Source organism: Sphaeramia orbicularis, chromosome 11 (genome assembly GCF_902148855.1).
Source record: "Sphaeramia orbicularis chromosome 11, fSphaOr1.1, whole genome shotgun sequence".
Classification (NCBI taxonomy): domain Eukaryota; kingdom Metazoa; phylum Chordata; class Actinopteri; order Kurtiformes; family Apogonidae; genus Sphaeramia; species Sphaeramia orbicularis.
The window spans coordinates 795,333-917,228 of NC_043967.1; the positions used below are offsets into that span (position 1 = coordinate 795,333).

Here is a 121,896-nt window from a genome sequence, read left to right on the forward strand (position 1 = left end):
GTTTGGGGCTGTAAGGGTTAAAGGTGGACCTTTGAGGCTGTAAGGGTTAAAGGTGGACGTTTGGGTCTGTAAGGGTTAAAGGTGGACGTTTGGGGCTGTAAGGGTTAAAGGTGGACGTTTGGGGCTGTAAGGGTTAAAGGTGGACGTTTGGTGGTTAAAGGTGGACGTTTGGGTCTTTAAGGGTTAAAGGTGAATGTTTGGGGCTGTAAGGGTTAAAGGAGGACGTTTGGGGCTGTAAGGGTTAAAGGTGGACGTTTGGGTCTGTAAGGGTTAAAGGTGGACGTTTGGGGCTGTAAGGGTTAAAGGTGGACGTTTGGGTCTGTAAGGGTTAAAGGTGGACGTTTGGGGCTGTAAGGGTTAAAGGTGGACGTTTGGGGCTGTAAGGGTTAAAGGTGAATGTTTGGGGCTGTAAGGGTTAAAGGTGGACGTTTGGGTCTGTAAGGGTTAAAGGTGGACGTTTGGGTCTGTAAGGGTTAAAGGTGGACGTTTGGGTCTGTAAGGGTTAAAGGTGGACGTTTGGGGCTGTAAGGGTTAAAGGTGGACGTTTGGTGGTTAAAGGTGGACGTTTGGGTCTTTAAGGGTTAAAGGTGAATGTTTGGGGCTGTAAGGGTTAAAGGAGGACGTTTGGGTCTGTAAGGGTTAAAGGTGGACGTTTGGGTCTGTAAGGGTTAAAGGTGGACGTTTGGGGCTGTAAGGGTTAAAGGTGGACGTTTGGGTCTGTAAGGGTTAAAGGTGGACGTTTGGGGCTGTAAGGGTTAAAGGTGGACGTTTGGGGCTGTAAGGGTTAAAGGTGGACGTTTGGGGCTGTAAGGGTTAAAGGTGAATGTTTGGGGCTGTAAGGGTTAAAGGTGGACGTTTGGGTCTGTAAGGGTTAAAGGTGGACGTTTGGGGCTGTAAGGGTTAAAGGTGGACCTTTGGGTCTGTAAGGGTTAAAGGTGGACGTTTGGGGCTGTAAGGGTTAAAGGTGGACGTTTGGGTCTGTAAGGGTTAAAGGTGGACGTTTGGGTCTGTAAGGGTTAAAGGTGGACGTTTGGGTCTGTAAGGGTTAAAGGTGGACGTTTGGGGCTGTAAGGGTTAAAGGTGGACGTTTGGGTCTGTGACGTTGGCTGGCTGTTTAGCGGGTGGAGGTCCGTGAAATAAGGAAGGAGATGAGGCAGAGGCAGGAGATGGGGTGGTCCACAATTTTTTTTAATGTTTTCAATATTATGTATTTCACACAAAGTGCAAGTGCTGAAAGTGCAAAGGCTAAAAAAGTGCAAATGCCAAAAAAAGTGCAAGTGCATGCGGAGGTTGGAGCAGCAGTGTCTTCTCCAGCAGTCCCCAACTGATGAAAATGGGCGCCTTTTATATTGTTCAACTTAACTGGCTAAAACCACTACCACTCCATAGGGAAGTTACAACTCAATATAAATTACTAAAACTAATCTAAAACCTCCATAACTAAAACCCACAACCATAACCTATCTAAAACCCAAGCTAAATATCTAAAACTCCAAATCTAAACACCAAAGTTAAATAAAAACCCATAAACCAATAAAATACATCTCCAGACTCCCCCACACATTTCCCTGGCTCGGTCCAGGCCGGAACCTTCTTAAGGGCTGTTGTTCACACTGGACTCTTTTTGCTGACGGACCTGGACACAAGGACAGGGTAAGCACAAACACTAAAACACCATTCACTAAAACACTTTAAAATCCACTCACACAGACACTAAACAAACTAAACTTAAATACTGCACATTTATATTGCACTTTATCTTTGTGTCTTAATTTGTGTCTCCTTTTCTCCAGGGCCAAGCAATCATCAATCAATTAAAATACAAGCACCACTGGATGTAAAACTGAAAAGGAAAGACAATAAAATCAATAAACTACTTTAAAAAACCAATTGCGTGCAATTACTGTTTGTGCAAATATGTTTAAAGTGCTGTGCTGTAAACTACACGTGCAAGTTAAAGTGCTTAAGTGAACACAGGTGTCGGTATTTGGTACTTAAATGACACAGCTGTTTCTCACAGGGGCTGTAAGGGTTAAAGGTGGACGTTTGGATCTGTAAGGGTTAAAGGAGGACGTTTGGGTCTGTAAGGTTTAAAGGTGGACGTTTGGATCTGTAAGGGTTAAAGGTGGACGTTTGGGTCTGTAAGGTTTAAAGGTGGACGTTTGGTCTGTAAGGGTTAAAGGTGGACGTTTGGGGTCTGTAAGGGTTAAAGGTGGATGTTTGGGATCTGTAAGGGTTAAAGGTGGACGTTTGGGTCTGTAAGGGTTAAAGGTGGATGTTTGGGATCTGTAAGGGTTAAAGGTGGACAGTTTGGGTCTTTAAGGGTTAAAGGTGGACATTTTGGGCTGTAAGGGTTAAAGGTGAATGTTTGGGTCTGTAAGGGTTAAAGGTGGACGTTTGGGGCTGTAAGGGTTAAAGGTGGACGTTTGGGTCTTTAAGGGTTAAAGGTGGACGTTTGGGGCTGTAAGGGTTAAAGGTGGACGTTTGGGTTTGTAAGGGTTAAAGGTGGACGTTTGGGTCTGGAAGGGTTAAAGGTGGACGTTTGAGTCTGTAAGGGTTAAAGGTGAATGTTTGGGTCTGTAAGGGTTAAAGGTGGACGTTTGGGGCTGTAAGGGTTAAAGGTGGACCTTTGGGTCTGTAAGGGTTAAAGGTGGACCTTAGGGGCTGTAAGGGTTAAAGGTGGACGTTTGGGTCTGTAAGGGTTAAAGGTGGACGTTTGGGTCTGTAAGGGTTAAAGGTGGACCTTTGGGGCTGTAAGAGTTAAAGGTGGACGTTTGGGTCTGTAAGGGTTAAAGGTGGACGTTTGGGTCTGTAAGGGTTAAAGGAGGACGTTTGGGTCTGTAAGGGTTAAAGGTGGACGTTTGGGTCTTTAAGGGTTAAAGGTGGACGTTTGGGTCTGTAAGGGTTAAAGGTGGAAGTTTGGGGCTGTAAGGGTTAAAGGTGGACGTTTGGGGCTGTAAGGGTTAAAGGTGGACCTTTGGGGCTGTAAGGGTTAAAGGTGGACGTTTTGGTCTGTAAGGGTTAAAGGTGGACGTTTGGGGCTGTAAGGGTTAAAGGTGGACGTTTGGGTCTGTAAGGGTTAAAGGTGGACGTTTGGGGCTGTAAGGGTTAAAGGTGAATGTTTGGGGCTGTAAGGGTTAAAGGTGGACATTTGGGTCTGGAAGGGTTAAAGGTGAACGTTTGGGGCTGTAAGGGTTAAAGGTGGACATTTGGGTCTTTAAGGGTTAAAGGTGGACGTTTTGGGCTGTAAGGGTTAAAGGTGAATGTTTGGGTCTGTAAGGGTTAAAGGTGGACGTTTGGGGCTGTAAGGGTTAAAGGTGGACCTTTGGGTCTTTAAGGGTTAAAGGTGGACGTTTGGGGCTGTAAGGGTTAAAGGTGGACGTTTGGGTTTGTAAGGGTTAAAGGTGGACGTTTGGGTCTGGAAGGGTTAAAGGTGGACGTTTGAGTCTGTAAGGGTTAAAGGTGAATGTTTGGGTCTGTAAGGGTTAAAGGTGGACGTTTGGGGCTGTAAGGGTTAAAGGTGGACCTTTGGGTCTGTAAGGGTTAAAGGTGGACCTTAGGGGCTGTAAGGGTTTAAAGGTGAACGTTTGGGTCTGTAAGGGTTAAAGTGGACGTTTGGGGTCTGTAAGGGTTAAAGGTGGACGTTTGGGTGCTGTAAGGTTAAAGGTGGACGTTTGGGTCTGTAAGGGTTAAAGGTGGACGTTTGGGGCTGTAAGGGTTAAAGGTGGACCGTTTGGGTCTGTAAGGGTTAAAGGTGGACGTTTGGGTCTGTAAGGGTTAAAGGTGGACGTTTGGGTCTGTAAGGGTTAAAGGTGGACGTTTGGGTCTGTAAGGGTTAAAGGTGGAACATTTGGGGCTGTAAGGTTAAAGGTGGACGTTTGGGGCTGTAAGGGTTAAAGGTGGACGTTTGGGTCTGTAAGGGGTTAAAGGTGGACGTTTGGGGTGTAAGGGTTAAAGGTGACGTTGGGTCTGTAGGGTTAAAGGTGGACGTTTGGGTCTGTAAGGGTTAAAGGTGGACGTTGGGTCTGTAAGGGTTAAAGGTGGACGTTGGGTCTGTAAGGGTTAAAGGTGGACGTTTGGGGCTGTAAGGTTAAAGGTGGACATTTGGGTCTGTAAGGGTTAAAGGTGGACGTTTGGGTCTGGAAGGGTTAAAGGTGAACGTTTGGGCTGTAAAGGTTAAAGGTGGACATTTGGGTCTTTAAGGGTTAAAGGTGGACGTTTGGGCTGTAAGGGTTAAAGGTGAATGTTTGGGTCTGTAAGGGTTAAAGGTGGACGTTTGGGGCTGTAAGGGTTAAAGGTGGACCTTTGGGTCTTTAAGGGTTAAAGGTGGACGTTTGGGGCTGTAAGGGTTAAAGGTGGACGTTTGGGTTTGTAAGGGTTAAAGGTGGACGTTTGGGTCTGTAAGGGTTAAAGGTGGACGTTTGAGTCTGTAAGGGTTAAAGGTGAATGTTTGGGTCTGTAAGGGTTAAAGGTGGACGTTTGGGGCTGTAAGGGTTAAAGGTGGACCTTTGGGGCTGTAAGGGTTAAAGGTGGACCTTTGGGGCTGTAAGGGTTAAAGGTGGACGTTTGGGTCTGTAAGGGTTAAAGGTGGAAGTTTGGGGCTGTAAGGGTTAAAGGTGGACGTTTCGGTCTGTAAGGGTTAAAGGTGGACGTTTGGGGCTGTAAGGGTTAAAGGTGAACGTTTGGGGCTGTAAGGGTTAAAGGTGGACGTTTGGGTCTGTAAGGGTTAAAGGTGGACGTTTGGGGCTGTAAGGGTTAAAGGTGGACGTTTGGGTCTTTAAGGGTTAAAGGTGGACGTTATGGGCCTTAAGGGTTAAAGGTGGACGTTTGGGTCTTTAAGGGTTAAAGGTGGACGTTATGGGCCTTAAGGGTTAAAGGTGGACGTTTGGGTCTTTAAGGGTTAAAGGTGGACGTTTGGGGCTGTAAGGGTTAAAGGTGGACGTTTGGGTCTTTAAGGGTTAAAGGTGGACGTTTGGGTCTGTAAGGGTTAAAGGTGGACGTTTGGGGCTGTAAGGGTTAAAGGTGGACGTTTGGGTCTGTAAGGGTTAAAGGTGGACGTTTGGGGCTGTAAGGGTTAAAGGTGGACGTTTGGGTCTGTAAGGGTTAAAGGTGGACGTTTGGGGCTGTAAGGGTTAAAGGTGGACGTTTGGGTCTGTAAGGGTTAAAGGTGGACTGTTTGGGTCTGTAAGGGTTAAAGGTGGACGTTTGGGTCTGTAAGGGTTAAAGGTGGACGTTTGGGTCTGTAAGGGTTAAAGGTGGACGTTTGGGTCTGTAAGGGTTAAAGGTGGACGTTTGGGTCTTTAAGGGTTAAAGGTGGACGTTTGGGTCTGTAAGGGTTAAAGGTGGACGTTTGGGTCTGTAAGGGTTAAAGGTGGACGTTTGGGTCTGTAAGGGTTAAAGGTGGACGTTTGGGTCTGTAAGGGTTAAAGGTGGACGTTTGGGGCTGTAAGGGTTAAAGGTGGACGTTTGGGTCTGTAAGGGTTAAAGGTGGACCTTTGGGTCTGTAAGGGTTAAAGGTGGACGTTTGGGTCTGTAAGGGTTAAAGGTGGACGTTTGGGGCTGTAAGGGTTAAAGGTGGACGTTTGGGTCTGTAAAGGGTTAAAGGTGGACGTTTGGGTCTGTAAGGGTTAAAGGTGGACGTTTGGGTCTGTAAGGGTTAAAGGTGGACCTTTGGGTCTGTAAGGGTTAAAGGTGGACGTTTGGGTCTGTAAGGGTTAAAGGTGGACGTTTGGGATCTGTAAGGTTTAAAGGTGGACCTTTGGGGCTGTAAGGGTTAAAGGTGGACGTTTGGGGCTGTAAGGGTTAAAGGTGGACGTTTGGGTCTTTAAAGGGTTAAAGGTGGACCTTTGGGTCTGTAAGGGTTAAAGGTGGACCTTTGGGGCTGTAAGGGTTAAAGGTGGACGTTTGGTCTGTAAGGGTTAAAGGTGGACGTTTGGGGCTGTAAGGGTTAAAGGTGGACGTTTGGGTCTGGAAGGGTTAAAGGTGGACGTTTGGGGCTGTAAGGGTTAAAGGTGGACGTTTGGGTCTGTAAGGTTAAAGGTGGACCTTTGGGTCTTTAAGGGTTAAAGGTGGACGTTTGGGGCTGTAAGGGTTAAAGGTGGACCTTTGGGGCTGTAAGGGTTAAAGGTGGACGTTTGGGTCTGTAAGGGTTAAAGGTGGACGTTTGGGTCTTTAAGGGTTAAAGGTGAATGTTTGGGCTGTAAGGGTTAAAGGTGGACGTTTGGGGCTGTAAGGGTTAAAGGTGAATGTTTGGGGCTGTAAGGGTTAAAGGTGGACGTTTGGGTCTGTAAGGGTTAAAGGTGGACGTTTGGGTCTGTAAGGGTTAAAGGTGGACGTTTGGGGCTGTAAGGGTTAAAGGTGGACGTTTGGGGCTGTAAGGGTTAAAGGTGGACGTTTGGTGGTTAAAGGTGGACGTTTGGGTCTTTAAGGGTTAAAGGTGAATGTTTGGGGCTGTAAGGGTTAAAGGAGGACGTTTGGGGCTGTAAGGGTTAAAGGTGGACGTTTGGGTCTGTAAGGGTTAAAGGTGGACGTTTGGGGCTGTAAGGGTTAAAGGTGAATGTTTGGGGCTGTAAGGGTTAAAGGTGGACGTTTGGGGCTGTAAGGGTTAAAGGTGGACGTTTGGGTCTTTAAGGGTTAAAGGTGGACGTTTGGGTCTTAAGGGTTAAAGGTGGAACGTTTGGGGCTGTAAGGGTTAAAGGTGGACGTTTGGGTCTGTAAGGGTTAAAGGTGGACGTTTGGGTCTGTAAGGGTTAAAGGTGGAACGTTTGGGGCTGTAAGGGTTAAAGGTGGACATTTGGGTCTGTAAGGGTTAAAGGTGGACGTTTGGGCTGTAAGGGTTAAAGGTGGACTGTTTGGGTCTGTAAGGGTTAAAGGTGGACGTTTGGGTCTGTAAGGGTTAAAGGTGGACGTTTGGGTCTGTAAGGGTTAAAGGTGGACGTTTGGGTCTGTAAGGGTTAAAGGTGGACGTTTGGGTCTGTAAGGGTTAAAGGTGGACGTTTGGGTCTGTAAGGGTTAAAGGTGGACGTTTGGGTCTGTAAGGGTTAAAGGTGGACGTTTGGGTCTGTAAGGGTTAAAGGTGGACGTTTGGGGCTGTAAGGGTTAAAGGTGGACGTTTGGGTCTGTAAGGGTTAAAGGTGGACGTTTGGGGCTGTAAGGGTTAAAGGTGGACGTTTGGGTCTGTAAGGGTTAAAGGTGGACGTTTGGGGCTGTAAGGGTTAAAGGTGGACGTTTGGGTCTGTAAGGGTTAAAGGTGGACGTTTGGGGCTGTAAGGGTTAAAGGTGGACGTTTGGGGCTGTAAGGGTTAAAGGTGGACGTTTGGGTCTGTAAGGGTTAAAGGTGGACGTTTGGGGCTGTAAGGGTTAAAGGTGGACGTTTGGGTCTGTAAGGGTTAAAGGTGGACGTTATGGGTCTGTAAGGGTTAAAGGTGGACGTTTGGGTCTTTAAGGGTTAAAGGTGGACGTTATGGGTCTGTAAGGGTTAAAGGTGGACGTTTGGGTCTGTAAGGGTTAAAGGTGGACGTTTGGGGCTGTAAGGGTTAAAGGTGGACGTTTGGGTCTGTAAGGGTTAAAGGTGGACGTTTGGGTCTGTAAGGGTTAAAGGTGGACGTTTGGGTCTGTAAGGGTTAAAGGTGGACGTTTGGGTCTGTAAGGGTTAAAGGTGGACGTTTGGGGCTGTAAGGGTTAAAGGTGGACGTTTGGGTCTGTAAGGGTTAAAGGTGGACGTTTGGGGCTGTAAGGGTTAAAGGTGGACGTTTGGGGCTGTAAGGGTTAAAGGTGGACGTTTGGGGCTGTAAGGGTTAAAGGTGGACGTTTGGGTCTGTAAGGGTTAAAGGTGGACGTTTGGGTCTGTAAGGGTTAAAGGTGGACGTTTGGGGTCTGTAAGGGTTAAAGGTGGACGTTTGGGTCTTTAAGGGTTAAAGGTGGACGTTTGGGTCTGTAAGGGTTAAAGGTGGACGTTTGGGTCTGTAAGGGTTAAAGGTGGACGTTTGGGTCTGTAAGGGTTAAAGGTGGACGTTTGGGGCTGTAAGGGTTAAAGGTGGACGTTTGGGGCTGTAAGGGTTAAAGGTGGACGTTTGGGTCTGTAAAGGGTTAAAGGTGGACGTTTGGGTCTGTAAGGGTTAAAGGTGGACGTTTGGGTCTGTAAGGTTAAAGGTGGACCTTTGGGTCTGTAAGGGTTAAAGGTGGACGTTTGGGTCTGTAAGGGTTAAAGGTGGACGTTTGGATCTGTAAGGTTTAAAGGTGGACCTTTGGGGCTGTAAGGGTTAAAGGTGGACGTTTGGGGCTGTAAGGGTTAAAGGTGGACGTTTGGGTCTTTAAGGGTTAAAGGTGGACCTTTGGGTCTGTAAGGGTTAAAGGTGGACCTTTGGGGCTGTAAGGGTTAAAGGTGGACGTTTTGGTCTGTAAGGGTTAAAGGTGGACGTTTGGGGCTGTAAGGGTTAAAGGTGGACGTTTGGGTCTGGAAGGGTTAAAGGTGGACGTTTGGGGCTGTAAGGGTTAAAGGTGGACGTTTGGGTCTGTAAGGGTTAAAGGTGGACCTTTGGGTCTGTAAGGGTTAAAGGTGGACGTTTGGGGCTGTAAGGGTTAAAGGTGGACCTTTGTGGCTGTAAGGGTTAAAGGTGGACGTTTGGGTCTGTAAGGGTTAAAGGTGGACGTTTGGGTCTGTAAGGGTTAAAGGTGGACGTTTGGGTCTGTAAGGGTTAAAGGTGGACGTTTGGGTCTGTAAGGGTTAAAGGTGGACGTTTGGGTCTGTAAGGGTTAAAGGTGGACGTTTGGGTCTGTAAGGGTTAAAGGTGGACGTTTGGGTCTGTAAGGGTTAAAGGTGGACGTTTGGGTCTGTAAGGGTTAAAGGTGGACGTTTGGGGCTGTAAGGGTTAAAGGTGGACGTTTGGGTCTGTAAGGGTTAAAGGTGGACGTTTGGGTCTTTAAGGGTTAAAGGTGACGTTTGGGTCTGTAAGGGTTAAAGGTGGACGTTTGGGTCTGTAAGGGTTAAAGGTGGACGTTTGGGTCTGTAAGGGTTAAAGGTGGACGTTTGGGTCTGTAAGGGTTAAAGGTGGACGTTTGGGTCTGTAAGGGTTAAAGGTGGACGTTTGGGGCTGTAAGGGTTAAAGGTGGACGTTTGGGTCTGTAAGGGTTAAAGGAGGACGTTTGGGTCTGTAAGGGTTAAAGGTGGACGTTTGGATCTGTAAGGGTTAAAGGTGGACGTTTGGGTCTGTAAGGGTTAAAGGTGGACGTTTGGGTCTGTAAGGGTTAAAGGTGGACGTTTGGGTCTGTAAGGGTTAAAGGTGGATGTTTGGATCTGTAAGGGTTAAAGGTGGACGTTTGGGTCTGTAAGGGTTAAAGGTGGACGTTTGGGTCTGTAAGGGTTAAAGGTGGACCTTTGGGTCTGTAAGGGTTAAAGGTGGACCTTTGGGGCTGTAAGGGTTAAAGGTGGACGTTTTGGTCTGTAAGGGTTAAAGGTGGACGTTTGGGGCTGTAAGGGTTAAAGGTGGACGTTTGGGTCTGTAAGGGTTAAAGGTGGACGTTTGGGGCTGTAAGGGTTAAAGGTGGACGTTTGGGTCTGGAAGGGTTAAAGGTGAACGTTTGGGGCTGTAAGGGTTAAAGGTGGACATTTGGGTCTTTAAGGGTTAAAGGTGGACGTTTGGGCTGTAAGGGTTAAAGGTGAATGTTTGGGTCTGTAAGGGTTAAAGGTGGACGTTTGGGTCTGTAAGGGTTAAAGGTGGACCTTTGGGGCTGTAAGGGTTAAAGGTGAACCTTTGGGGCTGTAAGGGTTAAAGGTGGACCTTTGGGGCTGTAAGGGTTAAAGGTGGACGTTTGGGTCTGGAAGGGTTAAAGGTGAACGTTTGGGGCTGTAAGGGTTAAAGGTGGACATTTGGGTCTTTAAGGGTTAAAGGTGGACGTTTTGGGCTGTAAGGGTTAAAGGTGAATGTTTGGGTCTGTAAGGGTTAAAGGTGGACGTTTGGGGCTGTAAGGGTTAAAGGTGGACCTTTGGGTCTTTAAGGGTTAAAGGTGGACGTTTGGGGCTGTAAGGGTTAAAGGTGGACGTTTGGGTTTGTAAGGGTTAAAGGTGGACGTTTGGGTCTGTAAGGGTTAAAGGTGAATGTTTGGGTCTGTAAGGGTTAAAGGTGGACGTTTGGGGCTGTAAGGGTTAAAGGTGGACCTTTGGGTCTGTAAGGGTTAAAGGTGGACCTTTGGGTCTGTAAGGGTTAAAGGTGGACCTTTGGGGCTGTAAGGGTTAAAGGTGGACGTTTGGGTCTGTAAGGGTTAAAGGTGGACGTTTGGGTCTGTAAGGGTTAAAGGTGGACCTTTGGGGCTGTAAGGGTTAAAGGTGGACGTTTGGATCTGTAAAGGTTAAAGGTGGACGTTTGGGTCTGTAAGGGTTAAATGATGGACGTTTGGGTCTTTAAGGGTTAAAGGTGGACGTTTGGGTCTTTAAGGGTTAAAGGTGGACGTTTGGGTCTGTAAGGGTTAAAGGTGGAAGTTTGGGGCTGTAAGGGTTAAAGGTGGACGTTTGGGGCTGTAAGGGTTAAAGGTGGACCTTTGGGGCTGTAAGGGTTAAAGGTGGACGTTTGGGTCTGTAAGGGTTAAAGGTGGACGTTTGGGGCTGTAAGGGTTAAAGGTGGACGTTTGGGTCTGTAAGGGTTAAAGGTGGACGTTTGGGGCTGTAAGGGTTAAAGGTGAATGTTTGGGGCTGTAAGGGTTAAAGGTGGACATTTGGGTCTGGAAGGGTTAAAGGTGGACGTTTGGGTCTGGAAGGGTTAAAGGTGAACGTTTGGGGCTGTAAGGGTTAAAGGTGGACATTTGGGTCTTTAAGGGTTAAAGGTGGACGTTTGGGCTGTAAGGGTTAAAGGTGAATGTTTGGGTCTGTAAGGGTTAAAGGTGGACGTTTGGGGCTGTAAGGGTTAAAGGTGGACCTTTGGGTCTTTAAGGGTTAAAGGTGGACGTTTGGGTTTGTAAGGGTTAAAGGTGGACGTTTGGGTCTGGAAGGGTTAAAGGTGGACGTTTGAGTCTGTAAGGGTTAAAGGTGAATGTTTGGGTCTGTAAGGGTTAAAGGTGGACGTTTGGGGCTGTAAGGGTTAAAGGTGGACCTTTGGGTCTGTAAGGGTTAAAGGTGGACCTTAGGGGCTGTAAGGGTTAAAGGTGGACGTTTGGGTCTGTAAGGGTTAAAGGTGGACGTTTGGGTCTGTAAGGGTTAAAGGTGGACGTTTGGGTCTTTAAGGGTTAAAGGTGGACGTTTGGGTCTGTAAGGGTTAAAGGTGGACGTTTGGGTCTTTAAGGGTTAAAGGTGGACGTTTGGGGCTGTAAGGGTTAAAGGTGGACGTTTGGGTCTGTAAGGGTTAAAGGTGGACGTTTGGGTCTGTAAGGGTTAAAGGTGGACGTTTGGGTCTGTAAGGGTTAAAGGTGGACGTTTGGGGCTGTAAGGGTTAAAGGTGGACGTTTGGGGCTGTAAGGGTTAAAGGTGGACGTTTGGGGCTGTAAGGGTTAAAGGTGGACGTTTGGGTCTGTAAGGGTTAAAGGTGGACGTTTGGGGCTGTAAGGGTTAAAGGTGGACGTTTGGGGTTGTAAGGGTTAAAGGTGGACATTTGGGTCTGTAAGGGTTAAAGGTGGACGTTTGGGTCTGTAAGGGTTAAAGGTGGACGTTTGGGTCTGTAAGGTTAAAGGTGGACATTTGGGTCTTTAAGGGTTAAAGGTGGACGTTTGGGCTGTAAGGGTTAAAGGTGAATGTTTGGGTCTGTAAGGGTTAAAGGTGGACGTTTGGGGCTGTAAGGGTTAAAGGTGGACCTTTGGGTCTTTAAGGGTTAAAGGTGGACGTTTGGGGCTGTAAGGGTTAAAGGTGGACGTTTGGGTTTGTAAGGGTTAAAGGTGGACGTTTGGGTCTGTAAGGGTTAAAGGTGGACGTTTGAGTCTGTAAGGGTTAAAGGTGAATGTTTGGGTCTGTAAGGGTTAAAGGTGGACGTTTGGGGCTGTAAGGGTTAAAGGTGGACCTTTGGGTCTGTAAGGGTTAAAGGTGGACCTTTGGGGCTGTAAGGGTTAAAGGTGGACGTTTGGGTCTGTAAGGGTTAAAGGTGGAAGTTTGGGGCTATAAGGGTTAAAGGTGGACGTTTCGGTCTGTAAGGGTTAAAGGTGGACGTTTGGGGCTGTAAGGGTTAAAGGTGAACGTTTGGGGCTGTAAGGGTTAAAGGTGGACGTTTGGGTCTTTAAGGGTTAAAGGTGGACGTTTGGGGCTGTAAGGTTAAAGGTGGACGTTGGGTCTTAAGGGTTAAAGGTGGACGTTATGGGCTTAAGGGTTAAAGGTGGACGTTTGGGTCTTTAAGGGTTAAAGGTGGACGTTTGGGGCTGTAAGGGTTAAAGGTGGACGTTTGGGTCTTTAAGGGTTAAAGGTGGACGTTTGGGTCTGTAAGGGTTAAAGGTGGACGTTTGGGGCTGTAAGGGTTAAAGGTGGACGTTTGGGTCTGTAAGGGTTAAAGGTGGACGTTTGGGGCTGTAAGGGTTAAAGGTGGACGTTTGGGTCTGTAAGGGTTAAAGGTGGACGTTTGGGGCTGTAAGGGTTAAAGGTGGACGTTTGGGGCTGTAAGGGTTAAAGGTGAATGTTTGGGGCTGTAAGGGTTAAAGGTGGACGTTTGGGGCTTTAAGGGTTAAAGGTGGACGTTTGGGGCTGTAAGGGTTAAAGGTGGACGTTTGGGGTCTGTAAGGGTTAAAGGTGGACGTTTGGGTCTTTAAGGGTTAAAGGTGGACGTTTTGGTCTGTAAGGGTTAAAGGTGGACGTTTGGGTCTGTAAGGGTTAAAGGTGGACGTTTGGGTCTGTAAGGGTTAAAGGTGGACGTTTGGGGCTGTAAGGGTTAAAGGTGGACGTTTGGGTCTGTAAGGGTTAAAGGTGGACCTTTGGGGCTGTAAGGGTTAAAGGTGGACGTTTGGGTCTGTAAGGGTTAAAGGTGGACGTTTGGGCCTGTATGGGTTAAAGGTGGACGTTTGGGTCTGTAAAGGGTTAAAGGTGGACGTTTGGGTCTGTAAGGTTAAAGGTGGACGTTTGGGTCTGTAAGGGTTAAAGGTGGACGTTTGGGTCTGTAAGGGTTAAAGGTGGACGTTTGGATCTGTAAGGGTTAAAGGTGGACCTTTGGGGCTGTAAGGGTTAAAGGTGGACGTTTGGGGCTGTAAGGGTTAAAGGTGGACGTTTGGGGCTGTAAGGGTTAAAGGTGGAAGTTTGGGTCTGTAAGGGTTAAAGGTGGACGTTTGGGTCTTTAAAGGTTAAAGGTGGACCTTTGGGTCTGTAAGGGTTAAAGGTGGACCTTTGGGGCTGTAAGGGTTAAAGGTGGACGTTTTGGTCTGTAAGGGTTAAAGGTGGACGTTTGGGGCTGTAAGGGTTAAAGGTGGACGTTTGGGTCTGGAAGGGTTAAAGGTGGACGTTTGGGGCTGTAAGGGTTAAAGGTGGACGTTTGGGTCTGTAAAGGTTAAAGGTGGACCTTTGGGTCTTTAAGGGTTAAAGGTGGACGTTTGGGGCTGTAAGGGTTAAAGGTGGACCTTTGAGGCTGTAAGGGTTAAAGGTGGACGTTTGGGTCTGTAAGGGTTAAAGGTGGACGTTTGGGGCTGTAAGGGTTAAAGGTGGACGTTTGGGGCTGTAAGGGTTAAAGGTGGACGTTTGGTGGTTAAAGGTGGACGTTTGGGTCTTTAAGGGTTAAAGGTGAATGTTTGGGGCTGTAAGGGTTAAAGGAGGACGTTTGGGGCTGTAAGGGTTAAAGGTGGACGTTTGGGTCTGTAAGGGTTAAAGGTGGACGTTTGGGGCTGTAAGGGTTAAAGGTGGACGTTTGGGTCTGTAAGGGTTAAAGGTGGACGTTTGGGGCTGTAAGGGTTAAAGGTGGACGTTTGGGGCTGTAAGGGTTAAAGGTGAATGTTTGGGGCTGTAAGGGTTAAAGGTGGACGTTTGGGTCTGTAAGGGTTAAAGGTGGACGTTTGGGTCTGTAAGGGTTAAAGGTGGACGTTTGGGTCTGTAAGGGTTAAAGGTGGACGTTTGGGTCTGTAAGGGTTAAAGGTGGACGTTTGGTGGTTAAAGGTGGACGTTTGGGTCTTTAAGGGTTAAAGGTGAATGTTTGGGGCTGTAAGGGTTAAAGGAGGACGTTTGGGGCTGTAAGGGTTAAAGGTGGACGTTTGGGTCTGTAAGGGTTAAAGGTGGACGTTTGGGGCTGTAAGGGTTAAAGGTGGACGTTTGGGTCTGTAAGGGTTAAAGGTGGACGTTTGGGGCTGTAAGGGTTAAAGGTGGACGTTTGGGGCTGTAAGGGTTAAAGGTGGACGTTTGGGGCTGTAAGGGTTAAAGGTGAATGTTTGGGGCTGTAAGGGTTAAAGGTGGACGTTTGGGTCTGTAAGGGTTAAAGGTGGACGTTTGGGGCTGTAAGGGTTAAAGGTGGACCTTTGGGTCTGTAAGGGTTAAAGGTGGACGTTTGGGGCTGTAAGGGTTAAAGGTGGACGTTTGGGTCTGTAAGGGTTAAAGGTGGACGTTTGGGTCTGTAAGGGTTAAAGGTGGACGTTTGGGTCTGTAAGGGTTAAAGGTGGACGTTTGGGGCTGTAAGGGTTAAAGGTGGACGTTTGGGTCTGTGACGTTGGCTGGCTGTTTAGCGGGTGGAGGTCCGTGAAATAAGGAAGGAGATGAGGCAGAGGCAGGAGATGGGGTGGTCCACAATTTTTTTTAATGTTTTCAATATTATGTATTTCACACAAAGTGCAAGTGCTGAAAGTGCAAAGGCTAAAAAAGTGCAAATGCCAAAAAAGTGCAAGTGCATGCGGAGGTTGGAGCAGCAGTGTCTTCTCCAGCAGTCCCCAACTGATGAAAATGGGCGCCTTTTATATTGTTCAACTTAACTGGCTAAAACCACTACCACTCCATAGGGAAGTTACAACTCAATATAAATTACTAAAACTAATCTAAAACCTCCATAACTAAAACCCACAACCATAACCTATCTAAAACCCAAGCTAAATATCTAAAACTCCAAATCTAAACACCAAAGTTAAATAAAAACCCATAAACCAATAAAATACATCTCCAGACTCCCCCACACATTTCCCTGGCTCGGTCCAGGCCGGAACCTTCTTAAGGGCTGTTGTTCACACTGGGACTCTTTTTGCTGACGGACCTGGACACAAGGACAGGGTAAGCACAAACACTAAAACACCATTCACTAAAACACTTTAAAATCCACTCACACAGACACTAAACAAACTAAACTTAAATACTGCACATTTATATTGCACTTTATCTTTGTGTCTTAATTTGTGTCTCCTTTTCTCCAGGGCCAAGCAATCATCAATCAATTAAAATACAAGCACCACTGGATGTAAAACTGAAAAGGAAAGACAATAAAATCAATAAACTACTTTAAAAAACCAATTGCGTGCAATTACTGTTTGTGCAAATATGTTTAAAGTGCTGTGCTGTAAACTACACGTGCAAGTTAAAGTGCTTAAGTGAACACAGGTGTCGGTATTTGGTACTTAAATGACACAGCTGTTTCTCACAGGGGCTGTAAGGGTTAAAGGTGGACGTTTGGATCTGTAAGGGTTAAAGGAGGACGTTTGGGTCTGTAAGGTTTAAAGGTGGACGTTTGGATCTGTAAGGGTTAAAGGTGGACGTTTGGGTCTGTAAGGGTTAAAGGTGGACGTTTGGGTCTGTAAGGGTTAAAGGTGGACGTTTGGGTCTGTAAGGGTTAAAGGTGGATGTTTGGATCTGTAAGGGTTAAAGGTGGACGTTTGGGTCTGTAAGGGTTAAAGGTGGATGTTTGGATCTGTAAGGGTTAAAGGTGGACATTTGGGTCTTTAAGGGTTAAAGGTGGACATTTTGGGCTGTAAGGGTTAAAGGTGAATGTTTGGGTCTGTAAGGGTTAAAGGTGGACGTTTGGGGCTGTAAGGGTTAAAGGTGGACCTTTGGGTCTTTAAGGGTTAAAGGTGGACGTTTGGGGCTGTAAGGGTTAAAGGTGGACGTTTGGGTTTGTAAGGGTTAAAGGTGGACGTTTGGGTCTGGAAGGGTTAAAGGTGGACGTTTGAGTCTGTAAGGGTTAAAGGTGAATGTTTGGGTCTGTAAGGGTTAAAGGTGGACGTTTGGGGCTGTAAGGGTTAAAGGTGGACCTTTGGGTCTGTAAGGGTTAAAGGTGGACCTTAGGGGCTGTAAGGGTTAAAGGTGGACGTTGGGTCTGTAAGGGTTAAAGGTGGACGTTTGGGTCTGTAAGGGTTAAAGGTGGACCTTTGGGGCTGTAAGAGTTAAAGGTGGACGTTTGGATCTGTAAAGGTTAAAGGTGGACGTTTGGGTCTGTAAGGGTTAAATGAGGACGTTTGGGTCTTTAAGGGTTAAAGGTGGACGTTTGGGTCTTTAAGGGTTAAAGGTGGACGTTTGGGTCTGTAAGGGTTAAAGGTGGAAGTTTGGGGCTGTAAGGGTTAAAGGTGGACGTTTGGGGCTGTAAGGGTTAAAGGTGGACCTTTGGGGCTGTAAGGGTTAAAGGTGGACGTTTTGGTCTGTAAGGGTTAAAGGTGGACGTTTGGGGCTGTAAGGGTTAAAGGTGGACGTTTGGGTCTGTAAGGGTTAAAGGTGGACGTTTGGGGCTGTAAGGGTTAAAGGTGAATGTTTGGGGCTGTAAGGGTTAAAGGTGGACATTTGGGTCTGGAAGGGTTAAAGGTGAACGTTTGGGGCTGTAAGGGTTAAAGGTGGACATTTGGGTCTTTAAGGGTTAAAGGTGGACGTTTGGGCTGTAAGGGTTAAAGGTGAATGTTTGGGTCTGTAAGGGTTAAAGGTGGACGTTTGGGGCTGTAAGGGTTAAAGGTGGACCTTTGGGTCTTTAAGGGTTAAAGGTGGACGTTTGGGGCTGTAAGGGTTAAAGGTGGACGTTTGGGTTTGTAAGGGTTAAAGGTGGACGTTTGGGTCTGGAAGGGTTAAAGGTGGACGTTTGAGTCTGTAAGGGTTAAAGGTGAACGTTTGGGTCTGTAAGGGTTAAAGGTGGACGTTTGGGGCTGTAAGGGTTAAAGGTGGACCTTTGGGTCTGTAAGGGTTAAAGGTGGACCTTAGGGGCTGTAAGGGTTAAAGGTGGACGTTTGGGTCTGTAAGGGTTAAAGGTGGAAGTTTTGGGCTGTAAGGGTTAAAGGTGGACGTTTGGGTCTTTAAGGGTTAAAGGTGGACGTTTGGGGCTGTAAGGGTTAAAGGTGGACGTTTGGGTCTTTAAGGGTTAAAGGTGGACGTTTGGGGCTGTAAGGGTTAAAGGTGGACGTTTGGGGCTGTAAGGGTTAAAGGTGGACGTTTGGGGCTTTAAGGGTTAAAGGTGGACGTTTGGGGCTGTAAGGGTTAAAGGTGGACGTTTGGGGCTTTAAGGGTTAAAGGTGGACGTTTGGGGCTGTAAGGGTTAAAGGTGGACGTCTGTAAGGGTTAAAGGTGGACGTTTGGGGCTGTAAGGGTTAAAGGTGGACGTTTGGGGCTGTAAGGGTTAAAGGTGAATGTTTGGGGCTGTAAGGGTTAAAGGTGGACGTTTGGGGCTGTAAGGGTTAAAGGTGGACGTTTGGGTTTTTAAGGGTTAAAGGAGGACGTTTGGGGCTATAAGGGTTAAAGGTGAACGTTTGGGGCTGTAAGGGTTAAAGGTGGACATTTGGGTCTGTAAGGGTTAAAGGTGGACGTTTGGGTCTGGAAGGGTTAAAGGTGAACGTTTGGGGCTGTAAAGGTTAAAGGTGGACATTTGGGTCTTTAAGGGTTAAAGGTGGACGTTTTGGGCTGTAAGGGTTAAAGGTGAATGTTTGGGTCTGTAAGGGTTAAAGGTGGACGTTTGGGGCTGTAAGGGTTAAAGGTGGACCTTTGGGTCTTTAAGGGTTAAAGGTGGACGTTTGGGGCTGTAAGGGTTAAAGGTGGACGTTTGGGTTTGTAAGGGTAAAGGTGGACGTTTGGGTCTGTAAGGGTTAAAGGTGGACGTTTGAGTCTGTAAGGGTTAAAGGTGAATGTTTGGGTCTGTAAGGGTTAAAGGTGGACGTTTGGGGCTGTAAGGGTTAAAGGTGGACCTTTGGGGCTGTAAGGGTTAAAGGTGGACCTTTGGGGCTGTAAGGGTTAAAGGTGGACGTTTGGGTCTGTAAGGGTTAAAGGTGGAAGTTTGGGGCTGTAAGGGTTAAAGGTGGACGTTTCGGTCTGTAAGGGTTAAAGGTGGACGTTTGGGGCTGTAAGGGTTAAAGGTGGACGTTTGGGGCTGTAAGGGTTAAAGGTGGACGTTTGGGTCTGTAAGGGTTAAAGGTGGACGTTTGGGGCTGTAAGGGTTAAAGGTGGACGTTTGGGTCTTTAAGGGTTAAAGGTGGACGTTATGGGCCTTAAGGGTTAAAGGTGGACGTTTGGGTCTTTAAGGGTTAAAGGTGGACGTTATGGGCCTTAAGGGTTAAAGGTGGACGTTTGGGTCTTTAAGGGTTAAAGGTGGACGTTTGGGGCTGTAAGGGTTAAAGGTGGACGTTTGGGTCTTTAAGGGTTAAAGGTGGACGTTTGGGTCTGTAAGGGTTAAAGGTGGACGTTTGGGGCTGTAAGGGTTAAAGGTGGACGTTTGGGTCTGTAAGGGTTAAAGGTGGACGTTTGGGGCTGTAAGGGTTAAAGGTGGACGTTTGGGTCTGTAAGGGTTAAAGGTGGACGTTTGGGGCTGTAAGGGTTAAAGGTGGACGTTTGGGGCTGTAAGGGTTAAAGGTGAATGTTTGGGGCTGTAAGGGTTAAAGGTGGACGTTTGGGTCTTTAAGGGTTAAAGGTGGACGTTTGGGGCTGTAAGGGTTAAAGGTGGACGTTTGGGGTTGTAAGGGTTAAAGGTGGACGTTTGGGTTTTTAAGGGTTAAAGGTGGACGTTTGGGTCTGTAAGGGTTAAAGGTGGACGTTTGGGTCTGTAAGGGTTAAAGGTGGACGTTTGGGTCTGTAAGGGTTAAAGGTGGACGTTTGGGGCTGTAAGGGTTAAAGGTGGACGTTTGGGGCTGTAAGGGTTAAAGGTGGACGTTTGGGTCTGTAAGGGTTAAAGGTGGACCTTTGGGGCTGTAAGGGTTAAAGGTGGACGTTTGGGGCTGTAAGGGTTAAAGGTGGACGTTTGGGGCTGTAAGGGTTAAAGGTGGACGTTTGGGTCTGTAAAGGGTTAAAGGTGGACGTTTGGGTCTGTAAAGGGTTAAAGGTGGACGTTTGGGTCTGTAAAGGTTAAAGGTGGACCTTTGGGTCTGTAAGGGTTAAAGGTGGACGTTTGGGTCTGTAAGGGTTAAAGGTGGACGTTTGGATCTGTAAGGTTTAAAGGTGGACCTTTGGGGCTGTAAGGGTTAAAGGTGGACGTTTGGGGCTGTAAGGGTTAAAGGTGGACGTTTGGGTCTTTAAAGGTTAAAGGTGGACCTTTGGGTCTGTAAGGGTTAAAGGTGGACCTTTGGGGCTGTAAGGGTTAAAGGTGGACGTTTTGGTCTGTAAGGGTTAAAGGTGGACGTTTGGGGCTGTAAGGGTTAAAGGTGGACGTTTGGGTCTGGAAGGGTTAAAGGTGGACGTTTGGGGCTGTAAGGGTTAAAGGTGGACGTTTGGGTCTGTAAAGGTTAAAGGTGGACCTTTGGGTCTTTAAGGGTTAAAGGTGGACGTTTGGGGCTGTAAGGGTTAAAGGTGGACCTTTGAGGCTGTAAGGGTTAAAGGTGGACGTTTGGGTCTGTAAGGGTTAAAGGTGGACGTTTGGGTCTTTAAGGGTTAAAGGTGAATGTTTGGGGCTGTAAGGGTTAAAGGTGGACGTTTGGGGCTGTAAGGGTTAAAGGTGAATGTTTGGGGCTGTAAGGGTTAAAGGTGGACGTTTGGGTCTGTAAGGGTTAAAGGTGGACGTTTGGGTCTGTAAGGGTTAAAGGTGGACGTTTGGGGCTGTAAGGGTTAAAGGTGGACGTTTGGGGCTGTAAGGGTTAAAGGTGGACGTTTGGTGGTTAAAGGTGGACGTTTGGGTCTTTAAGGGTTAAAGGTGAATGTTTGGGGCTGTAAGGGTTAAAGGAGGACGTTTGGGGCTGTAAGGGTTAAAGGTGGACGTTTGGGTCTGTAAGGGTTAAAGGTGGACGTTTGGGGCTGTAAGGGTTAAAGGTGAATGTTTGGGGCTGTAAGGGTTAAAGGTGGACGTTTGGGGCTGTAAGGGTTAAAGGTGGACGTTTGGGTTTTTAAGGGTTAAAGGAGGACGTTTGGGGCTATAAGGGTTAAAGGTGAACGTTTGGGGCTGTAAGGGTTAAAGGTGGACATTTGGGTCTGTAAGGGTTAAAGGTGGACGTTTGGGTCTGGAAGGGTTAAAGGTGAACGTTTGGGGCTGTAAAGGTTAAAGGTGGACATTTGGGTCTTTAAGGGTTAAAGGTGGACGTTTTGGGCTGTAAGGGTTAAAGGTGAATGTTTGGGTCTGTAAGGGTTAAAGGTGGACGTTTGGGGCTGTAAGGGTTAAAGGTGGACCTTTGGGTCTTTAAGGGTTAAAGGTGGACGTTTGGGGCTGTAAGGGTTAAAGGTGGACGTTTGGGTTTGTAAGGGTTAAAGGTGGACGTTTGGGTCTGTAAGGGTTAAAGGTGGACGTTTGAGTCTGTAAGGGTTAAAGGTGAATGTTTGGGTCTGTAAGGGTTAAAGGTGGACGTTTGGGGCTGTAAGGGTTAAAGGTGGACCTTTGGGGCTGTAAGGGTTAAAGGTGGACCTTTGGGGCTGTAAGGGTTAAAGGTGGACGTTTGGGTCTGTAAGGGTTAAAGGTGGAAGTTTGGGGCTGTAAGGGTTAAAGGTGGACGTTTCGGTCTGTAAGGGTTAAAGGTGGACGTTTGGGGCTGTAAGGGTTAAAGGTGAACGTTTGGGGCTGTAAGGGTTAAAGGTGGACGTTTGGGTCTGTAAGGGTTAAAGGTGGACGTTTGGGGCTGTAAGGGTTAAAGGTGGACGTTTGGGTCTTTAAGGGTTAAAGGTGGACGTTATGGGCCTTAAGGGTTAAAGGTGGACGTTTGGGTCTTTAAGGGTTAAAGGTGGACGTTATGGGCCTTAAGGGTTAAAGGTGGACGTTTGGGTCTTTAAGGGTTAAAGGTGGACGTTTGGGGCTGTAAGGGTTAAAGGTGGACGTTTGGGTCTTTAAGGGTTAAAGGTGGACGTTTGGGTCTGTAAGGGTTAAAGGTGGACGTTTGGGGCTGTAAGGGTTAAAGGTGGACGTTTGGGTCTGTAAGGGTTAAAGGTGGACGTTTGGGGCTGTAAGGGTTAAAGGTGGACGTTTGGGTCTGTAAGGGTTAAAGGTGGACGTTGGGGCTGTAAGGGTTAAAGGTGGACGTTTGGGGCTGTAAGGGTTAAAGGTGAATGTTTGGGGCTGTAAGGGTTAAAGGTGGACGTTTGGGTCTTTAAGGGTTAAAGGTGGACGTTTGGGGCTGTAAGGGTTAAAGGTGGACGTTTGGGGTTGTAAGGGTTAAAGGTGGACGTTTGGGTTTTTAAGGGTTAAAGGTGGACGTTTGGGTCTGTAAGGGTTAAAGGTGGACGTTTGGGTCTGTAAGGGTTAAAGGTGGACGTTTGGGTCTGTAAGGGTTAAAGGTGGACGTTTGGGGCTGTAAGGGTTAAAGGTGGACGTTTGGGGCTGTAAGGGTTAAAGGTGGACGTTTGGGTCTGTAAAGGGTTAAAGGTGGACGTTTGGGTCTGTAAAGGGTTAAAGGTGGACGTTTGGGTCTGTAAAGGTTAAAGGTGGACCTTTGGGTCTGTAAGGGTTAAAGGTGGACGTTTGGGTCTGTAAGGGTTAAAGGTGGACGTTTGGATCTGTAAGGGTTAAAGGTGGACCTTTGGGGCTGTAAGGGTTAAAGGTGGACGTTTGGGGCTGTAAGGGTTAAAGGTGGACGTTTGGGTCTTTAAAGGTTAAAGGTGGACCTTTGGGTCTGTAAGGGTTAAAGGTGGACCTTTGGGGCTGTAAGGGTTAAAGGTGGACGTTTTGGTCTGTAAGGGTTAAAGGTGGACGTTTGGGGCTGTAAGGGTTAAAGGTGGACGTTTGGGTCTGGAAGGGTTAAAGGTGGACGTTTGGGGCTGTAAGGGTTAAAGGTGGACGTTTGGGTCTGTAAAGGTTAAAGGTGGACCTTTGGGTCTTTAAGGGTTAAAGGTGGACGTTTGGGGCTGTAAGGGTTAAAGGTGGACCTTTGAGGCTGTAAGGGTTAAAGGTGGACGTTTGGGTCTGTAAGGGTTAAAGGTGGACGTTTGGGTCTTTAAGGGTTAAAGGTGAATGTTTGGGGCTGTAAGGGTTAAAGGTGGACGTTTGGGGCTGTAAGGGTTAAAGGTGAATGTTTGGGGCTGTAAGGGTTAAAGGTGGACGTTTGGGTCTGTAAGGGTTAAAGGTGGACGTTTGGGTCTGTAAGGGTTAAAGGTGGACGTTTGGGGCTGTAAGGGTTAAAGGTGGACGTTTGGGGCTGTAAGGGTTAAAGGTGGACGTTTGGTGGTTAAAGGTGGACGTTTGGGTCTTTAAGGGTTAAAGGTGAATGTTTGGGGCTGTAAGGGTTAAAGGAGGACGTTTGGGGCTGTAAGGGTTAAAGGTGGACGTTTGGGTCTGTAAGGGTTAAAGGTGGACGTTTGGGTCTGTAAGGGTTAAAGGTGGACGTTTGGGTCTGTAAGGGTTAAAGGTGGACGTTTGGGGCTGTAAGGGTTAAAGGTGGACGTTTGGGTCTGTAAGGGTTAAAGGAGGACGTTTGGGTCTGTAAGGGTTAAAGGTGGACGTTTGGGTGTTTAAGGGTTAAAGGTGGACGTTTGGGTCTGTAAGGGTTAAAGGTGGACGTTTGGGTGTTTAAGGGTTAAAGGTGGACGTTTGGGTCTGTAAGGGTTAAAGGTGGACGTTTGGGTCTGTAAGAGTTAAAGGTGGACGTTTGGGGCTGTAAGGGTTAAAGGGGGACGTTTGGGGCTGTAAGGGTTAAAGGTGGACGTTTGGGGCTGTAAGGGTTAAAGGTGGACGTTTGGGTCTTTAAGGGTTAAAGGTGGACGTTATGGGCCTTAAGGGTTAAAGGTGGACGTTTGGGTCTTTAAGGGTTAAAGGTGGACGTTATGGGCCTTAAGGGTTAAAGGTGGACGTTTGGGTCTTTAAGGGTTAAAGGTGGACGTTTGGGGCTGTAAGGGTTAAAGGTGGACGTTTGGGTCTTTAAGGGTTAAAGGTGGACGTTTGGGTCTGTAAGGGTTAAAGGTGGACGTTTGGGGCTGTAAGGGTTAAAGGTGGACGTTTGGGTCTGTAAGGGTTAAAGGTGGACGTTTGGGGCTGTAAGGGTTAAAGGTGGACGTTTGGGTCTGTAAGGGTTAAAGGTGGACGTTTGGGGCTGTAAGGGTTAAAGGTGGACGTTTGGGGCTGTAAGGGTTAAAGGTGAATGTTTGGGGCTGTAAGGGTTAAAGGTGGACGTTTGGGTCTTTAAGGGTTAAAGGTGGACGTTTGGGGCTGTAAGGGTTAAAGGTGGACGTTTGGGGTTGTAAGGGTTAAAGGTGGACGTTTGGGTTTTTAAGGGTTAAAGGTGGACGTTTGGGTCTGTAAGGGTTAAAGGTGGACGTTTGGGTCTGTAAGGGTTAAAGGTGGACGTTTGGGTCTGTAAGGGTTAAAGGTGGACGTTTGGGGCTGTAAGGGTTAAAGGTGGACGTTTGGGGCTGTAAGGGTTAAAGGTGGACGTTTGGGTCTGTAAAGGGTTAAAGGTGGACGTTTGGGTCTGTAAAGGGTTAAAGGTGGACGTTTGGGTCTGTAAAGGTTAAAGGTGGACCTTTGGGTCTGTAAGGGTTAAAGGTGGACGTTTGGGTCTGTAAGGGTTAAAGGTGGACGTTTGGATCTGTAAGGTTTAAAGGTGGACCTTTGGGGCTGTAAGGGTTAAAGGTGGACGTTTGGGGCTGTAAGGGTTAAAGGTGGACGTTTGGGTCTTTAAAGGTTAAAGGTGGACCTTTGGGTCTGTAAGGGTTAAAGGTGGACCTTTGGGGCTGTAAGGGTTAAAGGTGGACGTTTTGGTCTGTAAGGGTTAAAGGTGGACGTTTGGGGCTGTAAGGGTTAAAGGTGGACGTTTGGGTCTGTAAGGGTTAAAGGTGGACGTTTGGGGCTGTAAGGGTTAAAGGTGGACGTTTGGGTCTGTAAAGGTTAAAGGTGGACCTTTGGGTCTGTAAGGGTTAAAGGTGGACGTTTGGGGCTGTAAGGGTTAAAGGTGGACCTTTGAGGCTGTAAGGGTTAAAGGTGGACGTTTGGGTCTGTAAGGGTTAAAGGTGGACGTTTGGGTCTTTAAGGGTTAAAGGTGAATGTTTGGGGCTGTAAGGGTTAAAGGTGGACGTTTGGGGCTGTAAGGGTTAAAGGTGAATGTTTGGGGCTGTAAGGGTTAAAGGTGGACGTTTGGGTCTGTAAGGGTTAAAGGTGGACGTTTGGGTCTGTAAGGGTTAAAGGTGGACGTTTGGGGCTGTAAGGGTTAAAGGTGGACGTTTGGGGCTGTAAGGGTTAAAGGTGGACGTTTGGTGGTTAAAGGTGGACGTTTGGGTCTTTAAGGGTTAAAGGTGAATGTTTGGGGCTGTAAGGGTTAAAGGTGGACGTTTGGGGCTGTAAGGGTTAAAGGTGGACGTTTGGGTCTGTAAGGGTTAAAGGTGGACGTTTGGGTCTGTAAGGGTTAAAGGTGGACGTTTGGGTCTGTAAGGGTTAAAGGTGGACGTTTGGGGCTGTAAGGGTTAAAGGTGGACGTTTGGGTCTGTAAGGGTTAAAGGTGGACGTTTGGGTCTGTAAGGGTTAAAGGTGGACGTTTGGGTGTTTAAGGGTTAAAGGTGGACGTTTGGGTCTGTAAGGGTTAAAGGTGGACGTTTGGGTGTTTAAGGGTTAAAGGTGGACGTTTGGGTCTGTAAGGGTTAAAGGTGGACGTTTGGGTCTGTAAGAGTTAAAGGTGGACGTTTGGGGCTGTAAGGGTTAAAGGGGGACGTTTGGGGCTGTAAGGGTTAATGCAGTTGAGCCTTACTTAAGTATCTCCACTACATCCTTGTAATCCACTACTTCTCACAGACAGATGTTGTACCTTGTGTTTGCTTTTCCAGCTCAGGCGGACAGCTTTAGTTCCTTTTCTCATTGGGATTCCCTTCCTGTCCGTTGAAAACCATAGATCTCTAAATGTGTTCTTTGTGTACTTTGTGTACCCTGGCTCCTCCCACCATCCAAACACATGCACTGATAGGTTATTGGTTCATCTAAATCCCCCACAGGTGTGACTGTGACAGTGTGTTTGTGTCTGTATGTTCAGTCTGTGATGAACTGGTCACATGTCCAGGGTGAACCCCGCCTTCACCCATATGTAGCTGGGATAGGCTCCGCCCCCGTGACCCTAGTGAGGATAAAGCGGGTTCAGAAAATGAATGAATGAATGAATGATGTCAAAAACAAAAGCTGTTCACTATATTTAAAAATGGCTGTGTACATTAGTCGTGTACGAAGCATTCATAGTGTTTGAACAGTCGGTACAGATGCTGGAGATGCTTACACAACATTGAATGAAATCAATCAATTAAAGTCTATTCAAATAACCTAAATATTATTTATGATAATGATAAATATCCTTTATTATTTTATTATTACTATTATTTTTTGTGTCATTTATGAGAAAAATACATAAATGAATACTTATTTAAAATATGTCATATGTGTCATTACAGATTAGATGTTCTACATACGAGGGGGGGGCTGAAAAGTTCATAGCCTGATGCAGAAGGAGTTCTTCCACAGCAGTGAAACTGTGCAGACATTAAATTCAACCTCTCCTGATACTAACTGCATGGTTTCCTTCCAGATAAACCAACACTGGAGAAATAATTTAGGACTTTAAACAGTAGTACCAGAGACATTTAGTGAACCATCCACGGCACCGTGGTCTGATCAAATGTGTGCAGAAGTTAGCCCCCCAGGACATTCATGCTGACATGGTGTCTATAGGGGCTGATGCTCCAGCTTTAGCAACTGTGCAAAACTGGGAAGAGGAGTTCAAGAGGAGGGAGAACGAGGGAGGGGTGAAAAGCAAGCATTTTCATGAAATGTCTGCAGTACTACTGTTCAAAGTCCTAAATTATTTCTCCAGTGTGGGTTTATCTGGAAGGAAACCATGCAGTTAGTATCAGGAGAGGTTGAATTTAATGTCTGCACAGTTTCACTGCTGTGGAAGAACTCCTTCTTAGTCAGGCTATGAACTTTTCAGCCCCCCCCCTCATATATAATAGCAAGTAAGTTAAGGAAACTACTTTTTCAGTAGTATCAAAGCTGCACAGTGTTTGTTTTTTCAACAATTGCCAGTTGGAAATCATTACGCATTGACCAATATACGCACATACACATATATATACAGATGAATTTTAGGATAACTCACGGTTCCACTGTATGACATTTCCCTGTTGTAACTCTATATGCATCACTGAGCCGTATACAGACATCTATAAGGTACTGCATATAACAAGTGCAGCTGTAAAATGAATGTAAGGGGACTGTTTAAAGGCAGGACATGAATTTGTCATGGCATTAGTCTTCTGATAAATGTATGTCAGACAACAGGAAACAGGCAGACAGAGGTTAAAGCAATATCAAACTTTTATTCTTAAAATGTAGTATAGAGGAACAGTAGTACAATTCAGACAGAAAAAGGAGAATGTAGTTCCATCTTTGAAAACCCTTGATAAAAACGTAAAAAGAGTAACCTGAATCTGCTTTGTGTTCGGAGGGCACCGAGGCATGTGCCCGAGTTTTGCATCACTGTTAAAGAGAGAGAAATTGAAAAATACAACCTTTTTTGCAACAGCGTAAAAAAATACAGCTGGGGAACAAAAAAACCTCTGCTTTTACATCTGTAGTGTTTTTGCTTTGTTTTTTGTTTTTTTATTTTCTCATTTGTCCGTATAACAAATACAGCATAAAATCTAAAACGATACATCGTAGTTTTTGAGTTTCATTCATTACAGTAAAATCAGTAGGATGGTAAATAGTATCAAAAAGAACAAAGACAAAAAGATGGTTGTGATGAACAAGCACACAGTGTGAACAGAGAGAAAGAGAGCGATAGGTTAAAGGACACAGAAATGAACCTCGACGGCAGGAGGTTTGGAGCTGACCGCCAAAGGATTCCACTAGTCATATATATATATATATATATATATATATCTCTTATAGTCATATAGTCTCAACATATATATATATATTTATAGATTTATTTATATATCTATATTATAACCCCTCCCACAGTGATTTGAAGGTAAAAGTGACACAAAGAGGATGAAGGTCTTTAGGATTAAAATACATCTTCCACTGCGAATAAAGGGAAGTTCCACATCTTCTGTATCATTAGCACTTTCAGTACACAACTGGAGATTATTCCACTGCATATGAACAGATACTGCTGTTCCATGTTTTAACCCGCAAACAATCCGTGTTTCTTCTTATAAAATATGTGCTTAATGAAATAACAAAAAAAAAGTAGGAGAAAAAGGAAAAACATCTGTGTAAAAGAACAAAATTAAACAAAAAAACACCAACATGTATCTAGTTAAAGTGAATGATTCTGTAGCATAAAAACATTTAAAAATCTCAACAATTACAGACACGAGCAAAAGGATTTTCTACACTATGCAAGTTTTCACCTGGCTTTTTCTCATACATTATAGCTCAACAATAATTAAAAACAAACAATTTTGGTTGGACAAATAGAAATTAACAGTCTTGATTGCATTTTGGAATTTATATATATATATATATATATATATATATATATATATATATATATGAATTAAATAACAAAAACAAAATGTCTAATAAAAAAAGTTGCGCATTGGAAGAAAAGACACAACAATTTTTATATCGTTCCATTCAGACCCGCTTTTGGGGAAGCAAAGAAACATAAAAAGAAAATTATTTTCATGAACGCAAAAGTAAGTGCATGTCTATGAGGCGCCATAGAGCTTCACTTTTTATGGAACAAAGTGTTTTTCCTACCTGGCAGACCTATTAAAAAAAAAAAAAAAACTTACATCAAATTAAATGGCTAACATTTTGTTTAGCTTTTACACATGAAAAATGGAGTTCTTTCAGACTGCAAACATTTTCTGCACACATTCCTCCCCCTCTGCTGCCAACGTTCAAGTGATTCAAAATATATAGACTGTATTTTCTCTTCGAACTCAGTACCAAATACAAACATACAGGTATGGGTGTCCACATAGGTCCGCAAAACATCAATGACAATTACTGCCGGTAGTTCAACAAAATGGTGTGTGTGTGTGTGTGTATTAAATAAAATAAGCTTAAAAACAAACAATGGCAAAGCATACCTGATAGTCGCTGTAGCACAACAGTGTTCTATAGTTTAAGCTGATTACATTACATATAACTGAGTCAGTTTTAAGCCTTATGATTATAATCATCATATATAGCCTGTAGGTCCAGTATTCTGCAACAAGCATTACAGCACCAAACGGTTAATCATTTGGCAAAAAATTCAAGCTTTAAGTGAAAGTCAAATGCTTTTTGTTTAATAATAAAGTGTTACTGTGACGCCGTGATTTGTATAAAGCTAGCGATAACATTTCCCCTTGTACTTTTTTTTTTTTTCATCTTTTTTCCTGCTTAAAAAGAAACCCTCACACTGTCTTTGTTTAAGCGTATTCAGTAGTTTTTTTGTCTCCTGCTAAATCTTGGTGTGCGGTCTGTTTGGCACAATATCACAGCCCTCTTAAATTAATCATAAATATGGCTGAGATACCTTAGAGTCACAAAACAGATTTTTTGGTTCCAAGATTAGTGCAGGGAAAGAAAAAAAATAGAAGAGAATAATATAATATTATTTAGCGCATCTACACAAGTTCTAAGGAGCAAGTTTAAACTCTTCCTGTCAGCGATAATGCTGTCTTCTGTGTACTTCTACAAGCACCAAGCAATATACTTTCAGACTGAGCAGACGGACATGACTACGCCTCTGCCTGAAGACAAAAAACAACAAATACAAATTATAGCATTTGATAAGACCATAATAACCTCTCTTCATAAATTAAATAATTAACATTTTCTTTTTTTCTTTTAGATGATTGGCCAACCCCAACTCAAAAACTACATCAGCCCCCTACCCAATTCTCCAGGAAAAAAAAAAAAAAAAAAAACATCACCAAAAACCTGATTCATCATATAATTTTTCGTTAGATTCTTTCTCTTGTGGGCGCTGGGCCCAGAATTGGACACATTTAAACAATAATATCTGTACATCTTGGAGTTCAACATCTACCAAAGCTTTTTAAATCCATCTCTTTGTCATATACTTGCACAATTAAGTAACCTCAAGGTTTGATAGCACTTTGGAGTTGATTGTTTACCAGCTAGTTTTTGTATACATATATATTAAACATCAACTTTTTTTTCTCGTTTGTTTATCAAGCTTGCTAAAACTCTAGTCCTCCTCCAGGGCAGCACCAGCGTTGCCCTCGCCCCAATTTGATTGGTCGTTATCAGTAGGTTCCTCCCCCTCCAGGTCTTCCCCCTCCTCCCCTTCGAAGTCCTCGTCCCGGGGGAACTCCATGCCCTCCATGGCCTCCAGGCCTTCCTGAGTGGCCTGGTGCGAGTCAGCGCAGTCTGCGCACACGCCGTAGCGTCGTGAGCCGTGGCGAATGCCGACACTGGCCGCCAGCATGAAGATCTTCTTGCACACCATGCACTTGTACTTTTTGTCCTTCTTGTGCACCTGTAACAGAGACATAAGGAAAGGGGGAGGAGGGGTCAGATAAAGCAGACGTTCCCATTTAGATACGTCTTTATACACAAAACAAAAAAACGTATCCGTTGCTTTATGAAACTAACAATTATCTTTCACAGCACAGGTGTCAAACATGCGTCCCAGGGGCCAAATCCGGCCCGCCAAAGGATCCAGGCTGGGCCTCGGGATGAATTTGAGAAATGCAAAAATTACACTGAAGACATGAACAATCCTTTTAGTTCAGGTTCCACATTCAGATCAATTCAATCTCAAGTGGGTCAGAGCAGTCAAATACTATCATAATAACATAAATACTCACAACTCCAAATTTTTCTCTTTGTAAATGTAAATATTTTCATGTATTTACACTAAAACAAAGTATAATTTCGCAAAAAATTTGAATAACCTGAACAAATATGAACAACCTGAAATGTCTTGAGAGAAGTAAGTACAATTTTAACAATATTCTCCCTGTTATTAAATGTTTTGTGTAGATCCACTGTGATCTGTAAGTTATAATGTACATGTGAAAATGATAAACTGAGGCAGCATATTGTTAAAATTACACTTATTTTTTCAGTTTGTTCATGTTATTCACACCTTTTGAAAGGATACTTTGTAGATGTAAGCCTTTTCATAATATAAATTTACTTTTTTTGCTCTAAAACAGAGAAAAATTTGGAGTCGACATTATTTCTACATTATTATGTTATTATTTTACTGGTTCGGCCCACTGCAGATCAAATTTAGCTGAATGTGAAACTGAACTAAAATGAGTTTGACAGCCATGTTTCACAGCATGGAAGTACATACACAGAGATTACCTTACACTCATAATTGTTGAAAATGACAATTGTTGAAAATGACAACTGCAACCACTAGATTATTCTCGTTTCATACTCACTTCAAATATTTACGAAGCAGTCTATTTACTTCATTGTTTTTCTATGGATTGTAATTATAAATTTTTTGAAGTTATATAAAAAAACTGCTTTCTTTTTAGACGAATACTGACAACAAAAAGCCATACCAGCTCTTAAACCTGAGGAAAACCTTGAGGTGACTTCCATTTTAACACTCCTCTTTTGTGTCTCTTATTTTGTGAAAGTCATTACAGATCAAAGTCAGGGATGGAAACTGCAAATTGACTTACAGTCTACCTGCATCAACATAAAGGGAGAAACAACTACAAAACAAATGTTTATTTCACTAAAATGTTTTACTTTAAATGTGTGGCTGAATGTAACCAGATTCTATTACAGACTTTGTGACCCTTCTCCTTCATCCTATATTGTACTTACTGTATGTTATGTTCTACTCATTCTCCTCACATCACCACAAATCTTATGTGACCTCTTTTAGTGTCAAGACTGATAACTTAGCCATGAGATTTGAAACTGACATTGCTACAAATTAAATTCTGTGACACAACTGCCTTAATTTTTTTGTCTTTTCCAATTTTTTATGACACTATCACAGGTACTTACATGATAAACAATAATCAGTTCTTTTTTTCTTTCTTTTTTTTTTGGGAAATTCTTGTAATATTTCTTAATATCACTTGGATCATTGTAGATAATCAATTTACCAAGACTGGGGTAGTTGTTTGTTTACCTGCTTTACTAGTTTCAGCTACTTCCTGTAGCCTTCGTCAGAAGTGTCACAATGATTTTGCTGTGTCTTATGCTGCGTTTCCACTACATGGAACCGGCTCGACCCCGGTATCAGGTCCTATTCCTGGAGACCGTTTCCATTACAGGATACTACTGACTTTACAGTACCTGGACGTCATAATTTCATCAGTGGTGGGCAGTCAGGGCCAGCAAGGCCTTCTCTGCTGGCCTAATCACTGTCAGAAACACTGACTTACAATTACACCTAAATTCTAATATTTGTTCCATGAAATTGTATTAATTTATTCCCACTAGACTATTCTATTAATTTCTTCATGTTTCTCTTAGCTTCACTACTTCCAGTTCATGTATGTGGACGTAAGATATTTGGTCCAATCAGGTTTCAGTCTCTATGTTTGGCCAGGGTTCATCTAATCTGCCCTGGGCCTTCAGAATCTGTAGTGCTGGCCAATGTAACTTACACTACATTGCAACAGGACTGTTTCTTTAACCAATCAGATTTCAATTTGGCCTCCCAGGGCCAGCTAGCTGGCTCACAACTCCTTCCTTTGATTGAATAAGAGCAAAACTATTATTTGATATAGCACTGGCAATATTCTTTTTGGTTTATGTCAGTGAAGCTCATTTGAATTTAAGTATTAACACATTTGAGGTAGAATTTTTTTTACGCCCACAATGGCTGAATAGTCAACTGTATTTATCAATTAAACCTGATCAGACGAAGGAAGTGGATAAACTAAGTGTGTGTGTCCGAGACATAAAGACCTGGGTGACCGCTAATTATCTTTTACTTAACCCTGAAAAAAACAGATATCATTATAATAGGCCTTAAAAGTGTGAGACTCCCTAACTGACCAGACAGTCACTCTGGACAATGTGAGTGTAGCCTCCAATGCTACAGTGAAAAACCTAAGAGTTTTTTTGACCCAGATCTATCATTTAAAGCACAAATTAACCAAGCCTGCAGAACAGCTTTCTTCCACCTGTGTAACAAAGCCAAAATTAGAAATATTTTATCCAAAAATGATCCTGACAAAATGATTCCTGCATTTGTCACATCTAGATTAGATTACTACAATTCCCTACTCGCAGCGTGTCCTAAAAGTTCTGTAAAAAGTTTCAGTCTGGTTCAGAACGCAGACTATTGACTACGAACAGGAACTAATAGAAGAGAGCATATCACCCCGTGCTCCAAGCCCTTCACTGGCTTCCATTTGAGTTTAGAATTAAATTTAAAATCCTCCTTCTTACATACAAGACCATTAATGGCATGGGCCCTTCTTATCCTAAAGATGCTCTAGTACCGTACCATCCAAACAGAACACTTTGCTCTGTGAATGCAGACCTACTAGTAGTTCCCAGGGTCTCCAAAAGTACAGTAGGAGCTAGAGCCTTTAGTTACCCAGCTCCTGTCTGATGGAATCAGCTTCAGCTAATATTAAAGAGGCCAACACAGTCTGTACATTTCAGATCAGACTGAAAACGTTCCTCTTTGAAAAAGCTTATGGTCAGACTAGTTGAAAACAGACTGAACCCACAGTTCAGTCTAAGCTGCCCTAGGAGCAATAATACTGGGGTAAGTACAGTGCACTGAGTCCTACCACCTGTTTCTGGTACTACGGACCACTTCTGTCTGGACTTAGAATTTCCAGTTTCATCACTATTCACCCGGTGTCCTTTTTCCCCGTTCCCCTCTGGGGGAGGGGCTACTGTTTCAGATGTAGCCGCCTGGGGCCCAATGACGACGGGATCTGAGGTGACTCATCTGTGCCCTGTCCTGACCTGTGACCCCGGACCCCCTCCCTCACCCTCTCCTGTCTGGATGGACCTCCTCACCCTCATCTGACTAGATGGACCCCCTCACATGCCCCCACCCTACTGTATCTTTACCAACTGGAACTACATCAGTAAATGGATGTCCATCAGTCCTGGTGCATCTACAGTCTGTCCGTCCATGGGAGTGGATCTGTCCTTCACTGTGGTTCTCCCAGAGGTTTCTCTTTTCCTACTGGGTTTTTGGAGTCTTTCTTTGCCGAGAAGGAGGGTCTAAGGACGGGGGATGCCCGGGACATTAACCCATTTCCTTCATCTACTGTTTATTTGACTGTGGCTTATTTTCATATTCAACTAATTCTGTAAAGCCCTGGGAGGCAACCATGTTGTGATGTAGGGCTCTACAAATAAAACTGAATTGAACATTACAAAACCTGCCTAATTTGGACAAAAAGTCATATTGCCATTATTGTGGACACACTGCGATTTCATGCACAGAAAATGCACAGATTACTGGTCATTTTGAAAATATTCAAAGTAAAAACATATTAACCTAAACTAGAGAAGGTACAAGACTTGATGCAATACAATGGTAGAGACTTTAATTTTCTCTCCGTGTCCCTGAATTCAAAATCTGACCAGACACACACTAGGCCTTTTGTGAATATGTTATTACACAGGCTGGAAACCCACTTTGATTAAATGTGCAGGTCTAACAAAAAAATAAAAATTGTTCTGCTGTCTGTCACAGGTACAGTGTCAATATTCACTGGCCTCATTTGATTTAATCATGATGTGTTCATTGTGATGGACCTTTGAGTTAAAAAATCTGACCACCTCAGATTCCACTGCTCAAACTTTCAAAGTTTTCAAATCTTGTTGCACTGCTTGTGTAAAAATCTGCCATACATAAGCCATGTGTTGTGGTGCAGTTAAGGTGGAAGCAGATGCTGTGGATGATGTGGTGGGGGTGAGGAATACCAGAGTGGAACCAGAGTCCTGTACATGTACGTTTGAGTGTGTGAGGGCTCACCAGGGAATGTCTTTTTACGTGCTCGCGGCGAGTGAACAGCTTGCCGCAGATGTCGCAGCTGAATGAGCGCACGCCCGAGTGGATGATCAGGTGCCTCTTGAGCGTGCGCCGGTGCTTGGCGATGTAGTTACAGTGGGGGCACTTGAGCTTATTGAGGACTAGATGCGAGGACTCACCTGCACAAGGAGAAAAACAACACACAGATGCAAGAAGTAGTCAGAACAGATGTAGTACAAACTTGTTTAACTGCTGCTTTACATTGCTCATATTACAATAAATTTGCAAACCAGAACTTGAATAAGCCTGTAATGACACAGGGTTTGTCAGGATCCAATATCCTGTTTATCCAATCACTGACTTCAAATACGGAACCCATTACAAGGAAATTAATACAAGCCACAATTTTATGCATCACAAAAGTGACGTTCGTGAGGATATACAGCTGATTACTGTGTTGGTAATGTAAACTTCACAATCCAGCTCTGTGGCTGTTGCCAAGTAACTGGTGTTTGCCTACGGCTCAGCATAATGATGAATGTGTCATTGTGGGCCATGTTAGACAGGACACTGAAAGATTTCCTTAGCAGCCAGCACAGGAGTGAAAAGGCAAAATGATGTAATTCAGTAAAAAAACAAACTAAATACTGCAATTAGAAAAAACCTACTGCTGTGCAAATGCAGAGGAGGTACAGCTACTGAACTGCCCCTATCGATGATGAAGTAACCTTTTACTAAGGCCCAACCCCCTTGGTTACTGTTGCTATGCCTGTAAAGCTGTGCATCCAACACATCAGTCTATGGTGCTTTTGACAATATCAGATATATTCCACAAGAAATAACAGGACATTTGTGTAGTAACAGTTATGAAATGGCAGAGACGTACAAAGGTAAGATGAGAGCAACCTTTACAAAATAGTGCAAACGAGGGAGATTTGATCAAATTACCACCAATACGCTCACCAACATTAAGTAGCTATGCAGATGGTTGAGATGTGATTCATGTTAACCTTAGGTAGTTGTGCATCATTTGAGGATGAAGGAACACTGCCCATAAAAACAGAAACAGTAAGACTGCTTTTAGACAGATTTTGCTTTCTAAAGCTGTGTGTACAGCTAGCCAATGTCAGCTGAGCTTAGACCAAACAAAGTTTTTCTGCATCTCTATTCACTAATGCTACGTTATCAGAGTACCCCTGAAGTGCATACATTAGTTGATTTTGTCTACCACTGATATTTTATAAATATATAGAAATGTTACATTTTTTTCCTTTAATATCTTATTCATCATTGAATTCCTACTCCATAATGTCATAAGATTCTAGAGAAAAAAAACATTCACCAGTTGTCCTTCATTCTCAAACGTAAATATACATAACTTAGTTTGTATGTAAATTCTCAGTCAGTTCAGTGACTAGGCTTAGTTATGGTTGCTAATGTAGGGTTGCACAGTGAACTTATTAACCCTTCAACAACGCCCCCCCCAAAGATATAATTTCAATGAAACTGGCTGCTTGGAATTGGCAGCTGTAGAAGCGTCATAAAAGCTACTGTATGTGCGTGTGTTCCTTTTCTTCGGTCGTTTTGCTTTATTGTATGTTTCAGATGTCAAAAAAGAGTGGAATAACAGAAAAGGACAAAGAGTAGAATTGAAGTTTTACAGGTTTTTACTAAATAAGGTACTCAGAATGTAAATCAGAAAGAGATTTAGGATGTTTAACATGAACTGTAAGATACTGAAGAACAATAAGTAATTTAATTTTGGCCCAGCAGTTTTTTTTTGGGGGTCTTTTTTCTTAATCAGTCCAGCTGTTTTCTGACACCTGATTGAACTCCAAAAAGCAGTTTACACGGTCAAAACTCTGCAAAACCAGTGAAAAAAAGGAAATTCACCTAAACACTGCAAACAGTGAAAACAAAAATTGACAAGGAAAATGGTGAGAAAAAAAAAACAAAAAAAAACTGTCTATTTTCATAGCGAGTTGGTCTCACTCACTGCTCTGTGTCCCTCCCCATTACACAGGTGGCAGGGGGTGCACTGAGCATGCTCAGATGTCTATGGCACAAGGTGTATTCTATCAGCACATTTTTAAATTTTTCCCATTGAGCAAATGGTTGAATTTTTATGAATTTTTAAAATAAATCATACATTCAGAGCACTCACCACAGACACGTCAGAGGTTAAAGGGATAATTCAACAACTGCAGTTCCCTAATCCAAAATAAATGTTGAGAGTTTAAAGCATACCTGTCAAACTCATAAAAAGTGACGGCCTGTACTTACAATGCCATTCTGTACAGTAGGATCACACTCCACCATGCCTACTGTTATATCACTTAAGTACTGCAAATAACACCAGTAATCAAATCAGGATTTCACCTCACCACTACTTTATGAACCATGGTGGGATACTTATGGTAACAAGCTCTGGACAGCTAAGCTTCGACCGATAAACAAGCAATCTATTGATTTTGAAAAGGCTTCAAACAGTGAGCTAGTTTTCACTGTAAAGAGGGGGGTAACAGGGCCTGGCCTTTTGTTTGAGCAAAGGAGCACACAACAGAGGCGTTGTCAGGGCAGTTGCTAAGGGGGGAGGAGGAGGGGGATGGGGAAGAGTGTTGATGAGAAGCAGATCACCTGTGTATTCCCTCTTCTGTGTATATGAGTGATGTATTCAGCAGAGAATCACCTTATGGTACTACAACAAGCAGCTAGTTTTCCCTGTAACTATATTTACAGAGGTGATGGGAGAATTCAACCTTGAATTGATTTAAAAAAACTAAAACAAAACACAAACATCTGTCTATTTTTCTTTTAAACTATACTCAAGAGTCATGGTGGTAAGGGCTGACGCTGACAGTGAGGTGACACTCTAGATCAGGACTGAGGCTACAGCCACACTAGCACCTCTTTGTTTTAAAAAGCATAGCTTGTCTAACATTTACATGTAGTATTCACACCACTCTTGGTGTTTTAACCTCCTTCAGACTTAAGGGACTTGTGAAAACATTTTTAACCCATATTTCAGCTTATGAACTCCAAGACTGTGTTGTCATATGGGCCGACAAAAACACTGATTTTTACAAACGATTATGCACACTGCCTTCACTGCCTGACTGGGTCTCAACCTTTAATGTGACTACTTATGGAAGAAAATCAGACACCCCCCTTGACTACCAGCTGTTAATTTAACATACACACTGAATTGTAGGTGATTCTATTCGATAAATCCAGCATCTTATCAAGATACTACGGTCACCATTCACAGCAGAAGGTAATTGGATGGTTTTTGCAATATCTGCGTTTAGACTCTGATCTCTGTCCACTCCAGTGTTCTAGCAAAGTTGCAGAAATACCTTTTTAAAATAAACCTAGATGAGTGTAGATGTAGCCAGAGTCTGTTAATGTAATGTGTGGTTTTGTGGTCCACACTGATGAACATATGCAGTAACATTTTACTCTATTCATTTTGTATACCCACTGTGTCTTGAGTGGTCTGACCTTAAGCTATGTAATTTTTTTTTTTTTTCAAAATTAAAAAAGCTTTATGATGGGATCAAAACTACGTTAAACTTCTTTTCAAAGCTGCGTAAATAGGAAAATCATTAACTTCAGGAAACAGTGGAATTTCCTGCCACTTTACAGCCTTGTAGCCTCCTCATTACCAAACCAATTCCTAAAAGCCTGACACTGGGATGATGCAGATTGTGATCAGGTATTATCTTACTCTTAATTAATGGCTGGACTGCCCACACTCTGACAAAAAATGTATAGTCTAAAAAGTGTTTGCCTGGTGAAGTCTAGAGAGTGCGGCATCTTACCATTCTCCCAGGACTCCCCTTGCTGTAAGTCTTGGATGATGCTATACTGGATCTGATTGGCCAGCTCTGGGAAAAGGGGGGAGGGGGGGCGGACGGACAAGAGAAACAAGAGGGAGGGACAGAGAGAGAGAGAGAGAGAGAGAGAGAGAAAAAAAGACAGACAGAGAACGAGAAACAGCAAGAGGGAGAGAAAGACAGAGAGAGCGAGGGGGTGGGGTAGGGGGTGGAGAGAAAGAGATGAGAGGTGGGTGAGAGCCTGGGGGATGCACACCTCAGAACGCCTTGTGTACATTAACTAAGCACCACCCAATGCATGAAACAATGGAAGTGAACATCATAAGCAAACACACCTACCAGCCCCCTACCTTACTATATGTAAAGTTGTGTGTTCACCAGGCCAGAACACACTGGACTCAAAAAACAAACTGATGGCTGTAAGCAGGAGGGAATGGGTTAATTAGACAAGTCAAGCCTTTACTCCAGCTCAGCTTACACTCTGCTTTTGTGAGCATTTGTGCGTGAGCACCTGTGTGTGGGGTTCTTCCAGCATCAGCGCTTAAAGGCCATTAGCGGCACGCCCCTCTGAGTGTGTGTGTGTCTATTCTCCCTGGGTCAATATTTGGAATAGTGAGGACAGCCCCAGTGCATTAGAGTGGATTAGGGAGGGAAGGGACTGGCCCTGCAGGCTTTACACCTCTGGGGTGGGGGGTTTATTGTACATGAGCGTGCATAGTTTAACAGATACTAGTAGTGTGTATGCAAATGGGGGTTTTTTACCTGCTCTGTGTGCCTACGTGCTGCACCCAGCCCTTGAAACAACCCAAACCAGCTTTTGTTTGGAGGAGACCCAAGAATTTATTGGCTGTGGTCAGAGCACACAGCTATGCCTAAGCACTTATATATTAATACCTGCAACCACTGTATTTGTCATATGTGCCACAATGCTTTTCCATGTGATCTGATTTTTTTAAATTACTTTAAACACAACATATGGCATCAGGGGAACAGCACTGGACTGGGTTAGGAGTTATTTAACTGACAGTTTGTGAAGTTGGGTGATCACTGTTCACAATGTTCAGACATTACTTGTGGCATCCCCCAGGGGTCAGTGCTGGGCCCAAAGTTGTTTATTCTTTATATTAATGATCAATGTAGGGTGTCTATAGGTACACACACCAATCTGACTGCCAATCATCACCAGAACAGGTAGCCCGACTAATCAGTCGGCTCCCGTCTCCCCAATACAGACAAAGAAGTGTGAAGAACACACCAAACTGACTACTGACTGCAGTGTACGTTCTGCGCTTGCGCAAGATCTCTAGACCAAAACACAGAGCTTGCTGTCGTCAGTCACTGTTGTCAGCAGAGAGTATTGAGTAGTCAAGAAGGGTTGTTGATGTACGTGTTGAACAGATGGCTAGTAATAAGAAGACACTGGTGTTGTCAGCTCTAGGGCTTCTTCTTGCGGAAGAAGAAAGAGGTCACAGGTGAAAACTAAAGGAGAAATCGCACTATGCTAACAATGCTAATAGTGCTCACTTCATGGAGTGAATGAAATCCATAGTCAACACTGACTGGCACTTATTCAGATACAATATGAGCAGTGAATGGACTATTATAGAAGACAATAATAGTGTGAAGTACCGTGGCAGAGCTGGATTCACATGGAAACTTCTAGTTCACCGATTCACTAGTCAAGGACTATCCCTCCACCAATCAGACTGACCCGACTGAACAGCGGGTAGTGGCCAATTACACATGTTGAATCGACTGCAGAGACTGGAGACAGCATTAATGACGGCCAATCGCAGAGAACACACACACCAGACTCACGTCACTGATGTCACCAGACTGCCCGACGATGTCCGACTGCCAAAAATCGGGTTGGTGTGTCTTTGCCTTAAAGTGTTGAAGCTGGTGCTATTTGCTGATGACAAATATTTTTCACTCCAGAGATCATTTGAAGATCTCAATGCAACAGATAAATACAGAATTGAGAAAACTAAAGTTATGGTTTGACAAATTTTCACTAAACCTGAACAAAACATGATTTATGCTCTATGGGAACTCCAGGAATGAAATGCAAACAGGGACTCAGATGGATGGGGAAAACATTGAAGTTAGTGAAATCAAATTTGTAGGGTTGAGTTATTTGCTTTATTTTCTTATTTGTCACCTGGGCTTACATAATTAATATAAAATTAACATTATTTATCAGGAATGTGCAAAAGAATTGTTTTGAACTAATCACTATAATAGATTCTTATTTTGCTATGACAGTAATGTGAAAGAAATATTAAAAATTATTTGCTGCATCATTTGTAAGTATAAACCTGAATACAGGTCGTTCAGTATTTTGATAATATGATTGTTGTCCTGCAGTCTCTTGAGCTCTAAACCTCCTGGTCTGAATTTATGACACACAGATCAGATGATGTTCTGACTATTTCACATGAAATATATGAAAGGCCCCATATGTGATAGAGTTGACCTGCCTCTCCCAGACCCCAAACCATGTCACTCATCTGGACTGGGGGAAAAAGAAAAAAAAAAAAAATCTAAAATATAATTACTTGGCCAGAGTGTCTGTTTAGTACCAGGGCTCAGTAACTATCCACAATTAATTGTTATACAAATAATTGTGATTCACAATATTATTGTTTATTTAGTGAACACCATCCTTTCTGTTTATGGTTCTAATTCTCCATTTAACTCATAGCAGAAAAGAGATGCAAAAAGATTGTCACTAAAACATGAGTGAAACAAATGTAAATGATGTGTAAATAATCATTAAAAGTGTTTTCTGTTTTTATAGAGGTGAACAGAGACACTGTTACAGGTCTACCACTAACTGGTGTCTTTTTTTATGGCTAGTCTGCAAAAACAATTGTGTTGTAAATCTCCTGCCTAACCATGCCTAATTCGGACTCAATATGAGAAACTTTACAAAAACATAAATGGCAATATTCTGAATATGAATTGAAATTAAGGATGCAGCAATACATCAAGACACCTGCTGATATCAGCCAATATCTGTATCCACAAATGATACAGATGCATAAGATGTCTTTTTGTTGGGGGAAGGTAATTATGTGTCAATGTGATAAAAGGCTGAAAGACTTTAAAATTAAAAGTTTACTATTTTTGTATTTACATAATGAAGATTTCCCCTTTCATAGGGGAAAAAAGGACAAAAACAACATAAATTAACAGTAAGTAACATCAGTATTGGCATTGGCTTTAGGCCAAAGCATAATTTCAATCAGTACTTTCCGGTTTGAAACCAACTTCTAACAATTTTTTATGTTTGCTGTTACATATGTCAAATGTTAAATAAAGATTCTTTATTTAACATTTGGCTTTATTTATTTGTCAGTATATAGCTAGATCACACACTTAGACACGCACCACACACTGAAATTGACCTTCTGTATGTAACCCATCACTAGAACATGCAGGAACTCACCACACACTGCAGACTAGGAGCAGTGGGCTGGCCATATCAAGTAACAGGGGAGCAAATGGAGGGGGGGCCGGGTGTCTTGCTCAAGGGCACATCAGCCAACAACTTTCTACCAGTCCAGGGAATCGAACTGGCGACCTTTCAGTCACAAGCTGCATCTCTAGCCTTCTAGGCGACGACTGCCCCCTAAATTACTATACTGTTGGTTTATGTTTCAAGTGGCTTAAAGGTATAATAATACAAGGCCTTAGTTCGCTGATAAATTATATCAGTCGATAAATGACTCTTCACATGTATGAAAGCAATCACTGACAAAAAATGTGCAAGGATATTTTGTGTAGATTTAATGACCTCCACTTAGCAAAACAGGAGTTTCACCTGGTGTGTAGCTGTGCAGACATAAAGTGTTACCCTATGTACGATTATTTCTGCTTTGTAAAACATAGCGCAACTAACATTTTAGATGTCATGTGACACACATATCCAGATCAGGTAGCAACAAATGAGCACTGTTTGCAACATAGTCTCGAAAGGCTAAAAAACACCAGTGCCAACTGCTATCACATATTGTAACCTTTTCACAGAACAAATCTCTGCAACAAGCACTGGAGAGGTTTTCAAGTCATTTTCAGAAGAGTGGAATTAATATTGCGATGAGTACACAAACTGTAGATTTTCAAGCCTTTCCCTGACACACATTTCTAACAGAACAAAAATAACATCACATATACGCTACCTATCCGATATTACTTTAATCAAGTTCTCATAATCCAGGTCAACACAGGGCTCAAACCTTTTGCGAGTTCAGTAGCTAATCTAATAATGCATACTTCTTATGAATACAGAGAGAATGCACTCTTAAAGAACTGAGGTCACCTTTAATCTGAACACATAAAACACAATATTAAGAGTTAAATGCCCTGACTAAATGAAACACTTTTTCATTTCAAGTGGCAAACTCAACATTAAACATACTGTATAATTTTCTGCACATTTCTCCCTCAAATTCTCTGGCCACCACCTCCATCACATGCTAGATTTCAACAAAAGTGAATCCATCAGTCAAGGCTGGAAAAAGCTTTCCGAGTGTGTCTATCCAAAATAAAATTGTAGCATGGAAAGGTCTTTTACAATCGCATGTCCTTCCACAGGAGTAATATTCACGTCTGCACTTTGAAGTAAATGGACTATTGAACCCACAAGTATAATTTAGGGATAAACAGCTGCCTTGAAACTTTTTACAGTGACTAATAGTTACTTGAAGTCTTCACCATACCTTTATTTGGCAAATGAAGACATGGAGCTAAACAACAAAGATGCATGAAGAGTGGAGGGTGGAAGCATTCGCACAAAAATTCACTATCTAGGCTATTACGACACCTTGGATCTCACACACACAAACACACACACACTAAAAAGAGCCCTAGGAGGAGTCAGAGGCACTAAGAGCATTCAGGCACATTTAGGGAGGCCTGGGGGAAGAAATGATTCCCCTCCACTTTCTTCATTATCCTGCATTAGAGAGAGCTTCTCTCTCACACACGTTGTGCCCTCCCCCGCCCTCCAGCACTTCACTTAATAGAGTATGTGATATCATTATGGTTACATGGTGTGCTGAGCTTAATGGGGCCAACAGAAGGAGAAGGCCTGAGCTGAAAGAAGAGATTACCAAGAGTGATACACTGTGTAGATCGTCGTACGGACGGCTGGATAAAGTGATGGGTATAAAGGGGAAGTGTCAACGACAAAAATACTGCAACTGGATCAGACTGGATCACTTGCAGGATACCAAACTTTTTCAGCTCAAGCACCAAAAGCATCTCCGCAGGACCCAAACATACCAAAATTAATTATTAACTGCCTTGACAACTACATTTTTTTACTAACACTTCCACCATTAGATCATCATGCACGACATCAGAAACAAACAGACCAATATCGCAAAAAAGAACTACAGCTTTGTCACTGCTGGCATCAGCTTGACTGAATTTGTCTCAGTTTGGATGTTAATGCATTACATTTCCACTGCATGCATATTACTCCTTTAGTGTGTCACAATGACGTGAACTTCACAGCATCAAACTTAAATGTTATATTAAGGTTTTTTTCAGATGATAATATTTGTAGTTTAGACTCCAGTCTGCAGTTGACTTATCAGACATAGCTGATTTGAGAATTTCCTCTGTCGCTTTCAGAGATTTCCAATGAATTTGGCTCAATGTCCCATGATGACATATGATTCTGGACTGACCAATCTATGAGAAACAAAGAAACTGAGTACTCCACCTTCTACATTGATGGAGAGGAGGTAGAGAGTTCCGTGGAGTCCACATCTTAGCTGACATCACCTGGTCCACAAACATCTCTCACCAGGTGGGGAAGGCACAACAGAGACTGTACTTCCTCAGGAAGCTCCATCAAGCCCACCAACCCCGACCCCTGTTAATAAACTTCTACCACTCCACCATCAAGAGCCTCCTGACCTGCTGCTGTACTGCAGAGGACAGGAAGGACCTGCAGCAGGTAGTAAGAGCAGCAGAGCAAGTGATTGGGACAGCGCTACCCCCCATCCCCACTATTGTAAATTGGGAAAATTAATTTGTGGATCATAGCATTTTTATGTATTTTACTCACTGTGACAGGCGGTGACCCAATAAAATTAAAAACATTGTGAAACCAATTTTTCTCTTTTTTTTTCACAGCGGCAGTGTAACCCCCATCTCAGTGCAGAAATAAACCCCCGTAGGTGGGCGTTTCTCTCCTAAGCTGCTGCTCTGGAGTGATTAGTAGTCGAGATCATAGCTGAGTGTGAGTCAAGTTTAGGCTATACATGCAGGCCGGTTAAAGCTTAAATATACTCCAACTGTTATGTGATACACAGCAAAAGCAGGACATATAATCCTTGCTTTTGTCTAATTTTTAGTTTGCTGCTGTCAGAAGTAGAATGCAGTGGATAATTAACTGACACCACAGCCTTAAAGGAGTGATATTTTGATTTTTTAAAAATGTAATTATGCATTTTAAAACATTTCTCTATGGTCTACATAAACTGTAAATGCTCTGCTTGGGTCTGAATTCTTCATTAATTCAACTCCACAGGTCCATCTTCAACCCTGTTTCTGAGCAATGACACAAGGTTGTTTTGAGCGCTGGCCCTTTAAATGCAAATGAGCCATTTCACACCCCACCCCCTCCAGGTTGTTGATTGTGCTGCTTTGTCCCATTCAGCCACTTGTGTTCGTTAATACAACCAACAACTTAACATTTTAGGTAATCGGCTCAAAGTTTGAACATATTTTCAGTATGAACTACAACCGCTGCTGCTGACAAACAATTGTGGCATACTCGAGAAATGTTCATTGGAAGTCTTGACCTTATATGTGCAAATGTCGTGACGTAACAAATTATGAAGGAATAAAAACGGGTTGTAGAAATCCACTCAACTTTTGCCAAAATGAATAAAAAGATAGCTTTGCAGCACCTGGAGGGTTCAAATTTTTTGAACTATTAGAGTCCCCACATACACAAATAAATGTACCAAAGACCAACAAAAGTGGGTTTAGCTAAATATGACCCTTTTAAAGTATTACTCTCCTGAACCCCAACGACCCCTACTGGGTAAACCAGACCAAACCCACATTGAAGCTGAAGCAGAAGCATTGCTCAAATGTTCAACACATCATTATAAATACTTATAGCTCCAAAAAATGCATGTACCACAGAGGTGTGTGTGTGTGTGTGTGTGTGTGTGTGTGTTGGTGTGTGTTTGTGTGTGTGTGTGTGTGAGTGAGTGTGAGAAATACAGCAGTAAAAAGTGCTGGTTGTATTTGTACATTATCTACGTCCTCATGTGCTGAGTCATGGTAGCTCTGCTTTGTGTCTGAAGGCATAACATCCATATGTAATAAAGGAAATGACAAAGCAATAAAAAGATGCAGATAAGAGAGAGGTGGGGAAAGGAAGCTACAGGTTAAAAGACCATTTCAACCTCTGCATTCCTCACAATACTTTTGCAATTCTTTCACCATAGCTCTGCCAATAAAGGAGTCTTGGCAAGGTTGGTTATTAACAAAAAGGTAACGATAATATTCCCTGTTGGACCTGGCCATGCCTTCAGGCTTTATGAACTTGAGCACACAATAAAGACAGAATTCAATGAGGTGTCTTATTCACTTTGTGAAATATATGACCAGTTTCGCTCAGCCTCTTGTCTAGTCTACTGCAAAAAATGTAAGAGAGTGGCCTGAACAAATGTATTTTAATCTTTCCAAACACTGAATGGGAATGGGAAGTGGATACCTGGTTCATACATGCAGATTTACTTCCAGAGGAGATTTTAAATAACTGGTCTAGAAATGAGGTCTTTCTGAGTGTTATACACATATTATTAGGCTGAACAGTTATTCAAAATTGCAATATAAAATTGTATTGTTGATTGACACTGGCTATTTGCAAATAAAATGAGCCAACATTTACTCAGTGTGTTATATTAAAGGTTGTTTGAAAAATTTGTGTGATTGTATTTGCCCTCATTCAAAGACAGAATGATCAAGGCCTTGAAGATCATTCAGCTATTTATTTTTTGTAGACTTTGTTTCCTGGAAACAAAAGGGAGACTAAATTAAACAGAAATAACGCTAAAATTGGCATTGGGTATCAGTCAAACCATCAAATTCTAGGCCAGTTAACAATATCAGTGCTTTCCCAAATTAAATGGAAAAAATTGACATTCTTTGTAAAATAACTCCTATCATATCTACAATACGTGTGCTTCAAAAACTGCAACATGATTTTTACATATTGTTCTATCCCAATACTTATCTTACAAAAATACATTTTAGTAGTGGAGTGTGTGAGGTGTAGTTAACGCGCAAGTATCTGTGTCATACCAGCATTTTCAGAGAGTGTGGAGAAATCCTCTCTGGGGTAGGAGGCAGAGGGCTGGATGAACATTCCCTCATCAAAACCCTCTTCTGGTTCTGGTGGGAAGTTGTACACAAATCGCCGTGTGGTGGTCTGCTTTTTCCTCCGTCCGCTTCCAGCTGCAGAATCTGACACGTCTCTCTTTATTACCGCCGGTGCTGCTGCGGCTCCACCCGTGGCTGGCTCGTTCCAGACGAATACCTGCGCCTGGCCGCTTGCTGCTCGAGTTTCATTGGTCTCTGCTGAATCTGACGAATTGTCGTTGTGATGGCTCCAGCTCCCAGAGGCTCCCGGGGTCAACAGGGCACAGCCCTCGCCCCCGGCCATCGTCACCTCTATGTCACTGGTCTCCTCCTTCACCCTGCCACCTTCATCATCATCTTCCATAGCTTCCTTTGCTTGGTTGGTGCTGGCCTTGATCGACAGCTTTGACAGGATGCTCGTGGCCCAGAAGTTGCTTGGTTTCCGGTCCACTCCTCTTTGTCCTTCTTTGGCCACCATTTGCCTCTTGTTGTAGTCCACCACTACTGAGTCAGGAGCCTCCTGCTTGATGCTGATATTCAACGCATCCTTAATAAAAGCTCTACATGAATGTACAACTTCTGTCATCTGGAGGTAACTTGCAACCGACATCACCTCAATGGCATTTTGGCTTGTGAGCAGCAGATTCCCGGAGTAGAGAAAGTCGAGGATTACCGAGAAGCCTTGGACTGCAGCAACATCCAGGTGTGTGACTGTGGCCTGGTCCTGGGCCTCGGTCTTGGTCAGACAGTAGAGGGTTTTAAAGTATCGGCTGCCTGCAACCAGAATGTTCTTGTGTGCGCGGAACACCTGGCCAGAGACAATTATGTTGACATCGCAGAGGATGCCACTTTTGCGTTGCTTGTCTAGCTCCTGGAGAAGCTGGTAACAATAGGAGTTCTCATTGGGTTTGTTACGATAGTCCTCCTCTGAGGAGTTTGTGGAGGGGCTGGTGTTATCCGATGGTCTCACTGGCTCCTATTAGAAAAACAAAGAAAGAGACTAGTTATTGCATAGGATCTAGGGAGGCATATATGCTTCCTGTAACACAATCTCTGCAAATCCCAAACACACACTCTGGGGGTTCCTGGTGTGACACTAACACACCTGCGTACAGTTGAAACAAGTCTGACAGGCTTCTGTTATGGGGGATGAGGGAAACTGGCAGTGAAAGGCTTCTTACTTTGGGACTGGGTAGTATTACACAGCCCAGTAATCAACATGTTTTCTCTATCAGATGTAAATTCCACAATTCCAAACAGAAATTAAACTGCAGGTGAGAAGTTTGCTTTGACCTTTATGTCAGACTGATTACACACGTGTGTATTAAATACTGACACTATTTCCCTCTTGCATTCACACATACAGAAAATGCACACATTTCAGTTAGTAATCTTATGACCAGACTTTACCAGACCATGCCTATGGCATACATACCAAGGTTTTTTTAGGTTAATTATTTCCCAGAATACATTTCAGCAACTTCATAGTGTGTGTTAAGGCCTACTGCATTCACCTAGCACTTAATGCAGTGACAATAAAGTATGCATGTTCAATCAGCCTAGTCTTAGTTTTTAGTTATATGAATGACACAGAGCCCTGGGGACAAAATACCATTCCAACATAACAACCAACACTGGACACTCCATAGAACAGCAGCACACAGCTGTCAATTTTCCATCTCCTCCAAGTCACAAAATTTAAATTGTCTAAATTGAACAAACTCAAAGTTTTGGAAGGTGTGAGCCATATACAGTACCCATTTTTCTATTTCAATCACTTAAAAACAGAGTCCCTTCCAGAACTTCACTTTGGTAATATTTTTATGCAGAAATACCATTGTGAATAATCCTTCCCCCCCCAAGACTACTGTAAAGGATGAAAGCGTATAAAGTACAGGAGGTTACGTTTTCAATCCAGATTAGCTCAATAATGCTATTAAGCAGGTGAAGGACAAGATAACAATAAAAGGGCAAAAGGTATATTCCAATAGCTAATGGTAGCTAGGTGATGTATAGGTGCTCTAGGACAGTAGTGATGAGGCACTACTTTGGTTAGGTTATATCTTATGCCACGTTTCCACTACAAGGAACCGGCTCGACTCTGGTACCAGGTCCTACTCCTGGAGACCGTTTCCATTACAGGTTAGTACCGACTTTACAGTATCTGGATGTCATAGCGATGCGACGCGTTACTTCTGTGTCGTCTGCTCAGAAAGTTGCTGATGAACTCGCTTGTTGTGTGTTCTCTAGTCAAGCTCATGCTGAATTTTTACGTCGTCCACCAAGGACTGAATCTCCTCAACTGACCATGGTGTAGTTTTGTGGGCTGTCATCATGTGGATTAACGTACCGCTATATTTACTGTAAACTTCCACGTCTGTTTTTTGTAAAAGGGCGGGGTCACAGAGATGACTCTGACCAATTAGTGGTCTGCAGTGTTTACACATCACCTTTTAGTATCTGGTCCCCAGTCTGGGAACCTCGGCGGAGGCGATACCAAAAAACTAATACCAGGTACCAGATTCCAGGTCCTTTTTCGTAATGGAAACTCAAAAAGGCAAAGTCGAGTCGAGTTGAGCCGATACCACGTAATGGAAACGCGGCATTATACTCTAAATCTAATCAAAGCCTTATGCCAGTTAAACCATTCCTACAGTTTAATTGACCCCAGGAGGAATTCATCCAATTTGTATGCACTCACATTACAGGGCAATAGACGCGTTTATATACTGCCCGTACAAAACAAGAAGTCAAACACTCCATTTCATTGGACTGCCTTTAGCTGTGATTACAGCACACATTTGCTGTGATATCATTTCAATAAGCTTCAGCAATGTCACAACATTTATTTCTGTTCAGAGCTGCATTCATTTCTGGACTATTCTTTCACAATTTGAGCCCAATGAATGGCATTGTCATCTTGGAATATGCCCATGCCATCAAGGGGAAAAAAATCCATTGATGGAATAAGCTGGTTAGTCAGTTTATTCAGGTTCAGCTGAACTCATTCTTTGGGCCCATAATGTTGCTGAACCTAGACCTGACCAACTGCAGCAACCTCAGATCATAGCACTGCTCCCATACGCTTGTACAGTAGGCACTAGGTATGATGGGTGCATCACTTCATCTGGCTCTCATCTTACCCTAATGCACCCATTACTCTGGAACAGGTTCAATTTGGACTCAGACCACATGATCTTCTTCCATTGCTCCAGAGTCCAATCTTTATGCTCCCTAGTTAACTGAAGCCTTTTTTCCCCCAATTAGCCTCACTAATACGTGGTTTTCTTAAGGTTACACAGCTGTTTAAGTCCCAATCCCTTGAGCTCCATTTGCACTGTGTGTGTAAATTCTTACTTTCACTATTAAACATAGCCGTGACTTCTGCTGTTGTTTTTTTAATGTTTTTATTTCACCAAACATCTAAATGATTGCAGACTACGATCAATCAAGATTTTTTTCCAACCACATTTATTCCTCAAAGATCATTCCAGGTTTTACTCTCGGCCACACTGACCGCAGGGTATTGTCATCAGTTGGTCGTCTGTCCATCTGTCCAAAAACCTTGGCATGCACTGATAAATCAGGCCACTGGGTGGCAGTAGTGCACCAAGTGTTTTCAAGTGCGTGCACGTTATGTTTAATAATGCAACAGTTCTTTACCAAATTTTAGTAGTTTCACCAATCTCCTTTGATGTTTTCTTTGCTTGGTGCATGCCAATAATTTGACTTCTGAAACAGATTAATAGGATTTCCATGTCACAGAATGTGTCTTCCGAAATGGTTTAAGAAATGACAAGCTACTCACTGCATCAGTTAGGGTTAAATAAGTTGTTGCAGCTGAAACAATCACCCATGCAGTTATTATCCAACGGGAAGAATTTATCCATTTGGTGACTTTCTTTTTTTTTTTTGCGGAGCAGTGTACACATTTTAAAGGAATGCCTGTTAACAAACTACAGCATTAGAAAGCTAGTAAAGCATGTGATACAAGTTTGATAGTGACCAGTGCTTAATATTGTGCTTCCTAACTGCAAGTGCATTCAGTTCAGATTCCAAAGCTTTGCACATGTGCCAACACTCAGTACACCGAGGTTATAATTAATAAACTGTAGGCATCACTGAGCGGCAGCAACTGAATCATTCTGTTACATGAAAACTAATATTGCACTTAATTTTAAGCTTTTTTTAAACTTAAAATGTAACAAAGAAATAGTCATGCACCAACTGGGTGCAAACTATTGGTAGTTTTAGTTATCAACACTATTTTTGTAAGGATTTATTTCACAGAACATTTGAAATATAAAAAATAACCAATGTGTAACTCCACTGAATTTACTTAGAACATTGCCATTTTCTGTGTGCGCAAACTGCCAACTAAAATTGTTAAATGTAAATGTGGGGTGCTGCTGCCATGATATCAAATCCAGCTGCTTGGGCCAGTAATTATTAGAGGTGCACCAGTATATGGGCTGAAAGTTGGTATTGGTTGATATTTGCTGATATTAGTATTGGCAGAAGCAGATATTTATCTGTTTTCTACTTTTTCATAACTTTGAATGTTTTTGCATCTGTGTTCATTCAAAATTAATTCAATGAAAGAGGACAGATGTTAAAATCTTCACTACATCTATACTTACAGTTAAGATTTCATCAAAATAAAAATTAAAATTAAAATAACATTGATATTGACATTGGCGATCTGTCAAAGTTTCATTTTAAACATCAATATCAGACAAGAATTTTGCAATTTGTGTATATCCAGTAATGACCAAACATCAGAATTGTGCACCCCTAATTTATTTTTTTTGGGTTTTCCTTCTTTGACAGGTTCTGCATGAGCACAAGCTCGTCCCCTTCCTCTGCATTTGCCGGTTCCATCATTTGGCATTTTGGCTAAATAAATCTGGTGGGCAGTAGAAGAAAGCATTTGTGGGTATTTCTATAAAGATGTCACAACATGTGAAAACTAGGACTAAAACAGTCAGTGAGACACTCTGATTTAAAAGGACACTGTGTCTTGGCAGTGCTTTTATGTCTAAGTGTCCAAAGCAGGACAAACCTGACAGCAGGATGGAAGATAGCTGGCATTAAGTATAGAACAAACAGCACTACTACTCTTCCTCAGCTGCCTCATACAGGGGCAAAAGGCCAGCCTGGTACGAAGCGGATGAGAGGGGAGTATGCACACACACACACACACACACACACACATATGTTTGCCAAATATATGGCCTCACATTGAGATTGCACAGGTTGGGTTGAGTTACATCCATACATGCATGCATGCATACAGGAGGGCCAAATAAAAGGAAAATAAAATACATGTGCACCCAGAGTGTACAGAGGTCAACATTATGCTTTACACACACACACACACACACACACACACACACACACACAGACATATATCTCTGGCTCATTTTAGAATTGCACAGCAGATGTCCTAATCCAGAATAATTCGCATTGCTCGAGCCCTGCATTTCTGTCCCCACCCACCATCTCCTGCACACACACACACAAACCAAGCTGCCTACACATACACACAGCTGGGGTTTAGGCTCGAGTAATTCAGATTAAATCCATTTCTCTGAGGTCCCCCCCACCCACCCCCACTCTCTCCACACTGCAGCTCTTGTTCGGGGCAGCCAGGGCATGCTGGATAGTATAGGGGGGCTTATCGTTCTCTAACACAGCTGGACCAGGAAGAGATGGACAGAGATGAGAGGGAATAAAAAGAGGAACAGAACGAAGGAGATATAGAAGAGGGGTGGAGGGGGTGGATGCGCTTTGCCCAGTAGACAAAGTATACAGAGGATGGGAGAACAGAAAGTAATGGGTGACAAGCCAGTGGTAGTGTGAAGAAAATGCTAGAAACAGTTCTCATATATGCAACAAAGTAATGAAAATTAGAAAAGGTTGAAGCATAAAAGAAAGAAAAGCTTGATAACACAAGTACAAAGAAACTAGTGAGAGCATGAGCGATCAAGACCTTGAGCGTCGAGAAAAAGGGCGGAGGAGAAAATGTGGAGCAGAAGGGGGACGAATAGCGAGAGCGACGGAAGAAGGAGTTGGGTCACCCCATTTTACCATTCACAATAGCCCATGTTCTCCCCGAGGCTCATTGTCCACTCACTGTGGGTCTTTGTGAAAAGGGCTCTCTGCACTCACTCTCTTATTACACAGCAGCTCCCACTTGCAAAGCTTAGAAAGGAGCCAGGGCGCATGTGGGTGAGTTCAAGAGGATGGGGAGAGGGAGGAAAAATTATTCCATGATATACACATCAAAGCCTCTGGAGGGGCACAGTCATCATGTTGAGTAGTGTAGTGGAATATATTGCTGATGGTGTGGAGAATGGGTGGAGTGCTATCGCAGGAGATGGATGTGCTTCTGAGAGTGTCAGTTTGTCCATGCTCGAAAATGTTTGTCAATAATTTGTCTTTTGCCTCCCACATCATTTGATAATCTTTCAAACGGACAAATGTCTTAACTTCATAAAATTAGGTCACCACTAATATTCAGCAAGATATGGGTAAGATACATTCTGAGTGCCAAAGGAGCTTACAGGAGTTTGTATAACATGTTTCACTGACACTAAAGTAATGGCAGTGAACTTCAAATATGTTTGAATAATGGTCTGAACTTTCTGAATGGTATTGTAGGTTTCAACATCTTAACTGGTTCTATGTTCCACCATATTATATTTACTGTGCAATGCATCCTGGTATGTGTTGTATTCCTCTATATTGAGTTAGTACAGCTGTGACGCTGCATAACTCAAACATGACGACAAGTACATTATAGGCACAGATACCACTAAAGGCTGAGAGGTTTTCTTTGCTGTATAAAACTGAGCTCTGTTTGATGGAGATACAAGTTGCCACATTATTAAAAATGAGACTCTGCTCACTACAGTAGTTTTGATTCATTACAAGACTACAGTGGATCATAAGTAAATGTCATAAGTAAACATGATAATATTACATAAGAATTCATTATCATAAATAAAACAGGAGAAGAGTGTGTCTGAAAGACCCAGCCTAATAAATGTTCACCAAAACAACATTCAAGACATGGCAGATGAAAACAATGTAAAGGACCCAAGACAAAAGGGATTCAAGGAAGAGACCAAAAGAGAAAGCAAAAAGTCCATCTGTCCCAGTTTGTGTAGCTCATAAGTGAATTATTTGTTTTATGCGTGTCTGTTTGTCTGTCTGCCTGCCTACCTGATAGTTATGATTGGCAACATCATCTTTCTTTGATTGGTGTTCCAACGGGTGCATTTTTTCCAGTTTTATGATGAAACAGTCAGCCACAATATAGTCATGATGGTAATAAAAATTTCTGGAAATTTGGGTCCCAAGGAGAAACAAAACTTTTTATCTGGGTCTCAATCTCAAAAAGTTTGGGAAAAGTTTGTCAATAGAATCAATGGGAAACTGTGGGGGAAGTAAACAGACAAAACGACATAGCATTCTAAATGTCATACATGAGGAGTCTTTTCTGGTTTCTTGGAAAAGCATTTATTGTTTCACAGGCCAGCCACCCACTACTCTGAATAATCTTAATCATGTACAAAAAAGTAAGGCAAAGGGCCAGAGACATAAGGCTTTCCTGGCCACTCTGTTGTGAATTCTGTGTGCACTTACTGAAGTCAGGCTAGGACAGCCTGGTACTGAGTAAGTTCCTCCATACTGGGTTCATCAACAGCATCATCCTTTCTCCAGATGTGCCATGTGTTGAGCTGGGAATGTAGAGAACCAGCAGATGCTGTAGGCTAAAGCAGCCCAAGCCCAGGCTATAGAAGCAGGGCCAAGAGAGGGAATGTGGGGACAATATCAACTTCTCCTCAAGTCCTGACGTGGCTGTTTTTGCTTTTTTTTTTTAAAAGCAAAAGATGGTAGGGGTAGAAGAATAAAAAGCATAAATATAAGTGCATGAAACTCCAAAACCGCACTAAGGAAGAAGAAAATTTTGATCCAAGGCAAACATGGACACATAAAGGGCTGGTTTACAGGTGGACTTACAACTAATGTGCGGCCTTAAATTCAACCTACTGAGGCTTCAACCACAGTCAGGATGGGAAAAACAGTCCTTCAAAAAATATATATATGAAAAACCACTAAGCCCCAAGGCCAGCATATCCATGACAAACACTCAGACACTCCTAACAGATCATGTGATACAGCACTGTCCTCACCAACATAATGACACACTGGAGCCAGTTTTTGTTTACCTTTAAAGCACACATGTTCACTGCCCCCCTCCCTTCCCTTCCCCACCCACCATCAATGCAGTCCCATGACCAGCCCAGCCCCGAGGCCATCTCTACTCGTCCCTGCCTTGCTCCTTACATGTACTGTATCTTTCCCTCAAACCCACCCTCACCCAACCAGTCTGTCCCCAGTTACTAGAACAATACCGCAGTGTGCATTTGGCCCAAGGTGTGGGAGGGCTGCACTGAGTCTCTCCCGGCCTCCTAACAATGCTGTGACAGAAGAGGCAAGAGAGAGGGGGGAGAAAACGAGCAGTGTAACTGATGGATTCAGCAAGAAGAATTCTCCCTCTGGCTTTACTCTACCCCATTTCACTGACCTGTGGCCCCCAATAAACATCCTGTCTATCTGGCAGACACCAAACAGAAATGGGTGGGTCCCTGTCTCCTTTTGGGGAGACTAGTCTTTAATGAGTAACTACTTAACTACAATGACAATTATCCCAAACACTGCAATTCCCCTTGGGTTGTCAATACAGACTAACATTTAAATTTAACATCAAAACAAAAGTAGCACGAGACAGAAAAGTTGAGTGTAACTGACAAAGGAAGGAGTATGGGGAAAGGCTACTCTTACAGAACAGAAACTGAAAGTAACTATGCAGTAATTATGTAATAAAGGTAAAGGTATGCAATGTATCCATGTTATGAATATGAAACTACAGAAGAGTCTATATAGTGCACAATGACAAGTAGCTCTTATCTAGAGAACCATGTCAGTATAGCATGTATGTTAGGTCGGTGCACATATAAGGCAACTATATAAATACATACATATCTAAGAATAGTTCATACATACACTTATTTGAATTTAGAACCGTACAGAAAAAGCTACTGAACACTGAGTTGACTTATACTGGTCCCTGATCTCATCTCTGATCTGAAATGGCTTGTTTTAACCTCGTTATAGCCTATTACAATGTTTTACCAGTGCCAGTGGGAATAGACTAAGCGTAGGACAGTGTCTTGGGAATTAAGGACAACAGCGCCCTTCTCCAAGGAGACCCACATTTACCACAGCTGCCCTGGTGTGCTACAGCTAATCGAGTTAGCTTTAACGAATGCAGCAAAGGCCTGACTAATGTCAGGAATGGGTGAATAGAACAAGACATTGCATCGTAACATCATAGTTCCCATTTAATATACTGTCTCACATTGTAGCCAAGTTAAACATGCATAGAGATGATTATTTTAATAGCACTTCACATATCAGGACCAATAATTTTGAGAAGATAGCCCATAAAAGAAAATGGGCATAATGACAAAATTACATAAATATATGAAAAATAAATAATATTCAATTTACATGATTTCTGCAAGAAGCGTGATGGGACCTAATTTTTTAAAACTACATCCAGCATAAGAAAACGGACCTAATAACCTCTCAGTACAGTGCCTGGGGTCCACATTACTAGGGAAAAGTAACACCAAGCCCCTAATCCACTCCCACTGCTCTCCTTACCAATTAGAGATGTGTACAAGTTGGTGGATCACTAAGTCATGCTGATTAGCGATTGCGTGTACTCAGAAAGGAACTAAATGTAGTTGTCCAATCCTCTTCGCTCACAAATCAGAGTCAAACAGCACCTGCTCTTAATTGCTTTGACAGCTTCAGATTATTGTCAGGATACAACACTAAACATGTCAGTAACTGTTTTTCCCTCACTCTTTCTTTTAAAAAAGATAAGACAAATAGAAGACTTGCCCTTTGCCAGGAAAATCTAGTGTCAAATATGCACTCCCTGTTTTTATGGTATCACTGTAGGAGAACCACTGAAATGTTGGCCACAGTAAAATATAACCAACTGATAAAAGACTTCACCAGGCACAGTGATAGGTCACTAAATGTATATAAAAAAACCCTGATAATTTATAAAAGCAGGCATTATACTGAAAACTTCAATCACCCCCCAACCTCAAGCTCAGGCTAGTCATAGTACTCATAAGTTAATTATGCCAAACAGTGCTTGGCATAGATTGAGTGATACGTAGTCTTTGAATACAAACTGAGGTCTTCATCATGAGATATGTCCCAAATGTAAAACAATAAGGCCATTAATCCAGAAATACCCCGGGTTCAGGGTCAGGTGATGCTGTGACATTCTATTACTGACATCTACTTGACTCATTCAGACCTGTTCTAAAAGGCTGCATATGGGCTTGCGAGCTGTCAGGCTCCAGGCTACATAATTTACTCCTTTCCTCTTGTCCAGCCTTGCAAGTGACACCATGTATGGATTTTGGGGGGTCATCTAGCACAATGCCTCTAATTTAGCTCCCCAAAGGGAGGAGGGAAGAGGGAGGTGGAGGAGGAAAGAATACGCCAGAGGTCAACCAGGACTGCGAGCCAACAGAAGTGCCTCATAGGCCAAGAGGCTGGGGGGTTGGGTAGGGGTGCGGTTCCCCAAAGGCTGGAAGGGTCGAAACCTTACAATTGTGTGACCTCTAACAGTACAGCAATAAAGACAACTACCAGTACAACCAAATGTATAACCAGAAAACTAACCCACATCCCTACCGTGGCCTATTACATGATAATGAGGACTCAGCGTGATAAATAGTTAAGCGTGACATGCAATCAATTTCTAATTCTGAGAAAACTGCCTTCGGTGTAATAATGGTAGCTAGCAGGTGTCGTTTTATTGACTGTTTACTGAAGATGCACAGAGAGGAGAGGAGAATTTGGGAGATTCGTGGCACTCACACTAAAGTGGTTTACTGCCTTTTCTCCTCAGTAACTCTGTTAGCTGACATTAGCCTCCTCACTACCTTTAAAGTACCTAGACTGCAGGCTACAAGCGGCTAGTTGGCTAAGCTAGCTGCTAGCTAAAGTTAGCAAGCCGACGCTAGCCAATTAGCCAGACGAAGGGATTGTGAAGATTTAGATAATCTATTTTAGCGTACGCTGCTTTAGTATGGAAGTTTCACAAATAACTGCTATGAGCCACGACTAAAAAATACCATGATACATTTAATGCCAATGTATGACGGTTGTGTAATTGAAGGTCTGTCTAAATATACGAAAGCGTCACGGTGTGGAAGCTAACGTTACCTGTTTGGTGGGGTCATTTCTGCCGTGCTCAGAAGACAGGTGATGTCTCAGCAGCAAGGCCCGTTTGTAGTTGCGACTGCCTTTGACAAGCTCGTCGCTGTTTTTAGTGGCAATGTTGTGACACCAACAACAGGACATGAGTCCGGTTTCTTGGCAAAATTTGAGCCATGGAAATTCTTGCAACCACGAAGCGTGGAACAGTGAGTGTTTCTGAAGCAGCGTCTGCGGTCTCATCTCCACTCCAGATTTCCTGGATCCGCACTCCGCTGCCGTCGCACCGCTTCCAGACTCCTGGCTGTCGACGTTGTTGGGACCGTTCCCCACTGTCCAGCTATTTCCCTCCCTGGGACCGTCCTCCCCTTCCACCGAGCCGACTCGATCGTCCCCGTCCGCGGCTGCCCAGCTGCCCCCTTCCGGGTCCTCTTCTTCCTCCGCCTCGGGTTCCGTGCTGTCGCTGACAGACCCAGTGCCCTCCACTCTCTTCTGAGATGGTCCCTTTGCCCCCAGATCCCTGTCCTCCTCTTGATCTGGCCTGTTCCCGTTAAAATGTCGGTCTTGACAGGCCGGGGCCTCCCAGCTGTTACAGTTCCCCCCACCGCTACCGCTGGAACCCGTCAACCCAGCTAATCCACCTCCTCGGAAAGCCAACGACCTGCGGTTTCTCTCACCGGACATTTTTCCAAATATATATTAGAATCTTCACTTTCTCAACTATTCTCCGCCGACAAAAATAATGTAATTGTAAACGATGTATTTTCCGAAAGAGATGGACCGTCTCCGTGCCTTTTCTCCGCTTTGGCCCTCCCGGTGAGTGTATGTAGGTTATGCGGAAATAAATAAAGCTTTTAAACGCATAATGAATTTCAGGGTTCTCGCTGCGTCCGCGCAGGCCCCGCAGAGGTCGAATGGCAACGACTTTCCTCCCCACAATGCACCTCGACCAGAGAAAGGGGGGTTGGGGAGGGAGAGGGTTACTTTTAAAGGAAGATGGGGGTGCTGTTGATCAGCAAGGGGTCTTTTGTGTTAGAAAGCTGCACCCCTTTTCCGCATGCACTCCATCTTTTATATTTGCTTATTATGTTCCGTGCCCCACATCAACTCCAACTGAAAGGCTAAACAGAATAGTCCCATATTAGTTTATTATTCCTACTGGTCTACAGGAACTACGAAAAAAAAAAAAAAAAAAAAAAAAAAAAAAAAAATATATATATATATATATATATATATATATATATGTATATATATATATATATATATATATATATAATTACGGCTTGTGTTGTAGTGCGTAATGTGCTGTAGGTTACCATTTTTCTTTCCGTTGCTAGGATGTATGACTCATTTAAATGACAACATTTAAATATTAATTCTATTTAATTTCAAAGACTAATTCTTTCTGACTCTCACATAGCCATGTGATATGCAGTCACTTGTATCTGAAATAGTGGTCATGGTTCAGAGGTCAGCGTAATGTGGTGGGCTTTAGCAAAGAATTTCATTTATCAACATGTATGTATCACAGTTTCATATACAGTATGTGATCCCTGTCATCAACATTATGTCCAATAGGGGGCAGTCTTTCATCTGATCCTCTATGTTTGGTTGTCTCAAAGTTGACATACTTGGGTGTATAGTTTCAGTGGTGTCCAATTAAAAGCTTTGCACACAGCGTGTGAACATGACAAGGATTTAACCCACGGTCTAATTACAAAATGGAGATTTGCTGATTTGTAGAGAATAGCAGAGTTCAACTGGGATATATTCTCGGAGTATGACTCATGTGTGAATCTTGTGGCCACAGTCAAGCCTTCAAGGCAGTAAAGCAAGTATAGCGGCATGGATACAATGTTAAACTATCTTTCAGCACGATCTCCTTAAATCACTAACGATCTTTCAGTGTGAGCTCCTTAAATTACTGTCTTCAAGTACCTGGTGTTACATGTTAACATTTTTTTTCAAAGTGCCAATGTACTTACATAGTTTAACACCAGTCCAGATATGTTATTTACAAAGAACATGACCAACAAAGATGAATTTATTTATTTATTAAGTTTATTTGATGGGGACAATGCAAATTACATAGTATAACTTCTACTGCTACAAACAAGCTGTAGTAACTGATAATTCACATAAGGAGATTAGAGCTGCTTCTAGTTTCCATCTTCAGTCCCTAGTCAGCCAATGGTTATAGATTTGGTTGAAAACTTTACAGGAAAAATTAATATAGACATTTCATATTTCATACTATATAAGAATGTATGAAAAAAAAAGCTGCACAACACTGCGAAGATTCCAAACTTTTTAGACTGAACATGAAGACAGAAAAGGACACCATCAAAGAGAATCAAAACTAAAATATGATAGCCATTAAACCGGTCACTGAATAAACATCTGAATATTCATCAGTAAAAGATCATAGCAGTTTATTTCTTTGATCCACCATTTTCTAAAACCTTATTAGGATTAAATCAAAAATATAATTTATTTATATAGTGTCAAATCATAACAAAAATTATCTCATGACACTTTGCTTTTAGAGCTGGCCTAAACCAGACTCTTGGGCCAATTTACAGAAACCAACAGAATCCTCCAGGAGCGAACACTGGCTGACAGTGGTGAGGAAAAAACTTCATTTTAAAAGACAGAAACCTGGAGTGTACTACTGGGGGATGGACGTCTGCTTTGACCAGTTGGGGTTAAAGAGAGAGAGTTAAAGGAAGAGAAAAAGGGAGAGAGAGAGGGGGAGAGAGAGAGAGAGAGATTGGAGAAGGGGGGAAATAGGAGGAGACACATGGATGCACAGTAAACTGAACTAGAGCTGTTAAAAACTAAAACAACTGGTGCTAGTATAATTACCAATAGCTAGAATAAATGTACTTAACTGTTAATACTACTCCTCCAAATGCACGTACTAACAGTGGATATACTACTACTACAGCTGTTAGTACAAATATTAGAAACCACTACAATCTATGTAACTATGTAATAAACATTTATCACAAGTATATAGATAAATAAATGATGACGATGAAGGCAGGATTACATTTGAGACAAATGTACTGAAGATGTGCTGCTGTTTTTTCATTTGAGATTTCACTCTCAGCTGTCAATCTGTCATTTCAGAGCTGTCTGATATCAGTAGAACTTGAATGAATAGTGGATTTCACTATATAACTTTGTTGTGCAAACAGTTAAAATTTCTTTTAACTAGAGCTAGTTCAGAATGCTGTTGCTACTTCTAACTAAAAGTAAAGAAAAGGGTCAAATATCTGCATTCCTGTGTTCCTCCAGCACTGCACAGGCTACCTGTTTCTTTAACCTGTAATAGATAACTTGTTTCTCCATGCATCCTCCGTGTATCTTCTATCATTTTATGGTGCTTTTGTCTTAAAGATTCCCTTTGTATCTCATAAAAGTACAGGTGAGGGTGCCTTCTGTTTTTATGCCCCTCAAGATGTGGCAACCTATTGGGATGTTTTTAAAGTGAAATAAAAGACCTGTCTTTTCAATTGTACTTTTAATTTTGTGCTACACTGAAGCTTTTGTTTTTTTTATTCATAAATTAAAAATGTAAACCAAACAAAGTCTGAAGGAGTCATTTTGAATTTTGATACAATTCTATTAATCTCTTAATCTTCTATTACTGAACAATTCCATTTTACTTAGCACATTACATTTTATTGTTGTGCCTTACTGTTTTTCTACCATGTCTGTTTTTTATACTTTTAATTTATTATGTATAGTGTCTTTGCTCTTGTATTTTATTGTTGATCTTCTATTTTGCTGTCTGACATGGTGCTGCTGCACTACAATTTCCCAGTTTGGGATCAATAAAGTCTATCTATCTATCTATCTATCTATCTATCTATCTATCTATCTATCTATCTATCTATCTATCTATCTATCTATCTATCTATCTGTCTGTCTGTCTGTCTGTCTGTCTGTCTGTCTGTCTGTTTTATCTTTTTATTATGAAAATTTTAGCTGGTCTTGTTTTATTGTATGAAAAGTTTACACACACACACACACACACACACACACACACACATTTATACTCACACACACACACACACACACACACACACACACACACACACACACACACACACACACACATATATTCTGTTATTTGCTGTGTGTATGAAAGTTGTCATATAATTGAAGAATGAGTTGAGTTGTGTTAATATAACTGATGTGCGACGGTATGTCGGTGTTGCATACTTTTACATGTAAGACAGAAGTAAACACTGATCACCAGCTGCGTTGTTGACGGCGTAAAACTTTATCCACGTGCTCATCTGTGTTTACACTGCTGCGTGATGACGTCATGACGGACCCCACCCCGCGTGGCAGAGCTGCCTGGCAACATGAGAAGAGACCAGGAAGAACGGCTGCAGCCAAGTGTTGAACCTGCAGTCTGTGAACATCAAACTGCCGCAAAAACCACGTCCAGCCGCACAATGGATGATGCACAGAAAGGTATTGGATTTACTGACAAGCTTTTATCTTCCCAGTATGTGAACGGGTGTTTTTTTTCTAAGATGTTTTGCCAGTCATAAAAGTTAGCAAACTGCTAACTTTGCGCAATAAGTTAGAACATTTCGAACATATGGCACTTATCAAACTGCAAATGTGCGACAGTGCGAAAAACGATCAAAGAAATACTCAAATGTATTTGTTATTTAAAACTAAACTGTTCCGATGTTTGCTCAAACAAATATTTACGTGTCATTTTAGTTTATCTCACTTAAGAGCTACTCAGAAAAAGCTAAAGGAGGAAGTTGCCCCTGATGTTTGAGTAAAGTCAAAAGGAACTGAAGCACATGGTATGGCGTTAATATTTCTTTTACATTCAACAAAACATCACATTTAGGATTTTTGTATCGTGACTGTATATTGAATTGTTGGAAATCTTTTTTTCACTGAAGTGACAGTTTGGTTAGTCTAGTTCGGTTTGCTCTGCACATACATTTGACATGTTCCCAAATATCCCTGTTGTACCTGTTCTTCTAGTCACACGCACTAACCCAAACCCTCCGTGACCCCTTTTACACCAGGCTAGACTGGTATCATGTGGCAGGGATGTGCTGTTTGTTAGTGAAGTCAAACAGGCTTAAGCACACACTATTAAGACTGCTTAATATTATAATGGAAATAATGGAGGAGGGCGCATGAACCACAGGTATGTTGTGAATTCATTCCTTTGGTTTGGTAATCCACCTGGACATTTCCTGTCCTACCAGGCAACCATCTGCTCTCACATGCCCCTACACCACTTCCTCTTCCTCCCTTATCCGCCTGTTTATTGTTTGTTCATTTTTTATATTACAGCTTGCAAAGCTGTAATAGTTGTCTGGAAATGTTATTTGAAAATGACAAATGAGCTGTACCGCTATACGTTTTACTTTTGTCTGTTGTTAGGCATGCACATGTGTTATTTTTCTGGTAGTACAAAATTGACAGATTTTATATTAATCCAACATAGAAATGATTGTCTCTAAGGCCGAGATTACTGGGAAATTTAGTGACAGGTGTTTATTTGTTCCCCTCAAGGTGATGCCAGGTGAACATAGCAGCACAGACTTAATTTCCCTTCAGTCTTCACCCTCATATTTACAGAAATGTAATTTCCTGCATTCTGTGTTTTAAGGTTTTTGCTTCAGAGTGAAAGATGTTAATGGTCCTGCATACTTTTTTTTATATTGATAGCATGTTGAGTGTAGCATTTAACTGGGTGATGCTTATGATTATGACAAAATTATCCCAAAAATGATCTCCCTGTCTTGTGACTTGCAGTTCCTTTTTTTTGACTACATTGTCCTTGGTTTTCATGTCTTTCCATTTGAATAATTGAGCATTTCTGAGGTGGATATTACATGCTGCCTGTTTATAACTCCTTAAATTATCTTTCAGTGTCTTTAATGTCCAAACTGTGGTGTCTGTTAAAGTTTTCAGGCTTTAATACTGAGATACAGGCTACCACAGATATCTATTCATGTCAACATTCCTCTATTGTGAGATTATGAGGTTCCCACAAGTTGTTCTCTGAGCTGTTTGTATCAGGTGAAATGCATGCAGATGACCCTTTTTGATAACAATCATCTATTCCTTTGTGCTTTTTTTCTTTTCTGTAGAGAATGGACTTTCTGATAGTGGTTTTCTGACATAAGTTTCTGGAGTAGTTGTCACTTAAATTCAGTCCAGTGCAGTTTGTGGAACAGTGTTGAGTACATGACTGGTATATTGAGTAATTTACTGTAATACTATCTCTGTGAGTGAATGTCAGGAATAATATTCAAGGTTAACATTATTATGTGTTGGTTGGTATTTAGTATTTTTGTTCCCTAAATACGGACTGACTTCTGGCTGCCACAAATTGACATGACATGCTGTAGCTTTAGCTTCAGGTCATGGTTGATCTGTGCTGACTTACTCTTTGAATGATGCCTATATATTTTTCTCTTTCTTTGGCTGATACTCTAGTGGTTTCTTTCAGATTAGATGTTCAAAAATGAAATCTTAGTCAGGCATCAGACATTGTTTTGCCACTCAATTATCTAATGAAATTGATCATAAGCAGCGGCCAACATTTTTGTCTTATTAGATTTCAGAGAGACACAAGTGACTGCATTGAGCTGTATGGGGAGTCAGAGGATGTTGTCACTGGCAACATCCTCCCAAGCAGAGGTCAACTTATTGTTGATTTTTGAAGGCATATGTAATAATGACAGTTTAGAGAAGCATCCTACCAGCCTTCCTTCCTGTACAAATAAATAAATAAATAAACGTGAGGTGTCTTTGAATAAAATATTAAGTATTGTTGACTGTATTAGAGACTGAATAACTGTTGAGCTAACATCAAGCTCAATGTAATTAATCCATAAAACTGGAACTGAGCATCCAACTAATCCTTTAGGAGCTAATATTTTCTTTCAAAGTCAGCAATTCCAGTTGAGAAACGTGGTATTAGCTGTTATCCACCAGAGCTAATTTCCACCAAGACCCATAGTTTGTAAAACATTCTATTGTAGTTGATTACTCTACTCCCCACTATGATGAGCCACTGGCGGCTGCTTATATGAAAAAAACAAAACAAAACAAAACACCTAACCCTAAAAAAATTCTAACAAAAGGTTTCTCAAGTTTTTTTGTAGTATTAAGTGTCCTTAATAACATACTAAAAGTTTGCTAAAGTTTGACCTCTAGAAAGGTGTATTTTCAAGATGGCATCCAAGATGAAAGCCCTTAAAATATCCAAGTCCTTCATCATTTGACCTAGCCAAGTAATCTTGGTGTCTAACCCCATGTTTTCTGGGTGTATGAATCCACTGGACTTGTCTAAATTGCACTGACATGATTACCTACTAAAATATCAAACATTTTAGATCAGTAGATGGTTTTGGTTGCCGGTGGAGGTTTGGATCTTTATGGGTTAATAATGATATTAATAACAAGTTACATCATATTTTTGAGACAAAAAAACAAAATCAGTCTTAACTCATAGAGACCCAAAAAGCCACTGGTGACCAAAAGCATCTACTCAACTCTAATGTTTAATGCCTGTTGATCCACTAATCCTATCAATACATGTAAATAATTGGTGTAAAATACAGTTTGTCATCTCTTCATGGTCATCAGATATGACCCACGTGGATGTTCAGAGGCTCCATAGTGAACGTGGAAGCACCATCATCTTCTACAACATTGACTGGATCAATGACAGTGGACGGACACACTTGTTTTTACATTCAGTCATTGATATATTTGCTGAAAAAGTAACTTTTTCTGTTGTAAAATAATAAACTTTGAATTTTTGATGAACATTTTTTAATGAAGAGTTTTAATGAACATCTACAGTGAATTAAATACGGGTGAAAATACATTTCTTACACTGAAAAATGCAAATAGAAAATAAAAAAAAATATGTATGAATAAGAAAAGTATAAAAAAAATATAAATAACAAACACATTATAAAAATATTTTAAAAATACATAAAAAGATTTAAACACAAAAAAAATTAAAGGGGTTAACGGTACTGAGCCTTCACGTGGCAGCACTGTTTTGATTTAATTTTACAGTACCACAGAGTTCTAATGAATATATTCTTTACTGGAATCAAAAGAATGGTTATGAACCACAGAAACTATCAACACTAGGCAAAATGATATGAGAAAGGAGAAATATGCAGTTACTTAAGGGAAATTGTACTTATGTTTGCTTGTAACCAATTTCTTTAATATACAGTATAATTGTACTTTTAATCACTTATCTATTATGCACATATGCTAATTAGAATATTACATGACCAAAACATGTAGCCTATCAGGCACCAGCATTCCTGGTCTAGGAGGAATGGTTATTTTAAGGACCTGACAGCCACCATTATGAAAATGGGGCCTTTTCTAGAGTCAAACTTTGGTAAATTTTTAGTATGTTTTTAAGTACATCTGATACGATTGTCAACCACTGAGAAACCTTTGTTCGAATTTTTTGGAGTCAAGCTATATTTGCAGCTGACTAGGTAGTGAAGTGCAGAATTGGCTTTTCAAATGAGGTTTAGTCATATATTTAAGGTATGACTAATATGAATGTGAATCAGCTTTTTAACTATGATCCACAATAATTAAAGATACTTACAAATATATGGATACATTGCGTGGTCTGGTTACCTAGCTTTGATAAAATGATTATAAAAATTTTTCTTATTGAAAGTTTGTTTTGCTGGTGTAGCTCCAAAGTTAAATGTACAAATTGCATCAATTCCTGCAAATTATTATTATTATCTTTTTAAATAATTGCATTATTTTCAAGAGTAATTATATTTTCAGCATATTTTTTAGTAGAGTTAGACCAAATAGACTCTAAACCTAATCCTAATATGTACCAATAATCTTTATGAGCTACTCATAAACAGTAGTGGCAGAAGTTGGTGATGTTGGCCAACAGCTAATATAAGGCCTCTAAGTAAGTAAAATGACTGCATTAGAGGTATACTAGCTCAAAGTAATGCTAACACAAAGATAAAAATGGCTCCTACCTAGATTATTTAGGGTTAGTTAGTGATGCTCAATTGCACATTTAGTAATAAATTTCTGCAGGGGAAGTAATTTGTCTTTGTTTAATTAGGTATCACAACTTAGCTATAAGTTAAAATGATAAAATTCAAGGTTTAAAAATTAATTGAATCTTTTTTTTTTTTTCAATTTAACAATTAATTTCTCATTACATTATTTAAAAAATTATTGAATACACATTTTAAGTATTTGCTACCATATTTTATGCATGAGTGCATCATAATTGTATGTTTAGAACCACTGTAAACATGCTCCTTACTGCTCTTTCTCTCATGTATTTTTTTTTGTATCATTGCTAAACTGAATCTAGCTGCAACATAAGAAGTGAATGAAATGAAAAGAGGAAACATTAATCCAACTTTGATAAAGAGCATATCTGATGAAATGAACAAGCTGCATCAGTCACTCACCATTAGGCCACATTTCTCATATTCTGAAGGACTGAACAACTGAACCAGATGTTCTGACAGCGTTTATGCTAACCTGTTCAACTCACCAACAAAGTAAAAAGTATACAAATTCAACAAAACTGTTCTAAAGGTTAAAAACTAAACATATTTTGGCTAAAACATCAATGATAGTGTTGTTTTCCCGAGGCTGGATAGGATGAACTACATGTCTTTAAAAAAGTCATGAGCCAAATGGTGCTGGTAGTCACTGAATCACCTGGGGCCTCATGTACAAAGGTTGCGTATGCCCAAAAATGTGGCGTACGCCCTTTTCCACACTCCCGTTCAGATGTACAAAGAGGGAAATGACTGTGGAAATGTGCGGTGCTCCACGCCAACTTCATACCTGGCGTACACACGTTTCTAGTGCTTTGGAACCATTGGCAACACTTAGAGGTGACACTGAGAAACTGTTAATAATATGAAAAAGGTCATTCCTCCGATTGATGGCCACATCAGAGACACACAGATGAACAATGAACACACCAGCGCGCAATTATACTGCCAGAGCTGCACATCCACATCCACCACCAGAACCAGACCAGCCCTGGACCCATCAATGCCAATCCTGTCATCTGAATAGGATGTGATTTCAACCACATGAAGAGACAAGGACACAGAATTCACTTGTTGATAAATGCATTTAATGTAATATTGATGTCTGTGGGAACATTTATAAGTCAGTCCAGGGACTCATTGACGCCGCCGATTGCCCTCACGATGTCCTCTAGTGACTTGGGTGAGGACGCGGTGAGGACGAGCATCAGCAGCTGTTGGACCCACAGTCTGGGACACAAGGCTGGGACTGTGTCTCACCATCTTCTGTCTCATTGTCTTTTGGGAAATAATTTGAGTGATTAAACATGAGTCGAAGTCTTTGATTTCCTCTTTGATATCCTGACATGATCACACATGAATCTTTATCTTGTTTGGCTGTGATCCGACTATTGTACAGGGTGGAGAAGCAAAATTTACAATGAACATTTAGTTGTTTTTTCTCAGCAGGCACTACGTCAATTGTTTTGAAACCAAACATATATTCATGTCATAATCATACCTAACACTATTATCCATACCTTTTCAGAAACTTTTGCCCATATGAGTAATCAGGAAAGCAAACGTCAAAGAGTGTGTGATTTGCTGAATGCACTCGTCACACCAAAGGAGATTTCAAAAATAGTTGGAGTGTCCATAAAGACTGTTTATAATGGAAAGAAGAGAATGACTATGAGCAAAACTATTACCAGAAAGTCTGGAAGATACTATTAAAGAAGAATGGGAGAAGTTGTCACCCCAATATTTGAGACGTATGAAGGCAGTTACTGAGAAAGAAGGAGGACACATAGAATAAAAACATTTTCTATTATGTACATTATCTTGTGGCAAATAAATTCTCATGACTTTCAATAAACTAATTGGTCATACACTGTCTTTCAATCCCTGCCTCAAAATATTGTAAATTTTGCTTCCCCACCCTGTATGACCCGTAGAATGAACTAATGCGTGACTTACACAAATACTAAATATATATTTACCGGGGGTGGGGGTGGGGGGGGGATCTGAGTCACCCCTGTCAGACCAGTGTCACTCACAGTGGCGGTGACTCTCTGCTCAAACGGGCTGAGTTCGTCTCTTTTCTTCTTCCGCCTGTTTCAGCCTCCACTTTGCATCCACCTTGACGTCATGTGATCATGCATAGAGGGGAACCCCAGAGGGAATCCCACCTGAAGACCCTGTTTATGCTGATTTGCATATTTAAATGTGGGTGTGGAGAGGGAGGAATCAGGTACTCCAACATATGCGATCAATTCCACGCTGATTGGGATGTACAGAGGAAATGTACTTGGATTCGGGCGTATGCACAGTTTTGTTCATCTGAATTTTTTTGTGCATACAGACTTTTCTGGATTTGGGTGTACACCAGGTTTCAGTATGAAATCCACGCAAGTCTTTGTACATGAGGCCCCTGGACACTGTACATGGTTATTTTGTATTGGTAGCTGAATTACACACGTAACAAAATCCTAACCAAAATGTTAGCTAGGTGTACCTTTGTTGTCTTTTTATTGTAACGAGGCTGTAATAATGACTTTGCAACATTTAATAAAGTTTTTACAGCTGAAAAATCTGTACAGTGTGAACTTTGCACACTTTTGATGTTTGAGCATGCGCTTGTGAAAAGTTTTACCTTCAGCATGCTCAAGATTGGACGTATACAATGCGATGTATCAACACATACCACATTATTCCTAGTTTGTAATAAAGTCAAAGAGTTGATTTCAGACACGTTCCAAACAACTGCTCTGATATTGGCCGATTAAAACCCCACTATGGTTTTACCTCTGATATTTATTTGTGCATGTCATTTCAGAGTAGGACATATTCAACTAGGGCTCAGTTACCGTGTCATCACGTAGGTACCTTTGCCCAAAGTAGCTGTGCGTCTCTGGTGACTTCCTCTTAAAGATACAAGGGGAAACCCTGTTTGTAGATTTTTCTTTATACATAGTTCCTCTGCTGCTTATTTTATGAACACTTTATTTTATATTGTTCCTACCAGTGTAACAGGCCAAAGTATAACCCCATCCAAACTGTACCCCGGGTATATTCTGGCCTAGGGGTCAGTCCATCTCAGATCACCCAAAAAATATATAATTTTTAAACCTCACCCCCTCCAATTTTTTTTTAATGAAATTTGGTATATAGGTAATTCATAGCCAGAAAAGCCAAAATTTAAAATTTAATTATTATCGGACCAACAGTTTTTGAGATATCGCAATTAAATTTTTTCACTTTATCACAAAAAAGGTTGTGGCAGCCAAATTTCAGATTGCTGTAACTCAGCAACCACTGGTCCAATTTTAAAAAAGCAAGGTATTTCTGTAAAGGGGAGACCATAAGAAATGTAAATCTAGCATTCTTCAGTGCATTTGGGTACTTTTGAGTTGATTTTCCTTTTAATATATATTTTGACCTTGAAATTGACACTGTGGGACATGCCCAACCTCTTTGACACCAGTATGAAAAATGTAGTCCTATGTGTAAACTACAACTTATAAAACAATTGGAGGGGTTTTCTTTTTCATTTTCATGCAATTCCATGTAGAAGCTGACATGCCCATTCCGTCACAGATCCATTCAGTGTCCTTTCTGTATACTTTTTTTTGAGCAGAAGAAAAAACTAAATTTTTATGTGTATAAGGAACTAGTAGCAGAGCAAATACATCAATAAATAGATGAAAATATAGCAATTGCCATGTACACTAGTAATAACAAAATAAAAGAAATTCAATAAGTATTGCTCGAAAAGGAGTGGGAAGAAAAAAACATATTAAATCCCACCCCCACCTGTCATTTATGCAACATAACACATTACTTTTGCTTCCTTAATGAAAAAGTTGCATCTGTTTAGAGTCCTAATAATGTAAATAACAGATAGTAAGATTAGGAAAACTGATGTATATTACACATAGGAACTATCTAAATGATAGTCTGCATGACTTAAAATACATTATACAGCTCTGGGAAAATAAAAAAGAGAACACTGCAAAATTATCACTTTCTCTCTTTTACCATTTATAGGTGTGCGTTTGAGTAAAATGAACATTTTGTTTTATTCTCTAAACTACTGACAACATTTCTCCCAAATTTCAAATAAAAATGTTGTTATTTAGAACATGTATTTGCAGAACACAATACATGGTAAAAATAACCAAAAAAAATGCTGGTGTTTTCAGACCTCAAATAATGCAAAGAAAACCAGTTCATTCTGATTTCTAAACAACACAATTAGGATTGAGGAGATGATGTAATGACCAGCGTCCCCGCCCCATTTTGCCATTTTGAACATACAGGCGCCAACAGTCCCATAGCAGTGCGTTCATTGTTTTTGTAAATTGTCTGTAAAATCCATCTGGTTTAAGATGCCTGGGAGACACTGTTGCGTTAAAAACTGTTCCCATTACTCCCATGATTGACAGAACAAACGTAGAGACCCAGAGGTAGGTAATTTAGGGTTTTCGACTAGTTTAATGCATTTACAATTCCCACACACTAACCCAGCCAACACACTAACCAGACCATCACTGAACTAGAACTGAACCCCAGTCACTTCACACATACATGGAACGAGAATGTAGGAAGGAAACATGAAAAACATAAACGATGCTGTCTGTTGACTATGAAACAATGTTGATAGCATTTCACCATTACTACCCCCTGGATTACAACACGGAAACATTGCACTGTCTACGGGCTGACCTCTGCCAGCATCACAGTGTTTTCAGTCATTGGGCTTGTAGATCGACAAACCTTGAACCCAGCCTCAGCAAATCTGTCCATAGCTGTCAAGGGACTTGAGGCTTTTGAATTCTTGCACGGTGTTGTAACTTATGCCGAAAAGGAGATGGTTAACTAACTGCATGTAGGTCCAGGGGGGCAGAGTCCAGATCCTGCACCAGTCGGACCTACACCGGTGAACACCAGTAGCTCATAGGGGTCTATATCCTTCATATCGCTGACCTTCTCCAAATACCTTTGCTTAGCAGTCACATTGAGCCTCTCCCAATAGAGACCCCTTGCTTTTGCCTCCGCCTTATGTATTTTTTTTTTTTCTTAAATTTAGATTTATATGGCTCTTTCCCGCACATCTGTACTATGCTGTTGCCCATAGCCACCGATAGCTTGTAATTTCAAAATGGTGCAGTCTTCCAGATACATCACATGATATAACGTATGTCCTCATTCCTAATACTAATGTTGTAACATGGTAAAAGTTCAGACATCAATATTTGGTGGAATAACGCTGATTTTCAGTGACAGCTTTCATATGTCTTGGCTCTCCACCACTACTGTTGGATGGTTTTATGCAGCTCCTGGAATAGAAATTCAGGAATTTCAGCAATGTTCCATGGCTTGTGACCATCCATGTTCCTCCAGAAGTTTCCACAGTGGGTTCAGGTCTGGAGATTGGACTGGACATGACAGGGTCTTCATGTGGTGGTCTGTCATCCACACCTTTATGGACCTAGCTGAGGCCAGGAGCATTGTCCTGATAGAAGAACCAGTCCTCAGAGTTTGGGAACATTGTCCCAAACACAGCCCGGACCTGATCCGACACAGTTGGGTTTTTTTGTACCTAACAAGCTCCTGTCGTGTGTTGAGCATTATGGACAACAGAGGTTTACCAGAAACCAGAGAACCGCTCAGAATGAGGATAGGCTACGTAGCTGAAAATGAGCCGTGGTCAAACTTGGAGCTCGGAAGAGACACACTGCCTTTTGGACATCTGGGCAGATGTGCATATAACACAACTGCTAGAAAGGACACATAAAAACTCCGGCGTTTTCAGCTTGTTCAGCGAGAGAATGATTAGGATGATGGTTAGATTTGTCTGTTGTGCTTGAAAAGAAAAAAATGAACGACTTCATCACACCCAGCAAACTTTACCTGAGTTAAGGAATTCTGTCCCTGGCTAAAGTGAACGTTGATATAGGATAGCAACACATAGGTCAGCAGTACAGAGCACTAATGCTTTTAGAGAACAGTGTTTGGATATACTTCTTACCTGTTATGTTTTGCATGAATCAGACCAACAGTCACAACATAATGTGCACATGAGCACTGTCCTCCGTAGTCATCTTGTCCTGTGTCTTCGTCATTGAGAAATGAATTCTACAATACTGTAAACCTGACGTTGCATCAAAACGTTCTTACTGCTCAAACACTTGTGCAGACGCCTGCATCTGTAAAAACCGCTATGACGATAACAAAAACAGCACACAAAATTTCCATGATTCTCTCCTTTCACTTTGGACTGAGCGCTTTAATCCACACTGCTCATTTCTGTCCAATGGCTGAACGACCTCAGCACACGTGGGTTTGTTTACAGATTTTGGTCCACTTACAAAAATGTACAATGTGAATGTGAACCGCACCAAATAAAAAACATAAAAATAAAAAAAATTTGGTCCAGACCAAAGCAAGTGAACTATTGGACTTTCCTGATGTGAATACACCCTTAATTCTCAGAATTTACTAGGAATCTTGAGGTAGGCCTATAGTCTTTCTCAATTTGCTCACGTATAAAAAAGAAATCCCCTCCAAATTTTTTATATGTTGTAGTTTACACATAGGGCCACATTTTTCATACTGGTGTCAAAGAGGCTGGGCATGTCCCACAGTGTCAATTTCAAGGTCAAATTATATATCAAAAGATCATCCAACTCAAAAGTACCTAAATACACTAAAGAATGCTAGATTTAGATTTCTTATGGTCTCCCCTTTACAGAAATACCCTGCTTTTTAAAAATCAGACCAGTGGTTGCTGAGTAACAGCAATTTGAAATTTGGCTGCCACAGCTTTTTTCACAAAAAAGTGAAAAATGAAATAGCCATATCTCGAAAACCGTTGAAAACCTACCAAATTTCATAAAAATTGGAGGGGGTGAGGTTTAAAAATGCCATTTTATTGGGTGATCTGAGATGGACTGACCCCTAGGCCACTTTGACCCCAGGTATAGTCTGGATGGGGTTTATACTATACTGTGGAATAGAAAATTGTAGTAATCACCCTAGATTCTTTTGTTTCACTACTTTCTCCTCGAGAATGTTTCACTGGGCTGAGATTCTTGGAAGTAATAAGTAATAAAATAACAGTTTGGTGCAAGAAAAAGCTGATCCTTCATTAATCAGCCAATTTACAGATTTCTAAGAATTGCAGTATTATCTTGTGCAAACAGCAAAAAATAAGTACATTTCACAAAAACAACTAGAAAAGCACTCTGAGAGTGCAGACCTCTCAGATCAATGCCCCCCCCCCCCCCCCCCCCCCCACCCACACACACACACATACAATCACCACCAAATTTTAATCATTTGTTCCTTGTGCCAGTATCAACATTTCCTGAAAATTTTCATCCAAATCCGTCCTTAACTTTTTGAGTTATCTTGCAAACGGACAGACAGACAGACAGACAGACAGACAACCAATGCCAGCATAAACATAACCTCGTTGGCAGAGGTAATTACTGCTTGATTGAGCTAGTTTTTGCATTTTTGAGTACATACTGTTCTGACATATTCAACATTTAACTGACTGAATGATGTCCAGCATCTCCTGAATATTCTTATGAATCACAACATTGGTACAACAGATAGTGTAAACTGATGGGAAATACTGACTTCTCAGTCTCATCCATGACAAAAAATACACCAGCCATTATAGATGGGAAACGGAAAATGGCAAGAAAATGTTCTGCTTCACTGTTCTGTTTATTATGTAGTTGTATGTAATGTAGCCTATAGCCACACCGTCTGAAGACACCACACTGTGTAATTTTCTCCAAATCTATTTATGTTAATGCACATTCATGTTTTCTGTTTGCGTCTTCTCAAATGTTTGCTTCAAATTTGTTCATCATTTGGTGGAAATACAGCTACTTAAGTTAAAGCTGTTGGCCTCCCTCCAAGCTTGAGCATCGAGGGCATGGAAATAATCGTACATTTCCTCAAAGATCATGTACATTTTTCCACGATGCACTGACTGGTGAAGTATTGCACTGTTAACTCTACCTTTACTGTACATGCTGCAGTGAGAGTTGCATTGTAGGGACAGCAAGTATTTGGCTTTTGTCTTCCAGTTTTCCCAGAATGTGAACTCTATGGGCATGCTTTCCATTGACAGTCATCCATGTCTTATGATTCTTGTTTTAGACTAATCATGTGACAGAGTATGCCATGGATAGTAAGGTAATTGATGTCATGCTCTGCTTCATTAACGTCTTAAAAATGTCTGTTTGTTCCTGCTAACGGTCTGGCTCAGCCGGTTGTTTTTTGCTATCCTTGTGTTGCTGGTTCAAATTAAACATATTCAACAGTCCAATCAGGGGCATGCTGAAACTGTCGCTATTTTCAAGGCAGATTTGAATGTTTATTCATATTATTTAAGAAGATATCCAACTGAAGCATGCCGCTTGTCTTTTAACTGATGTCACATGAGTCTGTCTTGAGCCAGGGGCTCAAGTGTCGGAAGGGCAGGGAGGCAAAGTAATGTCGAGTTCATCCTGTTGGGACCTATGGCCAGATTATAGTTTAACATGGGAAAATCCGTTTTTCAAGTGATCGTGTCATTAGTAATCTTTAATTTTTTTTAATTTTTTTTTTTTTTTTTACATGTATTTGAAATCCCAGTAGTATGTCATTAATCACTTTATGCGTGTTGCATTCCAGTCTGATCTTGCTGAATGAAAGTGGACTGTCATGTAGGTGGTTGGTTAGCCTTGCACTAACCCCAGCCTCCATACTACGTGCATACACTATGGCTATTTCGTTTTTAACATTGTGAATCATATATCAGAGGTACTTAAGGAACTAAGTACAGTTACATTATTACTGTGTTAAAGTGGAGTTTTCAGGTGTCTGGTATTCAGTTACTTATTTTGAGCATTTCTGTTTCTTTTTCATACTATATGTTAACACAAGTATCTGTACATTCTACTCCTTACATTTTTGGAAAAGGCTTTAGTTTCAACTAGTTTGAGGGGAATGATCCATTAATTTAATTTTGCATCATTACTCACTGTCCCCGCATCAAGGCCAATTTTAGCCTAAATTGATTGAAGGATGACGCATTAAAAAAGATGTTCCCTTTGTTTATCTATCAGTGTGAATCTTACCCACAACTAGGGATGTAACGATTACTGGTATAATGATAAACCGTGGTAAATTCCCAACAGTTAGTATTAGTATCAAATTCTAATTAAAGCCGCAAGTGGCATCTAAAGGCCCTCGCCAAGGGCACGTCCAGTGGAAGTATGCTCATCGTTCAGCAGGTGGCGCTCTAGCCCCAAATTTTGTGTCTTCTAATGAATGGGTTTAGGCCTGGGACATTGACAATTGATTTGAGACAAATCAGTGTTCGTATGTCCGAACTGAACAAAATTTTGTATATATAAATCTGTAGGGGGCGCTATGAGCAAAAATTCAATTTGTTCCATTGAATGGGTGTAGGCCTGTGAGATGTACCACTGAGTCAAATTTGAGCCAAATCGGTGTTCGTATGTCTAAACTGATGCAATTTTTGTGAAGGTAAATTTGTAGGGGGCGCTACTGAGCGAAGTGGCAATTTCTTTTGATAAATGGGTGTAGGCCTGGGAGATTGACAACTGATTCAAATTTGAGCCAAATTGGTGTTCGCATGTCTAACGTGAAGTAATTTTCGTAAAGGTAACATTGTAGGGGGCGCTATGGCGCCGAATTTAAAATTTTTCTGATAAATGGGTGTAGGCCTGGGATATAGATGTCTGAGTCAAATTTGAGCCAAATTGGTGTTCGTATGTCCGAACTGAAGCAATTTTAATAAAAAATATTAAAAATTTTTGTAGGGGGCGCTGTAGTGCAAAATTTCAGTTTCTTTTGATAAATAGGTGTAGGCCTTTGAGACAGATGTCTGAGTCAAATTTGAGCCAAATCGGTGTTCGTATGTCCGAACTGATGTCATTTTTGTAAATGTACATTTGTAGGGGGCGCTATAGTGCGAAATTTCAATTTCTTTTAATAAATGGGTGTAGGCCTGGGAGATGGACATCTGAGTCAAATTTCAGCCAAATCACTGTTCGTATGTCTGAGCTGAAGCAATTTTTATGATGGTAAATTTTCGAAAAAACTTTGCAAAGTTTGCAACCTTGTCACACAAAAACGGTGATGCCGATTCAAAAAATTCGGCTAACTTTTGATGCCCCACTTCTCTAGATACTGTACACCGATTTTGAGCTCATTCGGCCAAACGGCTTAGTAGGAGATAGTTAAAATACAACTTCAGCGAAAACGCTGACTCAGCATTTTGGAAATTTCAATCCAATATGGCCGACTAAGGGTTGGTTTAGGGGCGTGGCTATAATAATATTTTTTGTTTGTCTCCTCATGATGAATCTGTCTACCGATTTTCGTGGCTCTACGACAAACTTTATGTTGGACGCGCTTCCATTGGCGCAATGCATTTCCACTTTTCAAGGGGGCGCTGCCACAACATTTCTTTACCGACATCTACGAAACCTATATGTAAATTCAATTTCTCACACTTCTGAATTTTAGGCAAAATTTGGTGAGTTTTCGTATATGTTCAGAGGGTCAAAATTGAGCTCAAAGCGCAGGAGAAAGAAAAATAAGACAAAAAAATAAATAAATAAATAAAATAATAAAAATAATTAAAGCCGCAAGCAGCATCTAAAGGCCCTCGCCAAGGGCACGTCCAGTGGAAGTATGCTCATCGTTCAGCAGGTGGCGCTCTAGCCCCAAATTTTGTGTCTTCTGATGAATGGGTGTGGGCCTGGGACATTGACAATTGATTTGAGACAAATCAGTGTTCGTATGTCCGAACTGAACAAAATTTTGTATAAATAAATCTGTAGGGGGCGCTATAAGCCGAAATTCAATTTGTTCCATTGAATGGGTGTAGGCCTGTGAGATGTACCACTGAGTCAAATTTGAGCCAAATCGGTGTTCGTATGTCTGAACTGATGCAATTTTCGTGAAGGTAAATTTGTAGGGGGCGCTACTGAGCGAAGTGGCAATTTCTTTTGATAAATGGGTGTAGGCCTGGGAGATTGACAACTGATTCAAATTTGAGCCAAATTGGTGTTCACATGTCTAACGTGAAGTAATTTTCGTAAAGGTAACATTGTAGGGGGCGCTATGGCGCCGAATTTAAAATTTTTTCTGATAAATGGGTGTAGGCCTGGGATATAGATGTCTGAGTCAAATTTGAGCCAAATTGGTGTTCGTATGTCCGAACTGAAGCAATTTTAATATAAAAATATTAAAAATTTTTGCAGGGGGCGCTGTAGTGCAAAATTTCAGTTTCTTTTGATAAATAGGTGTAGGCCTTTGAGACAGATGTCTGAGTCAAATTTGAGCCAAATCGGTGTTCGTATGTCCGAACTGATGTCATTTTTGTAAATGTACATTTGTAGGGGGCGCTATAGTGCGAAATTTCAATTTCTTTTAATAAATGGGTGTAGGCCTGGGAGATGGACGTCTGAGTCAAATTTCAGCCAAATCGGTGTTCGTATGTCTGAGCTGAAGCAATTTTTGTGATGGTAAATTTTCGAAAAAACTTTGCAAAGTTTGCAACCTCGTCACACAAAAACGGTGATGCCAATTCAAAAAATTCGGCTAACTTTTGATGCCCCACTTCTCTAGATACTGTACACTGATTTTGAGCTCATTCGGCCAAACGGCTTAGTAGGAGATAGTTAAAATACAACTTCAGCGAAAACGCTGACTCAGCATTTTGGAAATTTCAATCCAATATGGCCGACAAAGGGTTGGTTTAGGGGTGTGGCCATAATAATATTTTTTGTTTGTCTCCTCATGATGAATCTGTCTACCGATTTTCGTGGCTCTACGACAAACTTTATGTTGGACGCACTCCCATTGGTGCAATGCATTTCCACTTTTCAAGGGGGCGCTGCCGCAACATTTCTTTACCGACATCTACGAAACCTATATGTAAATTCAATTTCTCACACTTCTGAATTTTAGGCAAAATTTGGTGAGTTTTCGTAAATGTTCAGAGGGTCAAAATTGAGCTCAAAGCGCAGGAGAAAGAAAAATAAGACAAAAATTAAAGCCGCAAGCGGCATCTAAAGGCCCTCGCCACGGGCACGTCCAGTAGAAGTATGTCCATCGTTCAGCAGGTGGCACTCTAGCACCAAATTTCAATGTCTTCTGATGAATGGGTGTAGGCCTGGGAGATCGACAACTAATTCAAATTTGAGGCAAATCTTTGTTTGTATGTCCGAACTAAAGAAAGTTTTGTATAAGTAAATCTGTAGGGGGCGCTATGCAGCTAAAAATAAATTTCTACCATTGAATGGGTGTAGGTTTGCGAGATGTACCACTGAGTCAAATTTGAGCTAAATCAGTGTTCGTATGTCCGAATTAATGCAATTTTCGTGAAGGTAAATTATTAGGGGGCGCTAATGAGCGAAGTGGCAATTTCTTTTGATAAATGGGTGTAGGCCTGGGAGACTGAACACTGATTCAAATTTGAGCCCAATTGGTATTCGTATGTCTAACGTGAAGTAATTTTCGTAAAGGTAAAATTGTAGGGGGCGCTATGGCACCGAATTTCAAATATTTCTGATAAATGGGTGTAGGCCTGGGAGATAGACGTCTGAGTCAAATTTGAGCCAAATCGGTGTTCGTATGTCCGAACTGAAGAAATTTTAATAAAAAAAATATTAAAAATTTTTGTAGGGGGCGCTGTAGTGCAAAATTTCAGTTTCTTTTGACAAATAGGTGTAGGGCTGGGAGACAGATGTCTGAGTTAAATTTGAGCCAAATTGGTGCTCGTATGTCCGAACTGTTTTCACTTTTGTAAATGTACATTTGTAGGGGGCGCTATAGTGCAAAATTTCAATTTCTTTTAATAAATGGGTGTAGGCCTTGGAGATAGACATCTGAGTGAAATTTCAGCCAAATCGGTGTTCGTATGTCTGAGCTGAAGCAATTTTTGTAATGGTAAATTCACGAAGAAACTTTGCAAAGTTTGCGACGTCGTCACACAAAAACGGTGACACCTATCCAAAAAATTCGGCTAACTTTTGATGCCCTACTTCTCTAGATACTGTACACCGATTTTGAGCTCATTCGGCCAAACGGCCAAGGAGGAGATAGTTAAAATACAACGTCAGCGAAAACGCTGACTCAGCATTTTGGAAATTTCAATCCAATATGGCTGACAAAGGGTTGGTTTTGGGGCGTGGCCATAATAATATTTTTTGTTTGTCTCCTCATGATGAATCTGTGTACCGATTTTCGTGGCTCTACAACAAACTTTACGTTGGACGTGCTCCCATTGGCGTAATGCATTTCCACTTTTCAAGGGGGCGCTGCGGCAACATTTCTTTACCAACATCTTTGAAACCTATATGTAAATTCAATTTCTCGCATTTCTGAATTTTGTGCAAAATTTGGTGAGTTTTCGTAAATGTTCAGGGGGTCAAAATTGAGCTCAAAGCGCAGGAGAAAGAAAAATAAGACAAAAAAAATAAATAAATAAATAAAAATAATAATAATCTGAGCAAGAACAATATAGGCGTTACCGTGGCAACCACGTATTTGACTGTATTTGAAAGCTCTCGAGGTCCCCCACATGTCTGTGGGGTCAGATGTCACGTGTCGTGCACTTACACCCGCGTGACTGACCCCGAGTGGGCGTGTCCCATTGACTCCCATTCATTCAGAGCAGGTGTAAATATGCGACTTGTACACATGTCATGTACATCGTCGGAAAGGTCTCAGTGCCGTGAACGTGAATATGTGTGAGAGTGGCGACAGTGGCGAAAGGCGACCGCGTCACTGGCGATTTCGTCCCCATGCGCCCACTGCAGACTCAATAGGCCCTGCGCCGGCTTTACTCAGCTCGGGCCTAAAAAAAAAAAAAATAATAATAATAATAATAATAATCTGAGCAAGAACAATATAGCTGTTTCTATGGCAACCACGTATTTGCCCTTTTTTGAAAGTTCTCGAGGTCCCCCACATGTCTGTGGGGTCAGATGTCACCTGTCGTGCACTTACACACATGTGACTGACCCCGAGTGGGCGTGTCCCATTGACTCCCATTCATTCTGAGCAGGTGTAAATATGCGATTTGTGCACATGTCATGTACATCGTCGGAAAGGTCTCAGTGCCGTGAATGTGAATATGTGTGAGAGTGGCGACAGTGGCGAAAGGCGACCGCGTCACTGGCGATTTCGTCCCCATGCGCCCACTGCAGACTCAATAGGCCCTGCGCCGGCTTTACTCGGCTCGGGCCTAACAAGTGGTCCCAAGCACAACAAACCCCACCCCTCGCATATATTGTAGCTTATTGTGGCATCGATCCAGCTGATGTCATCATGTCTATGCTTGTGCTGATGTCAGCATATCAATTGCCTCAATTGTATGTGCCCAATTTGAAGTAAATTGAAACAAAATTGATGTTTTGTAGACATTTGAAATTTCGTTCATTATAAGTAAACTAGTACTTGACCCGTGGGGAACCACGGGTCGTAGGTGTGGTCGTTTTTATGCTGGGGAGAGTTGACTTTTGGGAAAAGATGTTTGTCTATATTTTATAAGTAGTGACATAAAAATTGTTTGGTAAATCATTCTTTAAAATGTAAACGGCAATTAATATACAGTATTAATACCCAGGTGGTTGCAGAGTGAAATTGTGAGGTACACACAAAGCACACAGACAGGGGTGGGGGTGGGGGGTAGTTTGTAAGACCAGGGTGGCAGGAGTTCTACATAAGTAACAGGAGGTACCTTACCTATCTCGGGGTTTCCTCCAAGATTTTTTGAAACTGTGGGGGAGGGCTTTGTGCCATGAACTTCATTTCCCATCATGCAGTAGTGCTTCCCTGATTATAAGACAACTGTATTCCAAAATGACTAATATCTCCAAAAGTATTGGTCGTATCAGCTTGCCAAGATATTTAATGTGGAAATAGGACTATTCCTCAACTAAGGTACCAAATTGGCCACGTAAAAATGTCTGAATTTGTCAGAATTGTGTAAATACACACATACACAAACACTCTGAACCCTTCCAGTATTATGATATAGATGGGAGAAGAAAAAAGATTTTAAAAATTCATAAAAAAAAAAAGTGAACTTTGACCTATTTTTCCCTAAATGTAATGACATCTATTCTGGGTCACTGGCAATCTATAAACCCAATTTGATATGAATTCAACCAATGGTTTTGCTTCTATAGTGTTAAACAAACAAACAAACAAACCACAGCAAAAACAATACCCCTTGCCTCCCCTTCAGGGGGTGGGGTGATTATCATTAAAACTGTGTTCAATGACCGCACTTTGAGAAACTCACAGCAATACTGCTCAGTTCCTGGAGAAGCAGCAACACTCCAGGCGTACATGTGCAGTTTGCAATGTTTGGTCTCTGAAAACATGGCAGAAGGCACCCGCATGCAGAGTCCTGCAAGGGTCCACTTATCCAAACCTGCACCCACCCATACCCGTAAAGCTCATTACGGCAACTCAACTTGCTACCCGCATTTTTTTTAATGTCCAATCCACACCCGCCTGTACCCGCGTATACTAGACCCGGCACCCGACCCATTGTCTAAACAGTAACCCAGTTTTTAAGGGCCTTATTTATGCATGCCATCAATAAATCTTTATTATTTGCTGCTCAATGACATCTGTGACCAGATGTAAACAGAGCTGAAGCTCACTTCACAATAAAACAAACCGGCTGTGGCTCAACCACGGTGAAATTAGACCATCATCATCATTAAATGTCCTGCAAATTATTTTCATTCATGAATCTTTTATTTTTTCACTTCCTTGCCTGCCACCCGCCTGCATTTCATTTAATTTCACCCGTGCCTATACCTATGAAAATTTGTGTATGTTTATTTATTTATTTATTTATTTATTTTTGTACCTGTCCCCACATATTTTTGCGGGTACCTGCGGGTACCTGGCATGGTGCAGGACTCTGCCCAAATAGACAGTGCTCCAGAGATTGTTCGTCCATTTAAAAAGACAAAGGTGGAAGTCTGGACATGTTTTGGATTTTTAAAGGATGCTAAGGGGAAACTAATTGAAGATGGTCAACCTGTCTGCAGAAAATGCAGAAAAAAAGTCTCTGTGCAGGGGAGCGGCACTTCACACACAAATGGTAGTGTTGCTTTAATATGCACATTTGATTTCTAGATAAGGTACACGAAACAGTGAAAGTGTTCTTTCTGTACCAGTTCTGAAATCTGTAAGACTAGATCTACTCTTGAGCACTGAATGTAAAGAAAAGTATTCTTGGTTCTTATCTACAATTTGGACAAAGTGCAGTTACCTCTTATGGCCAAAAGTTACCATCTTTGTGCACATTTGTAGTGTTGTGGTAGATGAGACTGGACTCGAGACCATTTTCCGCAGTCTTGGTCTCGTCTCGGACTTGACCCTTCAAGGACTCAGTCTTGACTCTGTCTCAGACCACAGTGGGAGGAGAAGGGCTCATAATTTCAGAGTGAGTCCTCAAAACCAACAGATTTCTATTCCATTGCATTTCAGCCACTGGTGTAGTCCAGGGTATACCTTCTTATTTTGCAGTCAGGACTGAGTATACCCGCTTCTAAATCCCCCTGATGCGTAACATTCTATGAGTGTTCGTATCCAGACCAATGGAGAGGAGCGGTCTGACTGGGCCGAACCAGCTCCCCTCTGCCTGCCAGATCCCGCTGTCCCAGGCTAGGCTGAGCTAACTTTACTTGAAAGCCGTGCTGTGCTGTGCTAACCGTGACAGTGGACAGTGGACCGTGACAATCGCCTGTCACATCTCCGTGACAGGTTTCGGCCGGCAACAAGAACTGCAGCCGAGACCATTGGGACATATCACAGCTGATTGTCACGGTCCTGTGCGGCGGTTGTAACAGGCGGTCAACCAGATCTGGGACGGTGGTTGGAGGAGCCGGTGGTGTGGTAGCACCCAGCAAGGTGTACAGCGGTAGAATGGTAGAGCCCAAACACCTTGGCTACAGCCCATCTGCTCCGTCCAGCTGAAGCATGCCGATAGCCCCATCTCTGTCCGGTTGCAGTAGTGGTGTCATTGTGGACAAATGTGTTTTTGCTCCATTTTGGTGTCTTTTTATAGGGAATGGTTGTGCACAATTGAGCAGAGGTCCAATTCATCTGTGAGATTCACTCATGAGCAGACATGGGTGAGGAATACACAAATACAGTTCTTATTGCTAATCAAAATCAATCAACCGGAACCAGGAAAACAATCATTTCATTTTGACTCAGAATAGTACTGAACTCATTGTAGTTTGCAATTTTGCAATAACTGTCATATTTCTGAAAAAAATCGAGAAAATGAAAGTGGTGCATTTCTTTTTTCCTTGAGTGTATGTAATTTCTGTTGGTGTTAGAGAACTGGGTGTTGAGCCACCAATAACCACTGTCTCCAGCTCCCCCAGTGGTCTACTGTCATATTCCAGTGTTCAGCTTGAGCACCCAGTGGTCCGAAAGGGAAGATGCAGGCAAAGGAAACATGTGAAATGCTAGTCTGCAACACAGCAGCCTAGTCCACATTTGCAATGGGCTGCATAATGCAAAAGTAATAGGGAAGCCAGAAACCTAGAGTATGTGGCTTATACACATGCAATGTTACACTGAAATGAACAGGCACTATTTGGGAGTTTCAAATCTAGTTCCATTCACATGTGGTCTGTCCAAACTCCAATACTATGCATTACATACACAATATCTATACTAACATCCAACATACAGTACTTTTGTGAAAATACAGATTTGAATTAATTTCAGGACTAGGGGTGTAAGAAAATATCGGTTCTGCAATATATCGTGATATTTCATTTCAGAATACTGTATTGATATTTTTAGGTGTCTATTCAAATGCAGATATTGTGGAGGTTCATTTTTGTTTTTTTGTTTATATTTTATTTATTATTTAACACTCTTTTATTAAATAATGTTAGTTCCTTTGTTGGGAATGAACTAAAATACTGTTCTGATGTTAGTTCTGAACTAACAGAATATGAACATTTGAACAGGATCTGAAACTGTAATGTCTGTAAAACAGAATTTAAGTTTGAACCCAGGAACATTTTGTGATATAACATTAGATCCTGTTGTGATCAAATAAAAATGTGTTTAGTATTTGTGCAGATTTCTGGTGTAATTCAGTTCTTCAAGGAAATAATAATTAAAAACAAAAAACAAAAAAAAAAGGCCTTTTTAACAGTATCATGATATATTGTATCTTGATCCTAGTGTTGTGATTTGTATCGTATCGCCAGATTCTTGCCAGTACACAGCCCTATTCGGGACATATTGTTCTGGATATGAATACATGGTTTTTCCTCAAAGGTTCCTTTCCGGCAGGAGGCATGTAACCTTGGTAACTAGCCAGTTTCACCTCAGCTGGCATCTCTGTGACTCTACCAATTATTACCTACTAGGCTCTGTTTGCACTCTGTTATTGTCTGCTGTTGCTACAACTGCATTGCATTGTGGGACATTTATTAGGGTTGTACCGATACCACTTTTTTCCAGACCAAGTACGAGTACTTCCATTTGAGCACATGCCGATACCAAGTACTGATCCTAGTCCTTAGTAATCCCATTCCAGTTGTTCGTTCCTTTTGTAAATGTGCTTTATTGTCGTTGTCATTAGTCTGACTGGAACAAAGTGCTGCTACTGACATTTAATGTGTTGGAATGAGCGTTTGTCAATTAATCCACCAGGGGGCGCCGCTCTGAATTAACCATACCGGACAAATACCATGAAGAAGAGGAAAGTGTAATGAAGAAGAAGAAGAAAGTCAGTAATAACAAACATGGAGACGATAGAGGAAACACTAATGTGATACTAATGCTGCAGCGTTTTCACTGGTAAGGTTTAAAAGTTTAGCTTCAGCAGGAAGAGAAAAGACAAATGAGCCAGAAGTTTGGTTTTCACTTCCGCTGGCGGCGGTCTGCACCGCTCTGTACCCCTCTGTGTCTGGATACACATTCGCCAGCACCTGGAAAACAGATGGAATGTACGCAGAGGACGGACAGAACGCTCCGCCCGTACCTGTCTGTGTAACGTTACTGTCAGTCAGCGTTACTTTTATCACCATTATTTATTTTGAAAAATCTCCACACTCTTCACACTCCCCACACATTATTCCTCCTCCTCGTACCTGCTGCACTGAACTGTGAATGTCACACGGCTGTAAGTGGTATCGGTGCATTTGTATCGGATTACTTTTACGAGTATGAATACGAGTACACACACTGAGTATCGGAGCCGATGCCCGATACTCGTATCAGAATCGGTGCATCCCTAACATTTATGCTGATAGATTGTCTGCAGCTTGTATAGTGTAAGTTTTTCCCAGAAATCGTGTTCAAGCTGTGTTTCACGTTATGGTTAGACATACTGAAAAACTAACGTACATGCCCAGTAATTAGCATGTCAGTGTGGAACTCTGACACAACCATGGTTTTATCCATCTGTTTTAATACAGGTGAATGGAGATAATTATTACATTATGCAAAGTAATTGAGGTTAGCTCAAACTGCAGTTAGTCCTCTTATAATTATTACATGATATTCAAGTTGCAATTACTTGAAATGATCATGATTGTTTTTCATAAGTGTGATAATCTTCTCCATTATTGAATAAAACCAGTTATGGCATCATCTAAGTGCACCACATTCTCCTTCTGTTATGAATTCAGTGGAGAACTAGGAGCACAAGGGTTTATTTTGGTTTTGTAGCTTTGTCCAACCTTTCAGTAGTGGGCTTTGGATATTTAAACCATTAAATATCGTATAGTATAAATATAATATAGATATTTTCAACCATTTCATTTTTATTGACAAATGGCTATAGATATAAAATCAGATTTAAGTTTGAACATTCTAGACCAGTAAATGGTTCCTCTTATTGATAAAATGTATGTGCATAATTAAACTATTATTATACATGTGTGGCATATAGGGATGTAATGATTACCGGTATAACGATAAACCGCGGTAAAATTGCAGACGGTTAGTACTACCGTTTAAATTCTAATTCTCATGATAACCGTGTTTGATTACTGCACTTTTAGGGGAAAAAACGCCTATGTAAAGATCTGCTTTTATGTCAAATATTTGAGTATAGTTTTAATTTATTACAATTTTGATTGTATATACCTAATATTTGGAACCAATATTCACTTTTAAAGTCTTTGAAACAGTTTGTTAAGCATCTTTGTGTTATTTATGCAATAAATTATATACATTTTTCAAATCGGATTTTATATATTTTTTGTGTGTTTTTTGTCCTTTTATGTTTTTATAGTAGGTTAAAGTGAGAAAAATAATAGACAGATGACATAGATGAAGTTGTGCTGAAAAACAGATCCCAAACATGGGTATAGTAAACATTTGTTTATATACTATATAAAGGCCAAATCAAAAGGACTGAAAAACAGACAAAATAGGCTCAGACCACTAAGGGTTAATATTTGAATGTTTCTGCAACAGAAGGGACATTGTGACTATTATTTTATTTGTTTTGTTTTTTTGTTTTTTGTTTTGTTTTTTGTTTTTTTTGTTTTTTTTTTCCAAATACAACTTGGTTAAATTATTGCAGTGTATGTATTAGTACTTTTTGAACATTTTGAGCAGTTTCAACAATACCACAATTAGGGCTGCTCGATTATAGAAAAAAATAATAATCGCGATTATTTTAGCAATAATTGAAATCACGACTATTAAAAACGATTATTTGTTAACCTTAAAGTTGTTTATTTTTTTCTTGCAAAGCAATGTAAAATATACTCTTTAAACATAAATAAAGCTTTTAACCACTAAAACAAAGTATGTTCACTTTTGTATGAAACAAAAAAATCTTTGGATGCACATAAGTGTACTGTAAATTCAAGTATGTTTCCTTTTGTAAATAAATAGTGCACTGTAATTAAACTGCTATAGACTTGCCATAGAACTGGAGCAATAAAAAAAAAAACTCACGTAAAGTGCAAATTATAAATTCAAGTATGTTCAATGTAGTATGAAACAGCAAATTCAGTGGCGTGCCGTGAGGTTTCAGTTAAGGCCTTCTGTATACATCAGCCATCTAGACAACGTGCGTTAGGGTTATACGGGTTAATACGGGAGTTACAGCATAAAGAGATTCGGAGACTGAAGATTGTATTGCGGACGAAGTTGTTTTTATGCGTTTTAGTTTTTCATAAGATTACGATAAAGGTGGCGGTGGTTAAACTTTAGATGGTTACAAAGGTTTGTTGTGTTAGCGGTCGGTGCGGACACAACTACGAAACACTTTTTGCACGTGATGTGTTTTTGCTCTTCGTCTTCTTCATCAAACCCAAAGTAATTCCATACAATTGAATTTGACTTGCCTTTTTTGTTTACCAAGCACTTCTGCTGTGATTCTCCTGCCGTTTTTCCAGACCGCTAGGTACAACTTTCCTCTTGGGGTGGACCTGCCGGCTAGCAGGCAGCAGTAGCTTAGAGGGGGGCGGGGCAGAGCAGCTCATGGTAGCTTGCGTGCGCGTGAATTAAAACAACTCAAAATTAATAATCGTTTTTTCCCGATTACATAATTTTTGTAATCGTTGCATGTAATAATCGAAATCGTAATTAAATTTCGATTAATTGCACAGCCCTAACCACAATAATAATGATAACCGTGATAATAAGATAAGATAAGATAAGATAAGAAATCCTTTATTTGTCCCACAATGGGGAAATTCCAGTGTTGCAACACTCATTATAGGACAGTGCAGAAAAAGTTCACACAGAAGGTTTTAAAAAAATAAATAAATAAAGATGTGCATGCATTAAAAGTATGTACAATATGGATACAAATAAATAAAAGTGTCTGTTTTGTGTATTGCAAATGGGATTATTGCACCAGGTTAAAAGTGTTCATTGTAGAGTCTAACAGCAGCAGGAAGGAAAGATCTGCGAAACCTCTCTTTCACACAGCGAGGGTGGATCAGTCTGTCACTGAAGCTGCTCTCCAGAGCTGACAGAGTCTCCTGCAGGGGGTGGGACTCATGGTCCAGCATTGACCTGAGTTTGGCCAGGACCCTCCTGTCCCCCACCTCCCGAACCGAGTCCAGAGAACAGCCCAGGACTGAGCTGGATTTCCTGATGATCTTGTCCAGCTTCTTCCTCTCCCTCTCTGTGATGCTGCTGCTCCAGCAGACCACACCGTACAGTACCGCTGATGCCACCACAGAGTCATAGAAGTCATAATTTTGGTCACAATAACCGTGATATGAAATTTTCATATCATTACATCCCTAGTGGCATATAATATCATTAAGCACAGTAGTTTGTATAGCAAATTAATCATCTGATCAAGTTTCATTATTGTGACAGCCTTATGTGCAATGCAACAGTTATGTAATAATTATCCCAGGCCTACCACTGCAATGATCTTAATCTGGATGCACTGTAGTCTCGCTCTCTTTTCCTGGGTTCCTGCACTCTTTGTGCACAGGATAATTTTCCACCTCTCACTGAACCATGTGCTGTTTACAGCACTATTAAGGCTTTGTGAACACGTGTCCTCTGCCATAAACGGTACTGGCATGTCACCACACTGCCTTTCCACTTCACTGCAGCTTTGAAAGCACTGGCAGATGCTACTAACACCTTACAGATCTTGTTTAAAGTCCTATCCATGCATGTAACCTGCCTTTTTGCATTTAAGATTCCTGCAGTGCATCACAGCTCCCCATTCACCACTTCAGGATGATGTGGAATACTTCACATTATGGAGGAATATTTTGCATGCATCTGTGGCCTTGTTGAAGAATTACACTTGCATATATGATCACTTTAGCAGTACACAGAGCACTTTGCCTCAGCAGTGCGCACAGTTCTTAGTGCAGCCTCAGGCATCCTCTCCTCTCCATTGAAGCTGACTAGTATTACTGCTGCTCCGAGTTGGGCTGGCCACTCTGGATTAACGCTTTGCTGTAATCTGGGACACTGCAGATTATGCTTTTCATCTCCTGCCCCCCACCAACACAAAAAACTTCACGTGACTGGCCCATGCAAACAGGACCGTTTTTTTCCTTCATTGGATGACAAGCTAGATGGTGGAGAGTGAGGGAGGTTGGCAGGGCATTGACAAAGAAGATGTGAGAGTATAGAAACTGACATGCATAGCAGCATGCAGCACTGGCTGTGCTAACAGTGGCTAGCATCTGAAAACTGATTGCGCAAACAAAGATGGAGTGAGCACTGACCTTTGGGATTACCGTGAAGAGGATGAGGAGTGTGTATGGGTGGGTGTGTGTTTCCCACTGCAACAGCTGATTGAAGGCACAGGTAAATTATTGACAGCAAGAAAAGGAGCAGAGGGTGCAAAAACCCTGGCCTGCTGTGGGAATAGAGGGACAACCAGCTTCACTGTATTGTCACAGTGACCTTCTGACTGAAAGCTGATACAAAGCTTCCTCTCACATACACACATACTGAGACACTCAGTGTGTCTCACCTCACCAGAGTCCACCAGGCTGTGAGCAAGGAGACACAGAGACCGCCGGCACGCGCTCGGATCACATGCAGTCAATCAGCACTTGTCTGGCTTTGCTTAGGTAGTGCTGGTGGTGGTGGCTGTTAGGGAGGTGGAAGTTGCTCAGGTTAGCAACACGCTAACAGCTGTAAAATATGGAGCCTCTGGAGGAATACCACTCTCCATTTGACTTTGAACAAGGAGTCAACACCAGCTACTTGTACCTCTCCCCAGCCTACAGCGACACGCCACCCAGCTCCCCAGCTGTCAAAACCAGAGGTAATCACAAGGAGGACAAAAGAGATGCTGACTGAAGTGTGTGTGTGTGTGTGTGTGTGTGTGGGGGGGGGGGGGGGGGGGGGGGTCAAAAAAACAAAACATGGGTTGGGTTCATTGGAGGGGAGGACTTTGGGTGCACACACTCTTTGCCAAATTTAACCTCTGAAAAAGATCCTACTCTTCATTTCAAAGTTTCAGGAATCCATACTTTGCAAACATTTCTGTTTTGTTTTTTTTTGCTGTGGGCTTGATGGAATCTAATTTAGGAAATGTTGTACCATTCTCTGTGTGACTGCCATTATTTTAAAGGAGTATATAGAAAACTTTTAACATTGTGTGTAATGAAATTAAATGAATGAAATGTAACTGTTTGGAGGACTTCAGACTCCGTACAATCAGGAACACATGTTGATGGCAGCTGAAGGACCACTGTAAAGTCCCGGTCTGAAACATTTCAGGACAACTAAATCTTGATGGAGCAAGTATCAAATCACTTTGGAGTTGCACATTGCACATGACAATTACCTGTAATCTTTGTTGTGAATTGATAACCACTAAGAAAATACAAAAAAATGCATAAAGTTTGATCTCATAATCTGTAAACAAATGGAAAATGGAAACTTATGTATAACAACAGGACTCATAATCAGAAAATTATCACACTGTGCTAGTAAATCTACACATGACTTTTAGTTTTTGTTATTTAATAACTGTTGGAAAATACAATGCATTAAACCCCGTAAAGTTTTCATAATTTTCTTAAAAGGAACATAGTGCATCCAGTCAAATGTGTGTGTTTTATCTCATTCAGTGAGTTCTGTGTTTGCATTTTCATTTTTTAGGTAAGTCATAAATAAGTTAATTCGATAATCACACATTTAACAAAAAAGAATGTAAATCTGTCCTCACAGCCTGTAATATGAGTGTCACCTCTGTGCTTGCACTAGGAAAATGAAAGATCCAGCCACTGTGGCTACATTAGTAGAAATGAGTGTAGCCACAAAAAGCCACAGCCAGCCTGGGTCCAGTCTGGGTCCAGCCTGGGTCCAGCCTGGGTCCAGTCTGGGTCCAGCCTGGGTCCAGCCTGGGTCCAGTCTGGGTCCAGCCTGGGTCCAGTCTGGGTCCAGTCTGGGTCCAGCCTGGGTCCAGCCTGGGTCCAGTCTGGGTCCAGCCTGGGTCCAGCCTGGGTCCAGTCTGGGTCCCTGCAGTGGGGCACATAGTGGACCGTGGTGATGACCATAGCTCCCCTGGGAAATTTCTGTAAAAATTAAGTCTTTTTTTCCTGCATTCTGGTGCATTTTGAGCTTAAAAATATGTTCAATCTGGCTTCAGTTTCATACAAAAAAAAAATCATAAAAAATTAACTTAAGTCAACATTTTCATCTAAACTATTTTATTTCTAATCTAATATATAACAAAACAATAAATGATATACTTATAAATACAATTATTCTGACCACTGATGTGCATGAGATTCAATATAAAATAAATTTACCAGTGGAATGAGCGTTTGTCAATGAGTCCACCAGGGGGCGCCACTCTGAATTAACCATACTGGACAAATACCACGAAGAAGAGGAAAGTTTTTTGAGAAGAAGAAGAAGAAAGTCAGTAATAACAAACATGGAGACGACAGAGGGAACACTAATGTGATACTAATATTGCAGCGTTTTCTCTGGTAAGGTTTAAAAGTTTAGCTTCAGCAGGAAGAGAAAAGACAAATGAGACAGAAGTTTGGTTTTCACTTCTGCTGGCGGCGGTCCGCACCGCTCCGTACCCCCGGTGGTATTCTCCGTGTGGCTACGCATCCTCCATCACCTGGAAAACAGATGGAATATACGCAGAGGACGGACAGAACGCTCCGTCTGTATCTGTCTGTGTCTGGAACGTTACTGTCAGTCAGCGTTACTTTTATCACCGTCATTTATTTGGTTCAATCTCCACACTGCTGACATTACTCCTCCAGCGTACCTGCTGCACTGAACTGTGAATGTCACGCTGTCATAAGTGGTAAAATACCTTCGCCACTGTGGATACATGGGTTGAAAACAACTTCACCAGCCAGGAAAATGCATCGCCAATGGTGATGTGGCGATAGGCTAGTGCAAGCCTAGCACCTCTTTTTGGGCTTTCACACAAAGAGGAGAAAATTATGAGCAAGATGTATGGTCTTTACTAACCCTAACCTTGCTGTTCCTCTATACTTCAGGTTATATCCTTTTTTTTTCTTTAATTAGCTGTTATGGATAATATGACAGCCTCTGAGAGTCATGGGGTAGAACACGTTGCCTGAGAGGAAATGAGCTAAAATGGAGGGTGCAGGACAGTAATGTGGGTGGGTGGAGCAAGTCTACCTTCTGCACAGTAGTATTCAGGACACTAACTTCTGTCTGTCTTTCAGCTACTGTTTGTCTCTCTTGTTCTCATGACTCTTGTACTGTTTGAAAAAAAAAAACCTCTGAGGGATGCAAATTTCACTTTGGTTACTGCACAGTTTTTACCCCTCAGCCAGAAATGGCCGAAGGGGTATTGTAATCGTTTTGCTGTCCGTGTGTCTGTCCATTCAACGACATAATCGCATTATCTGAAGAATGCATTGAGATATCTGCACCAACTTTATACTGTGGCTGCATCTTGGCATGGAGCAGAAGAATATTGACAATAGGTGACCTTGACCTACTTTTTCAAGGTCCAATGGCATTGTGCCTTGTGCAGTTATAATATCTGAGTACTTTCAAATACAAATATGTATGATATAAGTTTTACACAAAGACAACTGAATCTAAATTATTAGGGCTGTGTATCGGCAAGAATCAGGTGATACAATACAAATCATAATACTAGGATCACAATACGACATATCACAATATGTCATGATACTGTTAAAAAGGCAATTTTTTGTTTGTATCTTTTTAAAAAATGATTATTTCCTTGAAGAACTGAATTACAGCAGAAATCTGCACAAATACTAAACACATTTTTTTTGGTCCCAACAGGATCTAATGTTATATCACAAAATGTTCCTGTGTTCAAACTGAAATTCTGTTTTACAGACATTACAGTTTCAGATCCTGTTCAAATGTTCAGATTCTATTAGTTCAGAACTAACATCAGAACATTATTTTTGTGCGATCCCAACAAAGGAACTAACATTATTTAAAAGACTGTTAAATAAGAATAAATAAAATATAAACAAAAAAGAAAGACAAAAAAATTAACCTCCACAAAATCTGCTTTTGAATAAATACCTAAAAAATATTGATACAGTACTTTTTAATATCGATACAGTATTGTGAAATGAAATATCGCGATATACTGCAGAAATGATATTTTCTAACGCCCCTATAAATTATAGGGCAGTAACTTTCAACAGAAACTTACACTATATTTGGCCGAGGGGGATTAAAAGTGTGCTGCACGTTATGTTTTTGTAAGTGATCAGAGGCAGCACAGGGAACCATAACACAAGAAATTTGAAGCAAATTAACTAACATGGCAGAGCAAGCAGTCAGAGATTTTCCCCTTTAAACAGGTATGGGGAAGTACAGAGTGTCAATGGCACTGCTGCATCACCAGTAATAAGAGGAGACAGCAAATGTAAGACTTTTAGAGGTGAAAGAAAATACATTTGCGCTGTATTTTTCTTTCTTCATTACTGTAATGCCTGTCTGTTTCCTCTATAAATTTATTTTCTTGATGACGTACCAGTGGGACGTCTCACTTCAGCGTGTTCTGACATAAATATTTGTACTTGTGACTTCTAATCAGCTGTTCTTATTCCCATGATATTAATTCATGTTAGATGTGGAAAATGGGACCACAGGGCTCTCAGACTACAGGGGTTTGGACTGAGATATAGTGCTTGTTCATGAACAGTTCTCCAGACACTGCAGACCCAAATCCTGTGAATTTGGTCTTTAACTCTTTTGCCAAACATCTATCTGTCTGAGTAAAGAAATGTTCTGAAGTATTGTTGGGAGTTTTGTGTGGTATATAAGTGAGAGAATGGGTTCCAACAATTGGGAATGGGTTGGGAGGAGAGGACATAAAGGATACTGTGTGTGAGGGGAAAAAAAGATGTGGATGCAGATCTTAGGCTGGTAAAATGTTTCTGTTTGACATATAATCAGGTCAGTCCCCATTACGTTTACAGTAATACAAACTCAGGAACAGACTGAGAGAATGTGGGCACAAACATTAATTTGAAGACAGAGATAAACTGATTTGGTTTTAGTTGCCATAGGTAAAATAAATAAATAACGTCAAATCAAGGGATTTATTTTTTTTCTAATTGGGCACAAACTTTCACTTGACCTCAAGGATCAGCTGATTAGAGTTTGGTCACCATAGGTCAAGGTTGGTGTTACGAAACCAGATTTTGGCAAGTAATAAGGACATAAACAGGTGGCACAAGGATAGTGGATATTGCTGATTGAACTTGTGGATCATGTGTTTTTACGTAAGAGATCCAGGCAGTATTGGGTCTGTTTCCATGGTGATTTGACTGTGCTGGTACGTGGTCAGTAGATGAGTAAAATCTGTGAAAAGACAGCAACTCACCAGGTGAAATAAAGGCGATGCATTCCATTGGTATTCATTACAACATTTTTTTGCAAGAAGCACTGTACAGTGTGAGCCTAAATAACTCACACCATGACTGCATTGAGTTCACAATTGAAATGACCTACACAAGGCCAAAATGTTTTCAACACACTGCAAACAACTCCTGCTGACACAACAGCACACATTGTGTGTGAAATTAAGTCTCCAGTTGTTCCTTTTTGGTCTTCTTCCCCTCATTGTGTTTTATTCAACTTGTGGGTTTCCTCTTTTATATAATCTTTTATAAAATATAATATTTTTTCTCTTACCTTTCAATCAATGATATGTTTGAGAAGTCCAGCTAATAAGACAAAGAAACACTTCAAAGAAAGGATTGTGTTTCCTGTTTCATGTCAGCATCCTTCACTACTCTTTCTTTTTGACTAACAGATCCTTATAACCCCTTTGTTCTCACGCTGTCTGAGCTCAGGATATCTCCATCTAGAAGGTTCTTTGTATTATTGATGTGTTATTCCTCCTACTGTGCACAGCTCTGTAAAAAAAAAAGTCAGATACTGTACAGTATATGTATGTTTGAGAAAAGGTCTGTAAGGAAGCGTCCATGTTGGATCATGAAAAGCTTCCCCCTCTTGACAAGCACAATCAAACAGCATTCTAAGGATGTTCCTTAGCCATGCTCTCTGATATCCACCCGTTCATCTACCATAGAAGCATTTCCTTTCTTTGTCAACATGACAGTTTGTGTGTGACTCCCTGTCTTTGGCCACCTGCTCACTGTCACACTGCACACACAGGAATGTACATGTAAAGGTGTCTTCAGAACACATGCTTTCAAAACAGAAGCAGCTTGCCACCTGAGAGGTCTTATGGATGTGTTGTTTTTTGTTTTCTGGTTTTTGTTTTTTTTTTTGTCCCCCAGGTTCCCAGCTACTTTCAGACTCTGTTCCAGAGGTGGGAGAAGATGCGGTGACGAGCGTCGCTCCCTCCAGCCCTTCCCCTCCTGCCATGACTGAGGAGGAGCGACTGGAGCTGCAGCAAGAACTGGCCAAGGTCTGGAATGATTAGGACTTAGACAGGTTGTGGTTCAGGGACAAGTTCTGGAGCCGTACTCACCTGTTTGACTTGAAGACACATGTATCTAAATGTATAGAAAGACTACGGAAAGAGTCATGCTTTTATTAATTATTTTTGCTAGTAATACTTTAGTAAAGGGGAATTGACTGATTTTTAAAGGCTGATACAAAACATAATTTCTAGCAGGCAAATGAGGACCTGTAGGTGTCTCTGTAAACAGCACTTCAGAAACTAATAATGATGGTAATGGATTAGATTTCTATAGTGCTTTTCAAGGCACTCAAAGTGCTTTGCATTATTGATCCATTATTTCTTCACTTTCACATTCTCGCTGTGGTGGTGGTAAACTACGTATGTAGCCACAGCTGCCCTGGGGCGTGGCTGCCAGTCCAAGCCAAAGGGCCCCTCCCACCACCATTAAATATTCATACACCAGTGTGAGTGACACTGGAGGCAAGGGAGGTGAAGTGTCTTGCCCAAGGACAGAGCTGGATTTGAACCGTCAGCCTTTTGGTTACTGGAAAACCCGCTCTACCTCCTGAGCCACAGCCACCGCAGTGGCTAAGGTTACAGTTCCTCTGTCCAGTAATTATATCCACTTTTTGTTATCCATCTAGCTATTTTTATTTATATTTTCAAAATGCTGAAATTTTTGAAAAAAAAACACAAAAACATTTTTGTGCTTGTGAGATGTGTAAATATTGATGAATTAATAAAAGGGAAATACAAATAAATGGAAACACATTAAGGGAATAACTATGCATGTCTGCATAGTAGATGGGAAAAACAATGAATGCTGCCATGTATGAAGAGCTGCAGTCAAAATTTGCAAACATATTTGAATGGATACTAACTAAATTTAAATAAACGTACATGTATTAACCGCTATTTTATTTACAATGGGTAATCCTATAGTAACATACAGTATATTAAAAGAGCAACACCTGAATGAACAACAGAAATAACATAAAGGGGCAGCCAGTCAGACTCCACCTACCCCCCATCATCAAGGGTTGGAACATACAAACCATTACACATGTATGTTTTAAACCACAAACATGACATTCGTAACTGTATACGTACGTCCAGGTGGAGGATGAGATCCAGACTCTGACCCAGGTGTTGTCAGCCAAGGAGAAGCAGGTGGCGGACATTAAGAGGAAGCTAGGCATCACACCTCTCAACGAGCTGAAACAAAACATCAGCAAAACCTGGCAGGGGGTCACCACCTCCAATGCGTAAGTGCTCCCCTCCCACACCACACCTCCCATAGACCTAGCAGAGCACATGATTTCATGCTGCATAGCTTATCATCAGGATGCTCGACATATTCAGCATTTTCTCTTAATTAGCATGTAGCAACAGTTGTAATCTATGTGCGATATTTTATCATTTCGAAACTGATGTTAAATTTCTATAGATAAGAAGAAGAAGAATATTGTTAATTATGTTGGCCCCTTGTGAATAGGGCTGTGTAATGGCAAGAATCTGATGATACAATACAAATCCTAATACTAGGATCACGATGCGATATATCACAGTATATCAAAACACTGTTAAAAAAGGCATTTTTTTAAATTGGTTTTGTTTCTTTTATAAAAGATTATTTCCTGTGAGAATTGAATTACACCAGTAATATGTACAAATATTAAACACATTTTATTTGATCACAGCAGAATCTAATGTTCTATCACAAAATGTTCCTGTGTTCAAACTGAAATTCTGTTTTATAGACATTACAGTTTAAGATCCTGTTCAAATGTTCATATTCTGTTGGTTCAGAACTAACATCAGAACAGTATTTTAGTTCAATCCCAACAATGGAACTAACATTATTTAATAAAAGAGTGTTAAATAATAATAAGTAAAATCCATCCATCCATCCATTATCTGCTGCTTATCCGAGGCCGGGTCGTGGGGGCAACAGTCTAAGCAGGGATGCCCAGACTTCCCATAATAAGTAAAATTATATTTTACTTATTTACTTGCTATAATAAGTAAAATACAAACAAAAAAGAAAAACAAAAATGAACCACAATATTTGCATTTGAATAAATATCTAAAAATATCGATACAGTATTGTGAAATGAAATATCGTGATATATTGCAGAACCGATATTTTCTTACACCCCTACTTGTGAATAATCAGAATAAAACTTGTGACCAGTTTCATTATCTCCAGTTTGTCAAACAGTGGATTAATACTACCGTGTTAAGTGTCAAGTGTTTTTGAGAAAGCGGGGGTTTTCCCAGATAGAGAATGACGAAATGGCCGCCTCTGTCTGATGTGCCATCTCCAACTCTTGATAAAACTCTAATGGGTCTTCATGGAAAACAACTCACTTGGGGTATTTCTATCATTCTTAACTGCGGTTGTGACATTACATCAGCGTGGTGTCAATTTAAGATTTTAATATAAAGAAATGCTTTACTGGTACACTAAGGAGGTTTTAAAGTTTCGTGAAAGTTGACTGATCATCCAAATGGCTGAACAATAACAGTTCTTAAAGGATGGTGTCAAACTATGTTCATCTGTCAGAGCCTCAAAATGAATATTGATCAGTAAGTACTACCTCGAAGTCACACGTGTCTTTTACCGTTATCCACAAAACTCACAAGGAGTCTTTTTGATAAAAAGCAATGGGGTTATTAATAGGGATAGATGGATTAATCCATACTGATGGAATGTTTCTAAACTATTGGTCTTCTCAACTAGAATTACTGACTGGTATATAATAATAGAATAACATATAATACAGTAAAAATAATGGCTGGGAAAATGAAAGTCACACCTAGAATTAAGTTATGGGCTACTAATTGTATTTAGAATAACAGTTTGGCTGATAGCTGATGCTGATACTGATATTACATTTGATTTATTGTGTCTATATATTTAAAAATAGGTTAACCTTACTATTCTAAATTCTTTTAGCAGTTCATTAGATTATCTGTGACAGTGCACAAATCCAATCATCAGTTAATCATCAATTCATGACAAACATTTTTAACATAACAACAAAACATATGTTGATATTAGTCAGTGTTAACAAATATATGGTGCATCCCCAATTTTTTTTTTTTATTTAGGCATGTATTATATTGACTTAGATGTTCAGTTTAACAGTTGTCTGCTTTCTTACAAGGTCAAAAATAGCAAATTTCCAACAGTGTTGGATGGTTAGTGACTATTTAATCAGGTATTGGCTTTTCTACCTTAGAAACAATTATAAGATTTCAACATTTAAAACACCACTGCTGGTTATCCGCTTGTTATGAATCAAATTTCCTGTCTACAAAAGTTAACACGTTAATAAAATATAAACATATAAATATAAATATAAACAAAATATTTCAACCTGAAATGTTGCCATGTATCTCAAAATGTTCATGAAGTCCAATACAATCCACAACCACAAAGTTGCAGTGACTTTAAAAATGTTCTAGTTCTATGTCTTGGTGTGGATGGCCCTTGTGCTATCTGCATAGAATTTGTCCCGAAGGCTTTGTTGTCCCCTCAACAGAAGATATTCCTACATGCTGAAAAGATGCAAACAGAATGAATGTCATATTCTACATATACACTTTTTACTTGGAGGAGTACATTCAGATGTTGCATTTTGTAATCACCAACATTACTTCATGTAATTACATATTTTAACTCAGTAAATCTAACAGATTTCCATTACATTCATTTGCAATTTAATTACCTAATGCTGTTAGATGGAACTTCCAAACACTGACTGTGGCTTTGTAAGGTTCTAGTGTTGAGATTCTTAAAATATTCTCTGTCCCCATTTGAGATTTTTTCCCTGCAAACAACAAGGAAAAAGATGTCAGTGCACTTGACAAGCTGCCTGTGGCCTGTGTGGAGCTTTACTTTGCAGGAAATGAGCAGCATTCTGATGCTTTCAGGCATCTTAATATGAAAAAAAACAACAAAAAAAAACAAAACATTGAAGTGTTGTCCCAACCTTGATGTCTCATTTCAGTCTTTGATCTCCCAGTCTTTTTTCATCACCCTCATATCCTTTTTTTGGCTGCACATCATTCTTCCCTGTCTGTCTCATTCTACTCTTGTGTTTTTCAGCTACAGAAGGACATCTGAAACAATATCTCAGGCGAGTCTAAAGGCCACGGCAGCGCTCTCCACTGTGGGCTCAGCTATCGGCCGGAAGCTCGAGGATGTCAGGTGAGACAGGAGAGGAGACATCAGCCTGACTGCACATCCAGGAACTGTCTGCACTTGGGATATTTTGGGAAATACCACATCTTTCCAAAGTAGCTCTTATACACACACTATTTTTGTGCTCACTCGGTCGGAGCAACATTATAATAATGAACACATCTCATAGTTGTTGTTTACCTCTTGTAGTAGACTTAAAAAGTCTGAATTTTAGCAGATGAGGTGGTGATGTGAGGGTCTTTAGAGATCGATTCTTGGCTCTCCTAAACTTCTCCCAGACTGATTGGGGTCACACTACTGTTTTAGGAATGAAAATCAGTATTAGGCAAGGTTATTATCGTTAATGAAAACAAACGAAATGATGAACATGAGAATTGAAAAAACATTTTCATTAACTGAAATAAATAAAAACTATAATTAAAAGAAAAAAACAATAACTAACTGAAACTGTATTGCGTGTTTACAAAACTAACTGAAACAGATAAAAATTATGGATAAAATTCCCTTCGTTTTCATCTTTGTCAATGTCGGATTGATACAAAAGCGATTTATTTCCTTCAAGCAATTTTAGCTAGCGGCACCATATGATATTTAAGGGTCCGTCACTTGTGTTCACTTGTGGTTTCCAGTCGTCTTCTGGTCCCCACTCTACCTGGAAACATGGAGACTAAAGTTGGGAGAAAGCAGCAGAGTCCTGTCTGGGATTTATTTGAATACGACGACAGAGAAGAAGAAAAAAGAGATGACTAAACTAAAATTAATACTAAAACTAAACTAAAACTAAGCATTTAGAAAAAAATGAAAACTAATGAAAACTAGCAATCCTGCTCTAAAAATGAATTAAAACGAACTGAATTAGAGAAAAAAAAGTCAAAACTAAATAAAACTAAACTAGAATGAAAAATCCAAAACTATTAGAACCTTGGTACTAGGCAGCATTGAACATTGTAGCCTTCAAAGCTAATGAGGATAACAAATAGAACAGTACTTGAAGCAGATTTGAAAAGGGAGTAACCCAGTCACCCACAGGACTCCCATGCTGACTATGTCAAAGAACCTCTGCACACAGATGGTGCAGTGAATGTTTGCTCACTGATATAAAACAATTCACTTCCTCTTTCTCGAGTGTGCGGAGTTTGAAGGATTGAGAATGTCATGTGGATAGAGAAAAGTAAATCAAGAGCCAAATAAAAAAGTGCAGTAATATCAGGTTTTTAGTGCAAGTTAACATTATTTTAGCCTATTTAACTTGGCCTCATTTTATTTCACCACTTGTTTTACTTGCCTCTTGCAAAAGTTTGTTGCTGTGACAGAGACGAGCCTCAAACACAGACAATTTTCTCCTGACCAGTCATTTTAATGTCAGTTTTCAGACAGTATGTATCTTGTGAAAGGTAGGTCTAAAATTCACTCAGATAACTTTGGGGATGGAAGAATCAGTTGAAATCTGTAAATTGTGTTCACATCTCCCATTGGAATGGAACTGCTGGTAGTCTCCTAAATGAGTGGGGCAGTGGAGAAACTGGAAGACTTTGAAATGGGAAATCACTCTCTATTGAACCATGTTGTTCTTCATCATCTCTTAATACCTTGTGTCTTATGTATCTTCCCTTTTTTTTCTTCTTTTTTTGTTTTAAACTGTAGAACATTGCAAGCATTTCTTTACACATATGTGCCCATGCCATCGCATTATGTAAAATCAAGTCAGGTTGTGGACTCTGCACTGGATATGAGAATCCTGTAGCATGTAATGTTCCATTATTTTCTAATTCTGTAGCGTATAAAGGTTTAAGATTGGAGAGATTATCAGTGAAGAGTCACGACACTTCCACAGACTCCTGCTGTAAAAAAACGGTGGATGAAATGTGGACCTACTTCCTGGTTCTGGAGGGACCGGTAGTTCCTACATTGAGTGGAACGCCGTCGGAACACATTCATTTCTACTGCAGCTGATCTAGCAATTCCAGCGCTAAGTTAATAAGATATCATCTTCTTTCAAATTATCGAGTGTATTTTCTGTATTATCAGACATTTATGTTGTAAATTCTGTTTTCTATGCAATGTGTTAGCGTTTGTATGAATTTATATCTTAAACAACTGTTATGTTGGATTGTCAGCTGTAGTCCTATAGTTAGCTATCTTGACTTGGCCAGCTGTGGAGATTTAACCACTGTAACCACAAATTATGGAGTTTTTAAGATAAGGTAACGTTAGTACAGATGTTGTTCTCAGTGGGTTTTATTTTAGTTGTTTTGCTGAACCTGGTGGTGTTTGGTTCAGTTTGTCAGCTGAGGTCATGTGATCATTAGGAGGAGAGTTGCTGTAGAGCTGAGCTCTGATAAATAAAAGTTTATTAAAGTTATTATTCATGAGTTAAAGAAAGCAAAACTTCTGTCACTTGGCGTTTGCAAGATCTGACTCATCCCATAAGAATTCTGTTGAGTTTTGAGTTTGCTAATGTTGAGATTTTAATGAGTTTAGCGTGTGTGCTAATGTTAACACGTTAAGTTAGCCGCCATGCTATCCACTGGTTAATGTTGTATTGTGTGTGTTGTCAGAGCAGAGCTCGGCAGACACACAGTGTTCACAGATAAACACTGTTTTCTGATTGTACCTCAGTCCTATAATAGTAAAACTTAAAAATGGTAAATTGTCTCTCTCCTTATGAGTACAGTACAATTGAAGAATGAATGAACTTGTAAAGTTAGTACCACTCATGTAAGTAGCCTACCCAAGCTAACACCATTCTTACCCCCCAAAATGTAAGTTTTCATAATAAAGTCTCTCCTTTCAGTGGTCAACCCCACTACTCAGAAGTAGAACACACACAACAGTACACACAGGAGTGACACAACGGTTGTGTGTGGTTTGTTTCCAGATTGACCATGGTCACTGCTGTTTCTCCCATTAAATAACATGAGAGTGCTTAGTTTGTTTGGAACAATTCAGGCTTACATGAACCACGTGTGGCGACATCAAAGCGTGTCATAACTCTCTTCATTGAGTTCTGCCATGCCAGGTCTGTAGATGGCAGTGTAGCGGGACAATCGCATACCATTAGCCAATCAAAATCCTGAACAAAACATTACTTCTGCTATGAACCTATGGAGATGTAGTTTTCCTGGTTCCACGTCCGAGACATGTAACAATGCAATGATCAGCTGGTGACTTTATTTACAATCACAAACTACTTTTCTAATGTGACAGAGGGAATGAAAAAGGGTTTAAACTCTGAGTCAAACCATGTCAGTTCTGTAGTCATTAACAGCTGCATCTGACCACCACCACCCCCCCCCCCCCCCGGTTTTTAAATCCCTACTTCTGCTGAATGAATTTTTATCCTCAAGGGGGCAACCCCATCAGTGATTAAAAGACAATTGAAATAACAGGCAGGTTGTGACTTAGTTTTCTTACACTTATAGTCAGGCGTATTTGACGTCCATGCATGGTCGAGGCGGACCCAAAGCAGATGCAGAGTCCATGCCACTCACAGCAGCCTATGTGCACAGTGCACCTGACTCTGTGGGAGCTTTAACTTTCACCTGAACTGAACTGTCAGCTGTCTCGGAATTCACGAATGTCCCCATGCAAATAAACACATGGTACACCTTACCTGTCTCTCTCTGTAGCCTATATGTCAGTGTCTCTCTGTGTGTCTGAAAGTGTCTTTTTTTTTTTTGACCTGACCCACAGGTAACCTCTTGATTGGCTCACCACTAGTACAGGCGTACGTCTGCAGGCACCAGTGTATATGTTCAACAGCATCTGAATCAATCAGGTTTTATGTTCCATTTTACAGTCTGATTGAGTTACCCGTTCACCATCAAACCTCTGCCATGTTGGTGTGATTGGCGCTCATCCATGGTCCTGAATCTAAATTAGACCATCTCCCACATCGCAGGTGTGGCCGTCACAGAAAATTAAATGTTTCATGTATTTTTAGTTTGCATTAAAGATTAATGTTCAACTGTTCGACATGTCTACCGTTAACTTAAAAAAGAATTAGGCCTGTTGATTACTTGTTTTTTCTTGTTTTAAAAAAACAAAAAAACTTCCCCCCTTTTGTTTTTTTTTGACAAATCGCACCCTGCTTATCAGCTCCATCCTCTTCCTCTAAACTGGATCATCACATGTGATGATCCAGTTTCATCCGTCCAAGAATCTCTGTTTCTGTCTTTTCTGTCTATTTACAAGCAAATGCCAACACGGAGATTTGCCAAAATTTCCACTTTAGCCGGAGTTATTAGAAACCTTCGATTACTGTGCTCCTGCCTGTTGTTGTTGTGTAAATGATAGGGATAAACGCAGACAAAAATTTCCGTTTACAAAATCCCCGGCTACAAGTAAACGGCCCAAACCAAAACCAGCACCCGCCCGTACCCGCATACATTTGACTCACGACTCGACCCATGATTAAACACATTGTCTACACAGTAACTCACTTTTAAGTTCCTGTGGGTTTCCAACCCAGTGCTTTGACACACATACACGGGACACACTATAACAAGGAAATGCGTACGGTAAATAATCGTGGTGTTTTTATACTGCTGTTTTCTTTTACATCCCTATGCAGAACTGGAACTTATTTGTTTTTTTAAAAAAAGCCCCCTTTGGGCCTAATGTGTGCACATGCCTGTTGAATACGACTGTATACAAGTAGTCAAGCAATAAGAAAGGGTTTTATTGTTCAGTACAGAAAGTGTTATTTTATTCAGTACAGTGATATAATTTGATCCTACTGTAAAGTTCAGTTTGCTGACAAGCAAAATAAAAATATAATTTTGGGAGAAAAAAACCTGTCCTCTTTATGCACAAAATATGTGCCAAAACCAAACTGAAACCATGACCCAAAAACCGAGGTACGGACCGAACCATGGGCTTCCTGTACCATGGCACCCCTTTTCCCTACAGTCACAGTCAGCCCATTTTTAAGACTCCTGTAATGTGGTCCAGGCTATAGTAATCGTAAGTAATCGTCTCTGTTAATCTTAACCATCGTTTCACATAGATAAGTGTAAGATCACCAAGATCCAGCTCCGAACAGTGTATTTTAGTCCTTGGTTTTGATGAATGTAGCTGTTCTGAAACCTGCAGCATCTTGTGCAAGACATTGTTGACCTGCGGAGCATTGGGTTTAAAAACAACAATCACTATTTATTTATTTATTTATTTATTTATTTATTTATTTATTTATTTCTATTACGAACATCACCAAAGCCACTAAATACAACCCTCTCAACTCTTAAAAACTGGGTACCAGTGTTTAAAAAGTCTTAGTCTTAAATGGATGTTGTTGAAAACTATGTATGTTGTCAAACCCTGAAGGAAATACAGAGAAGTAGCCAAGATGTTGCAAGATTCCATTTCCTTGAAATGATTAGAGCGTGTAATCACAGAGGTTATATTTAGTGTCCTATACGGATCTTTATGACACAGAGAGCTAAATCTGCTTCCAAAGTGGCAAAAATATCAAACCGTACCATGATTGTCAACATTTCCTGGTTAAACAAGGCTTTATAAAGCCAATAACAGATTGTTCCTATTAAGATCTCACCCCTGTTGACACCCACCCACCCCCACCTCCTTATGCTAATCAGTCTTCTCCCTTGTCATCCTTCTTCTCTCTGGATTACTGAGCTGCAAACAAGATTATTAGGGCCCTCAAAGCTGCAGTGTGCTGAGAAGCACACCCAAATGGAGCCGGCTGGGGGGATGGGGTAATGGAGAAAGACCTGACAGGGGTCAATGGGTGTGTGTGTGTGTGTGTATGTGCTTACCTTAGACATGCTTTCTTTGTTTCTGTGTGCATGTGTTTGATGACAAGATATTCCCCCATAATACACAGGATTAGCACACACCCACTGTGTTAATACACAATCGATCTTAATGGGATGAACGAGGATTTATAGGATTTATGCTCACTCATTGGACATATAGTCAAATAAATGAAGATGTGCATGCATGTATGTGCCTTTCAGTTTCCATCTTGTTTCTCTCTGTAAAACTGTCTATGCTGAGATTTTCACTAATACTCCCTTTCTTCTCCATAATGCTGTCGGATAGCATGTGCTCATTACAACACTCGACTAGCATGCCTGTGATAAGGTAAGGGCACCCAATCCAGTTTGTGTTTATGTGACTGGCACAAAATGATTCAAATACTGAATAAATTAATGCATCAAATGTAATGTTGAGGTTCCACTCAAGGACACCTGTGGTTATAGGTTTGTATGTGCTTCAAAGTCACAGCTATCAGAGAAGTGGCAGTTTTAGGAATGTGTCATAGTCACACTTCAACCTTAACACTGTTGTAGCCTAAATAAATAAATAAATATTTAGCTTTTGGTCTGTATGAGCTGAATTTAGCAGGGTAATAACAAATATTAAAACAGAAAGTTACATGTATGAATAAACATCTGACAGAGGAGACTAAAGATAATAGTAAGGAAAAAGGCTGTCACAGTAAGCCGTTTGACATAATTATTAATGTTCTAAAACACTTAGTTTCTCTTTCATATGAACTGAAGGTAACCCAGTGACATAACTGAAGCATGTGGTTTTAGTCTAATCGAACTTGTGTGAAAGCTCTTCTCTCATATCTTCACTGTACATATGCTTGGTGATGCTCTGCTCAGTAACCACACCTCTTTGCACCTTTTCAGAGGAACAGAATAGACTTCAGACAAACCCACATTGTCTGTGTTGAGTATCGGGTGACATGACCTCCAAAGGCATTATTACAGCAGACGTCCTGCTCCATCTATCTTCCTTTTATCAAGAGCTCACATGTTGAGTTTTTCTCCAGGTCGAATTCATGAAAACACTGTAAGTATGTAATTTTGTCTCATTTTCCTCCATGTCTTTTCTTTTCTCAGGAATGCGCCGACTTTTAAGTCATTTGAAGAGAAAGTGGAGACTTTGAAGGTAATTAAAACGCATTAAAAACAGTTCTTCTGTGTGGTTTACAGTCACTTTCAGATGTTAACCTTCAGAGACAGTGACTATCTCCTGTGGCTACATTTGTAGTCATGAATCCTACTCATATTCCTTAAAAAGTAAAGCAAATTGTTGAGTTTCTCAGCTTTCCAGTGGTGCCAAATGCCAAAAAAAAAAAAAAGAAAATGTGGAAGTGTAAAACATCTAGATTCAACTTTCTAAATAAGAAAAAACTAACTTTATAAAGGATCTGCCTGAGTTGCAGTAAAAACACAAGTTTTCACTTCACTGCACTTTTTTTTTTTTTTTTTTACTGTCTGGTAAATTCATTCATTCTCAGACAATACAAATGCAACATTGTGATTTCAAATGAACCACAATCAGATGATGATTGACTCCTGGTGCTGACTGGAACTAAAAGAGAAAAACTAAATCAACCAGTGCGCGTCATGTGGTGTTGTAGGTCTGTGAGGGTTAATGTTGGAGTGCGTCATATGTCCTGGACGGTGGGTTATACTGCACGTGACCCCAAAACCAATAACAAGAAGGATCCACCAGGAATGTACACAGGAAATTTAACCTGTTTGTTTCATTCTGTTTTGTCCAGTTGTGACGTTCTTTTACCAAGTCATTGAAGTCTATTGGCATAGTTCTAAACATTAGTTCTTAGTCTGTCTGGTTGAAGCTTTATCAAATAGACCTGGAGATCATAGACACTCAACTCCTCTCAAAGTCACTGAGTAATAATAACAATAATAATAATAACAATAATAATAATAATAATAATGATAATAATAATGATGATGATGATGATGATAATAACAATAATAATAATAATAATAATGATAATACTGATAATGACGATAATGATGATAATAATGATGATGGTGATAATAGTAATAATAATAATAATAATAATAATAATAATAAATAATAATAATAATAATGATAATAATAATGATGATAATACTGATAATGACGATAATGATGATAATAATGATGATGGTAATAATAATAATAATAATAATAATAATAATAATAATTTAAAACCAATGGTGAAAGAAGGAGTCACATCCTTTATGAATTCTACACTGAAAATCCTTCACTACATGTTTAAGGTCAGCATTCAAAGGGATGAAAAGTTAAAGCATTCATTTGATATAACAGCATATATGTGTGTACCCATCAACCCTAACATTTTGACACTGACAAGGTGGTATTAATTTTGATGATCTCATTAAATCAGATTAAATGAAATTTTATTTATATAGCACCAAATCATAACAAAAGTTATCTCGTGACACTTTACATACAGAGTTGGTCGAAACCAGACTCTAAGCCAATTTACAGAAACCCAACAGAATTCTCCAGGAGTAAACACTAGTGACTGGTGACAGTGGTGAGGAAAAAGAATGGAACCTGTCAGTGGGTGGGATATATGAGGCAGTAAGTGATCATTTAGCCCTGGAAGTTGATCTGTCAGAAACAGCAAAATGGGCAAGATTAAGAATTTGACAATGGAGAAACTGTGATGGCCAAGTCACTGTGTCAGAGCATCTCCAGCTTTTGTTATTTATACCCAATGTGAAGTGGTTTGTGTCTACCTAAAGTGGTCTAAAGAACAACTGGATCCCAACCAATCAAGGTTATTATCGTTAACGAAAACTAATGAAATGATGAAAACTAGAATTGAAAAAACATTTTCATTAACTGAAATAAATAAAAACTATAATTAAAAGAAAACACAATAACTAACTGAAACTGTATTGTGTGTTTACAAAACTAACTAAAACAGATAAAACTTATGGATAAAATTCCTTTCGTTTTTGTCAATGTTGGATTGATACAAAATCGATTTATTTTGCTTGAGCAGTTTTCTCTGCTGGCACCATATGATATTTAAGGGTCCGTCACTTGTGTTCACTTGTGGTTTCCAGTCGTCTTCTGGTCCCCACTCTACCTGGAAACATGGAGACTAAAGCAGCAGAGTCCTGTCTGGGATTGATTTGAATACGACGACAGAGAAGAGAAAAGAGACCACTGAACTAAAACTGAACTAAAACTAAGCATTTAGAAAAAAATGAAAACTAATAAAAACTATCAAACCTGCTCTAAAAATGAATTAAAACTAACTGAATTAGAGAAAAAAAAGTCAAAAACTAAATAAAACTAAACTATAATGAAAAATCCAAAACTATTAGAACCTTGCAACCAGTCGAGCGTCTATGAGAGCAGAACATTATGACCACCTGTCTAATATTGTGTAGGTTCTGCTTTTTCCACCCAGACTGCTCTGACCTGAGTCCTCCTGCACCTCCATCTCTGAAGGTGTGTTAACGGCAGATCCCTGAAGTCCTGTAGGTAGTGAAGTGGGGCATTCATGGACCAGATTTATTTGTCCAGCACGTCCCACACATGGTCACTCAGCCTGAGACTGGGATAGTCTTCCCTCTACCAGGATCACCCAGCAGTGTCTTCAGTGTGAGATACTCTGACCCAGTCACTCCGACTGCAGTGCAGACCTGGTCAAAGTCACTCCGTTCCTTATGTTGCTCATTTTGCTGCTACACAACAGCTTCACAGAGTCAGCGTTCACTTACTGCCTAATATATCCAACCAGTGAAAGGTGCCATTGTAATGAAATAATCAACATAATTACCACTTCCCCTGTCAGTAATTGGACTGTTCTGCTGGCTGACTGGTGTATACACTATATGTGTGTGTGTGTGTGTGTGTGTGTATATATATATATATATATATATATATATTTATATATATATGTGTGTGTGTGTGTGTGTGTGTGTTTGTGTGTGTGCGATGTTTTACTTGAGTCAAAGTATTTCACTTTTTTTAAAAAATAATTTTATTTGTTGATTTTCAACAGCATAACATGGATGCATCATACAATCTGTACATTTCTACTGTCGTTTTAAACACAAGTCCCCACCCCCAACTTAAACATAAACATGTAAATATATCTACCCAAAGACATCAGGATTATGAACAGGAGGCACATAGCATTCATACAAAGTCTAGATGTGAAAACATAGCAAAAGCAAAAATAAATACATAAAATAAGATTGAATAGATAATGATTATACATATATTAAAAAAAAGACATAAATAAAATATGTACCATACCTACAGTTCTCCAGGTGATGAGTGGTGGTTTGGTGTTAAAGTCATGATATATTGTTCATTCTGTCAGTTTCTGTGAATTTTAGAAAAGGCTGCCATGCTTTATAGAATTTTGCAGTTGATCCTGCTAATGTCCATCTCATCTCCTCCATTTGTAAAAACCTCATAATGTCTGCGATCCACTGATCATGTGTGGGAGGGGATTCCTGTTTCCACCTCAGAAGTATAAGACATGGTGCAAGTACAGAAGCAAATGCAATAGCATTTGAATAATATTTAAAAATATGAATGTTTGGGGGAATCACTCCAGAAAGTGCTGTCAGGGCTGAAGGTGGGAAGTTAATGTCATATATTTCTGAAAATGTAGTAAAAATAGATGTCCAATAGTTATGAAGATTAGGACATGTCCAAAAAGTGTGGAAAAGTATTTGTGCTTAAAACACAAGCTCATCTGAGAATATTTGTCTTTTGATCATCTCAGACCAAGATGACTCCATCCACATCCACTGGTACACTGGGCGCTCAGGACGCCAGCGGCAGCAGCGGCGGTGCTCCGGCAGACGAGTCCACACCAAACCAGCAGGAGGACTCCACCACTGACGAGACACCGATGCAATGACCCCCTGCAGCCGGACCCTCCTCACCAACACCCCCCATTTGACCCTGTAACCCCTGAACTGTCTCTAAACTCTTGTGTGCCAGTGTCCTTTTCACTGGAAACAAGTGACTTCTTCCCCAACCTTTGTCTTCTAACTGTGTGGCTTTTTTTTTTCTTTGACGCATGCACACACTTGGTATGGAATGAAAGTCTGGGATGGGACAGGAGGGGGCCGTGTGGTTTGGTGCCGATAATGTCTTCAAGTCTTTTTTTTTTCTGTTTGCCTTGTGTTTCGTTCTTTTCTCTTTGTTTCTCTGCCTTTGTCGAACTAGCAAAGCTCAGATGCCAAACATGGGCTCCAATTTTTTTATTATTATTTGTCACAAAAACTGTTTGAAATTGATTTAATTTGAATAACATAGTACAGAACATTTAATGAAATAATTCAGACTTAGTTACAGGATATTCTTTTGACGTGAACAAGGCAGTTGGTTTATTGCTTCTATAGTTTTTTTATATATATATGTATATATATATATATATATATAAACTAACTACCATTTTGGGGCCCATCTGGTTTCCATTACTATGTTTTTTGCATGCATAAAAGGTCATAATGTAGTCTTAACACTGTGTCAAGGGTATGAATGTAGATCTATGTGTGTCCTATAGGTGCAGCACTTTAACCCATAATCAGATTAATCAAACTATATATTATAGCTTCAGTTTTCATGGCTGCAGTAACAAAACACCCAAAGCTGGCATTGTGGTACCCACCTCAGTACAAAAACCACCATCACGTTTTTCCCATTGTAGGATCTGACAGGAAAAAAAGAAAAACGTATGACCTCCGAACAAAGATAGTTACAGGAAAACAGCCAAGCTCAGCATAACAGAGGCAGAGCAAACACACACACTTAGTGGAGGTTCAGCCTTGAACCCTGGGTGAGAGTGAAATAAATGTGTCTCTCTTCCACAGCCAGAGTCAATATTTGGACACTTGTTCATTGTTTTCTGTCGGGAAGGTAACACCTAGAGAGCAACTCCCTCCTCGTAAGACGACACTTGTAAAGAAACTCCACTGGATGTTCTCTTGTGTAACAATAGAGGAGAATAAAGTATTTCAGACTAATTTTTTGCCTGCAATGTGTGCAATTTTTTCCTTGTGGACTGAACCAAGGTTTGTCTTAATCATTTGTTGAACATTGTCCAAAAAGATCAATATGCTTGTTCTGATTCAGCCGTGACATATCCAGGATGTGCTGCACAGAGTCGCTTTGAGTCGCACCATAAACCCGTTCTGAAAGGATGGAAGAAGTGACAAGTTAGACCCACTGCTTTGCTACAGGATTGCTTGACTTTGGTGTTAAAAAAAATCCCATGCAGTGCACATCATTTTCTATCCTGTAACCTGCTAAATTACAGAACAGTGACTCCTCCCACCCTAGTGCAGGGCTGTCAAACTCATTTTAGTTCAGTTCCACATACAGCCTAATATGATCTAAAGTGGGCCAGACCAGTAAAAGAATAGGATAAGAACTTATAAATAATGCCAACTCCAAAGCTTTCTCTATGTTTTTGAGTGAAAAAAGTAAAATTCCATGATGAAAATATTTACATGTGTGAACTGTACTTGAACATAACATAAAAATATATGAACAACCTGAAAATTCTTAAGAAAAATAAGTGCAATTTGAATAATATTGCACCATAGTGTATCATTTATACATGTACATTATAATGTACACATCACAGTGGATCTACAAATACACAAAACATTTAGTAACAGGCAGAATATGGGTACAATTCCACATACTTCTCTGAAGACACTTCAGGCTGTTCTTATTTGTTCAGGTTATTCATATTTTTTGTAAAAGGCTAGTCTGTAAATGTAAACATTTTTGTGTAATTTTACTTTGTTTACACTAAAACAAAGAGAAAAAAATAGCTTTTATTCATTATTTATAGGTAATTCTGATAGTATTTTACTGGTTCTGATCCACTTTAGATTGAAGTGACCTAAAATGATTGTAACATCCATGATTGTTAATTTCTTCAGTGTAATTTTTCTGTTTCACAAATTCATTCCATGGGCCAAATTGGAGCCTTTAGCGGGCCAGTTTTGGCCCCCGGGCCACATGTTTGACACCTGTGCCCTAGTGCATGCAGCAGGAGCTTGAACTAATACTTGATCCAAGGTTTTGTCCAGTACAACACCACCCAACCCCCCCGCTGATGAGGACAGGTGTCTGACTGGTGCAAGTCTTCCCCTACTGGTGGACGACTGTACATACAGTATACGCCTGTAGAATCCACTCCTCTGGCCCCAGTGGGCTGGTTATCAGGGGGAATCATGACACGTTACAGGTGATGCCACGAACACATACACTGGTTTTATGTTGTTGAAAAACATGGAGTCATTCTCATTAAAAATATTTCCAAAGCCACCTGACTCAGGCGTCTAAATGTATGTGTGAACTGTAGAAGTGGAATTTCTCCTCCATATCATTCATTATTTCCTCCACCAGGAGGTATTGTGATCACTTTGCTTTGTGCGTTTGTTTGTTTGTTTGTTTGTTTGTTTGTTAGCAACTTTAGGGGAAACTCTTCCACCCATCTTTCCCAGATCTTCCCCACAGATAGGCCTAGGCCCTGGGACCAACCCAGTCCATTTTGGTCCCAGTAGGCCAAAGTTCAAGGTCACAACATCTACAGTTTTCCATCTGTCATCATTGAGCAATTTTCCAAAATTCATAAAAAAATTCAAAACGACTCCAATTAGCCTCTAATTGGATCCACCTGTAGCTTAGAACAATCTCTTGTATCTGGAACTAAATTGTCCACATCCACTGTGGAATGTGGACTCTGTGGACATTTACACTGAACACTGAAAATCCCATTTGTGCAGTAGTATGAGATGTAATCTAGGTAACCTGGGATATCCTGCAGACGATTACAGAACGTCTGTGGTTAGAGCTGAACCTTCAGAGCTGAAACTGAAAAAAAAAAAAAAAAGTGTTGAGCTGCAGTTCATCAGTTAAACACTAGAGAACAGAAGAGACACAAGAACAGAAGTTCCAGCTGACGGCTTTATTTTCCTCAGTATTCTGAGCAGAGCAGACTGGAACTGACTCACAGCTGTGAATGGAAGAACAGCTCGCACACAGGTGTCAAACATGTGGACCGGGGGCCAAATCCGGCCCTCCAAAGGGTCCAATAGGATGAATTAGTGAAATGCAAAAACTACACTGAAGATATTAACAATCAATGGTGTAAAAATCCTTTTAATTAAGGTTCCACATACAGACCAAGTAGATCTCAATTGGGTCAGATCAGTACAATAGTATCATAATAACCTATAAATAATGACAACTGCAGATTTGATCTTTGTTTTAGTGTGAAAAGTAAAATTACATGAAAATATGTACATTAACAAACTATTCTTTTACAAAAAATGTGAATAACCTGAACAAATATGAACAAACGGAAATGTCTTAAGAGAAGTAAATGCAATTTTACCAATATTATACCTGTTATTAAATGTTTTGTGTATTTGTATTTATAATGTACGTTGTAATGCACATGTGTAAATGATAAACTGATAAACTGAGGCAGAATATTATTCAAATTGCACTTGTTTTTCTTCAGACTTTTCATGTTATTCAGATTTTTAAGGAAATGTTGTAGATGTAAACATAATCATATTATAATTTTATTTTTTTCACTGTTATTATTTCACTGGTTCAGCCCACTGGAGATCAGATTGGGCTGAATGTGGAGCTGAACTAAAATGAGTTTGACAGGCCTGGACTAGCACCAGCAGAGTACCGAAGAAGATAAAAACATGAATAAACGATGAAACTGACAAAATGCATCCAAACGTAGCATGCAATCACTGATTACACAAACCTACTTTCCAGAATAGTTGCAAAAACAAACAAAAATCTGTGCTTGTCAATTTGCTTGATCCTTTAACTGACAAAAATACAAAGAAAAGGTTTTCAGTGGCTTCACAGACCACAGTCCTCAGACTCACCTGTTACATGAGTGGAACCTGATCCAACATTAAAGGAACAGTCCTTACAAGGGCAGGTGGTCGCTCACACTTCAGGAAGGACTGTCAGTTGGTTCAAAATGAATGCATGTCATTGCAAAATTCACAGGAATTTCTGTTTTTCCCCATCTACAAGACCTGACCCATGGAGTCCTGGGAAATCTCAGTGTGTAACAAGGTTCTAATAGTTTGGGATTTTTCATTCTAGTTTAGGTTTATTTAGTGTTGGCTTTTTTTCTCTAATTCAGTTCGTTTTAATTTGTTTTAGAGCAGGTTTGATAGTTTTTATTAGTTTTCGTTATCGTAAATGTTTCGTTATTAGTTTCGTTAGTTTTTTCCTCCCCCCTTCACTCTCTACTTCTTTCTTCCCCCTTTCTTCTCCTTCCCCCTGTTCCTTCCCTGTCAGGTCCACCATCAAAATGTGGTTAAACAAAATCCAAAATAAAGATAGCAGAAGATTGACGTTAAGTTCCCCTTGGCAAAGCAAATTTGTTCAGCACAAGACAGCCACACCACCATTCTACTGTTATGATGCTGGACAAGACAAGTGAATAAAAAACGGAAGGAAGGAAGGAAGGAAGGAAGGAAGGAAGGAAGGAAGGAAGGAAGGAAGGAAGGAAGGAAGGAAGGAAGGAAGGAAGGAAGGAAGGAAGGACGGACGGACGGACGGACGGACGGACGGACGGACGGACGGAAGGAAGAAAGAAAGAAAGAAAGAAAGAAAGAAAGAAAGAAAGAAAGAAAGAAAGAAAGAAAGAAAGAAAGAAAGAAAGAAAGAAAGAAAGAAAGAAAGAAAGAAAGAAAGAAAGAAAGAAAGAAAGAAAGAAAGAAAGAAAGAAAGAAAGAAAGAAAGAAAGAAAGAAAGAAGAAAGAAAGAAAGAAAGAAAGAAAGAAAGAAAGAAAGAAAGAAAGAAAGAATGAATCACCCACTTCTGTTGGGAGATTGATCTCCTGCATCAGGACCACAGGACTCTAAATCCACTTGTATACAGAGATTCCAGCAGGAAAAATGCAACATGGTGATCCCACCTTTTTTCCACTGTTTACCGTTGTCCACAGCCGTTCCACAGCAGTACCAGAGGTGAGACAGGCTGGACTTGTACACAGCGGACCTGCACTTCAGAATCAAAGGGGCGTGATGCAGCGCACACTTTGTTTGTGGAATGAGAGGTGTTCCTTTTACGTAGCGTTCCAGAATCATGAGCCCATCTTTATCGTGGCTGTGTAATGCAACTTGGTTAAATTATTTCAGTGTGTGTATTAGTACTTTTTGAACATTTTGAGCACAGTTTCAATAATACCATGATAATAATGATAACCGTGATAATTTTGGTCACAATAACCGTGATATGAAATTTTCATATTGTTACATCCCTATTTCATGCAGTGTCTTGTGTTGAATTTATTGGAAAAATTGTGTAGTTTCTGAATATAACATCCAAAAATGTGTATGACTTGTCCTTGTGTGACTTTTTACATGATGTTTGCTGAAAAATGGGCAAAAATGACCCTTTTTCAGTGACTAATCATTTGAAAACCCATATTAATCCTGCTGCTGCTTGTAAATGTTCATTGAACTTACTTTTAACGTTAGAAGTAGAGCTGATGGTCTGGCCTTTTGAATGAGGATCAGTTTCAGTGATTTCAGTTCAAAGTCAGTGACGTCAGATCAGACAGTTCCTCAGAAGACGTCCTGGGACTATTCAGTTTGGATTTTTTGGCTTCTAGGTAAGAACTGGACTAATAATTCTGTATGTAGAGTTGATCTGATCATAAATCTGTATGTATTATACACCATTCTCTTTCTTTTTCTGTTGTCAATAAAGCCTTACCCAACAGTTAAGTCTATTCTAATATTAGATCAGTCAAATCATTACTTTTACTAACCCTGCCCCCATCAGGTTTTAGTTTGTGAAAAAATACATATTATAAAAAAAAACTTGCATTCACTCAATTTTCAATATCTAACCTCCAAAATGTAATCAATTATGCCCACCTCCAATTAGTTTAGATTATTTAGGTCCATTTACTTTCCTAAAGTCAGATCGAGTTTTATTTACAACCAAATTTTCATATTTGTATTTGAAACTGCCACCAATGTGCTAGATTTGGACTTGTTCTGTCAATGATGAAGCCAATGGAAGCAGGCAGAATCCCTTTAGGAAGGCTTCTGTAGATCAGTTTAGAGTTCAACTAATAAAACAGCTCTTACACATGTTATGGAGGAATGCCTCATGGATTTATTTTTTTTAAATTTCAGACTGACTGAATAGGGTTCAGATGCCCAGACCAAAGCCATCCAGGGGTGGAGGAAGGAAGGAAGGAAGGAAGGAAGGAAGGAAGGACTCCTGGGAGGATTCAAAGCTCACACATGAACAGAAGAAAGCATGTTAGGTTGGATTTATGACACAGATTAAATGGTTAAATCCAGTAGTGCAGAGGCCACAATTCATGTGTTTTTGTTTCAGCCTTGTGTCAATAAAGGCTCAGTGATTTGAAAACCACAAAAGAGTTTGCATAAATGATTTCAGATTCAGATTCCTGAGAAAATTTGACCCTAAACTGATATATTTTCAGTCCAGAACCAAGAACTGGAATTTTTGCCCTTAATGTCACTAACATGCAGCTCAAACCTTGAACCTTATCATAAGAGAAACGACACAGTGACAGCAGCTAACAAACAGCTGCCAAAAAGTCTTTATTCAGTTCTAAGCAGACACCTCCAGAATCCTCCAGTCACACAGACGGACGACGCTAGAGAAGGTCTGAACTGTACACCAAGTCAAACAACAACAGCACCAGAACAAAATTATCAGTAAACACCATTTACAACAAGAACGATGGCAGTTTACACACAGAGAGATCGGATAAGAAAAAACTGGTACAAGGAGTTAACAGTCAGTGTGCATTGATTTTTCATCACCGAGAAAAATCCTCATATAGTCGTAATATTCATCTGATAATACTGTGGAAAAGAAGATAACAAAAACATCATTGGTGCAATCGAGTATACTACTTTTGATAGAACAAATACATATATTGCGAGTGCTTTGTGTGAAAGAATCCCATGTTGTTCAGTGTTTTAACACTGCGATCTGCCAGAGTGTGTAAAAGTGATGAAGCAGGCCTGTGGTTTATAGCTATTGTTCCAATGTGCAGAAGTAGAACATTCAGTTCAGACATGGCTTGGTGTGTGAGCAAAGAAGAAGGAGAGAAAACCTTCAGCAGTGGTCCTTTAAGACTGACCAAACACCCCTGGGACAGAGTGGACGTCCACACACGGACACTTACACTGAAGACAACGCACAGCCAACAGCAGGGGAAACGGGCGTGTTCATTTAGTCGCAGGTCAAGAGAATATCGACACTGAAAAGTAAAGAGAAAGCTACAACTCAGAGGTGGTTAGCTTAGCGGCTAGTCAGTCACAAACTAGTCCAATAAACAGTCTACAGCAGGAGTGTAGAACTCATGTTAGTTCAGTTCCACATTCAGCTAAAACTGATCTGAAATGGGCCGGACCAGTCAAATATAACTGAATAATATAGAAATAATGTCAAATCCAAACTTTTCTCTATGTTTTAGAGCGAAAAAAGTAAATTTACATTATGAAAAGGTTTACATCTACAAACTATCCTTTCAAAAGATGTGAATAACATGAACAAACCGAAAAAATAAGTGTAATTTTAACAATATTCTGCCTCAGTTTATCATTTACACATGTACATTAGAACTGACAGATCACAGTGGATCTACAAACACACAAAACATTTAATAACAGACAGAATATTGATACAATTCCACAGACTTCTCTTAAGACATTTCAGGTTGTTCATATTTGTTCAGGTTATTCATATATATATATATATATATATATATATATATATATATATATATATATATTTTTTTTTTTTTTTTTTTTTTTTTAATGAAATTATACATTGTTTTTGTGTAAATACATGAAAATATTTACATTTACAAAGAGAAAAATGTGGAGTTGTCATTATTTTTATGTTATTATGATAGTATTTGACTGGTCTGACCCACTTTAGATTGAATTGTTCTGAATGTGGAACCTGAACTAAAAGGATTGTTCATATCTTAGTGTAATTTTTGCATTTCACAAATTCATCCCAGGGCCGGACTGGACCCTTTGGTGGGCCGGATTTGGCCCCTGGACCACCTGTTTGACACCTGTGGACTAAGGGGTAGGTAACCCACCGTGCGAAGACATGACATGAAAACAACAGGGAATGTGTTTTGTTTTTGGTTTTTTAAATGTGTTTTTCATCCAAAGGATTTTTTTTTTTTTACTGTTGACTGATTATCAGTTAATAGTTAAATGAAGAAAAGGGAAAAAAAAAAAAATTGTGGTAATTGTGCATTTAAATCACAGGTGTCAAACATGTGCCCCAGGGGCCAAATCCGGCCCACAAAGGCTCCAGCCCGGCCCTTGGGATGAATTTGTGAAATGCAAAAATTACCCTGAAGATATTAACAATTAATGGTGTCAAAATAATTTAATTCAGGTTCAATACATACACATATAAACCAATTAGATCTCAGTTGGGTCAGACCAGAAAAATACTGTCATAATAACCTATAAATAATGACAATTGCAGATTTTATCTTTGTTTTAGTGTAAAAAAAAAAAAAAAAAAGTACAATTACATGAAAATGTTTACATTAACAAACTATCCTTTTACAAAAAATGTGAATAACTTGAAGAAATATGAACAAGGTGAAATGTCTTGAGAAAAGTAAATGCAATTTTTTCAATGTTTTGTGGATTTGTAATTGTAATGTAAGTCGTAATGCACATGTGTAAATGATAAACTGATAAACTGAGGCAGATTATTGTTCAAATTGCACCTGTTTTTCTTAAGACATTTCAAACTGTTCACATTCAGATTTTTAAGGAAACGATGTCGATATAAACATTATCATAGTGTAATTGTACTTTTTTCACTGTTCTTATTTGACTGGTCCGGCCCACTGCAGATCAGATTGGGCTGAATGTGGAACTGAACTAAAATGAGTTTGACAGCCCTGATTTAAAGGATCAGTGAGCTATATTTAGTGGCATCTAGTGGTGAAGTCTGAATAATCCTCCACCTTCAGCTGCAGTGGACACATATTCCTGGTAGAGACACTTTGTTCTGTCCACCCTGAGCTTTTTAGTCAACGGCAGGTGACAGTAGAACACCTTAACACTGGATGACACCTGATGTAAACATGAAAAAAACCAAACAAACAAAAAGAAGAGGAAGTCCACTGGGTTAGGCAGTCCTAAACCAACTGTAGAACACGGGAACATGGTCTGCATTTGATGAATGGTGACCTGTCGCCTCTGTTAACACCTTGTCATGACGAAGTCTGCACAAAACTAGTTCCTTTCACCAGTACATCCAAATAAAATGTATTCTAGAACTAATGAAATGAATGTTATGTTTGTTTTTAATAGCGATGAGATGCAAGACTAATAAATTCTTATTGAATAAATACACTTTTTTCTTTTGTAAAGTGTGTCTAAAACCTATATGGAACTAATGAAAAAGAATATCAGTTAAATTAATTAAATAAACTCGAGTTTGAGTTACAAATGTTTTCTCCACTCAGATCTAGCCCTTTCATGCATGAATTATGAGAACCTTAGCCAATATTTTCTTTTCTTGAGTGTTTTCATTCCTCTTCAGGCATTAAAAAAAAAAAACCCAATGCAGTTGAAATTTTTTTATGAACCTATTTTTCATGGAATTACAAAAATGGCCATTTAGCTGGACACCATGCATTTAATTTCTGAAGCAAAGAAACATGTATTTAAAACCATCATCAGAAAGTGATCTACTGTGTGAAAACTATGAAAGAAAAACATTTTAATGCAGCTAATCTGATGTTTTCTCACATTTTAACATACTCTAATACTAGTTATTACTCACTTCATGGAAATAATATGCAAAAAAAAACAACAAAAAAACAAAAACTGTTTTGCTTAACAAAACTGTTAATTACAATCTAGTAACAATTAGCAATTGATTTCCACTCAAACATGTTTGTGTAGATCAGGTTTCTGCAGAACAGTACAGTTACAGTAATGGTCTGAATGTCAGTGTTGGTGATGATGCATGAGTGTCCACTGTGTTGGCTGATATGGAACTGAAACAACAGAACCCATGAATATACAAGAGAACAGCTGAAGAACTGACCACTGGACTGACCACTGGACTGACCACTATGCATGAAAGGGCTAGACACAGACAGATCTGTCCAGTCTTTAAACTAACTTTGGCTTTTTTGTAATTTCTGATCAGTTTGACTGAACAGACAAACTAATAGCATTATTTGATTTGACTGTAAATCTAAAAAAAAAAAAAATTCATGACTGCTAAAACGAATTGTAACATTTATATTCATTGCTTTTACTGTCGTCTTTAAATTTCAGAAACCACCATAAATGACTCTAAACTGGTGACAGGAACAGGTTTTTTGTACATGTGGAATAAATTTCCAATCCAGATGGAGCACATACACTGCTTCATGTCTACAGTGGATATTTTCATGTTATTACACATAAATAAACTCTTAATAATGAATTTGATATAATCACATTTCTAAATGCCCTCAATCTTATACACTGGACCTTGACAGTGGTCAGATGTTTTTTGTGGGTCCAGACTGTTTCTTCTGCTTTTCAGATAGTTAAAGTTGCCGGCCCGTGTGCTCTGCTGTAGCTTCGTATTTGTATCATGCAGGTTAAACAGCATGTAGTGACTGTTTTCAAACTCAGATCAGCTTATTTCCCAAAATGTTGAAGTCCCTTCAGTGT

The 121,896-nt window shown here is 40.6% G+C and overlaps 2 protein-coding genes and 1 long non-coding RNA gene across 6 annotated transcripts; 2 read left to right on the forward strand and 1 right to left on the reverse strand.

The window, feature by feature from the left end:
• Positions 1 to 26,498: 26,498 nt before the first annotated feature.
• On the reverse strand, positions 26,499 to 58,576 carry zbtb10 (zinc finger and BTB domain containing 10). 2 transcript variants are annotated; one of them, XM_030146975.1, is made up of 5 exons: positions 57,654 to 58,576; positions 46,269 to 47,301; positions 37,917 to 37,982; positions 34,099 to 34,274; positions 26,499 to 29,646 (listed from the first exon to the last, which is right to left on the reverse strand). In XM_030146975.1, the coding sequence occupies exons 1-5, from the start codon at positions 58,326 to 58,328 to the stop codon at positions 29,356 to 29,358; spliced, it is 2,241 nt and encodes a 746-aa protein (XP_030002835.1). In that variant the 5' UTR covers positions 58,329 to 58,576; the 3' UTR covers positions 26,499 to 29,355. The 2 variants fall into 2 exon arrangements, with proteins under 2 accessions (XP_030002835.1, XP_030002836.1); XM_030146976.1 differs by lacking the exon at positions 37,917 to 37,982 and having other exon boundaries at positions 57,654 to 58,575.
• Positions 58,577 to 61,988: 3,412 nt separating this feature from the next.
• On the forward strand, positions 61,989 to 112,148 carry tpd52 (tumor protein D52). 3 transcript variants are annotated; one of them, XM_030146715.1, is made up of 7 exons: positions 61,989 to 62,132; positions 96,010 to 96,140; positions 97,254 to 97,402; positions 100,252 to 100,353; positions 106,411 to 106,452; positions 107,223 to 107,271; positions 110,903 to 112,148. In XM_030146715.1, the coding sequence occupies exons 1-7, from the start codon at positions 62,021 to 62,023 to the stop codon at positions 111,038 to 111,040; spliced, it is 723 nt and encodes a 240-aa protein (XP_030002575.1). In that variant the 5' UTR covers positions 61,989 to 62,020; the 3' UTR covers positions 111,041 to 112,148. The 3 variants fall into 3 exon arrangements, with proteins under 3 accessions (XP_030002575.1, XP_030002576.1, XP_030002574.1); XM_030146714.1 differs by lacking the exon at positions 61,989 to 62,132 and adding an exon at positions 89,751 to 90,527; XM_030146716.1 differs by lacking the exons at positions 61,989 to 62,132; positions 106,411 to 106,452 and adding an exon at positions 89,749 to 90,527.
• A 1,790-nt stretch (positions 112,149 to 113,938) lies between these two features.
• On the forward strand, positions 113,939 to 114,996 carry LOC115427961 (uncharacterized). The gene is made up of 2 exons (XR_003936564.1): positions 113,939 to 114,186; positions 114,834 to 114,996. It is a non-coding gene; the product is annotated as an uncharacterized LOC115427961 (long non-coding RNA).
• The last annotated feature ends 6,900 nt before the right edge of the window (positions 114,997 to 121,896 follow it).

Coding starts and splice junctions, on each gene's coding strand:
- zbtb10 (XM_030146975.1), bottom strand. CDS start 58,328: ATGTCCGGTGAGAGAAACCGCAGGTCGTTGGCTTTCCGAGGAGGTGGA. Junction 37,983..46,268: donor CACACTCTCTGAAAATGCTG/GTATGACACAGA, acceptor CCCTTTTCCCAG/AGCTGGCCAATCAGATCCAG. Junction 34,275..37,916: donor AGGGGAGTCCTGGGAGAATG/GTAAGATGCCGC, acceptor CTCCTTGTGCAG/GTGAGTCCTCGCATCTAGTC.
- tpd52 (XM_030146714.1), top strand. CDS start 90,404: ATGGAGCCTCTGGAGGAATACCACTCTCCATTTGACTTTGAACAAGGA. Junction 96,141..97,253: donor TGCAGCAAGAACTGGCCAAG/GTCTGGAATGAT, acceptor ACGTACGTCCAG/GTGGAGGATGAGATCCAGAC. Junction 97,403..100,251: donor GGGGTCACCACCTCCAATGC/GTAAGTGCTCCC, acceptor TGTGTTTTTCAG/CTACAGAAGGACATCTGAAA.